The 121896-nt window shown below is 38.7% G+C and overlaps 1 protein-coding gene across 2 annotated transcripts; it reads left to right on the plus strand.

The window, feature by feature from the left end:
* Window positions 1-23149: 23149 nt before the first annotated feature.
* On the plus strand, window positions 23150-119691 carry esrrga (estrogen-related receptor gamma a). 2 transcript variants are annotated; one of them, XM_051723397.1, is made up of 8 exons: window positions 23150-23353; window positions 33514-33642; window positions 48351-48766; window positions 51923-52039; window positions 78658-78768; window positions 82742-82924; window positions 109659-109928; window positions 115974-119691. In XM_051723397.1, the coding sequence occupies exons 1-8, from the start codon at window positions 23298-23300 to the stop codon at window positions 116216-116218; spliced, it is 1527 nt and encodes a 508-aa protein (XP_051579357.1). In that variant the 5' UTR covers window positions 23150-23297; the 3' UTR covers window positions 116219-119691. The 2 variants fall into 2 exon arrangements, with proteins under 2 accessions (XP_051579357.1, XP_051579358.1); XM_051723398.1 differs by lacking the exon at window positions 33514-33642 and having other exon boundaries at window positions 23151-23353.
* Window positions 119692-121896: the final 2205 nt, after the last annotated feature.

The following is a 121896-nucleotide window of genomic DNA, read 5'->3' on the forward strand; positions in this document are numbered from 1 at the left end:
CTAAACCGTCTGATGGCCCGTTTTTATTGGCCGGGCATTCGCGGGGATGTTCGCAGATGTTTCAGCTGGTGAATCCAGCGGCCACCCCAAAAGCGTCATTGCAACCCATTGATCGAGGTCCCCTTCAAAAGAATTGGCATGGACCCCATCGGGCCATTAGTGTGGATGGCAAGTGGACATCGCTTTTTGTTGGTTCTTGTGGACTACACAACGCGATATCTGGAAGCAGTCCCTCTGCGCTACATCTCAGCACGAAGTGTTGTGGAGGCACTCTTCAGAATTATCTCCTGAGTGGGGATTCTGAAAGAAATTCTCACTGATCTGGGCACTACGTTTATTTCACGTGCACTACGTGAACTCTATGAATTATTGGGGATTAAATTGACCAGTGTTTACCACCCCCAAATGGATGGCTTGGTCGAACGATTTAATCAGACCCTAAAGAATATGATTCGTAAGTTCGTGCATGAAGACGCTCGAAACTGGGACAAGTGTCTCGAGCCCTTTTATTTACAGTGCGAGAGGTCCCACAAGCCTCCATGGGGTTCTACCCATTTGAGAGAGGTGGTCCCCATGACTTTGGCGATGGTGGTTCCAGAGTGGAAGGAGCTCGGACCAGAGGTGAACTTAAAAGCCACCGATTTAGTCATCCAGGTCACTTGTGGAGACCACCTCTCACCAACCCAAATCACGGGGGGTTTTGCATCAGTGAAGGATCAGTAAACCTATGTAAATCACAGACCATCCCCAACTTAATCATGTGACAGCATGTGTATAATGTAATAATTTGTATTGTGACATCTGTCTAGGCCTCTCAGATTATATAGTGAGCAAAGAAACAGCACGTCTCGGATTCCATCGTACAATATTTTTTCCCTCTGTGCTATTGTGGTGTAACAGGCTCAATGAAACTTCCTCCGAGGACTGGAGAGAGAGAAAGAAACAAGTGTGGATCTTCACATTAATAGTCTTTTTAGCCACTAAATTACTTCTTTTATCTGCAGTACTTGGAGAGACTGGGGGATCTCCTTTATTAAAATGAGCAACGCTTTGAAGAAGAAAAAACTTAACAAATACAATCCCACGCAATCCCTCATGTGGTTCTCTCTTACCCTTTGTCTAGCCTCAATCATCTTTCTGTTTTCAACCTTTGTGCTGCCTTACTCTCCAGGTGTTTGATTTATTTATATATCTTTCTGTGTTTTTGACAAAGTATGTGCACGCTATAGAATCCCACTAATAGAGCCAATGGTTCAGTGTGTGTGTGTGGGGGGGGGTGTTTCAGCACTCAAGAGTAAGAACACACATCTGCACACACACACGCTTGTCAACCAAACTCTTTTGTCAGAGTGTTTAATGCAGGTTGGTGTAAAAACAGGACCCTGGTATGGTAATACGAAGTGAGACTACGAGGAGAGAGTGCGTGAGAGAGATTAGGCTCCCACAGGGGGTTAGGGGCCCTCATTAAGAATTCTCTCCCATGCAGCCAGGTTCAAGTGAAGCAGTATGAAGATGTGGCTATAGTCTGGATTGAATCCGCCCACTAGCTCCCTCTGAGAAGTCAATTACTACTTGCATACAGGAGGGACTTTTATGAGAAAAAGAAAGGGAGAGAGAGTGTGTTTGCATTTTTTCTGTCATTTCTGTTAGATTTCCTGGACCAACTTTATATTAGGTGTCTTTAACTACTATGTTCTTTTACTACTATGCAGTTGATACAATGTACTAATTATGTACATGCATGTTGTTGCATTGTACTTACATTTAAAGTTACTGCATTTAATTACATCTGTAGTTACACTGCTAATCTTACCCCAAACCTTAAACCTAACCCTACCCCAACCCTTACCCCAAACCCTAACCAAATCCCTAACCCTAATCCTATCCCTAAACCTACCCGTACCTCAAACTGTGGATCTTGTGAGAATTTTGCAGAACGGCATGTAGTTACACAATAAGTACATTGTATTGTAGGTATGTTACTGTTAGAATGTAGTCGTTAAAGACAACTTATATAAAGTGGGACCGATTTCCTTAAGTTATTTTGCTTGGGAAATTAATTTTCATAATTATCTTTCAGGCTTGATTGTTATCTGTTCAGGAAGTTAAAGCAGAAGTGTTTAATTTTTTGTGAAAGTCAGTGGTGTGTCCAGACTTTTTTGACCTGGGTGGCCCATTTGAGGCACATGAAGCGTAACTCAACATCCCAGATGAGGATAATAATAATAATAATAATAAGAAGAAGAAGAAGAAGAAGAAGAAGAAGAAATGTATTGTACATTTTCAGGAATTTCAATAGTGTTATTTAGTTAAATAACTGATTAATTGTTATTAAATGTGAATACTTTAAAACACAGAAGAGTCCAAATAGCATGTTTTCTTTTCTTTCTTTTTTTTTTTTTTCAGTATAATTTTTTTTCAGTATAATTAAAATGTAGGGTCTCTTAAAAGTGCATAAATGTTTTGGCTACTGCTAAACTACTCTCCCTTTAAGAACAGTGCATTACGTAAAATTGAAAACACAGTAGTTCTGTGCAGTTTTGTGGAGTTTTGGAATGATGAAGCTACCGTTGTGTGATGAAATACTATCAATTAGGCTATTGTTTATTTTAAGGTAAAGTATATTTCCTAAACTTATCATATGCCTACACATAAAGAATATGCATAGATTACAGTTTTGTGTACTCAGTAAAGCCATATATTGGGACTGCCAAAGGTAATTTGATTATTTAATTAATAGCTGCTTTAAAAAAAAAAACTAACTTAATTTACTTAATTTAATAATAAAACTAATTTCCTGATCTCCAATTTTTATTTATTTATTTATTTATTTATTTATTTATTTATTTTTGCTTCTTAAGAGACATACTAGGCTAGATGAATTAAGAATGAATGCATTAACTTATGAAAGGAAATAAATATAGGCTATATCAAGAAGCAAATTTCAGCATTTTCAAAAATTGATAGGCCTATATAATTTTGTTAACTCCAAAACATAATTAAGTTAAAGAATCTGCCGAAGTTTACAAGGTTCGAGGCATCATATCTTTAAAAGATATTTAAAAACTTTGTTTGAGGCAGATTGAGGCTGTAATTATTCTAGATATCCCCGCATGCTTGACAAACTACTTATGATGCACACCCCAAAACATCATGTAAGAAAGGTGAAGTGGGATTCATTTTAAAATATCATTCAGACATTTCATATCTGAATGAATAGTTCTTGTCCAGAATAAGATGATAAAATATGCAGAATATTATTGAATTACAGTTTTTGTCTGGTTGACAGGGCAGAAAATGGGATAGAAGACAGTACTGACCTGTTCACTTCAAGCACTGGTGACGGAAAGGATGATCATCATAATGCTTGTTGTACAGTGTTTGCTGTGAATGGAACCATTGTGTCCATGCAACTCCTGCGTCATATTCCAAGTCTTCTATAGGCACACAACAGGTTTTGGTGTGAAACAACCTAAATTTTAAGGTTTTTCAGTGAAAATCTTGACGCCTGTTGCGCATTCATGAACCCGATGAGAGAAACTTGTTTAGTGGATAGCATTTTTGTACGAGAACTTGTATTGTTTAGTGCTAAAAACAACACAAGTTCACTATCTGTCACTCACTCGACGTTGTGTCGATGTAGTGACACAAGGGGTCACTCTTGGGAGCCAGAGACACCTCTGGTCTTTGATAAAAGGCCAATGAAAATTGGCGAGTGGTATTTGCATGCCACTCCCCCAGACTTACGGGTATAAAAGGAGCTGGTATGCAACCACTCATTCAGATTTTCTCTTCGGAGCCGAACGGTCATGCTCATTGAGCTGAATCCTACTGTTCATTCACCTCTGCTGGATCTGACGGCGCATTTCAGCGGCTTCTACCTCCTCTGCACTAGTGCACTGCAGAGAATGCCCCTAGGTGCTTCGGCAGAAAAACAAGAGAGTATATTTTCTGAAAGAGCTTTTTTCATCTAAAAGAGTATATATTTCTCTAAAAGAGCGGCACACACGGAACATCTTTTTAAAGACGCGTCTTTTTAAAGATGCCTTTCCGATTGTGTGTTATTCCTGGTTGCGGTCGTTATCTCTCAACTTCGGATGGTCATGATCGCTGTCTTTCGTGTCTGGGCACGACCCACACGGAGGCAGCGTTTGTGGATGGTTCATGTTCTCATTGCGAGAACAGGACCATGACCATGGCAACATTGCGGTTGCGGCTTGCTTTCGTAAGAACCCATCGTCTCCACCGGGTAACCCCCCACGGACCTCCCATTCCCCAGCACGCTCATCTGCCCCAATCGGGCTTCCGGATGAGTTCGCCGGCTCGTCTCACGGCGAGTCTGGCTTCTTGTTCGGAGCCCGCGAGGATGATGAGCTCTCGAGCACAGCATCGGAGAGCTCATCACGTCCAGTTGGACGTAGAAGCCTCAGCTGGGCTTCCCCCTTCGGGGACGATTGCCCAGTCACAGGCCGATGCTGAAATGACGGACATGCTTTCCTGGGCGGCCGCGAGCGTCGGGTTAGAGTGAAACCCTCCGCTCTCCCCTGAACCTTCGCGGCTTGATGAGTGATTCCTGGGCTCGTGGCACCGCTCAAAGCAGCCATGCCCCGCTTCAGTGCCATTCTTCCCGGAAGTGCACAAGGAGCTGACGAAATCGTGGGAGGCACCTTTTACTGCCCGGCCACGATCCCGCAGTTCCCCCGCTCTCACTTCCCTTGATGGCGGGGCAGCCAGGGGCTATACGGTGATTCCCCCGGTGGATATGGTGCTCGCGGTGCACCTATGCCCCCAGAGTGCCGCCACCTGGCGCGGATGCCCTAAGCTCCCATCCAAGCCCTGTAAGCTCACGTCATCCCTGACTGCTAAAGCCTACAGCACTGCTGGACGAGCCACCTCCGCCCTGCATGCCATGGCTCTCCTGCAGGTCCACCATGCCAAGGCATTGAAAGAACTGCACGAGGGTAGTTCCGCCCCAGATTTGATGCAGGAACTGCGCTCGGCGACCGACCTCGCTCTCCGAGCAACGAAAGTCACAGTGCGGTCTCTCGGGCGGACAATGGCCACACTAGTGGTCCAGGAGCGCCACCTCTGGCTCAACCTGGTCGAGATGGGCGAGGCCGACAAGACACGGTTCCTTGCTGCCCCCATTTCCCAGGCTGGTCTATTCGGCGACACCGTCAAGGTCTTTGCCCAGCAGTTCTCAGCGGTGAAGCAGCAGATGGAGGCAATCCGGCACATCCTGCCCCGGCTTGGCTCAAGATCCCACACCCCATATGCTCGTTGCCAAGGATGTCCCCCTGGGGTGACTGCACCAGCTCCGCCACAGCCCGCCCCTTCGGCCTGGCGCCGGCATGGAGCCCACCGCAGGAAGCAGACACCACCCGTCTCACAGCCGGCGCCTAAGAACCCACGGAGGTCCTCAAAGCGCCCCTGAGACGGGTGACCCAGAGACGACGGAACCCACTCACTTGGAGCTGGTAAAGAGACCACTCCATCCCCCGGTGGAGGGCCAGGCGGAAAATCTTTTGTTGCCTTTTTGTTTTTTTCGCCGCGTGCCCAAGTGGCTGCAGTACCCAACAGTTCAGCAAAAGAGCAGCTTCCTTCCTCCCTGGGTCACATACCCGGTGTGCACGGTTGTCACCACGACTACTGTCCACGGGTTTTTTCTTGCAGGATTGGCGCTCCAGCAGTGGCCTTTCCGCCTCTGAGCGCCCAGCTGTGGCACACAGCTGCCCCCGATGTGGCAGTCTCCACGGGTTACGAGGACAGGCCTCTTCCTCCCCTGTCCCAGGCTGTTCTGGGGGTGGTCACAAGGAGCCAGGTAAGTGCTTCGATGTCCCTAGACTCAGCACGGCCACGATGTGATGTGGAACCTCGAGCTCCACCCCACCGCGAGGCCCCACCGGCAGGTGGGGACGTTGTCCCCTTGATCCCCCTTGTGCAGAACTTGGACATGTGGCTCACGCTTTCCAATCCGTCGCGATGGCTGATCCGGAGCGTCCGACTCAGTTACACAATTCAGTTTGCCAAGCACCCACCCAGGTTCAGCGGTATTCACTTCACCTTGGTCAAGAGCGAAAACGCTGCTACCTTGCACGCGGAGATTGCTACCCTCCTACGGAAGGGCGCGATAGAACCTGTCCCTCCAGCCGAGATGAAGAAGGGGTTTTACAGCCACTACTTCATCGTACCGAAAAAAGGCGGCCATTCTTGGACCTGCGAGTACTGAACCGGGCCTTACACAGACGCCCTTTCAAGATGCTGACGCCAAAACGCATTCTGGCGAGCGTCCGGCATCAAGATTGGTTCACGGCGTTAGACCTGAAGGATGCGTACTTCCATGTCTCGATCCTTCCTCAACACAGACCCTTCCTGTGGTTTGCATTTGAGGGTCAGGCGTATTAGTACAAAGTCCTCCCTTTCGGCCTGTCCCTGTCTCCTCGCGTCTTCACGAAGGTCACAGAGGCTGCCCTTGCCCCATTAAGGGAGGTGGGCATTTGCATTCTCAACTATCTTGATGACTGGCTAATCCTAGCTCACTCTCGAGACATGTTGTGCGCACACAGGGACCTGGTGCTCTCACACCTCAGCCAACTAGGGCTTCGGGTCAACCGGGAAAAGAGCAAGCTTCTCCCGGTTCAGAGCATCTCTTTTCTCGGTTTGGAGTTGGACTCAGTCTCCTTAACGGCACGCCTTATGAACGAGCGTGTCCAGTCGGTGCTGGCCTGTTTGAAGGCATTCAAACAGAAAACAGCAGTTCCACTGAAACTTTTTCAGAGGCTCCTGGGGCATATGGCATCCTCGGTGGTGGCCACCCTGCTCGGGTTGATGCATATGAGGCTGCTTCAGCACCAGCTCCAGACTCGAGTCCCAAGATGGGCATGGCGCCACGGGACACATCGCGTGGTCATGACACCGGTCTGTCACCATCTTTTCAGCCCTTGGACCAACCTCTCGTTTCTACGGGCAGGTGTTCCTCTAGAACTGGTCTCCAGGAGCGTCATGGTCACGACAGACGCCTCCAAAACGGGCTGGGGTGCTGTTTGCAATGGGCAAGCAGCCACCGGCCTCTGGATGGGTCTGCGACTGCATTGGCACATCAACTGCCTCGAGTTGTTGACAATTCTGCTCGCCCTGCGGAGGTTCTGGCCGTTGATCCAGGGCAAGCACGTGTTAGTTCGGACAGACAACACGGCAACGGTAGCATATGTCAACCGCCAAGGTGGTCTGCGCTCTCATTGTATGTCACAACTCGCCCACCGTCTTCTCCTCTGGAGTCAGCAGCACTTCAAGTCGCTGCGAGCCACTCACATCCCGGGTAACCTCAACACTACAGCGGATGCGCTGTCACGGCAGGTTACCCTCAGGGGAGAGTGGAGACTCCAACCTCAGGTGGTCCAGCTGATTTGGAGTTGATTCGGACAGGCACAGGTGGACCTGTTTGCCTCCCAAGAATCCTCCCATTGCCCACTCTGGTATGCCCTCACCGAGGCTCCCCTCGGCATAGACGTGCTGGCACACAGCTGGCCCCCTGGCCTATGCAAATATGCGTTTCCCCCAGTGAGCCTGCTTGCACAGACCCTGTGCAAGGTCAGGGAGGACGAGGAGCAGGTCGTCCTGGTAGCACCCTACTGGCCCACCCAGACATGGTTCTCATTGATGCCATAACTATGGCATATCTTGCTCAGGACATGCCGCCCTCGGTAGGGCTACGAGCCCATTCTACCAGGGGTGTAGCGGCTTCCTGGGCCCTGGCCAGAGGTGCCTCTCTAACAGACATTTGCAGAGCAGCAGGCTGGGCAACACCCAACACCTTTGCAAGGTTCTACAACCTCCGGGTGGAACCGGTTTTATCCCAGGTAGTGGCACGCAAAACAAGCGGATAAGCCCAGGATAGTCGGCCGGGTGTATCGCTTGCACATAGCGCCTTCCACCTCCTTTTGAGCTGAAGACATGCGCCATTAATTCCCAGTAGTGTTCACAAGTTTGTTCCCTGGTTGACTTCCTCCGAGCCCTGTGGCAGTCGAGTTTTTGGAGAGATTCGCTGCCGGCCCAGTACACGTGCTAACTAAGAGTCCTGTTCTGGGGTAGGTGCTCTGCATGTGGCGGTTCCCTGTAAGGCTAACCCCATGCAATATATATCTTCCGCTAATTTGTTTCCCTGCTGGCAAACTGTGTCTTCCTTGGGCAGAGCCCCTCTGCCCCAGTCTCCATGTTTGTAGTAACTCCTCCCCCATTGGGCAGGATCTACCTACATGTTTGGAAAGACCATGTGACGTATCCTTCCACTTAAATATCCCCCCTCTCTTTGGGCGAGGTGTGGTCTCCGCTGTGTCTTCCCCTTGGGAGGGACACCCCCCAACTAGACCTGGCGGCCCAGTCGGATAATCCCCCTTCTTTTTTAGGGAGTGGAAAAAAGAGAAGGGGAAAAGAGGCCACGACTGGGTTAAGCCTGTCTCTATCTCTTGGGTAGTCAACTTGTCCCCAAAAAGGGCCGTTCGACACTCATCACTATGTTGGGGGAGGTTACATGTCGACCTGGTGTGCTGGCTATGAGGCACACAGTAGTCTGCCCACCACACACCGCCAGTACACGTAACACAGTTCAACCAATTGTGGTGTTTCATATAGGGACCCCTAGTGTCACTACATCGACACAACATCGAGTGAGTGACAGATAGGGAACGTCATGGTTACTTGTGTAACCTCCGTTCCCTGATGGAGGGAACGAGACGTTGTGTCCCTCCTGCCACAACGCTGAACTACCCGCTGAAATGGCCTGACCTTATATCGGCTCCTCAGCATAAAACCTGAATGAGTGGTTGCATACCAGCTCCTTTTATACCCGTATGTCTGGGGGAGTGGCATGCAAATACCACTCGCCAATTTTCATTGGCCTTTTATCAAAGACCAGAGGTGTCTCTGGCTCCCAAGAGTGACCACTAGTGTCACTACATCGACACAATGTCTCGTGCCCTCCATCAGGGAACGGAGGTTACACAATTAACCATGACGTTCTCTTTAATGTGTCTGTTGCTCATTCAAAATCCCATATTTTATGTGTTGTAATTGTTCATTTTTCCTGCTTTAACCCTTAAATGCATACCTCGGGTCTCATGCTTCTTTAGTATTACTCAACCTTTCTCTTATGTGTCATCTAACAATAAAAAATGCCAAAAAAAATGCCAAAAAAAATAAATAAAACAAATCTAATTATTTAATTACCAAAAGTGAATAAGGTCTTTGGTGACCCAAGGTACAGTGCAGAAAAACACAAGACATGCTGCATCCAGTATGTATGACATGTTGCTGCACAATTAGACATAAATACAATCCCCATGTAGCAGATCTAGACAAGTGGATCTGGGGAGTTTGAGGATTTCAGTGAAATCTCTCGCTGTGTGCTGCATTGAAAGCGGCTTTCTTGCAAACTGAGCAAATTTAAATGTTAGGCAAAGAGAGAGTGTTCAAGTTGATTGGCTACCCTATTACACATCAAAGAACCTCTAAGCTTACACCATGTGAGCAGATTGGCTTGCATATCACCTGAGCAAGCTGATTGGCTAACAGATAACAAGTTCAAAGAAGCTATCAGCCTGTGCCATTCAGAGTTTCATGCCTAAACTTACTCATTTCAGTCATGACAACTCCCTGAACAATTTAGCATGTTAATGTGGATATTACATATAGATAGGGTATTGGTCTTGGTGGAATAGATCTGCTACGCTGCTGCTGCAAAGCAAGTACGGAGGCTTGCTACTGCTAGAACATACACAGACGTGCTGAGTTAAGCATGTGGACATGCTGCTTTTGCTGCTGCTGCACAATTAGAAAAACACAAGACATGCTGAATTAAGCATGTATGACATGCTGCTGCACAATTAGATATAAATACAATCCCCCAACAAAGCAGGAAAGTTGCACAAACACAAAACAGAAAACACAACCCCACAAACAAGCAAATCTACCCTCAAGACTTGTGTACTTCTGCTCCAAAGAGCCATGTGCACAGAGTGTATGCTAGCTAGGTGTGCCTTGGCCTGCTTGGCTGAATTGCTTAATGCTACTAAACTAAATCTTTATGTGTGCCTGCACCTGTTTGGCCAAATGGTTTAAATGGGTAGTGACCTGACTCATAATGTGTACATGGACATGGAAAGCCCAGGGCCTATTTAACTAGTGTCTTAGCCTAGCTATGTGTGAATTTATTTAAACTAATGACCTAAGATAGCGATGTGTGACAGTGCCTGATTTGGCTATGACTTACCATGATAAAGAATGTGCTTCTATGTGTCTTGGCCAAAAGCAGACCTTATCGTGCAAGCAGATAGAGGAAAAGTCCCCAGCAACCACCTGAGAAAATAGCATTTTGAGAGAAAACTCTCACAGCGTGCTGCAGTGAAACCGGCTTTCTTGCAAACTGAGCAAATATAAATGTTAGGCAAAGGGACAGTAAGGGTTGATTGGCTATGCAGTTATACATCAAAGAACCTATCAGCTTACACCATGTGAGCCGATTGGCTTGAAATATCACATGTGAGGGAGCTGATTGGTGGATTACAAGTTCAAAGAACTTAAAAAGAGTTTGAAGATCAGCTTGCGCCATTCTGAGTTTCATACCTAACCTTAGTCATATATTTTATTCTATTATTTTCTAATTGTCTTAAAAATGCTTTGAAAATGTTACACTATCTGGGCATTTTGTAGATCTGTTTGTAGAATCCGTGATAGAAATAAGTGCCTGGTCAAAAAAAAACAAGGTATGTAATAATGTTTAATAAAACAATCTTACCATACACTTCACAGTAGATGCACTGAAGGACTGATTATATCACAGCAGGTGCACTGAAGGTCCGATTATATATGATCAAACGTGTAAAGTGTTTTTTAGAGGTTTATAATGATTGATTATGATAGATAAGATGCGATCGCGTATGCGCTTGCCGGCTACGCACGCCATCATATTGTTTACACTGTAATGCAGCATGGGATACTGAGTTCATGATAGAAGCATAGAAGGTTCTAAAAGCCTAGCCCTTCCTCTTTCCCTGCACTGGAAGTGGTTAGAATGAGTGACGGATGGAATGGGAAAAGGCTCGAGTGGACTGACTAGTTAGTATATTCTTTGTTTGACGTCAGAAAGCATGTCCGCATCGATGCATCAAAACAGTGTGCTCCGATGGTAACAGCTTTAAACTTTTATTTATTGATTGTTTGAATGTTTGTAACATATAAAAATAAAGATATTATGATGTTGAAAAGACTATTTGAGTAGCTGGTTCATTATGACAAACGCTTCAGTCCTTCTTTTGCTGGTAAACAGCAGTATGAATGCAGATCACGCCGGTTTGGTCGTACGAGTCTGAGCCCAGCCTAATGTTATCACATGGGTTTGATTGTACGTGCAAAAGGGTTAAGGGTTAAAACAATATGAGTTGCTGATTAGCTGGTCAGTGTATTATTTTCAAGCTAAAATCTCCTTAGCTAAAAACAAAGAGTGAAATGGTTAAGACTGAGACAATGAATGACAATTTCTCAATCAAAAGTATATTTGTCAGCACATATACATTTTTTTACTGCAACTGCCTTACGTACACTGATAATTCTAAACCTAGTCTTAAATTCCCAAGCAACAACTGTAATATGCCTTAAATGTAAGCATATTGTGTGCCGTTAACCTTGCGCATAATTACCTATTAATCCCTAGTCAGTGTACCCACACCTGTCTCTACTTTCCCTTGCTCTGTGTGAATCCCAGTGACCTACCCCTAATGGAGATGGACGCCTTGCGGGCCACCGCACAAAGGCCAGCAACTGTGGCCGCCTCTTCTCCAAAGGGCAGATCCGCGTGGTAACAGAGAGGAAGATCCTTTCTAAAGCCGCAAGCTTTGAGGAACAGCTGCGAGCAGAAGTATAGGCTCTACACGGGCTCTAAGGGGCCAAGAGGGCGTGGGGGTGGGGGCCACTGTCTTGAGCTGAGCCCGCACTGACAGGAGAAGGCAGGGATGGAAATTTGAGAAGTCACATGCTTGGAAATAACAGAAAAAGAATCTCAAGTGTTTCATGTGTAATCGAATGCTATCTTTGACATGATAGTTACGTAACAAACTTTATAAAGAGTTTCTTTTGTGCACAATACTGCAACAATAATTAGTTCATAGGCAGGTTTCACACTGTCATGGATAACCTGGAAATATCAGGGAATTTTTAAACTGGACCTGGAAATATCTATAGTGGATATAGCCTACTGTACATTTTACTAGTTATGCTTTGTCCTAAGATATTTCATTATCTATATATTGCTCTTGTTTAGAGTAAAACTTGCTTTCTACCCATAGTAATGTCGGTTTTGTGTGTGAATCTTTCTTTTGAGTCTGTTCTTTTCAATGAATTCACAAATCGGTCTAAATTCAAAATGATTTTTTTTTATTTTTTATCCTTACACAGTAATCACAAACCACTGGAAAGTTCATGGAAAAGTTATGGAAATTCTGTCAAAAAGTATGGTAGCCCTTATAATTTATGTTAAAAATTAATGTTCACCAAATTCCAAGTAAAATGTAGAGTATGGCGGCTTTGGCTGGTCAAAAAGCTAAGCCTTTTCTAAGAATTGCGATAGTCAATTTATAGCTTTAACCGATGATAGTTTTGTCTGGCACAATCAAACATTTAACTAGAAAGCCAAACATTATTTCCTTTATTGTTGTAACTCCAGTACTCCATATGGTGACACATTCTTAGACTACCAAAATGAAAATATGAGGTACATTTTTGTGACAGGTGGCAAATGACGTGATGTTATGGGTTGTACAATGATCTGTGATGTTTGCTACAAATATGCAAAGGAGAAAGCAGCTACATTATTTTATTTTTTATTTATTTTTTTAATTATTATTATTATTTGCCATATCTGAATGTTTTTAATGAAATCCTGCTACACTTTCATGGCCAGTAAAACATTTATGACCAATATATGTTCTTAATTCACACAGTATTAGCAGGTGTAATAATCATAGTTTATTTATTATTCACATTGTCTTCTTTAAAATATAAACACTGCATGGCAAGTGACAATAAAATGCCCAGCTTGCAGTGTGGTGCTAAAAAACCTTTGGTAAGAGGATGTCTGGCATGAGCAGTACACGATGAGAGTGGTATGGTGGTTAAGCAGGCCATGTTTTGTGATGGCAGCTCTCCATTCAGAGCAGGGCCTGAGAGGCCATGGCCACAGCCAGGCAAAGCAGGGACATTTTCAATAGGAATATTTAATAAGTTCCTCCAACCATCAGTATTTTATTTTAATTTTTATTTTAATTTTTTTCATTATTAAGGCCTAACTTTACATATTAATTTTACAAACATATAAAGTGTCACTGAACGTTTAGATTTTTTTTTTTTTTTTTTTTTTTTACAATTCAGGATTGTTAAAGACCATGTGAAAATGCTTCACGAGTACAGTTTGGTCATGTTTTTCCTGTGTTGATGCATTTCCTATTGAAAAAGGAAGTTTTGGCAGGATAAATCAAAGGACTCCCTCTTTTTAAAAATAGCCAGTTGATTTCAGTTCTGTCACATGAACCATCATTGGCTACTTGCTGTTCTGTTGTAGGTGGCATTAGGTAAGGGATATTCTCAATCTAGAGAGCATTTGATTGGACAAAAACTGTGTAGTGCAGCATGAGTCATCAATATTTTTTGTCCGTTTTCCCGCTAGAGAAAAGACTGCAAATATTAAATGAGTATACCTGCTAAAAGTGAATTCTGTGAATGTTTAGGAGTACACAAGCATATATAGATGCCCTCAAAGCTAACACGCAGACTAAAAGCCACTTAACTCAATATAGTCAGAGGCAGGAACACAATGTGGTCTATGCAAGTTCATTTTACACATGTAACCCTCTGAGACAGCAGTATTTTGTGCTCATGTTTACTTAAGCTTATCTCACCTGATTGAAAAATTATATGTGTGCAGGAATGACCATGGCTTCATGTGTGTCTCTATATCTGGTATGATGGAAAGTAAATCCCAGTAGAACTGTGGAATGGCGGAGGGTGGGGGTGTGGTTTGCCGTAGCCATCTGAGCCGTGAAGTCTTAATTACAACCTTAAATATGGATTAGACAGGTCTCGATCCTGTTCACACACTGTGATCTGCAAATACATGTGCCTAAAAGGTGCTTTAATGCATGTATCGCATATAAGGGGTGGTAATTTACTCTGTGTTCTGGGTATCCATGAGTGCGTGACGAAGTGGTATCCAGTTTTGTTTTTAGAAATAAGTGTTCCCTATAGTGTTGTCTCAAAAGCAAAATTTCAGTAGTCGATACCAGTTCCTGTGAAATGTAAATGTTCTAATTGCAAATTTTGATACCACTGCAAAAAACTAATATGCTATTGAGCATTCTCCCTTTTATTTAAAAAAGTGAAATATGTATATACGTAAATATTATGAAAAAAGTAAAAACTGCTTCAAATTCAGTATACTCCATTATAATAAAAGTAATTAAAGTAATACAAATAAAGAAATTAATGAAAAGTGTTTTTTCTCTCTTTTCTTAGCAGTATTGTTGTTTGATTAATATTAACAACAAAATACACAGTTACAGGTCTGTTGGTAGGATGCATTTACACTGCAAGGCCTAAAGATCAGATATTTTGACAATATATTTAGTTTATATCATCCCTACTGTTTAAATTCACATCACTGAATGTGTTTACATGAATCATTCTTCCCAAAGCATGCATGTAAAGTTAATAATACAGTGCATGGATAATGAATTGAATTCTTGAGTACATATTGAGTTGACTATTACCATTGTTGTATCATTATTATAATTTTTTTCTATTTTAATATCAACTTAATACTAAGGTAAAAGTACCTGTGCTTTTGAAATCCCTAGTTACCTACAGCACATTTTGATAATTCTATTTTAATGATAAGGTTGCACACTCATTTGAGTTTGTATGATATATTGTTTATACAATTTTTAAAAATTAAGAAAAAGTAATAAAAGATAATCTAGATAATCTATAATGAACCCAATTCATTGCCAAGCCTTTAATGCAGTAGTAGTTTTCTCTTGAAGATATGAGCGGTTTATTCATGGTGTCCTGCTACATGTCTGTTCTTATGAAATTCAGCATGAGACAGAAGAGCGGAGAAACAGGAACCAGCAGTGGTCGTATCAAAGAGAGGTTACCAAATGCCGCACACGGGGCTCGCCGCTGTCTCTGGAGCCCCCGCTAGCCTGTTATCACCCTGCCAGGCAGGGGGGCTTTGAAATTGGCACTTTCCTTCATGTGACAATTGTACCTGCTGATAGACCATTAGATTACTTAGCTATTCACTCATTCGCTACCATAGTAACCTTGTGGAGCATTTCCTTCCATTACAGTGGCTTCATAGAGCAGTTTTACTCACCTACCCAAGTGTTTTGAATGTGGTACTGTAGCCTCTGTTGGGCCCTGAAATTATCCGGTACAACTGTGTTTTGACAACCTGGTCTCACATCAAACTTGTATTAATAGAAAAACAGGTTTGGAATGACATGAGGTTGAATAAATTACATCATTTTTGAGTAGAGCTGAACAATTTGGTAATTACAGGTTATTGATATACCTCTGTAATTTGTATTGCATATATAAATATAGAATACATTAATCAAATTTTGTTGGCAAGTGTCAACAAATTTCCATAGTTAACCTGAAAATTAAAATGATGCACAACACAAAAGACAGACCGGGTTATTCATTAACATTTTTCCTTTTGTGTCCACATAAAAAAAGAAAAAAAAAGAAAGTCATATGAGTTTAGAATGACATGAGGGTAAGTAAACTATTATATAATATACTTTTCAGCTAAAGATGAATTCCTATATTTAATTATTTTGAAATTGTGTTGGTTGATTGGTTTGTCTCAGTAGTAAATGTACTTTTTGTACAAGCCAACATATACAGTACATAACTTTGCCAACTAGTTTGCTAGTGCAAATGATTAGAAACCATAGGGAAATTTGCACACACACACACACACACACACACACACACACAGAGAGAGAGACTATTGTTTTTTCTAATATTGCATATTATAATAAGTAATATTCCATACTGTTACTACAAAGTTACAGTATGTTACATACTGTTACATTTTCTAATCATTCTTTTCCCTTCTTGTGTTTGCATCCTAAAATATTTCCTCATGTACTTTATGTATGACAAGGCAACTCAGACCACAATGGCAGGCATAAATATATCCACTCAGTGACAGCACTGAGGTAAAACAACAGAGGACAAACGCACATTTAGAGGAGCTCTCCACTCATCTACATGAGCTGCTCTGCCAGACTGCACAAACTCACACACACTGACCACCACACAGCCAGTAGCTCCCTCTGTTGACCACTGCTGAACTGCAGACTGGAGGGCTCTCCTTGCCTTTGTGTCCCGTCAAGAAGCAATACAAGAGCACTGCAGCACTCTCACATGACAGGCATAAACACACACACACACACACACACACACACACACACACACACACACACACACACACACACACACACACTTTCAGTCTACTCTGTCTTGCAAGGGATTTTGATGTCTGAGTTTCTGAGTTTGAGCTTTGAGGAAGCAGAAACAGATATTTGAAGAATGATTTGTTCATTGAGTAGTGTTTTTTATTTTATTTTATTTTTTTATAAGCTTTACTTTATAGCAGCACATGTGTAGGAATGTCTACATGTATCTTTATAAGTGTATGTGTGCAGTCTGTGTAAGTCAGTTTTGCTTGAATTAAAATATTATTATTTGAATGTACATTATCTTTATTTTTTACCCAAATGTATTTGGACACTTAAGCCACACTTAAAATGTATGTATATCGTTGCATTTGATAGAAAAAAATATCAAACCAAGAGGCATCAAATGATGCAAGACAACAGAACTAACTTCACTCTTCATAGATATTTTTGGCAATTACTTTGAATAACTGGTCCCATCGTCAGTTTTAGTGGATGCAAGAAGTCAGTTCCCCTCAAGTCCTAGCAGAGTGACAAATAAGGGCATTTTCAATTTTCACAACCAGAAAGTGTGTATGTGTGTGTGTGTGTGTGTGTGTGTGTGTGTATATATATATATATATATATATATATATATATATATATATATATATATATATATATGTTTTGCTTGAAAATTGTGATTGTGCTATCTTTCTTTAATATATATAGTGGGACCACTGTACAGTATGTTTGACAGATAAAATAACTAAATGTACATATATATATATGTCCATGTGAGTGCTGAACACTGGTTGGAATAGGGCGGAACCTTTGCGCTGTGTCTGGGGTCACTACACTAACTAATTCTGTGTCAATGAACAAGTGATGGAGAAAGGACCTCTTAAGCATAATTATTTTGTACAAAACTAACCCAGACACTTCAGCTTTACCTGGTGTTGTGTGCAACACAATTCAGATGAAGTTTCATTATGTGGACAGTGCCAGTGCTTAAAGCAAAACAAGACATTCTTTGCAAGCACTTTTCATGTGGAGTTCAAAGTGGCAAATCATGTAAATGCAGCTTCACAATTGCTGAAGCAAGGTAAGTAGCCACTATTAATATTGTGGAGGATGAGGTTTTAAGAGGGTTTATGCCCATTGCATTGAAAATGCAAACTACAGGGACTAGATATTTCAGCTAGGTAACCTCCCACTTAGACTTTTGGAAGCTTTTAATGTTACTTGAATTGGTGCTGTTTTAGTGCATTTCTATCTTTATACTGTGGAATGCTTTGTTTAAAAATATGTTAATAAAACATTCTTGTTACATATAATTTTCTTTTCTAAGAAGGAACTTAATACATTTTGACAGGAAAATAAGTATATATAGAGTCGAATTTCATTTTTGTTTTTTGTTTTCCAGTAAACATAAAAAAGCTAAATCAATATTTGGTGTGACCACCTTTGCCTTTAAAACAGCACCAATTCTCTTAGGTGAACCTGGACACAGTTTTTCTTGGTTGTTGGCAGAAAGGATGTTCCAAGAATTTGCCACAGTTCTCCTATCTATTCAGGCTGTCTCAATTGCTTCTGTCTCTTCATTTAATCACAGACTGACTCGATTTTTAGTGAGGGGCTCTGTGGGGGTCATGCTATCTGTTGCAGGGCTCCCTGTTCTTCTGTTCTTTTCTATTGTATTTGCAAAAGGAATGCTTGGGAGTCTAAAATGTGTATTTCCAACTGACACACTAAAACTGAAGCTATAAATAACCATCTTAAGACAAATATTTTTGTGAAAAATCTAGTGTGCCTAAGATGTTTGCAAAGTACTGTATATATATAGATTATTATAAATACAGTATATGCCACATGATTTAATATTTAGTTTTCTAATCCAATGTTATTCATATGTTTTTAAGTGTCCCTATAGTGTCCAAATGCTTTTACTGTATATTTGACAGAATAAATAACAGATAACATTAAATAACAGATTAAATTGTTTTATAAAACTACTGTGAGTTAGGAAATCATCAGATTTATCCAGCTTTTCTTTGTTTGTTTTCCTTGAAAGCAAGATCTCCCCTCAGCCCGTGAGCTTTCACGCTGAGCCGCCCCATGCTGACCTGAGTGGCTACAAATAAGCATCCTGCATCTTGAATTTATTATAGCCCAATTTTTGACAAGTTGATTTTAAACAACTCCAGTGGCGAGCGCAATGACTGTATGCTCGGTGGCTGGCCGGCTGACATGTGACCTAAGTGAACTTGCCCTCCCCTATTGACTGCCGTGATTGATGCTCCGCCTCGCTAGCCCTGATAATTCTTAGCCACATGTCAACAGCCAGTGACCAAAAGGGTCATCCCTGTCTTTAACATTTCACACATACAAATAAAAAAAACACACACCCTCTAACGGACCCTCATGCCTGCATACATGCACACACAAAACACTTACATACTGGAAAAAAAAACTAAAAAGGCATCTTTTCAGGCTCATTTTGAGACTGCATATCAGTTCTTGCTAGCTCCTAATGTGTTTTGATTTTACATCTCTTTTAATCTCATTGCTCGTCTTTTAATCTGGCAGCTCATGAACTGAATGCTTGTTGGTCTCTTGTGGGAGAACGGGATTCTGTTTAGAAGCGAGACAACGCTCGTTGTCAAACGTGCACCCTTAGAACAATGGAGGAGAAACGCTGTGCAAAAACTGCTAATGAAAAAGATGGGCAGCTATTGGCATGTATTGACAGCCGCTGCAATCAGCACAGACTAGTCGTGCATACTTAAATTCAAATGTATTCAGCAGGGCAGCAGGGATTAAAGGCTGTTAATGACAGCATGCAGAAGAGAAGCCAGGCTCGATTCTTCCTCTGTGCTGTTTTTCTGAATAATATTAAACTGCCAAGAGTAACAATATTGCACTGCTACACTGGAACTGCTATTATGGTTTGGAAAAAAAAACGTATGTTATTCTTACATGCTTGATATACTTAAATTGTTTGAGATTAAAGGGATAGTTCACCCAAAAATGAAAAATATGTCTTTATGTACTTACCCTCCTATTGTTCTAAACCTCTGTGACTTTTAATGAAATGCAAAAAGACATTTTAGACAGAATGTTAGGGAATAATAACCTCAGTCACCCTTCACTTTCATTATATGGGAAAACAAATAAGCATCAACATTCTTTAAAATGTGTTTTCTTGTGTTCCACAGAAGTAAGAAAATCATACATGTTCAGAACAACATGAGGGTAAGTGATGACATCTTTTTTTATTTTTGGCTGAACTATCCCTTTGATGATTTGAAGAGGCCTTGGGTCCCACGTGGTCACAGTGTTTGGGGGCTGTGGCCATTCACTCCGCACAAATATGGAAATGTGACCTAAGGTCGATGAATGAGCCACTGTAATTTAATCAATACATTTGGACAGAATAACACTCCCCTGCTTTGAAAAAAACAAATGATAAAAAAAAAGGTGTTGTCCTTGCAAAAACGAAATCTCTGAAACATTGTTACTAGTCTGTTTTTGCTTTGATTTGAGACAGCAATTTGATTCAGAGGTGTGTGAATTTCCTTAAAGCGATAGTTCACCCGAATTGAAAATTCTGTCATCATTTACTTGGCATCAGCTGTTCCAGACTCAAAAGGAGATGTTAGGCAGAATGTTGGCATCAGTCACCATTTACTTTCATTTTTATAAAAAAAAAAAAAAAAAAAAAAGATGCAATGAAAGTGAATGGTGACTGTGGCTAACATTCTGTCTAACATCTCCGTATCACTGGAGAAAGTCAAACGGGTTTGGAACAACATGAGGGTGAGTAAATGATGATAGAATTATACAGTCTCATCACTTTCTGTCTTAGCTTATTAGTTCTACTTGTATGAGCAGATACTGTAAGTGCTGTCTGTTAGCTCTCGCACTCAGCATTTGATCTACGTGGATCTTAATATGAGAAATGCTTGTTGGTCTCAAGGGACCTGCGTGAACACAGGTATCCCTCATATCTGCATTCAAACAGCACGGCTCTCCCCGTTCGCCTCATCCTCTTCATTTCTGTTCGTCTGCAATTAAAATGCATTTTCAAATGGCAGTCAGCTGCCGATCTTTTCCATGTGCTGCTTTGAATCCGCTTGTTTAGTATTTTTTTTTTTTAAACATTTGCCTTGTTTTTGTAATGCAAAGATTGCAGAAAGTGTACATTGTTTAAAAGCAGACAGATGAATAAATTAAGGAAATGTAACTTTCGAAATATGCGTGTCTTAGGCCAGTAGAAAAACAGTAGTGTGTTATTTCAAAACTCTTTTTGTCAGACCCAGTGTGTCCTTCAGCAATGGCAACATATTCCCATAAAAACAATCTTCGAGCAGTCTTGAACGGTGCTCATTTCTCCAGAAACAAAGTGATTGGATTCTGATCATTCAAACATATTTCCTTTATTTATCTACCCATCTGTTATTCAAAGAGAAATGGCTGAATTTCACTCAGTCGTATCTATATGTGCTCTATCAAGCTTTTTCTTTCTTTGTGCAGTTTGGAAGTAGATCTTATTTCCCTGAAAGATATTAGCTTTCGGTGATGTGTGCATTGCATTGATCTGCGCCCTTTTATTGTTGATGTGCATCTCTCATCCGATATATCTTACTCTACACAATGCACCTGCTAACTGTACCTGAAAATAGAGAGCCTTAATATCGTCCCATACACATATCTAGCTATTTTTAAATATGGATGTATGAACTACAGTTTTAAGTGACAAGACGATGATCACAATACAGATGTTTTAGATGTATTTATTTATAATTAGTTTGATGTTCAGTTTTACTACTTTGCAAGTCTGCTGTAATATTGTTAGAAAGTGCTATTAATTGTTGATAAAATCATACATCAAAAGACATCATGTTTTATTATGAATGTTATTTAAAACAGATGTTTTCATATGTTTTTAAAGTAATAAAACAACAATGATAGTACTGAAGTTTTGTATATATTTATTTATAATTCCTTAGAAGTTACTTTGAATAGTCGAAAAATGCAAACATAAACATGTCATGTTTTATTAAGTACATTGAAGCAGCTAATAAAAAATAAAATTAAAAGACATGTTTTCCAAGGTTGTTTAGAAAACTCGTTACTAGTTAGGTCCAGTGAATATGTTTCGTTTAGTATCACAGACTGTCAGTCCCAAAGAAAACATTTTAAAGAGACCTCAGCCTCAAAAATCCTTGCAAGTTCAGAATATGAAAGACGGTCAGATGCAATTTCAGTGGCGGCGTGGAGGGGCAGGCACAATGCTTTGTGGGACGGTGCAGCTCCTGAATTTTCTTATCAGTGGGGAATTGCGGTGTACTGAGATGCCAGCAATATCTTCCCTGCTGCTGCTGGAAATGCAGTTGCGCCGGTGACACGTGCGTAAACATACACACATACTTGCGAACTGCACACACTAGGATAGACGGAGCGGGTCTGGTTGCCCCACAAATGTGCCTCAATCATTCAAGAACAAAGGGGTGCCTTTGATCTTTTTGCAGCCTTTTCTCGCTGAATCTGTCAGCGATGTTGTCACGGTAGCGTGCATATGTCCACTGTGGACACTCCCTCACTTCCACATTTGCTGTGATGGGATGGTGTTGTGATGTTGTGCTGGATGGCTTCTTCTTTTTTAGCTTTGTGTTGCCTTTTTGGTCTCTCGCATTCTTGAATACATCAGCATTTCCACTATGTCTACTTACTGAAAGTGTACAACAACATCTGCCACCGAGAACTACACTGTAAATTGTGTGTACACCTGCAATTTTTACCTTAAAGAGCCATTTCTTGCTGATCTAACCCTTAAAATTGGTTTTGATGGTGTAACCTAATGTATTCTGGTTGATTTAGTGATGTTAAATAATAGTTTTGACTTAAATCATACCAGTTAATTTACATGTTGCCACATGAAATACATTTTTAGGTGCAAGTTCCCCTCTTTGTAATTTCTGTTGTACACAGCCACATTTCCATACCTACTGTATGCAAAAACACATATTTAAGTCAATTAACACTACATACACACAAGAAGTTCTTTCAATTCCAGCTTGATTATTTATGCTGCCTTTATTTTATCTGTTAGTCTGTAACGGACTATGTTGCCTGTGCAGGTGGCAGGGAGAAACGAGCGTGCAAGCAAACACAAAGTGAATGGCACACAGCTTCATTCACAATGTTTTGTATCAACAAAGTGAGCAGTTTTATCTGTGCACTTACAGTGTGAGCCGATAAGCATTGCTGAGGGAGAGACGGGCTGCTTCTTTAAACCTTCTCTCACCCCCACTTTCCCTCTCATTACACCACTCCCCCTCTCTGTCTCTCCCTCTCTCTCTCTCTCTCTCTCTCTCTTTCTCCCTTGCTCACTCTTTGTCTCTCCCCTCCTCTCTTTCCCTGCCCTGTCTCTCTGTGGGCACAGACACTGCCCTGTCTTACTCCAATTGGCTGGAAAGCCACCAATCTGGCATCTGCAAGGGCCGGGGGGGGACTGTATATGCAAAGCCCTGCTTCATATTAATGAGCAGCAATTGTGGCTTTAAGTCCTTGATTAGAAGAGTGCAAGAGCTTTTGGTCCCAACTGGCTGTGCCTATAGGCTGTCACCAGGAGAACGGTCCTGTTAATTGCACTGCTCTGTCACGGCAAGGAGAGACAGGAGGAGGAGGTACAGAGTAAGAGAGAGAGAAAGAGAGAGAGAGAGGGGGAGAGGGAGATAGATAGAAAAAATACTTAAATTTATAGAGGAGGTTTGCACAAATGATGATTGCAGAGTGCACATGGATTCGGTAGAACTTTCACTCCCCGAGTGTTTCTCCCTACACTCTGAACAACAGTAGGTACATTTTTATCTCTTTTTCTTCTTCTGCTCTTAGTTCTTACAGTGTGTGTATCCAGCTAGACTGTTTTTGTTATTAGTTCCTGTGCTGGTAGTGTGTTTGTGTGTATTTGTGTTTATATGTGCATGTGGTCACCATATGGTTTTTAATTGTGGAGATGGCCACTTGCATGTCAAGGTTGTTTTTTGATGTCAGGTAGCGTCAGGAGCTGCGCATGTGTGTGTTTGTGTTATGCCGGTATGGTAGGTGCTGTCCTAACTGAAGGCTTAGCCACTGACAGAATTACAGCAATCTATGTTCAAACAAGCCACTTGACAGTACAGAGTGTTTTATATAAATCATTAGGAGAGTGTCCGGCTGAAAGGGACATGAAAGAGAGAGTGCCGAGGGAGGAGGGGAGGACGATAGGAAGTAGGAGAGAGGTATAGAGGAGAGAAAACGGTTTTAGGTGGCAGGAGAGCTTGAATCGCAGACCGGTCGCACAGCATGTGGCACACTAAATGTATTAAAGATGGTGTGCCAGCACGGAGAGAGAGAGAGGGATTGAGTGTGCGAGGCACAAACGCTAGGTGAGCGGACATCCAGAGCCAGGCAGAGAATGGCTCCTTAGCTTAATATTTATCTCTGTCCCGTTCACTTCTGTCAGCACAGAGTAAACCCTAATACACAGATTTAGACGTCAAAGAAGGCTGAAGACATTGCACTGACAGTTTTATATAGACTTGCTCTCGGTTTTAAATGTCAGTTATTATATTTAGTTTATGTGTCATGAAAATATAAAATCATGTAAAATTAAACATGCAATATTTAAAGTAAGGAATACAATCAAAATTGCATGTATGCTCAAAAGGTTTATTAGAATCATATAGTTTGTTGATCAAAATAACAGTTTAAAATCTTTTCATCTAAATATTTTTACATCATTTCTTGTGCAGTAATTATTTTAAAGTACTGTTAATGCTTGTTATCTTTGTAAAGCAATGTGATATGTCTTTCTCTGCTTTGTAAATTTGACAATATAGTGATTTAAATGTTGTGCAGCAGAACAAGTGTACTGTATGTTGTTACAAGTTTGATTAAAGAAACAATCAAAACTGTTAACCTCTTCCCTGTGAAGCATACAAATACTGATAAGAATGTAAGAGCAAAACTGAGTATCCAGTGCTAAAAAAAAGAGTGAAAGGAAGGAAAAAAGAGGAATAAAAGAGAGAGAAAGGTTAGAAAGATCACAAACAATTAACCAGCCTGGTCTCCTTTACCATCAGCCTCTGTCCTGCAAAATCCCACAACTTCTGTTACTAAAAGCTTCTGCAGACAAATTATAAACACACATGAAGAACATACACAAATAGATTTCTGGTAGTTGCCAAAGTGAATGAGAACATTTAAATGAATTTGCATTTGATAGTTTGTGATTTAAATATTATATGTGGAGCAGAGCGCTGGATGGATTGAGGAGACTGCAGTGGTGTTGATGTGTTGGCAGCACACCCTGCAAATGATCATTAGATTGACTGGATTATTTAGACTCATGAAATGGAATTCGGAGATAAGAGTGTCGCTTCTTTACAGGCTTTTACCCATTTGATGCTTGCTGTTTAATCTTTATTTTAACACAAATTGACTAGTGAGATTCTAATTAGTATTAATGATGGCAATAACAACAAGTGCTGCTTTAGCTATTATCATAATTACAGACTCTCACCGGCACGTACATTCACATCTGCATGCTCGTTTCAATATTTAAATCCACGGTTTGGAGTTATTATGGAGTGTGCTTGAATGTGTTTTTTTTTTTTTTTTTTTTTAATTATGGGAAGCTTCATAGATTTAGCAATGCACTGTTTAGAAATGTGATTTTTTTATTGAGTGTTATGTTTTTTATTTTTATTTATTTATTTATTTTAGGTTTTTTTAATATGTCTAAATCTTTATTAATTGGTAAATGTATAATTATTAAACAATTCTTTTAAAATAAAGACGAATAGAATTTTAAAATTCATTTAAAATGTGTTTTTACCTTTTAATATAGATTTAAATTAACAGTGTTTTTATATACAGGATGTGCTGTACATCTTGAACCACGATTGTTTGGCGTGTTTTACATTTTGTTAAACAAATGAATGAGGACAAACTTGCCTTTAAAGATTTTCATTTTTACTTGAGGAAATTTGGAAGAAGCTTCGCAAAAGATTGTCATGAAATAATGTTGACTTAGTATGCATGCTTTTTAAAAAATGTTCACATTAATCTGTTTTACTTAAATGCGTTAGTAAATTTCTAGAATGTATGTATAAAAAAATAATTATGAAGCAAAAAGGAAAGGAAGAAAATTAAAGAAAAGCTTAATGTCTGACATTTTTAATTTAACCAGAAGCATGCAGTCAGCTTTTTAAAGGCAATGGAGTGTGAATGTCCAGTAGAAGCACGGGAGTCATGTGTGTAAAATCACTGCTGGACACTGCAATATGCTGAAGCGCACTATGTAGAATGGCACAGAGGTGTCTGAGCGCTCACTCGTGCATGTACAACCTTTTGTCGCTTTGCGGATGATTTTAAAACACCGAAACCCCCCTGTGGCCCTTGAAGAAAACTTGATTTTGCATTTTCTTCCCACCCGTTCACTCTCTCCCATCTGAGAGGTGAGTGAAACTCCAGAGGCTGGGATCAGCAGGAATAAAGAGAGATTGTGTAAATTAAATTCCATTTAATCTCCTTATAAAATCATTTACTTAATTCATCTGTCAAATGATGTCAATATGCACAGCACAGATTTATTTATTCTGCCATGTGTGCCGTGTGTGTGTGTGTGTGTAGGCCTTTGTTGCTGTTCAGCTTTGATTTGGCTCTGTCTCATTCCCCTGTGTGAAAGGTGTCGTGGCTCATCCTACATGTCTTTCTCTCTCCATGGCCCCTTGTCGATTACTGTCTGGACACTCTTTGTCTTTACGCTGTCCTGCTTATTGGAGACAGAGCTTTGCCACTTCCCCTTATTTGAAGGGGTCTGAGGCATTCCAAGGGTAATTAACTCCAGTTAAAAGAGAGAGCCACCCCACCGCACACCCCCCCCCCGGGGCCCCTCCAGCCGCCTTCCATTTAGGAGAATAGAGCGGCCAGAGTGGGGGCCGTAAGGAAAAAGGGAAGCTGTATTTTTGCCCCTTTGTTGAAAAGTGCAATAAGTGGCCCGTCGGACGGACACACACACACATGTGAAACTGCACGGAACAGTCGCATGCAGGTGCTGTGCACATGAAAACACACACACACAGCTGTAAGCACGGTAGCTGCCAGTGCCTGATGATGCAATTGTCAATTTGTGTGATTTACACACCAATCCATCAGGACTTTTTTTTTAAGGCAGTGCGGCAATTTATACAAGAAGTTGAATAAGGGTTTTAAGAGGGCCCACGCCAGCTTAGACTCAGTCACATGCGTCAAAAGACGACCCACCACCTTTGCATTAGGCTAACCGAGAATTTCAAAAAAGAAGTGGGAATTCAATTCTCCTCCTCATCTCTAGACCTCCCTCGTTTCCCCTTTGCTCTTCTTTTTATTTTGCGGGTGATCTGGCTTGCTGCATGCCGTAGAGAGGCAGAGCAGGTGCGGGGCGGCTCAGAGCTTGTAGGATACAGTTACAGCAGGTCAATAGGGAGTGTGGTCACTCCAGAAGCAGGCGGGTCCTCGAGGGCTAGATAAGGGTGTAAAAATAGTGCTTTTAGCTACTGCGTTTTCCACCGGCTCCCAGCAGACTCACCGTTTGTCTTTGCGGATATGGCTTTTCTCTTTCCATTTTCCCTTCCTGTTTATGCATTTAGTCATTTCTCAACAGAGGTTGGGTTACTGTGCAAAAACAGCTGATGAAGAAATGAAGGTGTTCTTTTATGTGGTGGTTTAGCAGGTTAAAAATATAAAAGTAAATTAGGAGAAAGTGTTAATAATGGATTATCAAATTAAAGTAACTAATAATTAGAACATAAGCTGGGGTTACAGTTTTTAGGAGTGCATTGAACACGTGCAAACAAACATACACTCGCTAAAATGTACATATGCATATGCGTATGCGTAAGTGTTCGTGTTAAGAATATTTGCAAATAAGTGTTTGTGTGTGTACACATATATGTGCATGTGTGTGATGCTATACTCCATCTAATACTTTATTAAAAAGCATTTTCTAATTATTTTATAATTATTATGCATGCAGCTTTAATGACCACATATTAATTGAGAGACTAAATGGAATATTTATATACTTGTGAAAATTAATTTGTCACACTGTACCATTTAAAGTGAACTAGTTAGGACAAAAAGGTGATATGACGAAAAACTTGAAATAGTGACCAGTTAAAGGAACTGAGATATACCATTTACCTTAATTATTCTCATAGATTTTAACTTAAAATATTGATGTTGATTATAAAAGATGGACATGTTATGCATCATCTACACATTTATATACTGTATGGGTAAAAGTATATTACATTAGTGAATCTTTGCTGCCCTCCCTCAATTCCCAGATTTAAAGTTTCTCCAGAAAGTATAGAGCTCTAATGGTGTGGATATGGCCTGATTTTTGAATCTCTTTTAGCTTCAATGGTCTTCAATGAAATTGTAAAATTGTGGTGGTCTTGTTGCAGAGAAAGATAAATGAATTGGCAGGCTGGTGACGGGTGACAGTGAAATACTTCTCGCTTTCTCCTGTAACACATCGTGTGTGTATGTGTGTATGTGTGTGTGTGTGTGTGTGTGTGTGTGTGTGTGTGATGAGATCAGTATGATGCTTACCGTGTAATGCCCAACTCCTTAAACTTGCAGTCAACTGTAGAGTAGAAGATTTCTGAATACTTTTCTGGGATGTAATGTTCTTTTGGATCTCTGAACTTCAGCACTGTTTTGACTATCCACTCATTTTATTGCTGTATTCCTCTAATTTGTTTTTTATATAACATGGATTTATTTTAGGGAATGAATTAATTCTGGATATTTAGGAAAGGTGATTAGCAGATAATAATGATGATGCTGAGATATTACAAATCATTTTTGTTGTTATTTGTGTTCATATCGCTGAGTCATTTTTAAAGCACCTTTGAACCACTCTTGGGTCACAAACATAAATTCTTATCTATATACACACCTTTAGGTCAGTTTTTTCTCCAGTTTCTCCACAATGATGTGATCTGTGCAGAAACGTGCAGTGTTTCTAGCTGCATTAGAAATTCAAATGTAGCTAAATCTAGTCATTTTCATTAGAGCTTATATTTACATTAGATCTTTTGTTTGCTTAACACGACTTTAAAATCTAAAAAATATTCAGATAAACTAAAGGTATTGTTTCCTTTTCATCTAGAAAGCGGAATTTGTTGACTTACAGTTAATTCAAACTAATGTTATTTCCGTCCTGCTGTAGATTATCAAAGTCAGCCTGATGGGAGGCTTTTGAACAAATCTGCTTATGTGTGGTAATTTTTCCAGACAGAGCACGGATGTACCTGACTAGAGCCTATGGCAAGATTTGTACTCAGCCATGGTTGTAGGTGTGCCGCTGCATCACATGCATGGATATCAAAGCACATCTGGATTTTGGCAGAGAGGTGGTGTATTTGGTGGGACATAACAAGATCTGAAAGTGTGTGCTAGTTTGTGTGACTGTGTGTGTTTACAGGTCAGTCTGGTATATTTGAGCCTTGTAGTTCCATTCTCGTCTCCTCCCGTCCACCCCCATTCTTTGTTGCGCCGCCGAACGGCTGCATTCCCACAGAGAGCTGCATGCTTCCAGGCTGCAGCGTTTCGCACACGCTTCGTCATATTAAAGCTGACAGTCCATCTGCCGCGTGGCTCGCCACGCTGCCTGTGCTGCCCCTGCTTGCGAGGCCCGCGTTTAATTCCACCTGTCCCGATCTTCAGCCCTCAACCCCCAAAGGTTAAATCACATGCCGCTACATACAATAACAAGCAACCTTGATGACATGAACTGAAGCCGCCACCAGTGTCGGTTCCATGATTTTATCAGAAGGTTTCCTTTTATTAGCAAAACTACAGTTATGTTCAAATTTGATGCATCTATTTGTACGTTTTGTGTTCATGTGCTTTTCCGCATGTGTAAAGGTGCGTATGTGTGTGTGGTTTTGGTGGTTGTGTCATCTGCTTGCGTTTCGTGTATGTGTGTGAGCTGATTGCAGGAATGTTCTGTACAGGGTAATTAGCAGGGTATGAGTAACCAGCCTGTGTGAGCTGTCAGAAGAGAGTGAGAGAGAGACAGAGAGATATAGGCATGGCATTTACTGTGCATGGGGCGGCTGTTCCTGCATAAGAAAGAATGGCACCTGTCTTATAAATCAGGCCCCCACTAATCTCAGTTGGAATAGCAACACATGAGTGAGTCATAGAGCATGGCCGCAACACAGCGACACACACACAAACACACACACTTGGCTTAATTCAGCTCATTGTCCTGCGTTTTAATCCTTGTCCGCATGGATGCAGTACTTAGGCATTTCGACAGTAGCGTGAAATGGGCTCAGGTAGATCCCTATAGATTCATTCTCTCCTCTAGAACCGCCTGTTTCTCCCACTGATCTGAAATGACACTTAATTTTTGCTGTTACTATTGTTTTCAATTTTACTGACCTTTTAATTCAGAAAATGATCTTGAGTTATTACTGGTTTTTAATAATAATGATAATTGTTATTATCCATATTATTATTGCATTATAATTACATTATAATTATATTAGAAATAATAATAATTCCTCTCACTGTTTTTAAATATCTTATCCATATAAATTTTAAACAAGATTTTGCAGTTAAGTATTAGCATAATAATCATTTGTTCCCATATATTTTGATTGTTTTCGTAAAGAAATGATCAGGCTAGCTGTAATAGATTATTTACTTTTATTTTTATTACTAATTGTCTTCTGACTCTACATCTTTTATAAAAAATATCTAACTGAGTCTATTTAATAAAATTTGATGTAAAAATTTAGAAAAATTAAACTGCATACACATATTGACTGTGCTTAACAATCCTGCAATCCTGCCCTAATTCATTTCCCTATATTTGAATAAACTATTTTACTGTACATACTCAGAGGCCAGGATTACCATGTTTTTTACATAGGTCTGTCACAAATGCTTTTCTGACATATCATCTCCACTTATGCATTCTAGATTAACTAGATCTATTTATTTTATCTAGAAGCATCCAATGTATGACTGAGATAAATTTGTGCGTGTTTGTATGTATGTGTGCATGTGCTTATTTTGCATGTTTTTATGTGTTCTTTTTTTTTTCTTTGATTTAAACATTTAAAATGACCTCTGATTCCTCTAGAGAGATTTGATGTACTTAAAATGAATGTGTATATACTGTACTTAAATATGTATAAAAATCTATGTTATACAGTATTGTTTATCTTCTATACTACATGCTATCTTTACTCTGATTTATTTTCAAATGTTAATATTGTGTCATGAAGGTCAGAGAGCTATTGGCTTTTGATGTAATTATTATCTACATTTGTTATGTGCAAATCTGAGATGAAAAAAAATACACTGCTTTGAAAACTGTCCCACTAGTTAATGACAGATATTTAATGCCGCTGGCATTGGGAGTGTCATAGTGTGTTTGTGTGTAAAGTCACGTTAAAGAGAGTTGAGAGGAACAGGAGTGTATCAGGCCGTGTGGCATGTGTGGTGCTGTGGCTTATTGATTCTGCTGCTCACTCACCCAGAACTAAAACTAAAACATTACGTGTGTGTTGCTTTTTTCCACTAAGCCCTGACTGGCTCTCCAGGCTCAATACAAACACACACACAGCTCTGCCCACTGTTTGGAGGTAAACACACACTCTAGAGTGCAGTACTCGAGTTTTTCAGTCTGAATTAACTCGAAAATTAGCAACGATTGCAACAAAGTGATTCGGCAATTAAAAGAATTGCTGACACTGATTTGCAACTAATGATTTCAGAAATAATGAATTGCTGCCTTATGTTTGTGCACATTGCTGTAGCCATTATAGCCATTATATTGTGTGCTTCTTGCACTCTAAATGGAATTTAGGTGGAAATTATGGAAGTTAGGTGGCCTCTAATTCTGAAAAATTGAAAAAACTGAGACAAAAATATTAGCATTTTAAGCAAAGCTTCTAAATATTGAACAGACATAAAATTTAACAAACATTGTGTAGGAGCTTTAGAGAAAGAAAGAGAAAACAAAGATGACATAAAGCAAGAGATGCTTTAAAAAAAAAAAACCTGAATGCAAAAACCCCCTGCTAAAGACATATATAAAATAGGTAGATAGATAGACAGAAAGAGGAAGAGGAACAAGAGAGGGTGAGAAAGAGAAAGGCAGGAAGACAGACATATCTTCATGGCTGCGTTCTCTCAGACAGCTGCCAAAGCACAGCATTAGTTGAGTGATTAGTTTCATCAGTCCGAGTGTGGGGACAGTTGGGGGTTGTGCAGCTCTAATGACATTGAACGTGTTTGCTGAGTTGGAACAGAGAAGGAAAATTAGGGAGCCTCCTCTGTTAATTAGAGACAGTGGCAGACTCACATACTCACCCACACTGCCTGTGGCTTGTACCACTTCACTTCCTCCACAGACGGGCTTTGCTCTCCTGTGCTTTACCTTTTTTTTTTTTTCTTTTTTTTTTTTTATGAAATCTACACCCTCAAATCTTCAAATCCAACGGATGTGATCATCTTTGATGGAGAGGTTGTTGTTTTAGCCTGAAACCTTAAGCAAATGTTGAAACACACAGGAGTTTTTCTAAGGGTAATTTTTAGTGGCCTCAATTATTTCCATAAGTATGTGTAAAAATTTTGCTGTACTAACACAAAGCCGAGGGTTATTACCATTTGATTTACATACAGTAAGTCTACAACAGACACTCTCTTGAAACATCTGAGCGCTGTTGAAGTCTTACTTTTTGTTTTCTTGCTGCCCAGTCTCATGACAATTGTAATAATTAGTACAAGATGATGAAACTGTAAGAAAGTTGGCTCACACAAAAACATACGACTTTTACTCCCATAGAGAAAAATAAACAAATCAACATACTGCTATTGCCATTTTTTCTAACATAAACCTAACCATAAAGTCTAACCCCTTACCCAAACCCTTAATCTAACCATGATTTTAATAGGAAAATCATTTTTGTGTACGACAGAAGAAAGACAATATTGGAGTTTGGAACAAGACGAGGGAAGCGTATTCCAGGTTATTGACATACATCAGTCATTTTTATCGCGTATAAAATGCGTAACCGAATTTGTTTACTGACGTTTCATTTTTAAAAGGAAATGTCAGTGAATTAAAGTTCCTTTTTGTATGAGCCAAGTTGTACAATATCTTACGATTTTGCCATCTCCTACAAATTATTACGAGTTGTCATGAGACTGTTATTTCCTTTGAGATGTCATAAGTATTATATGTATCTGTGGGAGAATTTGCTAAATAACCTTTTGTATTAAAACCAAGATAATATATATATATATATATATATATATATATATATATATATATATATATATATATATATATATATATTTTATTTTATTTTATTTTATAATTTTTTTTGATTGAAAGGGATGTCTTTTTCTGCCCTTGAGTCACTTCTGAAATACTAAATGCCAGACATTTAGCAAATAAACTCCACACTCCCTTTTCCTGTGCATGCGTGACGTCAAACCATTTCCCGCACATTTGTTTTTATATGATCATTTCTAACACTGGTCTTACCCCTCTGATTCTGAGGGTCCTGTAAAGCCACAGGCTCTCCCGCCCTAATGTGCAGGGGCCACGGGCATGCGTTGATCTCCCTGCTTTCCCCTTTTATCTGGCGACACCTCAGACTTGTTAAAACTGCGGCCGGTAGAATGATGACTCTACGCATTAAAAGTGTCAAGGCAGGTTTCGATTACAAAAGAACCTAGGTTTAACCACTACCTATACTTAACAGAGAAGCACAGTTAAAACCGATGCATTAAAGAATTCTAGTTAGGAAAAAAAGGAATAGTTTCTCTCATGGTGTGCAGGGCTGCGTCACTGTCTTTCAGCAGCTAATGGCTCATTGGTTCTTTATCAGAATTCCTCAGTCAATCTCTCTGACCCTCGTTTTTATTCCTGTTCTTGCTCTCCCTTTTGTTGTAGAATGAATTTATCAAAGGCCCAAGTTAATAGTGAAGATAAGTACGCCAAATGCGGCTCTTGGAGAACACAACAGCAATACGACGTCGAGGCCAGTCACATGCGTGATGCACATGCTCTATATAACCAAAGGTAAGGAAAGGACCAAAAAAAGTGTCATCAAAAGCCAAAATCAATTCTGGTGATTGTTTGTTTTGTATTATTTTTATTATTATTATTATTATTATTATTATTTTACATTTAATTTAATTACATTTTTTTTGTCTTTTGTCTGCCCACCCTATTGTGTATTCATGCTCGCTTCATTGGTGTGTTTGTCTTTGGACATCACCTGTTTGTGGAGTGTGTGTGTGTGTGTGTGTGTGTGTGTGTGTGTGTGTGTGTGTGTGTGTGTGCGTTTGTGTGTGTGTGTGTGTGTGTGTGTCACATGTTGTAGCCATTATGCTCTGTGTACCTGAATCAGAGCGTTTTCCCTGGGCCTGTAGCTGTGTCTAAGTATGATACAATGCAACCAGGCCATATCCATTTGTGCTGCATCTCTCAACTATGTATGTGTTTGGTAGACATACGTATATGTGTGCCTTTTATATTTGTGCCTTTGTCAGTTTTATGTCTATTTTCATATATTGTACCTAGGAAAGAAGGCAAGATAGATAGATAGATAGATAGATAGATAGATAGATAGATAGATAGATAGATGTGTAATGAAATGAATGAAATGTAGATGTAGATTTAGATAGGATAGGAAAAGTTTATGATGAGTTTATGGGTATAGGTTGCCGAGGTTGACGGTACTTGCCCCCTCCAGATGCAGAGGAATGTGTTAAATGCTTCAAGGATTCCGATTAGCATATAAATTTAGATGTATGAAGATCATTGCTCCGATCACGAGTCAGTGAGTTTTATCTAGATTTAGTGGGGGCTGATTTGCGTATAAAATACAGCCAGATGTGACCAGTTAAGAGTCCTCACCAGGACCACCACCCCCCACACACACACACACACTCACACACCCCTCTCTCTCTCTCTCTCTCTCTCTCTCTCTCTCTCTCTCTCTCTCTCTCTCTCTCTCTTTCTCTCTCTCTCTCTCTCAGGCCATCTTCTGTAAAATGTCTTTGTTTGACTGTAGTAATTTCAGGTCATTTATGGTTATTACTTTAGAGGTTATGGAAGGGTCAAAGTGAATATTGTCTTCACTTCTATGATTTATCTTAACTTAGTACTTTTTTATATTCTTTTGATATATAAATTAATTTTCAGGAACACTTGTACAGTATTGGCCCTCTTTGGAATATGTGAAAGTATATACAAATATGGAAAAGTAGTGAAAGTGAATATAGAGAAAGTGAATTATCTCTAAATGTACTCTAGAGAGTATGCACATAGTTGTAGATGTATTTGTAGGTGCTTTTTAGGAGCTATACAGTATCTTTGGTAATAATACATAGAGGCATTATTTCTGAAGAAGTGGAAATAGCCGTATCTCATCTTGACCACTTTAGATATCCACTCATCTTCCTCTTGTTGATCAGCATCATCCACTTTTAAAGAGTTAAGCTGTGTGTGTATCCAGCTCCCACCTTCATAGACACGCAATTACACACACTAACATTTCAACAGGATATTTTAGAGATTTAAGCAAAACCTTTTAAAAGAGGGTGACTGTGCTTTGACGAGGGGCCTCAAAAGTATTACATCGATTGGATTTGGGACAGGTTAGTCTGGGTCAAACCAATTAGGCTCCATTCGCATGCAAGAAGTCTTTTCTGTTTTAAGCCAATCAGGATCACGTTACTGGTGTAGCTTGTGGCTCTTGATGTACAGGGACTGCTGGGAACTGTTGTGTCATGCCATGGGCCTGAAACAAAGCATGCTGGAAGCTGGAGGACATGGCTCTTACCATGAACATCCACATTGGTCGTAGCACAGTTTGAACTCCTTTGGGTGTGTAAATAGTTTTTAGATCCGATTTGCTGTGTTGGTAAGGGACAGAAGTGTGTCAATGGCATAAATTCTGTTAGTCATTGGGTTCCCATGCTAATGGAAAACCTGGAGATATCAGGTTGTAATATTGTTTTCTAGACAAGTGGAAAAGTCATACTTAATGGACATTTCTATAGTGAATCAAGTTGTTTCTGTTTAAAATATGTAATCAAGCTAGATATTGCTTTGTGTGTGAATCATTCTTTTGAATTGGTTTCCTATCAATGAATCAGTAGAATCGATTTTTAAATTGGTTTGTATGACTCAATGGCGAATTGGTCTGAATCAAAATGTTTAAAAAAAAATCCTTATAATCACAAATGACTGAAATAGGCATAAAAAGGTTATGGAAATTCAGTGGAACCATGGAGTCTTCAGCAGCCTGTTTTCACCTAACACTGATAAAGGCTAATGCTAACTCGTTACAGTTTGCATGAGAAACTAAATCAGTAGCATTGTTTTTGATAATGGACAATGGAATTATATTGATGAAATTCTAAGAACATAATACACATATTAAATATTGCTGTGTGTGAGGCTAAACGCAACATCTACGGATGTCCCGATACCGATACTGGTATCGGAATAGTGTCCGATACTGCGCTCAAGTACTTATACTTGTGCTAGTCAAAATGCTCCGATACCAAAAAACGATACCATCTGACATATGAATGTCATTCCATAAACATTCAGTGCACAAATTAAAATCACCCTGTGATTTAATGAGATATAGTTTGCATGTGCTGCACTCTTCAGATGTGAGTACTTGTGAATGGGTTGAGTCAGCGTTGTGCTGACGCTGGCTGCTCATCCCATTTACAGCTCCTTGGCTCATACACGGAAAACACCATCATGAGCATTGCAAGCCTTGTTTGTAGCGAGCAGAGCGGTAATTCACTTTGTAGCGCAAGGCACATACAGACTATATATTTATTTAATTAAATAGCAGCCTTTTACGGTTTAACAATCACATTGGGTCATGTAGTGACCTGCTTTTCCGGACGTAAAAATCTACCATTAAAACAACACAGAAACTTAAAAGCTCCACCAAAATAAAATCTCAATTTAAATTGAAAAAAGTATGACATACAAAAATATGTATCACTACTGTATAGTTATGTAATATTTACTGTAATACTACTACTACTACTACTACTACTAATAATAATAATAATAGTTATTATAAATCAATAGTAATTGTATTATATTTAAGCAATATCACATATGTGATGCTCTATTATACAGCACTTTATTTGACCAAAAACAACTCCAATGTTGTATTATGGATTACATTGTGAGTTTCTGTATAAAACCACTTCATTTGATAAAAATAATACAATGTTATGTAAAAAAAACATATAAATTAATATGTATATATATATATATATATATATATATATATATATATATATATATATATATATATTCAAGTTTTAAGAAATTCAATTATTTAGACAAGATTTTTTGATCAAATTGAAATAAACATCTGATATGGAATAAAAAAAACAACAACAAAAAAAAAAACAGGTATCGTATCAGCGAGTACTGAAAAGGAAGTATCAGTATTCATTTTCATTCGCAAAAATATTGTATCGGGACATCCCTTGCAATATCCACAGCAAGCTCAGATCAGAGCCAGCGATAGACATGTCAAACACATATTCACAGACCCCGAGCAGAGCAGGATGTTTCTCTAGCAGCTGTGTCAGAAGATTTGAGGTCAGTCACGCATAGATACACCCACATGCACGCCTGCAAGCACACACGTTCGTGCACTTGTACCGGGATGGCTCTGGTCATCAAACCGGTACTGTCACACATGCAAACATACATCGACACATTCTATACACAAACACACATGCTGTTTATAGTTGAATCAGTTCTGCCAGCATGCTCATATATTTTGAATATCTAGGGCAATTATGTCCGTAATTTAAACATATATCAATACGCTTATACACTGACAAGAAAGCTTCTGTATAAGAGCATCAGATCTCTGGGAACCAGGAGAACCTTTTGCACTCTGCTCACAAATAAATCCCTTTTCTGAAAAAGGCAAACATGCACCTTCAACACCTTCTCACACACATACATGCACATTTTCCACTGATAACTCCCATCTCAAAGCAGAGTGAGCGAGACAGAAGCCTGGTCCTGGGGTCGAGGGAAAACCTCTCCATCTGCTACAGAGCTGTTACCCAGATGCAAACCATTTCCCAGATAAACGGAATCAACTGATTTAGCTCCTCTGCCTCCAGAGGCACTGTTTTATTTATATGATCAAATACTCGGAAAATGATTAATTTGTCAAGGGAACGGCTTGTTACTGTAAATTTAGCAGGTTGTGTTATAAACTAGATTGCCTTAAACGCAGATGGGAAATGAAGGGCTTTTGTGTGCATAAAGGAAGATGGGATTGAATTGTGCATTATAATTTTGAGGATTATTAGACAGGGATGATTTTTTTTTTTAGTAATATTAAAACTTTAAATCTTCCAGGAGTCTTTGGGCCAAATGTGATGGGCAGAAGCTACCTGTTGGAAACTATTTTATTTGAGTGTCAGTGTGCCATAATTGAAATTATTTATGGATCTAAAGTTTTAGAAATAGATGATCTTCCATTTAGAAATGGAATTTCATTCTAGTTTTCTAATAAATGGAACAAAATCTCAATTTATCACTGGCATTTTGATTTTCTAATATTTTAGTTTAGATTACATTTTTGATGCAAATGTTTGAAGCATATTTGATTGTTTTAATATAAATTGATAAAATACTGTTAAAATACAGGGGGATCATATAGCTATAGTAGTTGTGTCAGTAAAGGAAGAGCAATGATTCCTACCATGTGAAAAATATGCTGAAAAATGGTTGGACTCTTTACACCTCCTTTTCCATCCTAATGAAAGCAAATAAGAGAGAGAGGGGCAGACATGGTCTGGGCTGGGGCCCGTGCAGTGGGAGAGTGGCAGAATGGGTATTACAGAAGTAAACCCGATTATGGGCGGAATGTGAATTAGATTTTGTAACAGATGGTGGTGTTGAAAATTTAAGATGCTTTGCAGCAGGGGAAGGTGACAGCAGCTTGGCGCGTCTCTATGCAAGTGGGGGTGATAGACAGCTATAACTCAGGACAATCCCGCCTTGACAGCCAATTTCAAGAATCTGATCTGGTTAAAGACATGGCTTTCACCGGTTCACGCACCAAAAAACAACCACCATCTCTCTCTCTCTCTCTCTCTCTCTCTCTCTCTCTCTCTCTCTCTCTCTCTCTCTCTCTCCCTCTCTCTCATTCCCTCTCTTTTTACGTTCTCTGCACCTCTTTTACGCGCTTGTCATATTTCCTGGAATAAAATCCTCTTTAACCATCTGCTTAATAGAATGTGTTTTTAATCTCCTTTTTTTACTTTAATTTTTATTATATTTATGTGCAATTTAATTTCATTGAGACTGCGGCTCATCCTCTCTTATCTGCTCGTCCTGTTGTGGTTGAATAAATGGGAGTTGTACTCAGACAGCAGTAAAGCAGTGATTTTAGTCATATTGCTTATTGAAAAATGCCAAAGCTTATTTGCTCAGCCTTGTTCTTTAGAGCCCTGTCACTGCCAAATAAGAAGTCACTTGCTCCTACCTGCGATAACACAAACCAATGTGACAGGCTTCCAAAATAATAATCACATGAAACTTTATACACCTGGTTTGACCTCTTGTACTGCTTTACTGACTCTGAGTGGAACATTGTGACAGTTTTTGCAGATTGAAAATAGCAATCTTAAGATTTGTTCTATTTTTTATTTATATGCATGTGAGAGTATATATATATGTATATACTGTATGTGTGTTTTGTGTAGTATTGAGAGGGCCATCTTACCTGATAAAGCAGAACACTTATTTGCCAGCACAGGAAAATGACCTAAATCATCAAGATTTTCATCTATGAGTGTACCAGGGCACACACACACACACACACACACACACACACACACACACACACACACACATGCACACAAACATGACTCTTATCAGATTTGGACATCTTAACCCTGTACTGTTGTCAATGTACACTGATGTGAACTAGAGAGAACAGCACATCCTTTTGTATTTAAATGAAATTATATAGAAAAAGACAAGCAAGCAAGTTCTTTAAAGATTTATATTAGTCCTTTTTCTCCTATACATATATTTTCACAGAGAGTTAAAGGATTATTTTAAACCAAAAATATACTATATGCAAATCTTGATAAATATACATCCTTATCTCTCTGCTTTCAGAATAGTGTATTTTGTGCTTTGCTAGAGACTGCTGGCCCTTCTGTTGTATTTATTACACAGCCAAGCGTTAGCTCCTCATCTCCTCTGGCCCGCCACTGGCATTTTTACAGCATCTCGCTCCATTGTACAAATGTGTTTTTGCCATTATCACATTGATTGCATGTAATCAGAGGTGTTATTTTGCAGGCGTCCATCGACAATGAAGTGAATTACTACCTTCCAACCCAGTAATGTTATAACAATTGATCTGCCCATACAGCCGGAAAAGGCAACCTGTTTCACATGTCTGGATTTCTCATACTGGAACAAGTGTAATCATTATCCCCTCATATATAAAGACAGAATAGCAGTTCTGTTCGTATTTCATAACATACTGTATAAATAAAAATCCTAAAGCATTCTTTTGCTATAATGTGCTTTTAACTCTTATAAAAATAAAATAAGTAGGCATATGTTATAGGTATATGCATATTTAAGTGCTTACAGTATATTTTAAACCAAAGGTGTCCAAACTTTTTTTGGTCAGGGGCCAAATGCAGCTGTATCTCTGTAAAAATAAGAAAAAATGCCTAGAAGCTACTAGATTGCCACTATGCATAATCTTTATAGTGTACGCTTAATATTATGCAAGTTTTAATCATAATTTGTGCTCTATGGTATGCTTGTGTAGGCCCTACATGTAAATAAAGGATAGGGTATTTCACTCACAAAGAACCCTTATAATGGAACAGTCTTATACAAAATATTATACTCATTTATTCATATTTCTATCTTTTTGATGTCCATTCAGTGGCACTGCAAAGAACATATAGATCTGCTACTGAGTGTTGGGTGTGACCCATTACAATAATCAGAATCAGATTACATTTTATCATTTTATGAAGTGATGCAAGGAATTACTCTTTATTTTTCAAGGTATTACCCTTTATAGCTATACAATTATAACTTCTGTGCTGTTGATGCTTGCGTTACAAATACGATTTTAATTTGATCAAAATTATCGCGCTTCATTTGATTTTGTAGATGTGCATGTGCAAGCTGAGCAGGGTGCCATACAAACTAGAACCGCTACTGGGTATCGGGACATTTTTACAAGAACAAGTACATGAATAAAGTATCTAACCTGATGTCAGTCATTTAATAAATGCATCATTCTTTCTGTGAGGTGCTTCATCCTTGGAAATAAGGACTTTTCCAAACTCCTGCTGAACTCTGCCAGTGGATGAAGCTGGTGCCGACACAGAATGCACTAGCGGAGACGATGCACTGTGAATAGCGGTTGCACTAGATAGCGACATCCAGTGCCCAGAATATGAATTTCATATCATTTCTCCATAGCGGGCCTAATTCTGCTCTATTTCTAAAGTCTCTCGCGGGCCACATCGGTGCAGTCGGTGGGCCGCAGATGGCCTGCTGGCCAGACTTTGGACACCCCTGTTTTAAACTATTTCTGTCAATGTCATTCAAAGCCATTGCTTAAAGACTATTTAGAGTGGTCGCAAAAGGTATGGTCATTTAAGCCATAATTGAAAAAGAATGTATGAATGGCATTGCATTGGATAACAAAGTATCAACCTAAGTGGCATTTATTTTAATGAAAGATTGTGCAAACACACTATTTAAGCAAAACTTTACATAAAATGTTTGTTTAAAATGATAAAAAAAAAAAAAAAAAATGGATATACTCTTCAAAATGAAGTCAGAAGAATTTAGACACTTTTTGGGTGTCAAATGTTAGTGGAACATGTCCATTGTTATTCTGATAACAATGATCAAGTGTAAACTTGATGGGAATTGACTTCATATAGGCCTATCCACTTAAATGACCTTGGGATGAGTGGGTTAAAATGTATTGCAAAAATGGCTAAGAAAAGTGAAGTTAGTTCTGAAAAAAGCTAGCAACATTTGTTTACAGATGTCACTTGGTTATTTAGTTTGTTAAAAAAAAAAAAAAAAAAAATCATACAGCATAAGTGTGACTGAAGTGTCCAATTACTTTTCCGGGACCATTGTATAGGAATGAAATATAAGATATACTATAAAGTTAAAATATTCCTTTCTAAAACATTTTCCCATACATCCACCACTATATCTAAACAGCCAGTAACTCTAAACAGCAAGTAGCTCTCATGGGCAACTCTATTCTAGCACTTAGCTAACTGTGCAGCCTCCAGCTATCCGTGTTTAGATAGACTCTCTCCTTCCAGCAAAGAGAGAGAGAGAGAGCAAGTGACCATGGAAACTCTCAGTGGCTGCACCTTAATGGAATGATTATATGTTTGTCTCTATAGTTGTCAGAGCACTGGATCAAACAGCCTAATGACACCTTGTCATTGCCAAGTGGCTGTGTTTTCCAAAATTGTTTTCCTGCTGATTTGTGACGCCTTGCCTCAGCACATAAAATAAGAGAGAGTAGACTGCCAGATGAAAACAAAGCGAAAACAATAATCTCTTTGGTCGGAGAGCCCCTCTGAATTTTAACTTTCAGCAAAAAGTGAGCAAATGCAAGGATTAAAGATTTGATGTTTGGATAAGATCACAAATACTCTACACATGCGAGATGTTTTGTATTACTCTCTCTTGGACTCTTCTTTGAGGTTTTTATAATTTCTAAAACATTATGATTCTCAGATATGAATAGAGTTGATCTATTTCTAATTGACAGATATGATAGTTTTGACATGTTTTTATTTTGTGTGAAATTAAATTAAGATTTTATTACACAATCTGATTTTCCTAATCTTCTTTATTGCTGATCCACAGTGAAACCAGAGAGGCTTATGTGTTAACCATAGATATTTCAGACATCATCTAGACATTTTCCAGTTTAAAAAGCCATTACATTTCCTATTACTTTGTTTCAAAGACATTACACACTAAAACTGGAGCCTTAATATGATAAAAGCGTTTGGGATACTTCACTAGAAATGTATGTCCTCAAGAACTATTTATAATGTAGAATAACAGTAATGTCCCTAACAATAAAGAACAACCGATTCTGTCTTCTGCTGTATTATTTTATCTTGTCTCTCTGTGGACTATCGCCTGCCTTTTTTTTATACCCTTTCACTCAACGATTATTATTTCCATTCATAAGCTTAAACTAAATTCCACTGCTTTTCAGAATAAGAACTCCTTTTGTTAATGGCACACTGCGGGATTGAAGCGCGGCACCAGGCAATGTTGAAAACAGATAAAATCATTACCTCTCAAATAGTCTTCTCTCTGTCGGAAAGGGCTTTCTTTTCTTCTAAAATATAGCCTTTACAATTCCATTTCTCTTAGACCTAATGCGAATTTTACTGCCTCTAATTTTGGATTCAAGTGCCGCCTAGAATAAAAATCCGCCATCTGACAATTGAATTTATAGATAGTTGTGAATATTGCAGGTTTGGATTAATAGACTCATAGAATTTCAAAGAGCAGGAGAAAGAGAGGGAGAGAAAGAGAACGCTAATAACTTTCAGTCAAAGTTATAGAGCAGGGTGTCTCCTGTTGAGAGACTTAAGAGTGTTGCTGTAAAGCACGAGGGGCCCTTACAATGCTGGCCCATTCCTCTTTTGTTACCCACCTTTTTGACTTTGTACTCTCTCTGTCATTCAGTGTTGGAGGTGGGTTTTTCAGCTGCCACACAAAAACCAGTTTGTCTGTTACCCTAAATATGATGAGAGAATATGTTGCGAGTGTAAACAGTCTTTGGTGCTTGTGTTTTCACTGATTTTAAACAGCTTTACACTGTTTATAAATACACAGTATGCATCCTTGACATTACTGGAATGTTCAAGAAAACCTTTGTGGCCCCCAGGACACCTGTCTGTTAGTATGAGTGTCAGTGATGCATCAGTAAAAGTGTAATCAGAACTTTACAAGGAAACAGGTACTTTGTCTCAGCACATTTTGGCCTAAGCTTTTACACCAAAAGACATATTCATAGGGTTCCATTACTAGGGCCCTATAAAATCCATTTAATTTTGTTTTCCAAATTCCGTCTGATTTTTTCAGAAATTCATTTTCTCTGAATTCCAGGTTTTAAAGTTTAATTACATTTTATCATTAAAAAAAACTTTAATCAAATGAAAACAGAACAATTACTTTTCAACATACCATTGCATATTTTTTTTTATTATCAGTTTGTATTTATTAATTTCTTTCTTTATTTATTTTGCACATTAGAGGATCACAGTATTAATGAAAACAGTGCTGAAACTCTTGCTTGAGATATTGCTTAAATATAATATTATTATTATTGATATATTATTATTATCATTAATATTACCACTACTACTACATTGAATTTTGAATTGAATATTGAATTTAAGTAGAGCTTCTTCTTCTTTTTCTTTTTTTTTTTTTTTTTTTTTAGTTTTGAGTTTTGGCGAAAAACCAGATGTTTTTGACAGCTTCAATTCTCACCAGTTCGCTATATGGGCTAGTGTTTGTTTTTATGACTTGATTCCGCAATTCCTTCCGTGTTTTCCGCAACGTGGAAATCATAGGGCCCTAAATTACTTCCTCTTTTTATTTGTTACTATTATATTTTTCGTTTTAAAGTTTACCAGTATTTGTTTAGTCAAATCCCAAAACACATAAAAAAAAAAATTCATTTCCAGTAATTCAATTTAGTTCAAATTGGTTTATAGTAATAAAATAATTAACTATGTCAACCATGTTTCATTTCTCAGAGTCTGTTGTGAAAGGTTAAAATGTGTCATTCTTTTCACACATTTTTCTTTAGTCGCCTAAAACCTCTTTTGAATGATAAGGTGGTCTGGTTTCTTTAAAAAAATCTATCCGTTTTTCACTCACTCACTCACTCACTATCTTTCTTTATGGGCCTCAGAAGGAGTCATCTTTTACAAGCTGACCAGATTTTAGAGCCCTCATTTAGAAGTGGGCTTCCTTAATTAAAAGACCTTTGTGTGGTCCTCCAGACTGCCTATTTTATTTGGCCCCCTTCATCTCCATTTTAAAATGGTCCTGATGTGTAGTCTGTATAAATCCTCAGTGATTTTTTCTTTATGTCTGTAATATGACTTTGTTCTTCTGCAGTCATCTCACTTATAGCACACCTTAATGCTAATGCAGTGAAGAATAAATAAAGAGTGCATTTGAGCTCACCCTCACAGTGTCTGTGTGGGTGCATGTGGAGGGTTACCAAAATCACAACCCCCAAAACCTTTGAGAATTTTAGAGAAACAAACAGTCCCTTAGCAATTACATTGTGCTACATGTAGATATTGAAGCACAGCTAATTGACACAGCTCAAGTGAAGTGCCGCCCTCCACCCCCACTACACCCTGCAGGACCCTGCTCAGGGTCTTCTGGATTGTTGACAGGGGAAACGGTTAATCCACTCTTGCAGGACTTGAAGCCCCCTGAAAGACAGAGAAGAGATATCTATTAATTACAGCACTCATTAATAGGCCCCTCTCTCAGGGCTGCATGTGAATGTATGGGGGTAGGGATGATGGAAGAGGTTGGACGATAAATGGGTTGGCGGTATTGAGCGATGTGGGGTGGGTTGGTTGGCCTGCTCTTTTGTTTAGCCTTTGAAGAGTCTCTGTTTTTTACTGTGTGGGTGTCTGTTTGTGTTACTGGATTGATACTGGATGCTTTTGTCTGTCTATATCAGGGGTGTCAAACTCGGTTCCTGGAGGGCCACAGTCCAGCAGAGTTTAGCTCCAACCTTAATTAAACACACCTGAAGCAGCTAATCAAAGTCTTCAGGAGTGCTTAAAGATTACAAGAAGGTATTTTAGAGCAGGGCTGGAATTAAACTCTGCAGGGCTGCGGCCCTCCAGGAACTGAGTTTGACACCCCTGGTCTATATGATTTTTTTAGATTTTTTGTCCATCGATGTGTGCAAGTGTGTGTGTGTATGTTGACTGGCCATGGGCGAGGATGATGGAACTGGTTTGCGCCTCCGTACTGATTTGAGTCATGTAGAACAAGTTGATATTGACGGGAAAGTGAGTGATGGCGCTGGGCTCTCCACATTGTCCCTCTCTCTTCCACCCTGCAGATGCTCGTCTGTCATGGTGCATTTGATCACCGGATCCCACCTCTTGATTCACAATCTCACGAAAAAGCCTAAAGCACTTTTTTGCAGAGACAGTCAATTTTGGTGCTGCAGAGAAATGACAAGGTTTGATAGTAGACACTATAATAAGTCATTTCAGGACATTTTAGAATTCTAGTGCTTTGGTTTAATTCTTGATATCTCATATAATCATACTATAAACATTGAGGGGGACATCCCCCCAATATTTAGAATATTAGCTGATCAATATGTTTTCTACTGACCGATCTTAAACTTTTGTATTTGGTCCCCCCAGTAATTCATATTTGGGTACCTTCTTGTACATAATAACACTAGATTTGCCCTGCCGAATAATAATGAATCTCAATTCTACTTAGTAGCAGAGCTGAGTCCTTATGGTGTCCTACAAAAACAATGAAAATAAATAAATCAAAATGTCTGAAAACATTATGACAAGATCTGGAACTATTACGACATGGCTGAGTTGGTTATGCCACATTTCTTTCGAGTTCAATTGGCATGCTGCATGCTACACTAGAGTAGCAGTGTTAGCTCTCACTCTTACAGCCGTGTAGATATACAACCACTCAGACACTTTAGTGAGACCCAGGGGACTGTGGCACACTGGCTCTCATATGCCTTTCCCCTTATGTTTCCTCTCAGAGAAGTCATTAACATGCTAAAAAACTGGAATTCTGAATTCACAATTAGGGGCTTTTTTTAGCCACTGAATTTTCTGTTCTCCCAGGCTAAGGCTGGGGTGGACCCATGTGCAGAATGAGGGGCTATACCAGTGGGCTGGGGGGAAGTGTTTCTGAACCCTAGCGTCTCTCTCTCTCTCTCTCTCTCTCTCTCTCTCTCTCTCTCTCTCTCTCTCTCTCTCTCTCTCTCTCTCTCTCTCTCTCTCTCTCTCTCTCTGGTTTTATGTTGGTGACACAAGTTATGCCCTGCTGAAAAGACCAGCATAGTAAAAGTTTGTTTATGCTGGTTAGTGCTAGTCAAGCTGCTGGACCAAAAATCCTGGTTGGGCACATCAGCATTCCATGCTGGCGACTGTCATCCAAAACAGAACAGCAAGGATCTCAATTACATCAGGCAATAATTTTCTTGGTTTGCACACTCTTTAAGATTATAATTTATTGTTGGTCATGTTCATTTGTGATGTTTAAGGCAGGTGATAGGGCTGCATAATTAATCAAAAAAATTATCGAGATGACAATTACAGCTGTCACAATTAACTAATCATGAAAAGTGTCAATTACATATTTACAATGTATTTTTGTCCATTGCGTGCAAGGATGCAATGACAATTGACAAATCAGTCTATTGGCATATCAGTAATGACAACCTAGTATTTTTGTATTGTTGCATTGCTCGCTTTTGTGTGTATAATTTATTCAAATTTTGAATTTTGTTTTTCCTGCAAATACGCTGCCGTTCAAAAGTCTGGGGTCACTTATTTTTTTATTTTTATTTTTTATTTTTACATTTTAGAATAATAGTAAATTCATCAAAACTATGAAATAACACAAATGGAACAATGAGAATTGTGTTGTGACTAAAATAAATCAAAACTGTGTTATATTTTAGCATCTTTAAAGTAGCCACCATTTGCCTAGAATTTGCAGAAATTTCTTGAAGTATCACCCTGGGATGCTTTATAAACAGTATTCAAGGAGTTCCCATCTATGCTGGGCACTTATTGGCTGCTTTTCTTTATTATGCAGTCCAAGTCATCCATTTCAAAAACTATTTTTAAAATATAATTTTAGTTTTGTAATTAAATTAATATGTTGGCACAATTATATTTTTGTCTACAAAACTAATTTCAAACATTTAAGCATATGCCTTCAGATCAAAAGTTTTTTAAGATCATAAAAAACATTTTAGTCAAGTTACCCCAAACTTTTGAATGGCAGTGTCTATTAATTTATATTTTGCATAAAGAAAATGAAGCCTGCATTTACGACAATTAAAATTTTTGCCTAGTGACATTATTTTCGAAACACTCAAGCACATTTTAGCCCCCAATTTTCATTACCGTAACGCATTAGGATGTTATACTTTTCCCATTGTTTTCAATGATGATTCTCATTACTGTAACAAAAAAATCTATAAAGGCAGTACCATGAGAGTACTACTGTATGATATTTAAATACATTATAATTTCAATAATATATATATATATATATATTATTATTATTATTATTATTATTATTATTTATTTATTTATTTATTTTTATTGCGGTAATGAGAATTTCATAATGACCTTTTTTCGCATTGCGGAAATGAGAAATGGGGGTAATGTACATAACTGTCAATAAAATAATGTCACAATGTAAAACCTCTTAATGGCCCTAAAAAAGACTTAATTTTCTAAATGCAAAATATACATTTTATTTGTTTTGTTTTTTTATTTTTTTTATTTTGGAGTAAAACAGAACCAGGACATTTTCTTGAGAAGTTTTGCCAGAATCAGCCTAATACTGACGTACATTTCTATATTGTTTTTCGGATTTTTTTATACATTTTTTTGTCCTTGCAGGCTGCTCTGCAGAATGTCCAACAAGGACCGCCACATTGAGTCGAGTTGCCCCTCCTACATCAAGACGGAACCTTCCAGCCCCGCCTCACTGACGGACAGCGTAAACCACCACAGCCCCGGCGGATCTTCAGACGCCAGCGGTAGCTACAGCTCCACCATGAACGGCCATCAGAACGGTCTGGACTCACCCACTCTGTACGGCCCCACTGGTGCTCTGGGCCCCAACGGTGCTGGAGCCAAACGCTATGAGGACTGCTCCAGCACCATCACGGAGGACTCACAGATCAAATGCGAGTACATGCTCAACTCCATGCCCAAACGCCTGTGCCTGGTGTGCGGGGACATCGCCTCTGGCTACCACTATGGCGTTGCCTCCTGCGAGGCCTGCAAGGCCTTTTTCAAGAGGACCATTCAAGGTTGGCTTTTACCCTACCTCACTAGGTTCAGTTGCAGGTCAGGTGCTAGGCCAAGGGGACAGACGGACTTAGTGCAAAGTGCAATACCTAGAATAAGCGTAAAGCAATTCCATACATCCAATGTCCACTGGCTTTACACCGCCTAAGCAGCTTTCCGTCCAGTTGACAAGTAAAGCCCAAGGGTGCTAAAACTCTGGCTTATTAGTCTATGGTATTTTCTGCAAACAAATATACATTTCCTTCCTATCTTATTACTTTAGATTTTGAGATTAATCTGCTTTATTAGTTATTTCAAATGGAAATCTAGGAAGATTAGCAGTAATTGAATATACCATAACAGAAAGAAGATATAATGTATCCACTTGTTCCTAGAAGTGGCAATGAAATACTAAGAATACTATACAAACAAATGGGTCAGACATTATGCTTGGCATGAACACAATCCAAGGTCTCTAAAGGTTGGAAGTTTGACATATTGGTATGTTTCATTCCATTTCCCAATAAAACTCTTGATAATTTCTGAAATCATCCCATCCAGCTGGACGATTATTGACTTTCAGGCTGGCTAGTTGTTGAGGGAATGAGAAGAGTGCAGGGGTGTCAGGACGGTGGTTCGGCTGGGGGTGCTGGGATGGGCAGCTGCACGGGTGCCGTGGCCAGTCAAATCACTGGCAGCTGGCATTCTGATGGCACTCCTCCAATGCCACCTGACAACCTGCATCTATCACCTCCCAATTGAGCCACTCGTAGCCAGGCAGTAGCGAAATATAGGAGACAACCACAAAGAAAATATCCACAGAATGCCAGCCCCAGCCCAAAACACTCGTTCCCTACTGCGTAAACACAAGAAAACCTGTAGCATGAGGTCAGCACAAGGTCATGTTGTAGCCATGCTCTGTTAATGAGCTCCATTGGCATTTGACTGGAACTGATGAATGATGGAAGTTCAGCATTAGTATGAAGACAGGCTGCACAAAAAGGTGCCTGGGACATTTTATATCTTGTTTGAAACCTCTTGGTGGGCGATTGAGTGATAGACAATGGACATTGTACTAATCGACTGCCACCTAACTCAAATCACATCACTCTATCCTGTCAGTGAGCACACACGCACATACATAGTCTCCTTTTCACTGTGTTGTTAAACTGGACACAGTGCTCAAGCCATTGGCATTCAGCTACTGGGAGGAAAGCACCTATTTTAGATTGCCAAGGATTTTTCCCCCCTCTAAGCACTCCCAGTTGGTTAAGACCACTCAACCCCCTAAGGCCTCATGAGAATCACCTAGCATCTCCACACACATCCCCATTCCACACACACAGTGTCCTCCCAATCCAAAGACCCTAATGGCTTGTGGAGATTACCTGACTAATGAATATTGGAGCTCAGTTTAATGGACATGCATACTTTAAATACTGTTTCCTGTTGAATTAGCAGTCTTGAGCATTTAGCCCCCCTGCTCTTGCTGCTAATCTGCTTTTTAATGAGGAAACATCAGTTCACAGAAGAGAAGTCAATACAAATCAGTGTTTACAAAGTCTGATTAACTCTGAAATATTTCATCAGTGTGGAGGTCCCAGACGGGCCCTATGTTAATTGCATGAGTGCGCGTGTGAGAGTCTGTTTAAGAAGTGTCTGTGCGAACTAACATGAACTAATAATGAACAATCCTTTTTTTAGCGCTTATTAATCTTTGTTCATTTTAATTTCTACATATAATAATAAACTTAAAACATTAATATTTTTATGTATCAACATTAGTTAATGCATTATGAACTAACATGAACTATCAATTAACAACTGCATTTGTTAATATTGGCAAATAGAAGTACCATCCTTCCACTAGAATATATAGTCTCTGATATGTAAATAATACAAGAATATGTTTTCTGTGGGTGCAGCGTAGTGACATACACAGTACCTATGGAGGTGAACAGGTGTTTCGTGTCAGATCTGTTACTATATTGTGTATAGTATGGCTGGAACACTGTATCAACCAATCAGCATCCAGGACCAGAACTGTCAGTTTGATAATGCTCAATAAATACACTATCTCACAGGTATTCTGCTCACAATAACAGACTCATGCCTCTGTATATGTGTTTGTTTGGCGGATTGGCAGACTGCAGTGGGAACCAGGAGATTGGGAGTTCACTTAGAGGTGAATTGCGACCTGCAGGTCTTTGTTTAGGCTTGGTAAAGTTTGGCCTGCCCGTCTGCCTTTCCAGCTTCTCACAGCTCCATGACACATGACCTCTGAGGAGGACCAGTGGCAATTTCCTGCCTCACCTCTTGCACTCTCAGTCACACACACATATGCAAATATGATGGGATGCGATTGCAGTATTGCAGTCTCTGACTATTTGAGCTTGAGTTTTGTGCTCAATATTTGGATTTCCTGAGATTTGATCTTAAAGGAATATTCCGGGTTCAATACAAGTTAACCTCAATCGACAGCATTTGTTGCATAATATTGATTACTAGAAAACCTTTTCTTTAAAAAAAAACGACTGTAAAAATGACAATTTAAACAACTTAACATCTCAAATAATACGTGAGTTTTAACAGAAGAATTAATGTAAGTGCTTTTTATAAAATTATCATTTCAAATGTATTCCTTTAAATCCTTCAAAAATTGGCCCCATTCACTTCCATTGTAAGTGCCTCACTCTAACCTCGATTTTTGCTTTTTTTTTTTTTTTTTTAAAAAGGCGAGACGAGTCGAACTTTTTTAAAATTTATTTATTTATTATTATTATTATTTTTATTTTATTTTTTTGTGGTTATCAACATTATGCCACAAATGCTGTCAATTGAGCTTAACTTGTATTGAACCTGGAATATTCTTTTAACCGGTTGACTCATAATTAATTCCAAACTATTTGAAAACAGAAAATTATTAACTGGCATTAGGTTTATATTTGTCTATTACTATTAAAAGTTTTCAATTTGAAGTTTACTTTTTTCTTCCTAATTATTTTATTATTATTTAATCTAAATTATACTTTAAATAATAATTATTGTATCTGATTTCAATAGTGATGTTATTTTAGTGTGACTAGTATCCATAATGCGGTTATTTTGTGCTGAAGTAAGGTTTTGGTTAGCAGTCATTAAACACTCTCTGTTCCTTCTCTCTACATGCCTTGCCACAGGAAACATTGAGTACAGCTGCCCCGCTACCAATGAATGTGAGATCACCAAACGCAGAAGGAAGTCTTGCCAAGCCTGCCGCTTCATGAAGTGTCTGACTGTCGGCATGATGCGAGAAGGTGAGAGATTCTGAGTCACAAAGAAAGGACAGGAAAAAAAAAACATATAGAAATTGTTTTGTTTTCCCCCACTCCATTCACAACTCACAGGAAATAAGCAAGTTTATAAGAAAAAAGAAGAACTAGAAATAGTAGAATAAAGTCAAGGTTGAAACTGAAGGGCCAGTTGGCCCCTTGCCCCGCGGGCCACTCACGGTCAGCCAAACACCATCTTTTGTCCCGGCCTCCAGGCCTAGTTCTAACTAACAAGACTGGTTTTTATTTAGAGAGCTGGCCTGTGAGGCATGTTCTCAGAGGTCTGCCAAATGGACAAGCAGTTATTTTCTAACCGCTCTCCTGTGGTAACACAGTGCTCTGGCTCTCTGGGCTTTATCCGGCTTTGATGTTAAAAGTTTACAGAGGAGCTGCCTGAACTAGCCTTTAACCTTCACACTGAAAAAAAGGCCTTTCTGATATCTTCAGTAGCAAAAACACAGTGTTGCACCCACACACACAGCAAGACAGGCAGTGTTTTGTCTGACTCTGAGAGAATTGCCTTCATAAGTGGGTAAGAGTCAGGTGAAGGGAGATGAGAGAGAGAATGAGAGGTAGGCTCTGCTTCTGTCACTTACAGTACAGCACCTCTAGAGACAGGCAGGTGTGCATGTGACAGTGACAGCCCTCATAGGCTCAATGTAGAGCCACAGGCAAACCTACAGTGGGGTCTGTGTGTGTATGGACACAAACGCCCTCCCCCTTGAAGTTATGATCAGGTAGACTGCACTTTATCCACAAAGACAAAAGACCAGACACACACACACACACACACAAACCACACACACAAAGCCTGCAGCGAGCCTAACTTCAGCGGACCTGAGAGGTCAGCTCAAATTATACCAAAACAACTCAACGCAAATGCCCCACAGGTCCACATTTGTTTGCATCGAGTGTGTGTTTGTTCATTTTGAGAGCGTGCATTCTCACATACACACACACTTGCATGCATGTTTTTTTTCTCCATCCCTGGTGGGAAAAAGCTGAAACCAGCCTAAATTAGTTTGGTGGTCTTAGCTGGTTTTAGATGGTATAGCTGGTCTCCCAGCCTGGCCAAGATGGTCTTCCAGCCACAATCCCTCTAAAATCAGCAAACCAGCTTGTTTGGTTTAAGCTGTTACTTTTCAGCGGGGATGTTGTATGGCTTTACATGTGAAATTTCAAATTTTCATGTTCTCAATCTTTTTCTCACACACAAAACACACACAGAGCAATCTCATTCAATGCTATTGTTGCCCTGTGCGGGGACATTTGCCTATGCGGCCGGTGTTGCTGACAGGTAGGTAATTGATAAGTAGAGGCCTGTTTTCAGAAAGGTCTGAGGGATGTAGTTGCATGTTTGATATGGCATCTTCTCCCATGAGCATCCAGACAAATAGCTGCCTTTTGTTCTTGCTGCTAGCCACCCATACACACATATATCAAAATGGCACCCAGTGGCACAACCATTTGTTGTAAAGTGCTTGAATTTAATACAGAGGTCCCCCTCTACATATGAATAAGGGTCATTTGGAAAATTGATGCATCAATTTTCCTATTTTTCCAAACATGTTTGCATTTTACACACACACACACACACACACACACACACACAAACACAATTCAACCTCATGGCTATTCATTTTGAATATTTGAATTGCTTTTGTTGTACAACAGAAGTCCCTCATGGTTTTCTGTGGGTAAAGTGTTATGCTAACATTTTTTATTTTGTTTGTTGGTTTTAACTCACTTTAGAAGCTACATTTGAATATTATGCTAGCATAATATTCAGGTTTGTTGTTTGCAGTTTTATAGTGCAAAACTCACTCGTCTGTGATCAGATTATATCCAAATCTGACATATATATATGTGTGTGTGTGTACTTGGTAGTTGTCAGCTGACGTTAATTGTGGCTGGCTAACCTTGGTGAGGTACGGGCTAAACCGACGTGTCAGTGTCCGTGCTGAGGCACTGGTTGGACTGGAGGTGGGTGGAGGGTTTTGGGAGGAGGGGGTTGGATTGTTACTCATAGCCAGGAGCTTGCTTAAGGGGAAGATCTGTCTGAAATTAGCCCTGTCACCCCTGGGAGAGATGGAGGTGGGGAGGGGATAAGTAATCCAGATAAAGAAAGGATCCTTCACACACACATATCCACAATACACACTTGCAGTTCTGGATACTTCAGATCCAAAGTGATGAAATCCCTCCACTGACAGAGCCAAACCACTGTAGGGCTAGCCAAACCACCCAACTTGATATCTGTCCACCTATATCACAGCGTAGCTCTCACCTGAAACTTAAAGGAATAGTTCACCTAAAAATGAAAATTCTGAATCATTTACTCACCCTCATGTTGTTCCATACACATTAATTTATTTTTTCCATGGAACACAAAAGGAAATTTTGAAGAATATACTGATCACTCTTTAATATGCAATTACAATAAATTCACTTTTGAGAACTGCTGCTACTGGATCATTTAGGCCTCATCCTTTAAAAAGTGTTTTCAGTTTCCTATCCTTTCATAATTTTCCAAAGTATGCGGTAATAGAGAGCGTTTGCAAAAGTCTCCATTTTCGGTGGGGGGAAATGTCATTCTAGTGTGAACGAGATAACTAAATGTAGCAAATCAATGCATTTTCACAGCAGAAATGGATTAGTGTATAGTCAGTGATTTAAACATAAAAAATGGATCAGTCTGAATCATGAATAAGTAATGCAGATTAATTTGGTGAACTTGATCAACTGATTAATTTAAAAGGTCATTATCATTTTCCAATATGTGCGGAAATAGGGCACGTTTTCGAAAGTCACCATTTTCAGTCGGGGAAACGTTTTAGTGTGGATGAGAGAAGTAAACGTAGAAAAATCAATGCATTTTCAAGTGAAAATGAATTTTGTGGACGTGGCCTGAATTGACTGATCTGATCAGTCCGAGTTATGAATAAATAATTCAGATCGATTTTGTGAACTTGATCAACTGATTAATTTAAAAGATCAGATTAAAATAAACGATTCATGAATCAATCATAGCTTATAAATAAATAAATGTGCCAAGAAGAGTTAGGTCAAGATTTTCAGTGAATAACAGGTTAAATTTTTGTCTGTTTCTCACAAAAAGCTATCGTAAGGCTTTAAAAGACTTGGAATATAGTGCATGAGTCGTAATGGACAACTTTTATCATATTTTATGGGGATTTTTGCATCCTTTTTGAAGCTTGAAAGCACAAGTCCCCATTCATTAACAAAGAGACCAGTATATTCTTCAAAAATTATATGTTTGCGTTTAAAAAAATAAAGACATATTGAGCAACATGAGGGTGAGTAAATGATGATAGGATTTGAGAGAGGATTTACCACCCCCCCCCCCCCCCCCCACCATCGCTGCACACACACTCATACATATGCACAAGGAAAGCCTCTCAACACTTATTTCCGTAGCAACGTGCACTCACCTTGCAGACACACGCACACACTGTAGCTGCAAGGAAATTGCTGCCTCCAGCTACGTCTCTGTCTGACCCTGGGGGCCAGCCGCCTGCCGCGTCGCTACCTCCAGCTACCCAACTGTAAAATTATATCCACAGACAGTCAGAAAGACAGAAACAGAGCCTGACAGAGCGCTGGCCTGAGACCGCATCCGGAATCAGCGCTAACATGCTCGAGCTAAAGCACCAAGTGGTACGCAGCATGAGGGGAACGAGAGCCGTACATCAGGACTGGAGAGTGCTTATTACACAACACTTAGAGAAATGCAGTTCACACATTCAGAATAACTCTCACAGGCGAGCTGAAGCATGCGTTGAGGTGCACACAACCCCACTCACACACATATTCAAAGGAAAAGCATTTATACTGTACACAGTACCCTATTCTATTTTCAGGAGTTACACATATGAACAGAGACACACACTCATTGAAACCTACACATTCAAAGGTTCTCTGTGCTAAAGCTAAAGGAGAAGGTGTGTACATGTGTGTGTGTCTGCTAGATTCTCAGCAACTCATCCCTCATGTCCACATACAAACAGATGGATGACCCCCTCCACAGAGAGAGCTACTTAATATACCTCATACCTCTTTTTCTCTCTCTGTTGGAGTGATACTTCTGTTTTTACCCAACAATGCACATTTGGAGACTCTACAGTGTGGGAATGTAGCTCTTGTATGCTTTCTACCATTTATTTATTTATTTTCGTATCAATTTCCTTTTTTTAATCTTTTTTTTAATACTTTTTTCACTTTTATTATATACGCAGTAAACAGAGAACAGGTAATGATAGGGTGGGAAAGGATGTGGAAATTATACAAATCAAATGCAAACTTGCGTTGCCTACATGAGCACTATAGTCCAACGTATTAACAATTTTATCAGGTCCCGTCGGGCTTGTGTAGGGTAGCACACCTTATGTCAGAACACATGCGCTAACTGCTAAGCCATGACTCTTGACAGCTTCAATACAGTCATCAATAAATTAGATGTGCTTTGGTAGTATAAATGTGTGACAATTAATTATATAGACCAGTGTTTCCCAAACTGGGGTACGCGTACCCCTGGGGGTACATGAGGTGACAATGGGGGTATGCGAATAAAATTCTGAGATTTACCATTCTTTTAATTTCATCACAGTCTAAAATACATTCAAACCCAGTTCATGTATTTCTCACTGGCAAAAATAATTTAGTGTGCCTTCTAGTGTAGAAACACCATAATGGTTGTGTCATAAAGGTCAGATAAATATGCAATCAAATAACCTTATCTTTTGCGGTTAAAGAAAATGCATCTACTCGTGTCGTGCGTCACACAAGTATCTTTTTTCGCCAGCCCAGCACACTACTAGGTGACGTAGCTTAGTGATAGCAAGTAAAATTGATACTTCACTGTTTTACCAAACTCACACATGTCAGTCGTCCACAATTTTAGTTTGTCTGGTTTTTTGTGCGGCCAAATAATTTTCCACTTTCACACGCACAGTAATATTCACTCACATTTGCTTGCACGCTAGAGACCTGTTTTTACATTGTTGCATGATGTTTTTAAAAAAGCACCTTGAGCAATTGCACAGAAACTTACCAGAAATGCTCGAAGTCTTCCGGCAATGACGTACCTGCAATGATGCGCAATTCCAGGCACAGAACCGACCGCTATCCTTGCATACCGCGACACAATGAAGGGGGAGTTTTCAAGTTATGCAGTTATATCATATCTAGCATACCCAACTCAATCAGTAAGCCATTTATTCAATATGTACAAAACGTACAAATATAACATGTTTAATATAAGGGAGTTGTTTTACAAAGATAATTGTGTTAAATATACATATTTTCAAAATACCTTGTGTGAAAGTTATCTATGCATTAGAGAGGGGGTACGCGAAAGGATGTTGAATATTTGGAGGGGTACGTCACTGTTAAAAGTTTGGGAACCACTGATATAGACCAATTTATAATATATCAATATGGAATGTAGTAAATGCAGTTCATAAAAAACAAAATGACCCCCATATTTGTGCATCTGGTGAGAAATGTTTCCATTTTCATTCTACATTGAGAAAGCAAGCGAGAGAGAGAGAGAGACGCAGGTTGGCAGTGATTGGGTGCACCTTTCGAATATGTAGCATCTAATTCCTGCAGAAGGCAATTAGAGCTCGCCCAATTATTGTGCTGTGTTATAGAAAGCGCCTGTCCTAACGAAGGCTGGAGTTTGGATTCTGAGAGCAGTGGCTCTCCCCAATGCATCTCTCTGGGGAGACGAGCAGCCATGGAAGCAAAAAAGCCAGACCTGCCTGTAGCTATGAGTAGGCTAAAGCGTCTCTCTCTCTGTCACACACACATACACACTGACATACATACTCATATAGAGTGTCTTCTGCTTTTAGTCAGAGCAAGAGAGCAATTTGAAACTCAAAAGCCTGCCTCATTGCATCAAATCCCTCTTAAAATTCCCTCTATGGTTCTGTGCAGCAAACCGTGTAGTGACATACGGCATGCTGGCCAGCATCGATATTGTTATTGCTGACATAGAACATGCAACAGCCAATAATCACAGAAGTCAGATACACTACTACACGCCCAGCCAAAAATCACTTTATCAAGTGTTTTATTTTTTATTTATTTATTTTTTTTTATGTTAAAACACTTTCTACTATCATATCTTTATATCCTGAGACAACTATTAATAAGATATTTCCCATTTAATTTCCTAGAAAGTGAACACTGTGGTGCTATCAAAACATTTATCTGTTTGTCTTAGTATTCCAGCACAGCAAGTTTGGCTCAACCAGTGGCATGAGTTGGGGGCGGGACTATCTGTTTCTTGCCCATTGTCAGATGGGGGGAGTGTCAAGCAAACCTGTTTGAAAATATTCATAATTTTTTAAATTCTGTTTGGTGATGCTTTTGATTAAATGTCTTAATTTGACATTAATCTCAGTTTAAATAGATTTTATTAGTATTTGTTTGATTACTGTACATTTTGTACTGTTAATGACGACTTGGAGATTTCTGAATTAAGTCATCCCAAAAATTTAAAAAATTAGGCTAAGAGAGAACTGCTTGGCTTGACAGGAGTCCCGCTGAGTTCATCTGTCTCACTTCCATCCTCCTGTCTTCATTTTAGTAGCCTTTCCACACCATTCCTTCATTTTACCCCTTTTTTCTCTGTTTTTGACTTTCCTTTCCTATATCTTTCTTTAATATCTAGCATATCTCTCCCTTTTTTCTCTCTTTCTCTCTTCTCAGTCATTCTCACACACTCCTCTTTCTTGGCTGCCTCTCACACTCTAGCCCTTCTCCTCTTCTGACGGGGGGCATAAATCATTGTGCTGTCAGCAGGCGAGGCTCGCTGGATTATGCAACGCCGCCATTCATTTAGAGCCTTAGGAGAGGACCCGTCTGAGACCACCCTCCACACACCACATTTCCCCACTCTTGCCTCCCCAAAATAGAAAGCCACCGTCTTAAAGAGTGCTCTCTGGGGGGTGATATCATTATGCAGTCTCTCTCTCTCTCTGTGTAGTTTGGCCTACTTTATTCCTAGATAGCGCCTCTGTCTGTGCTGTTAAATGTCAGCATGGCAACTCTTTCTCACAGCTGGTTTGTTTTCCTTCGTGAGATTGTGCTCCACACCTTTAGTTTGAGGTCCTCATTAAAGAACAGTCCATTGCCCATCTTCTTGCAAGCCACCAAGAGTAAAACCTCACTAGATATGTGGCTAACTTTGTTCCAACCAGTCTGAAAAATAATGTTCCGAACAGCACTGACAACTATGTAATGCCTCTCAGATGAAGACTTTTGCGTCCTTATCTTGAAGGAGAAATGTGGCACCAAAGAGTGCACAGAAGACAGTCATACTCTTCAGAACGGAGCCATTTGAATATCATGACAGGCTCATTATAGTGTCATAACTGACTGACAGCCCCTGCTTGATTGTGCTAGTGATGTGTATCACAGCACACACCTTCCTTCCATACTCAGTGCACGCTTCAGGGCTTAAGAGCATGTGCGTGATCAGGTTGTTTCATCTGAAATAACCCTTCGTGGATCATTTGGGAGAAGCCCAACAATAACCTGTCTACCACACCAGCAGAAAAACCCAAACCACTGACCATAAGGTTGGTTCTGGGGATAAAACAGCTAGGTTAGTTACCTTTCCCTCTTCCCCATTTCGCCCTCCACTTCCCTCCCCCAACCCTCTCTTGCTATTTAGGAGATCCCCTCTGGCGCTGCCTAAAACGACACACATAATTAAGGCATTAACTCCTCTTAATTGCTGAGAGATTTCTTGTTTTTTTCATGTGGAGACAGAAAGGTCATCTTTGTGCCTTCTCCGCCACCTCTTCAGTGGCAACAGAAGGCACAGGAGTGCAAATCCCTCTTCCATACTTCCCTGGCTCTCCTTGGTTCTCCCTTGCCACCTCTCTTCCCTCCCCGTCAATCCTTCCCTACCCCTGCTGCCTGGTGCTCGCCATTCTCAACTAAATGACATCTTTAGGCATTTGAGCAACCCGCAGAGGATTGGTGGAAGTCCCTGTGCTGAATTGGAAGCGGAATGAGTGCTGTGTGTTTGGACCCGAGCCAGGCAGGGAAGATTTTGCATGCTGCTGACTTTGGAGGACTGCTCCCATCCTCCACTCTCTAGAATTTCCTAGTCCACTGCAACCACTTGTGGGCAGGGGGACAGCTGGAGCACTGCAGTCTTTCATTCTCCATTCAGAGCACCAGGGAGACTTTGCTGACACTTTAATAGACTATGATTTCTCCCAGAAGGCAGTTGCTTGGCACACTGATGGCAGATATACACATAATTAGATGTACACATACATGCATACATACACATTTTCCTTTCTTCACTCTAGGCAACTAGAATACTTGTGGCCATATCACCATAAGAACCCCAGCGGTGTCAGTCCGGTAAACAGTGGTGTTGCGTAGTATCAGAGGGGATAGTCTGAAGTGCTCCCTGTGGTGCGCAGTAAATTCATGCATGCTGCTATGAACGTGTACTTCCACGGGCCTGGCAGACGCTACTGAAGCGGAGGCCTACGATTGTGCCCATAATTGAGTGGCTCAGATATAGTGTCTGGACCGCTTGCAGCATTCACCGTATCTCTCATCACAAGCGCTTTCTTCCTGCCCCCTGTGATTCCAGAGAATCCTCCATTGGGATGCCCGTGCGGAGCACCTTCTGACCATTTAATGGCTATATATGGGCTCTTGCAACCACACCAAAGCAGCACACTTAAGCAGCTGCCTGGCTGTCATAACAATGCAACAGTAACGTGCCATTTTAAATGATGTGGCTCAATCGGCACTCTGTGCGGTGCAGTGGGCCGTGGCCACAGGCCACGATTTGCCTGCACTGGCTTTCCCTGACTGCTTTGTTTTGGTAATTTGTGACCAATTTCCTTACTAGGATTCACTTGTGCATAGATTGGGCTTCTTTGCTTGTCCGGTTCTGCGCCACTGCCTGGAGACGGCAGATTTTTTTGCATGCTGAGCCCACAGACTGTGCCTTTCCAGCCGGCCAGGCTGATTTGGTTGCAGGGCAGGGTCTGGAATTTGGCAGGGGCCTGATGCCCACACAGCTGGTGCACGAAGGATGTCCTTATTTCTTTATGTCAGGAAGCAGGTCAGTAGCGTCGCTAAAACCCTATCACAGCTGCTTGCCCTCACAAGGCAGAGAGCATCAGCCTCTCTCTCCTGATTATCTTCACTTATTGGGAGCCAACACCTTCCACACACACACACACACACACATACACTCCAGGCATGTGATATCCGTATCATCACACTTTGTCAATCTGTGTGGACTGGTGTGATTGAGCAGGAGGAAAGAGAAGAGGCAGAAAAGAGAGAGGTTTGAGCAGCAGAGCGGTCTGGCATGAAACCTGAGGGGGGCTTGAGAGGCTAAATTTGGTGCAATGTGGAATCGCTGGCTTTGAGAGAGTAGATAATAGCAATCTATGAATGACGGGAGCTGGCACACTGAAGGAGAGGAAGTCTTGCATTTCTACAGTACAGTCCGCAGACTCTTTACTCATATACAGTACACAACAGTTTTCACCATCCTGAGTGCAATGTTATTACTCCAAAACCTCCAATATTAAAAATAGCGCACACTTTAGGAGAATATGGACTTTTCCAGTCCACCTCAGCTCAAGCAAATACTTACACAATGACATACAGTGTTAATCTGGTCAATGAAATTACTGATGAAAACTTTAGATGAAGGTTTTTTATTTTATTTCGTCAACTATATGGAATTCAAGATAAAAAAGACACATTGTGACGATAATTAATCTTTTTCATTAAAACATACTGTTGACAAAAATATGATGAAAATATGAAAAATAACACTGCAAGATATTAACAGTGCAATATATAAACAGAAAATGAAATATCTAGAGAATTATATGTTTATAGAAGAAGATATTAGATATAGATTCATCTAATCCAATAATCCAATATGTTGGGGATTTTCACGCTTGAGGTGCATGAGATGAACGCAATGAACACCGGCAAAATGAACCGCTTTAAAACAAATTAATTACCTCACTCAAACGCATCCTGTTTACACATGATATTGATCACTATATACACAACATACAGTATATGTAATATTACAGATTACTTCCAGTAGTGGTGTTGACCACCATGCAAACCATGCAATTGAGTGGGGCCTCGGACATAAGGGGGGCCCCTTGTTGAATGGCAAAACACTCAAAGGTTGACGCGCTGTTCTGTTCACTCGCGAATATGATGTTCTCAGCAGTTGCAGAGCGTTTCACATGCACTGTAAAGGTAAAGTGCTGCAGGTTCGTGCAATTCCAAACATTTGAAGCTGCTTAAAGTTATTATGCAATCTAAAAAAGCAATGCAGTGTCACTGAAATGGAAAAGGTGACAGCGTTTTACCAGATTTGTAATGAGGAACATTTTAAACTGTGAACTGTATACTGACACTGCAGTTCAAAATTAAAGCTCCAGGTGAAGGTGAAGTCAATACAACAGAAATATACTACTATTGTTTAAAACAAGCCCTCAAAATATTAATACTAATTCAACATCAAATTATAATAATAAACTTGACTGGAAAATAATAAATAATATTCAGCAAGGTTCCAAAATATAAGTGAGTGAAGTAGTAGTTTTTGCATACCCTGTTCATTCACAGAAATGTTTGGTAAAAATATATGTAGGTAAACATTGCCTTTTGATTACTGTATTTTTGTATTGAATTTTACAAATCATATTTATTATATTAAACATTAAACACCATTCTTTTATTTCATTAAACATTTTGAATCTATTTGGCTACAATGGCTGTTAGGATGAATAAAAAAATATTATTTAAATCTCTTCATTTCTGAGCAAATAAACAATTATCAAGATATGTTTTTCGAATATCGTCAACAGCCTTAAAAATATGGAGATATAATTTTTTGAGCCATATTGCCTGTTCCAGGAGCCACCTGTTGCGCAGTTGTTTGGAACCTCAAAAACCGTTACCCCGCCCCTGCTTACATCTGCATAGGCAATGAACCGAATGAACAGGTGAAATTGAACTAAGTTACGTGCTAGTCCTAATATGCGGAATTTGCGCTGCGTAACTTGCATTGTGAATACGCTGTTTCCGTAAAAAACACACTACACAATGCAATATCCTAAACTGGCTAAACACAGAAAATTAATAACAGTCTCTAAGGCTTGAAGAATTCAGAATACAATAGGCTAACTTCTAAACTTCTAATTTCAGGAGCTCAGGTTTTCAAAACAAGGACAGTTGTACAGTATGTTGTACAGTATCTTTTATACAGTACTGTGCAAAAGTCTTAGGCACATAATATGTTTCACAAAAACATTTGTCTTAAGATGGTTATTTATATCTTCAGTTTTAGTGTGTCAATGGGAAATATACATTTTAGACAAACATTCCTTTTGCAAATAGACTAGAATAAAATAGAAGAACAGGGAGCCCTGCAACAGATGGCATGGCCCCCACAGTGCCCACCACAGAACTTCGAGTCAGTCTGGGATTACATGAAGAGACAGAAGTAATTGAGACAGCCTAAATAGATAGAAGAACTGTGGCATATTGTCCAAGAAGCTTGGAACATCCTATCTGCCAAAAAACAAGAAAAACTGTGCCCATGTGTACATAGGAGAATTGGTGCTATTTTGAATGCAAAGGTGGTCACACAAAATATTGATTTGCTTTTTTTTTATGTTTACTGGATAACATTAATTGATCAATGAAAACTATTTATTGCATTATGTTTGAAGAAATCCTCACTATGCAACATTTTTCACAAGTGCTTAAAACATTTGCACAGTACTGTATGTTTGATACATGTTTAAATTAAGAAAATATTTATACATTTTTTCTAAATGTTTGAAAATTTTATTAAAGATTGGTCTGTTACAGTTTCTGTTATTTTGCACATTATCATCAACTAAAATATGTTATTTTTGTTGATAAAACTGACTAGAATTTATGAATATTACATGATGAAATATTAACTAATTTTAAAGGACATTTTTGGCAAAAAAATTAAAACTGACTAAAACAGAAAACTGTGTAAAAAAATTAACACAGCTGACATATTCATAAGTCTATCATTTTAAGCTCCCTGCACTCATAACTCTCAATCCATCAAAACAATTCTTCTAATGTGAACCCTTAACAAAATAATGACATATTTACTACCATATCTTTTTCTTTATGAGCACACAACAACATAATGCTGCATCTAATTAGCATGAGTGTCAGCATGTACAAAAGCAATTGTGTAATTTGCAGTAAAATAGGTCACAGGCTTTAAAACAAAGTATTATGAATGTATTTCTATCCAGAGTTTTGCTACAAGAAGGTGCATCACTATGCATCTGCTAATTTCTCATCCAAAAATAGTGTAGAAATGACCTGCTTAGTTTGATGCTGTGTATTAATCTATCAAAGATATCCCCACAGATCAGCCCATTGTGGTTAGACACTTTTTAATGTTGCTTACCATTTTTAGTAGACATTGTTTTCTGTGTGCTTGTTATTTGCCATTTAGCAGATGCTTTTTATCAAAAGTGAATTACAGCAGATTGATTATAAAGGATCGAACCAGCAGCTTGTAATATCAATTAAATCAGATACTTAACTATTATGCTACCAGTACTCCTAAAAGTTTCTATTCTCAAGATCTTAGTGTAGTAAAGCTATGTACACAACATACATTTTTGAACAAGGAAAAGCACCTCTCTCACTACTCTCTGCCGCACACACACTTACAAACGTGCGCACACAAACACACAAACAGGGAGTATTATCCTCCCTTTGTAACCCAGGCTGTCCAGGTACAGAGCTGTTAAAGCACTGATATGACTGACAGATGAAGTTTCTTTAGAGGAGTGTATTTCAGTGGGTCATACCCCTGTCACTCAGCCGTAAACCCACAGGATACTTAAAGTTCCTGTTTACGGCACCTAAATGTCTTGCCAAAGTGTTTGATAAAGTGAACATACACTATTCATTTTAGTTTGCCCATATTTGCCCAATGGCAAACCATGAAATTTATGTAGTTCAACCACAAAAAAGGGAAAAGAATCAGATGCTGGTTCTGTCATTTAAAGGGTTGAATGAACACACTGGGCACGGTGAAGCAGCAATTACCCACTCATCTCCCACTGACAAACCTAGAGCAACCGGCAGGCCTTCTGAAGCCCATCCCTCCTTCCTACAACACCATCAGTTTTCCCAACTGCCCCATATTAACCAGTGTGGCCCAGCCCCCAGCACCATCCTGTGCTCCAGCTCTCTCACCACAACTCTCCACTAATGCAATCACCCCCCATTAGACAGAGACGGCCACCATCACCCCCTCTGCCTTACAGCAGTGACACATACCATATCAATCTTACAGTTCCTGATAGACTATGACCTGCTGCAAAAATCTGTCTCTCCCGGTCATGTTAAAGGCTCATAAATGTTTACACATTTTTGAAGGGGAAAAGGTGCATTTTTAAAAAATCAATTTTCAAGTTTTAGTTTCAGCCCACTTTCTGGAAAGTTGGGTATATGGGGTGGGTTAAAAATATTTTTGTAAAAAAAAAAAAAAGAGTTAATATAGTCAGTCACATATATTGCTTATTTCATTACTGACCTATAAAATAGTTCAGAGTCATAAACATTTCGTATTTATTTTATGTCATACAATTTTAGTTGTTTAAATATTTTCAAAATCCTAAAATGCTCATTTTATTTTAAATTAGATTTTCAATCCCAGATTCTCAATGTGGAATCAGAATTTTGGAGCCCACTGTATAGCCGCTTTTCCACCACTGCGCACTCGCACTTGCTCACTTTCTTGTTGCGAAACATTGCCATTCTGTGCTAATCCAGGCCAGTTGGCACAGTTACGGTTTGTTTTTCCACTGTGGTGCTTGTTTTTCCACTGTGGTGCTTAAATGTACGTAACAAATACGTCGTTTGGCAACGGCGTGAGTGGTAAACATTGGAGCGAGTGCGAGTACTCTGTAAAAGCACAGGAAAGACATGCCCCATGTTGCTAAAAGGAAAGCAAAATGAAAAATGTGAGAGGTTTACCATCATTTGCTGAGGGGTTGTGCATGCCACGGGACACAAACACAGTAATAAAACGAACTATTATATGAGTTTTAATGAGTTGCTAGCGTAATCTACCTCCCTGAAGAAAAAGGCGTGTCGAAAAATAATGTACTATTGGCTACTACTTAAACCATCATCATAAAATTATGAAGATACACCAAACATACACTATTTTTATAAAATTGTATTAACTCCACCACAGCAAACTTTGCCAGCTACCTAGAAGCAAGTGAGTTACCTTGGCGTTGGCAAATTGACAATCGTGAGTCGCCATGTACTAAAGTTATTCCACCAGCACGATAGAGCACGGTTAAGCACGGTTAGCTAACTGTGCCGAGAAATCTGGGCAGAGAATGGTTTGTAATCATGTCGTGCCAAACTGTGCTCAAGTGGAGATCCTACTGGAACCATTCCTCAGTGTGCTCTGTACCATTTGGCCTGATGGTGGAAAGGTGGTTTATGTCGTAGCAATGTGTACCTGAGTGGTTTGTGGTTAAGGCAGTTAGTCACTTAGCATTACAGACTAGAAGACCTTTTAATTTTCATATATTTTACTGTTCAACACCTAAGGAATAATTTTGTCAACCACTTCCACCATCATTTACCCCTACTCAACGTATAACCACCTACATGTCCTCCACCCTCACGAGACACCCACTGTCTCTTATGATGATCTGTCAGAAGCCCTCCATGTGATCAGTGAGACCAAGGGGAGTGCTAGCACAGCAGGGAACAGCATTGCGTGTGAAAGTGTCTGAATGCAGCAGCGGAGGGCTTGGCCCGAGACACACGACTGATGAGACTTTAATTAGATCATTTAGAGGCGAGGAATTGTTCAGGCAGAGAGAGGCCTTGTTAATGCAGACATACAGCTCACTAAGTAGTTTTTTCCCCAGCACTGATTTTCCTCAGGTAATAACCAAGCCTACCTCACACAAACACGTCAGTGGAGACAGCTACCGTGAAAAACTGCCTTTAGAACTTGAATTCGCCCGAAAGACTTTGAGGATTTGGCACAAGCCTTTTACAGCATGTTGTCAATATGGTCTCCTGTGCGGTCTAAATTACAACACTTGAACATGTAGTTCACATTGACATATTGGTAAGAATCAGAGCTTTCATTAAGTGGGCTCCAGAGAAAGGGAGAGACTCTGAAATTGAAATGTAAAATGGCTTAGGATACACAGAGACTTTGCTGTAATGTTAGCTTTGTTGGAATTTAGCATCAGAAACAGATTAGAAATAATGGTAGTTAAGGAGTAACTTAACTATACTGTATATAGTTACACACAAATCACAGAGTAACACATATAAATGCATTCACAAGGGGCTTGTAAACATAGACATGACTGTACATGATTGGTGACATGTTATTAAAACATAAAGAATGTATTAGTGATTCTAAATATTGGTAACCTTGTCGATATTTGTGTTATTATTATTGGCCTGATAAGGTTTCAGAAGTACTAAACTAAGAGTTATAACTCTTTTTTAATCTGTACGTTATGTTTTTATGCATAATGGCACTTGCAGAATGCAAAATTCTAAATTGAGGGTTTAGTTTTATCACTTTCTTAAAACACATAAAGCTAAATAGTGCAGATTGTAATATCATCCACCATAAAAGTTATTGACCACAACAAAAACATAATTAGCAGCTATTATTTTGGCCAAAGGTCAAAGCATCCCTAAAATGTTTAAAAGAATGTAAAAAAGAGAGTGTCAGAGAAACTGTCCGAGATTTCGTAAGTGGACCCAAGAAAGCTGTGTTGAGACGTCAGGCATATAGAATGCAGTTGCCACAGCAGATCACAAATTATATTGTATTTTGACAGATTGTAGCCTTGCTTTACAAGTGCTGTTACATCTCATTTGTCACTGTTTGATCTGTAAGTGTGGCTACAGGAAAGGTAGGCCCTCCATCTTGCCAGCAATTTAATGGCTGGGAGATGGACGACAGCCGACAGCCACCTACCCACAAACCGCAGCGATGATCTGTTCTCATTTACTCCACCATCAGGCCAGACGAAGCCGTGAATCGCCTTCTTTTGATCCCACAACGCTGGCCACCCTTCCTTGGCCAATATCTCAACCCTACACACCCATGTGTTTGTAACACCTCATTCTGCTTATGCTTTTGCCCACAACTGGATGTCTGTTAGGATTAAACAGGGCCCTCAAATGTAAACACAGTTATGTTCCTCGATTTTGCAGCGATACAGTTGTCTCAAATATGCAACCATCTGCTAAAGCATGAAATACATTTACATTTATGCATTTAACAGAGGCTTTTATCCCAAGTCACCTTACAGTGCATGCAAGGTATGCATTTGTATCAGTTTGTGTGTTCCGTGGTAATTGAACCCGTAACCTTGGCTTTGTTAGTCCAATGCTCAACTAGTTGTGCTGAAGGCTAATGGCCAATTAATAATTATATATAATAAAATAATGATAATAATACATTTTTATTTGTATTCTTTTTATTTTTTTTAAATATTATTTCATAATAGTAGCTATAATATGTAATTATTGTTTTTATTTGTATTATTTGTATTTATCTATGTATTTTATTAATAATTTTTTTAGAAATAATAATGATTTATTATTTTATTTTAATTATATAATAATATTAGCTATAATTATTATTATTATTATTATTATTATTATTATAAGACCAATATCGTGATCATTCTAAAGGGTTGTAGGCGGTTGTTTTTTTTTTCTATCCCGGTCTAGAAAAAGACATGAGCCAAGGGGGGCATGTAGAGATGTTGAAAGAGTCTTACTCCATTGTGTGGTGTTAATTCGCTCTGCTCTGCTTGCTCCTGGGTGGACTGGAGGCCTGGGTAAATTCAGTTTGAACACAGCACATTGTCTAAACATATCGGCCTGCCAATCAGTCACCCCGAGCCCTGATAAGAGCCGTCTTGTATTATTGAATCAACATTAGGGCGGCTCTGCCGGCAGGAAGATAACACACGCTTATTTCTCTTTAAGTCTCGGCAGAAGAAAGGCGCTGTCCACATCCACCTCATATAACTGCCTCAATTACCATAAAAACCACTGCCGTGCCCAGCCGCACATGCCTCTGCTCTTCTGCTCTGAGTGTGTGTGTGTGTGTGTGTCTGTGTGTGTGTTTGTGTGTGTGTGTGAGAGAGAGAGAGAGAGAGAGAGAGAGAAAGATGAGGAAGAGGCTCATAAGATAGCTGTGTGTTTCCAATTATGAACTTCAACATTTCAATCATTTGGATGACATTTCATCAGCGCTCACCACCCCCCTAAAATTTCAGTGTTCTTTATACTGGGGATCCTGGATGAAAGATGGGGAATAATAAAATGCTGCTCTGTTCTGAACACCCATGATTCGATCACCAATAACAGCTTTACACACGTGACACCACCGTTCCATTCTCGGATTACTCTGTCTATATATATATATATATATATATATATATATATATATATATATATATATATATATATATATATATAGATTTATTTATTTTTTTGTCAAGTTTTGTTTTTCCTCTCACAAAGCAAGCACAGATATGTCAATTTGCTCCAGACACCGATCCCTCCCTCTCCAACATGTGTATGATCATTTGAAGTGAGAAATCCAATGGTGATCCGATCAAAAGTAATTCCAATATTGACAGTCAGCAATATTGTCCTTCCCCAAAATGATCACCGTTCATCACATTGTCTATTAAGTCAGTCGAGCATTTGGCAGGTTCAAAACAAAGCCCTGAAAGAGACGCAGCCAGCCACAACTAGAGTTTTTGTGCTGAAATATTGTGCAAAATTTGTCCACATCAGTCAATGCCCACTCACTAGCTTCAACCCACTGCAGTCTCAAGACTGAGGCAATTTTATTCCGCCTTACCTGCAGTTTGTTTCCAATAGACCTGTTCTCAGAGCTATCTCTCTTTCTCTCTCGCTCTTTCTCTTTTAAAGAAGTATTGAGAATGGACAGGGCATGACACAATAATTAAAGAAAGTAGATAGCTCAGTAATTCTCCCTAGCTTTGGAGCAGACAATGAGCAGGGCACCCCCTCTCTATCTCTTTATTTTCTCTATGCATCTCTCTATTATTCCGGCTTCAAAACGGCCTGTGTATGGAAAGGCAGCCAAGCACCGGACACATTTCATTAGGATCACCCACTACAGCTACTCTTTTAATATTTGAAGGCTCATTTGTTAAGTGGGAATGGTCTTTTTTTTTTTCTTCTTCCTTGAATTTTTCCCCTCGTTTTGTGGGCTTTGGAAATATAATTTTCAATTTTTATTTTTATTCATTTAGATTAAAATCATTAATCAGGACAAGAAGTGAGTACATTTTCTGGAAAATATATGAGCTTGTTTGGAAAGCTCTTTATCAAGTGAGATGTGAGTGTGGAGGGGTGGGTGGGTGGTATGAAGGAGAGTCTCAATAAGGTACTATAGGAGAGACCTTTCAGCTTAAAATGAGAAAGAGCAAGAAAGCGATATACTGTACCACATTAGTAAGCAGTTCATGGGATTATATTCATGCATATATCTATATCTCCAACCTCACTGTATGTATATTGTATGTAAATGATTTAGTACTAACAAGGTTGCTACACTCCATGCACATTATGCATATACAATAATAGATACAACCTGGTGTCCTTTAGTTATATTGTAAAGAGTGTATACAGTTCTTAGGAATATTGAGACTAAAACTGGATTTTAATTGCAGATTTAAATTTAGTTAATATAGGGACTGATTACTAAAATAATGATGAAAGAACCAATAAAACAAGAAGTATTTTGCATTTTAAATAATAAAGCTAATTTTTGACTGCATTAATTCAATATGTACTTTCAAAATAGAAATGATAATATTAAAAGGCAGTTTAACCTGTTTGGTATTTAAAATCAATGCATTTGGCATGTGTTAATGAGAATATTATTTAGCTATTCCAGCTATTGGTATAATCAAACAAGATCAAAGTGGTGTGAGGCATTTTTACAAGCAGCTCAAGTGCTCCAGTCATTCACATGTAACCTCTCTCACCTACAATCAGACCCTTTGCCAAGGCCTTTAGCTGCTTGTGAGAAAACATGCATTCATTTGATTCATTTCTGTCATGTGATTCCTGACAGTCTAGATAGAATGTGTCATTGATTCATGTCTGCTATCTAATCGAAACAAACTGCTAACACCCTTTATCCGAACACACAACGACACACACTAAACCTGGCTTGTTTATCAAGATGGTCACGTCTGTTTACTTGCCGGTGGTCAGCACATTTTCACAGGATGCAAATCCATGTCAAGGCCGAGCATAAGTGAAAAACCTTTCACCACACATTAAAAAATTCAAAGCGTCCGCTTCCGATATTCCGGAATTCAAAGTGCCACCTCCAATATTTAGATTTAGTAGCCGCCCAATCAAAAATGCAGAACATAATTCTGAGTTTGTTTGTTTTTTTATTTGAAAATGTGAACATTTCAAAGCGCAAGACAAAGGCTGTCAATATTTGCTCCTCGCTGTAATTATGTTATGGAGAAACTCTAGAGGAGGCGATTGTGCATGAGGGAGTTGGGGGGAATTTAACAGGCTTAAACATCAGAAAATCAAATAGAAATTCACATTTTATGCATGAATGGCACCACAGAGTGCAATTGTCCCACAGCTTAGTGACCAACATTTACAGCAGCAAAGAAAATAAATTCTCATTGGATTAGGAGGGAGATTCAGATGACAGTGTGTGTGTTTACCCCCTCTCTGCTTTGCCTGCACTCTTTCTCTCTCCCCCCTCTACCTCAGTGAAGATTTAATAATTCATTCCTGCAGATCTCAGGGGATCTGGAAACCAGCAGTCCTGTTGCTTGCCCATGTTCATTTGTCCGAGGCCCATTTGCATCCTGTGTAAACTCTGGCGATTGCGATTGTGCTTTGCTCTTTTTCTCAGAATGGGGCATCCTCAGCACTCAGGACACGCTTTGTTTTGCCCTCTGCTGTAGGTCACAGTTTGTTTCACATAAAAGCTCACAGCATTAATGGAATAGACTGGAGGATGTGTGCTTTGGCAGAAGAAGGAAGCTCACTGGTGGTTTGGCAAAAACAATTTGGTTCCCCTTGGATTTTGTTGAAATTATCCAGCAAGAACATGGGAATAAGGTTGAGTTATAGTACTCCTATTGTGATGTTTTTATTGCCTTGTTCCTAGAAGGTCTACTTTCTGAAAGAGAAAGACTTAAGGTGAACAATAAATGGAGTTTGGCAGCATAGCACATTTTGGTACAAGACTTCCCATGTTTGGTCCTAGATAGATAGATAGACAGACAGACAGACAGACAGACAGATAGACAGATAGATAGACAGTTAAGTGCAGTGCAGTGCCATGATAAGTAACCCAATTGAAGGCGCTATATCAGTAAAGGAATGTATTTATATACCACATTACAATGCTGTAGTAAATAAATCAAAACAGCATTCTTTCCTCCTCACGTTTGCCTTTGGACAGCGTTTCATATTCCTTCTAGACATACTGTTGATTGAAGATCTATTCTGGTATACAGTTGACCAGTTAGCTGGTTAAGTGTTTGTTCCTATATATATATATATATATATATATATATATATATATATATATATATATATATATATATATATATATACACATATATATTGCAGAGAGTAAGCTATACTGTTTTGATGCATGACACCTGTAAAAAGAGACAGAACTAATAGCACAAGTCTGGCATTCCTGTGAACAGTTAAGCCTTTGTTGAGTGGACATGGCATAGTGTTTATATGTGTCAGCTGCAGGAAATTTGGCTGCCATATTTATCTCCAATGCTCTTCAGTCTTTGCCAAAACAACAGAGTCTCCATCTTTAGACAGTCTGCACGCATGCTGTTGACTACTAGACAAGAATAGGTGTAATATAACGATGTCAGTTTGAGACATTTGCTCTGTTCCAAAACCAAGTGAGCTGCCTATGAAGGCAGAATTTAAAGGCATCATAGAGTGCCATTTGTGCAACAGAAGCTAAGGCTGTTCCAAAAGCCGTCAGAATTATGCTGCCTAATATACCTAGCATCGTATGTATCCTTAACAGAGAAGGAAATTCTATGAGCACTTTGAAAAGTTCATTGAGAAGAATGCAAAATATGCAAATAAATCAAGCGAAATGTTGATTGTAGATTTTTTGTGTGGCACGTGGAGTTGCTGTCTAGAACATTCCTTATCATTCACTTGTGAAGATTCCTTAGAAAGCAGCTGCCTACACTGCAAAATAATTATTTTATTAATCAGTATCTTTGCCTTCTTTTTCCAGTAAAAAATATCTAAACATCCTTAAAACAAGATGAATGTACATTTGTAAAATTGTGTAAAATATGGCGATACAGTATGTTCTCTGAAAACAAGGCTTAATATCTTACACATTTTTCCTTCTCAAGAAAATGTATCTTGTTTTCTGTATGTTTAGATATTTTTACTGGAAACCAAGACAAAAATAGTTTTTTATTTTATTTTATTAATTAATTTATTTATTTATTTTTCTGTGTATGCAGGTAATAGGTATGTTTTTGAAACAGCTTTTGTTTTAGTCTTATTTTATACATATGTAACATCGATGTCTGCCTTTCCATCACACTTTTTTCCTATCTTTCCATACTTGCATTAACTCTCATGTCAGCAGAGAGAGTGATTCCCCTAATGTCAGAATTCTCTGGCCACATCTGATTAATTAGTCCTTTTTAAAGTGGCACACATTGCTGCTAGGCTGATTGTTTCTCTCACACTTCCCTGTAAATTTCTGCAGACGCCTTGCAGGATTCCACGTAACCTATGAAATTCAAAACAAGCCTTGTAAGAAGTTTACGGTCATCTGTGGGTTTGAATAAAATGTGGGGGGATGGTGTGGAGATGATGCTTGGATAATTTAAAACAAGGGGGAAAAAAATCCCACCAAAACTAGTCAATATGTCATTTTAATTAAAACAGTAAAGTCTTATAATCTACTGGGGATTTACAACAGTGTGCATTAATTTTTTGGTCTCCATTTTTCCGATTTCTCTTGTTTTTGTCTGCTTGCATGAAATGTGATGCATTTGGCATGGCATGAAGGGCTGTAAAATCATTTCATGTCCACTTAGTGATAATGTATGAAACTAATCAAAAGCTACATTTCAAGCCATGCAAATCATATTATTTTTGATCTTTTAGCAATAGCAATACTGCTGTCAGATTTTTTTATTTTTATAAAACAATTAAAAAAGAGGAAACTAGCATAAAATCAAATTACACATATCTGCCACATAGAATCAAAAACATTTTTCCATCATTTTCAAGCAATCTATTCTTCAGTTATTAAGTTCAGAGACAAGTTCATCCTACTTCCCCATTACTTTTATAAAGAAATCCACAAACACTGGATGGTATAAAGGATTTGGTCTATGTTGAGACTGTAATATCAGAGTGTTTTTTGCGGTGTGCATCCTGTGAAGCAATGTTATTCATCAAGATCACTCCACACAGGCCCATAGATACGCCATCAAACAAACAATCGGCAGCTCTTTGTATCTGCGCCTGTGTGAAACCCGAACCAGTGGCACACCATGTGCAGCCAGGCGCCTGCTTGCTTTACAGTCATGTGGCAATAGAAGGTCTATCAGCAGTCAGATCACAATTATGACCCTGTATGATGGTGTGAAGCCACACTTGCTGAATGTGGAGGGTAGTGATCACCCCTGGGTCGGCATCGCATAACCACATCTTAATCTTAACCATATAAGAGAATCCACAAAGCTTGCTGCAAATCAGTAACAAAGGGTAACTGATTCCAGTGTTGTTTGTTTTGGAATGTGTAAATCCTTGATCGATCCTCCTTCAGCAATACCCCCAGCATAGAGGGCATCTTTCAGGGTTGGTGCTGCATTAATTCCTTGCACTATTTTTAAAACATCCTGAGCTCTTCGATGTTTAGTGCCTTGATGAGGAGCTTGGACATGACCGTTGTATATTTGCGTGTGTACATCAGAGTTTTGCGCCATTTAGAATTGATTAGAGAATGCTTTTTAAATTTGAATTTAATTTGAATTTGAGTTCAGATTGAATTGAGGTACGGAAGCAAACAGGATGCAGAACTGTCATTTGAATGTAAGGAAGTAGAATTAAAATGGAATGAAATAAAAAGAAATTCAAAGAATGTAATTTAAGATGTCCCTAAACTGGGAATTTTGTGTCATATACACTCCGTGCCCTGTATTCAGTGAGAGAAATCTGATTAGTCCAATAAAAGAGCCATATATCTGTCTTGCGTTAACCTGCATGGCAGATGCAGGTTTGGTGCTTGTAAGAGATACAAGATGCCGCTGCAGGTGATGCTATTACAAGCATGTCTGTGGCAGCAGTGTTGCAGTGAATTAGCCCAATAAACCCTGCAGTCCAGGCACCCAGGCTGGGAGGCAGGAACTGGTTTCTGCGGGGCCTTGTTAAGATGAGAGGCTGTCAACATGTGAGCATCTTGTGTTGTTGTATATTTGGGGTGCTGGCATCGAGCAGACTATGCCAGCAATGTGACATCGTTTTAAGACCTTTGTCTCTTCTCGTGTAAAATGAAGCCTGTGGGATTTGTGTACTTGTGTGTGTGTTGCGGGAGTGGGGGGGGGGGGGGTGTTCCTTCGTGGAACTATGAGCAAACAGGGTCACTAATCTTCTTTTGTCCTGCAGTACAATGCCACATAGTCAACAACTAGCCAGGGCAAAGTTAAATTAACACCCATTATCACTCTGTTCCAAAATAAGCCTGTGTTTTGGGCAATTACAGCACAATATTAATCTACAGACAGAGATTTTAATTTGGCTATGGTCACTTTTAGCATGGGCGTAACCTAGGGTGAAGAATTAACCAGGGCTTAAATGCACACAAAAGTGACCAAAATTCTAAATTTGATGGCAAAAAAGCCTGTAATAAATTCCTCTGTTTTTTTTATTGATAACATCTAAAGGATTTCTTAAAATCTAGGCTTAGTTAATTATTCTAACTATTCAGATGTATAATTTATTTTCAATGAAAATATTTTAAAAACATGGCCCTGAAAATCAATTCCAGGAGACAAATATTACCCCTTAATTAGTGCTGTCAGTTGATAATTTTTTTTAATCGTGATTAAATTGAGTAATTTTTCATTGTTAATCGCGATTAATCGCAGATTTTGCAAGTGCTGAAATTTGACTCTAAATATAATTATTTTCCTGTCAAAATGCATTTATTTATTTCTTAGGAAAGAAAACAAAAAAAAAAATGTAACAATAAAATGCTTTATTAAAATTTTTCCAAACAAAGCATTCCAAAGATATAGATAGATATATATAAAGATATAAATTCACCAAAATAGCACTAATTCAAGTAACATTAAACGTTTCCCAAAGTCTAAGTGGGAGTTTGACTTATTGAAAGAACTAGTCCTCACATATGTTGCATATTCATTGCAGTGAGGATTAAATCTCTTAAACTCTCATCATCCACAATATTTATCAGCAGGCAGACTGTGGCTATCTGCTTTGTTAAAGCAATTGTGAAGTTGCGTTCATAATTCGTGCCAGGGCATCAATGCCAGCATCTAGCACCACTTTGAACGTCACATGAAAAGCGCTTGCAGACAAAAACATCTCATTCTGATTTTTGGTGATAGTTAAGAATTGAGATGCTTCTGTGGTAATACTTGTTTTCTGTCGCAAGTTCCATCTAGACTTGTTTTGTACAACAAATAACGTTAAGAGCTCATTTCACCGTCACTTTATCTCTGATGCTGAATCACTGCTGTATATGTTTGTTGTGTGTGCGAAAGTGTAATGACTCCGAGCGGACACTTCGCAAAGGTTCCACCTTTCCAACCAGTGTTTATGCTGCTTTATGCTGTATTAATGGTAAATGCATTAATATTGATTAAGAAAAATTAACGCGTTAATCTTTTTAAATTAATCAAATGCGTTAACGTGCTAACTTTTACAGCTCTACCCTTAATATAAATGTTAATTTTTGACCCTGATATAACAGAATATGTGTTTACCAATTAGATTTGAGGACTAGATGTAAAGAAATTTACAAACGACCATTAAAAAACCAATGTTGATCGAACATTGACCTGAATATTGTCAGGAATTTATCCCCTTAAATATCTATGGTGGTTACAGCCCTGCTATTTAGTTACACTCTAACAGTCGAGATGCAATGTAAGCAGAATAGGTAAACCCTGAACCAAGTGCTTTAAAATCTCTGTGAGTGATCCTGAAAATGAGAAAGGTGCATCTCATTGTTAAATTATTCAGAAAATGTCAGGCCCTGAAAGCCCAATGGAGGTGCAAATTGAGCGCCATTCAGATAAACGAGAATTCCAGTGTTTTAATTGTAAAACGAGGGCCATCCCAATGGGACTTCATGTCCATTCCGCTCCTCTCCCGTATGCAACATGAAACAGGTCCTAGGCCACCTTTAAGTGGTTTCCACGGAAACCGCCCATCCCCTGGAGAGCTTTGCATAATTAAATTAAGGCTCTTTTGTACGTCAATTAATTAAAAGCAGGGACAGGTCTTTAAGGCTCTGCACTCATCAGAATCGGGGGTTGGGATGGATGGATTCAGAATGTTTTCACAACCGCCATGCCTTAATAAATTACCCACCCATCACACTATATTGGTGCTCTTTGTGCACTGAAAATATCAACGTAAGATATGAATACATGAAATCAAAATTTACTTTATTTACTTTATTAATGCATGTTCTTGGTCTTATTGTGAAGAATTCATTGGTGCATGTTATTCCAAGTATACATATTTTGCAAAACTTGCTTTGCCTCTAAAACAACTTGTCTTTTCTATTTATGTCACTAAATAGCCAAATAGCAAATTAGTCATAATTTTAGCAAATTTACATTCTGGTCCAGCTCAATTTTAGTATGTAACACCCACTTTTCCAATCATGTCCCGCCCCTCATTTTTTCACTTTGAATATCTTGTTTCAGTCAAAAATACACTCGGAAATAAAAAAAGTACCCAACAGGAATTCAAATTGACTTTAAAGAAACAATGATGTGCTTGACAGGAATACTTGAGCTCCCATACACTGAGGCATGAGTGTTAACCAAGACTTTTGAGGATGTGTCCCTCTGCTGTGTTATTTTGTTGTGAGCTGACTGCTCTAAAGAGTCGCGCATACACGCGGGCAATCACACACACGCAGTGAGCAGGAGATGGGCAGGTGCGTGTCCTGATGTCACATGGAGAGAGCTAGCATGCCCCTGTCTGTCAGCAGCTGGTCATCTCCTGTCCACATCCCTGAAATGGCCACTGACAGTTGCCGTGCAGTTTATGACGAGCTGAGGGCTCACGGCAGCCCACTCCTCTCTCTGTGCTTTTAAAGTGGCCGAGCTCTGCTTGCAGGTTATGACTTCTTCTGTTTATGTGGAAAGTAAATGTTTTCTTTTCCTTGTTTCATCTTTTTGCACCAGGGGTTCGACTGGACCGTGTCCGTGGTGGCAGACAGAAGTATAAACGCCGGATAGATGCAGAGAACAGTCCCTACTTGAACCCTCAGCTGGCTTTGCCGCCCAAAAAACCATGTAAGCCCACATATGAACTGCACTTTTTTTGCACACTGCAAAGACTATATTCTTAATGAGTATCTTTGTCTTGTTTTCCAGTAAAAATACCTAAACATCCATAAAACAAGATAAGTTTAACTGATAAGCAAAACTGTGTATGATACCAAGACGCTGGACTGTAAGTGTACTTTGTCTTGTGACACATATAGAATTTGTTTTGCTTGATTTAAAAAAAAAAAAAAAGTGAAACACGTGCTTATGAGGTAAATGCAGTTTGTTTTAAGGATGTATATTTGGATATTTTTACTCCAAAACAAGACGAAAATACTCTGTAAGAGTATGATTGTTTTTCAATGTAGGTCATATTCATTCATATCGGGATTAAATCATCTGATATGTTTCTCTTTGCTCCAAGGAAATATTTTTTGTTGTTTCCCAGGTTGCAGTGACATGGGCCCAACACAAATACACACAAAAAACACTTAGAAATACAATCTTAAAGGAATAGTTCACCCAAAAATGTAAAATCTCTCATTTATTTACCCCTGTGCCATCCCAGATGTGAATGACTTTGTTTCTTCAGCAGAACACAAACGAATATTTTTGGAAGAATATTTCAGCTCTGTAGGTCTATAAAATGTGAATGGATGCCAAATTTCTGAAGCTCAAAAAGCACATATAGCCATCATAAAAGTAATCCATACGACTCCAGTGGATTAATTAATGTCTTCTGAAGTGAAACGCTAGGTGTGTGTAAAGAATAGATCAATATTTAAAATATACCTAAAAATTCACGACTGTCGAGGTCACGCAGCCTTTCACGTGACGTAAGCGTGTTGGCAAGTTCACACGAGAACTGACACGTGAAATAAGAAAAAATAAGGAAGTGCAGTGTTGGTTATAACAGAGGAGCAAAATATTCATACATAGATGCCTCATTCGGCTGGTTTGGATATGTCAGCTGCGATGCCATCTTGGAGTGGCCAACAAGGAGAGCTGTTTGAAACGGTTTGAATGCAAGTGAATGGAGGAGATGCCTCAGACCGAGCTCCTTGGTCAGATCGCTGCATGAAGTGCTTTTGTGTGGAAACAGTATGCGGTCCATAGGAACAGCTGCTAATAAGGTCTCTACGTATGAATATCAATGCAGAGGAGGCTTTCGCGTTTATGTCATATGAGAGGCAGTTTGAACTCCACCTTATCAATGAACTGGCTGGAAGCGAACATTTTTAGAAAAGGAAAAAACGTTTTAAAAATGTATCTATTTCTTAAACACACCTAGCGTTTCGCTTCAGAAGACATTATTTAATCCACTGGAGTCGTATGGATTACTTTTATGGTGGCTATATGTGCTTTTTGGAGCTTCAGAAATTTGGCAGCCATTCACTTGCATTTTATGGTCATACAGAGTTGAAATATTCTTCAAAAAAATCTATGTTTGTGTTCTGCTGAAGAAAGAGAGTCATGCACATCTGGGATGGCATGAGGGTGAGTATATTTCATTTTGGGTGAATTATTCCTTTAAATGCAGCCTGTATTCTTTTTAACCACAATATAATTTTGATTTGTGCTAAATAAAGTTTCCTTTTTGGACCACCCCAAACATCTGTATAAAAACTGTAAGACATATACATAAATATTTTATTAATATCTCAATGTCACCTTACAGTGGTCTGCCTTCTGATTTGCCTTTCACAAGGAAATTGGATGCAAAACAAGAAAGACAGAGATGTAGTATATTACAGAGCCAATCGACAAAGATGTATGTATGTGTGTGTGTGTGTGTGTGTGTGTGTGTGGAGAGAGAGAGAGAGAGGTCTAATCCGGATTAAATCCAATCTGGCAAAGACATCAAACCCACAATACCGGAGCTTCCGCGCTGTCAGACTGCTCTGCAAACAGACAGCACGGCAGCGCTTAACAGATTTGTCCCTAAAGCCTTTTTACTTAATGGTAGCATATTCTCCTGGAATACAATATGCTTTTATGCATGATAGCAGTGGGAATAATCTTAATTATTACAGTGGTAGAAATCATTTTAGGAATGCGGCACTCTGAATAACCTTCTTCCTAATCCTGCTGATCCCCCTTCCAGGTTCAGGCTTATTTCCATCCACCCAGAGCAACTTATTTGAAAGCTTTTTCTCTCTGTCCAGCTTCTATCCAGTTTCATTACGTTGATTTTTTTTCCCTCATTTTTGTATTCTTGCCTGGGTTAGTGACTTTGTTTCGGTAGTGCCAGTGTGCTGGAGACAGTGGCAATGTTTCCAATGGATATGCACCATGATATATTGGTTCAAAGCTTGACGCCTCTTTTTTAAAGGGATAGCTCACCCTTGTCATTTGTCATCATTCACTCACATTTATGTTGTTCCAAACATATATTTTTGGACTTTTTTTATTCTCTGAACACTAAAGGATATATTAAACAGAATGACAGCCTCAGTCTCCATTCATTTTCATTGTATGGGAAAAAATTATGTTAATTATGACAATAAAAAATATTTTTAAATGACACACCACTGATGTCATTTTATCAGCTGGTAATTCAGAGGACACCCAGTGTTTCAAATGTTTAGGTTATTTTTAGGTGATTTGGAGGTTCGAATGCAGTCTCCCATTAACAGAGGCTTTTATCAGTCTATCTTCAAGCTCTCTCTGTCTTTTCTTTCTCTTCTTTCTATTTCCACAAACAGAGAGGAGTAGCCATGGTCCTAGCCTACCTGATTGATTATTTGCACATACCAAAGGCATGGGGTTTGGAAATTGGGTTGCATTGATTCTAATTAGGGAAACATTAAATAAGATTTACCTAGAGATAGCACTTACAGGCTCCCCCACTCCCTGGAGTAGAGGGGCTGGGCTGATTGATCCATTGTCTACCCTCCTCCAACACACATATACACACACACATCTCAGAAGTTAATGCTTTTTAATTTAGTGATCGTTTTTTTGTGTCCTCAGACCTCAAACACATATGGCCTGGGCCCAAAGTTATTCATTTGGGCTGTGCAAACACACATACACACATAGAAATTCCATTGGTGTATTTGGGTTCTGTCTGCTTATCATATTGCATTGACATAGATGATTAAACAGCAAATTAATTTCATTTAACAGTAAGAGTGTCACTAATGACCTATTCCAATCTCCCTCGCAGACGCAATCCGATCTGAAATGTGTTTCTTTTCTCTCATTAGAGTGACAAAACAACCCCCAACACTAACCTTCGTACCCACAATTTACGGCATGATTCAGAATTAGATTCAGATGAAGAATCCGATTCTGTAGAGCGGTGCTTCTCATTTGGTGGGTTGCAACCCAAAAACGAATTGTCTGCTCTGATAGGATTGCAGACAAGAGGAAAAAACAATGCTGAATGTAAATAACCATATAAAAATGTATAGCTGGTATAGCAAAATAAATAGTATTATTAACTTTTAGCCAACTTTTTAATGGGGGAGAAAATTTCTCTCTCTCTCTCTCTCTCTCTCTCTCTCTCTCTCTCTCTCTCTCTCTCTCTCTCTCTTTTATCACAAACTCTACAGTATTTAACACGAACAGGTTTCATGACATGCTCATATCGGTAAAAACTGTAATATTAATACATTACAATGTTTAAAAAGTGGCATTTTTGTTTCATTTTGTATGATAAAGAATTTTGGTAATTTGTTGGATTGACACTTGATGTCTTGATGTAAAAGTCATGCAGCAAATCAGGTTGAGAATCATTTTCTCCCTGACTATGCACAAGAAACCAAACAAGGTTTTTTTCTTTTTTTTTAGTCATAAATGAAACCAGGCATTCATTAGTAAACCAAAAACAGCATTTTCATTTACACAAACATCACTTTGTCCACCCATACAGAACAATTTTGCCAATATTTCATGTTATCTGATTGCTTTCTTTGTAACTGAACCAAACACTATATGACCTTGCTGGTATAATCCCAATCTGTCTCTTTGTTCTCCCCTCGGTGTTCAAATACAGTCCCCTTTGGCTGCCTTGCAGATAACAAGATTGTGTCTCACTTGCTGGTGGCGGAGCCTGAGAAGATCTACGCCATGCCTGACCCCACCGTGCCCGACAGCGACATCAAAGCCCTGACCACGCTATGTGACCTGGCCGACAGGGAACTGGTGGTCAACATTGGCTGGGCCAAGCATATCCCAGGTAGGACAGATATACAGAGTACTCACATGCATACAGACAAACTCTCAACATGAGCCATGGATTGGTGCTCTGGCATTTAGATGTAGGAGGATTTGGATATAAAATATCTAAAGAACACATTTTATTAGACATGAAAAGTTCACAAATGTACAATTAAATGCTAGTGCAATTTATTTATAAACAAGCTACTTAGTAATACAGTGGGGTACAAAAGTTTCACATTTTTCTAATTTAATAAAAATAAAATAAAAAATAATATAATTTATTTTACCAGCATACAAATACTATTCTTTGTTTTACATGTTATCAAGATGCTAAAACTTCTGTTTATCTCCCAGGTGAAATTAAATTTTTGGATCACATTTTTTTTTTAATGTGGTCTCAGATTTTTGGACCCTACTGTATGTGCAAATATTTAACTGTAGACCATGTTTGTATCTGTTGGAGTAATTGCTGTTTTCAGCAAGTGCAAAACACTATCCTGGACTCTAAACAAACCTGCGCCTTGTCAATCAAGGTCATTTGCCATCACTCAGGCCACTACTGACACATTCCTTAGCTCAGCATTTTTCCTCCCTGTGTGAAAGAGGACAGGGATCAATTTGTTTAGTTTTAGCTTAATTCCTCTCTCAGTATACCGTGATATCTGCAGGAGAGGAGGGCAGGCATTTTCTCCTGCTGCCTTGGCCCACCAGCAGCAACTTCATTGAAAGGATTTCTGACATTAGCCATGAACGATAATGGCTTGACTGACCATGATTGAGACTGCTGCTTATTGCCCCTCTCCACAAGACAAAATGAGGAGTTTCCAGTAATCTATTTAAAGCCCTTCTTTTGCATTTAATCTGAGACGGCCCTGGTCACAGACAGTGGCAGCCCACTTCAGTCCTCAATATTTGAAAAGAGCTTCCCATAGGTGACTAACTGTGGAGAGAGAGAAAGAATGACCCAGGCTTGTCCTGTGAATTTAACTTGATTCTCCCCATGTTCAGGAAGCCACTCTGCTGGAACTGCTGGGATGTGGCACATTTATAAATGTATTTAATGCTTAATTAATTATAGTATAGTATAGGCGTTGCATAGACTAGTCGACTAGTCAACTATAACTAATGTTGTTGACACTGTCAGCCTAAAGTCAACTTGTCACTTTTCATGTGATTTACAAAACATCTCTCTAGGAAATGCAACAGGTGGTGGATTTCCGAAACGTAAGATGGCAATGGAAGACACATTCCTTTTAATGAGGAAAGCTCTACCAGATTTGTTAGGGTTAGGTTTAGGGGTTGGGTTATATTGTCTCTGACCAATCAGGCAGTGCTTTCCTGGTGAATATTACTGAACCGCCCAATCAGTTATCGCTTTACTCATGAATATAAATTACTCTTCCCCTGTCATCCTATGTTTTGGAAAGTTGTCAACAGTAGTGGAGGCTGATGGCTCTGCACTGAAGAGTGAAGTGTATCAAATGTACTTTGATAAAGATGACACAGATGCTACAGTAACCTCCAATATATGCAAAGTTGCCTTCAAAAATAATAGAAATACTAATGCTATGCATAATTATTTAGAAAGGATAGGATGGCATAGATGATGTCACGACTAGTCAAATTCAACTCAACTAATGGGCTTAACCAGTTGACTATTAAAAATCAGTAGTTGTGCAACTGCTAGTATAGTATAGTATAGTATAGTATAGTGTAGTATGATGCTTAGTATAATATAATGTAGCATATTATAGAATACAACCCCAATTCCGAAAAAGATGGGACAGTATGAAAAATGCTAATAAAAACAAAAAGGAGTGATTTGTAAATTATATTCACCCTTTGCTATATTGAAAGCACCACAACTATACATAATATGAAGTTTTACCTTGTGAACTGTATTGTTTTTTTGAAAATGTACTGTAAGTTTAAATCAGATGATTGCAACACGCTCCAAAAAAGTTGAGACAGGGGCAGTTTAAGACTAATAACAATTTGATGAGTTGAAATAACAAGGCAATGTGAAACAGGAGATGTTAAACAGGTGAGGCAATTGTGTCATAGCCTCCAAAAACAGCCTAGTTCTTCAAGAGCATGGATCATTCAAGACTTGTCAATTTGCCAACAGATGCCTCAGCAAATAATCCAGCACTTTGAGAACAATGTTCCCCAAAGAATATTGGAAGGATTTTGGGCATTTCACCCTCTACCGTGCACAATATAGTTAAAAGATTCAAGGAATCTGGTAACATTTTGGTGCGTAAAGGGCAAGACAAAAACCACTTCTGAATGCACGTGATCTCTGATCCCTCAGACATCACTTTCTTAAAAAACATAATTCATCTGTTATGGATATCATAAACATGGGCTTGGGATTACTTTAATAAACCTTTGTTAGTCAACACCATTCGCCGCTGCATCCACAGATGCAACTTAAGACTTTACTATGCAAAGCAGAAGCCCTACGTCAACACTGCCCAGTAGTGCTGCCGACTTCTCTGGGCTCGGTCTCATCTTAGATGGAAAGTAGAACAGTGTAACTGTGTTTTTTGGTCCGAAGATTCCACATTTTAAAACGTTTTTTTGAAAAACACAGCCATTGTGTTCTCCGGGCCAAAAAGGAAAAGGACCATCCAAGCTGTTATTAGCATCAGGTCCAAAAGCCAGTGTCTGTATGGGCCAGGGGTGTGTCAGTGCCCATGGCATGGGTAACACACATCTGTGAGAACACCATGAATGCAGACAGATATGTACAAATCTTGGAGCAACATATACTGCCATCCAGCACCATCTTTTCCAGGGACGTTCTTGCATTTTCCAGCATGACAACTTCCAACCACATACTGCGTGGATTTTAAGTGCATGACTGTGTAAGCAGAGAGTATGGGTGCTAGATTGGCCTGCCCGCAGTCCTGACCTGTCTCCAATTGAGAATGTGTGGCGCATTATGAAGCACATTAGATGGCAACAAAGACCCCATACAGTTGTGCAGCTAAAGACCTACATTATGGATGAATGGGGAAAATTCCACTTTCTAAACTTAACAAACTTGTGTCTTCAGTGCCCAAATGCTTAATAAGTATTATTAGAAGAAATGGTGATGTTTCACAGTGGTAAACACTCGACTGTCCCAACTTTTTTGGATTGTGTTGAAATCATCTGATTTGAAATTACTGCAACTTTTTTTTTTAAATAATGAAACTCACATGGTAAAACATATAATGTGTAGTTGTAGTGCTTTCGATATAGCAAAGGGTGAATATAATTTACAAATCGCACATTTTAGTTTTTATTAGCATTTTTCATACTGTCCCAACTTTTTTGGAATTGGGGTTGTAATAAGGTATATACATTACAGTATATTAAGGGTAAAAAGTTTATACTCGCCAAATGCTAAATGTGAGTAAAAACTTGACTTTAGTGAGTAAATAAAACTACTCAAAAAGTTACAACTCATGATTTAAATAAAAAAAAATAATACTCCGACCTTTGCTGATATAAATTATATGAGCGATTCAAATCCAAGACATACAAATCATCCACTAAAGAAAATGTGTTGCCACTGACACGTCTTCTAACCACATTTACATAAGTGTAAAATTGGTAAATCAGTATGGGAATAACAAGTTTAAACCACCAGAATGACAATATGAGGTGTAGTGAATGTTTCATTATATAAATACACTATATATAGTGAATGTTATATATACACTAACGGTCAAAAGTTTTGAAACACTTACTCATTCTTTATTATAATTTCTTTTCACATTTTAGAATAATAGTAAAGTCATTAAAACTATGGAGTAACATAAATGGAACTATGGGAATTATGTTGTGACTAAACAAATCCAAAATAAATCAAAACTGTGTTATATTTTAGCATCTTCATAGTACTCACCCTTTGCCTAGAATTTTCAGAAATGTACTCTTGACATTTTCTCAACCAACTTCTTGAGGTATCACCCTGGGATGCTTTTTAAACAGTACTGACCATCTATATGCTGGGCACTTATTGGCTGCTTTTCTTTATTATTTGGTCCAAGTCATCAATTTCAAAAACTTTTTTCTAAATTAAATTTTAGATTTATAATTAAATAAATTAATATGGTGGCACAATTATATTTTTGTCTTCAAAAATAATTTCAAACATTTAAGCATACACCTTCATATCAAAAGATTTTTAAAATCATGAGAAACATTTCAGTCAAGTGTTTCAAACATTTTGACCGGTAGTGTGTATATATATATATATATATATATATATATATATATATATATATATATATATATATATATATATATATATTATAAATGATTATAAGTCAATTATAATATTATAATATTATTACATTTATTTTAACAATAATTTATAATGCAAAAAAAACTAAATTAAAAACACTGGAAAAAAAAAAAAATTCTAAGTATATAAGTATCACAGAACAGTACACCATATACTACAGTTTATGAAAATATGGGGTTTCCTATCGTTTCTTTATATCCTTCCTTTTCAGTCTTGTAAGTATATGCATCAGTCTCAGTGTGTATATGAACTTTTGCTGCTATATGTTTGCGCATTAGCACATTCATTGTTTTGTTTTGTGCGATTCTGCGCAATGTCCACGTGTGTTTATTAATTTCATAGACTCCATCTGTTCAGAAAGCAAACAGAGAGGTCTCTTAATCGGCAGTGTGTGTTTGGCGCTAGAGTTCACATTCTGTGTGTCTGCATCAGAAAGGGAGCGATTGCTCAGCAGAAGAGAGATGATTGTTTGATTAGACCTCAGCAGGCAATTCTGTGTGTGTTTGAAGAGGATGAAGCCCCCTCATCTCCGGAGCAGGTATTCCTGTGGCTCTCATCTCCTCCTCCTCACGCATCTCCTCCTCCGAATGCCACTGTATCCTGATGAAAATGTTGTGATCTTATAGCAAGATAAAGTATAAAGAAAGGATTTGTGACCCTCGGTCAAAGTTGCCATCTTACTCGTTACTCCTTTCTTCCTCTTTCTCCCTATTTTTCACCCACACAAACAGTTTTTCTCTCAAAATAATATTTTTTCAACAGGATACCAATCTTAACCTTAAGCGAACACAATCAGACAAACACACACACAACGGTCAAGCTCTGTAAACGGCCCCTTTTTAACCTCCCCTAACCACTCAGCCACAACCCTTCCATTTCAACCAAAGTGTGTGTGTGTGTGTGTGTTTTTGTGTGTGTGTTGTGTGTGTGTGTGTGTGTGTGTGTGTGTGTGTGTGTGTGTGTGTGTGTGTGTGTGTGTGTGTGTTTCGGCATTTTTCTCTTTTTAGACCAGTTTGTCTCTGTGGTACAGTAATTTTTTTAATCAAATTGATGAAGGCCTCCAATCTCCCCGAGAGCCCAAGCCAATTTATGGCTCATGATACGGCGGCTATGTTGCTAACAGACGTAACAAACTGTCAGCCTCTCGCACAGAAGCTAATTTGAAGTCATTAGGTGTGCAGCGTACGGGCAACAATTTGTTACGGTGGTTAGGAGCGCCGCTGACATTTCTGAGCGCCTTCGCTTACGATCTGTCCTAGGCGAAGAGCAGGCAAATTGTAAACTAATTTAAACATCACTCAGTATTACTGGAGCTGCCGCTGCGGAGAGCTGGCGGATAATGAAGCAGTCTGTGTTTTGCGGAATGGAGTTAAAGACGCCTCGACCACAGCTCCCTCCGCCAGAAACGCAGACATAGGAGCTCCTTTCTGATTGCTTTTTTAATGTGCGGAGACTTCGCCCTTCTCTCTCCTCTGATCATTTACATGCTCATGTAGGCCGTGAAAACATTTGATATGCCATTCTGGGGGTTTACAAACACACAGCAAAAAAGGGTGTTCAAACAAAACCCAGCATTGCCCATTCACAGGCTTCCTCTAAGCCAGGCATTATGAGAGACAGCTGGATTTGGAAATGTGATATTAACTAAATATGAGGGCGGAAAAAGGCGGAATCGCCTTTAAATGACATAATGTGGATTAGGGTGAGGAATCTCATTTGCGAGATTAAAGCATTCAGTCTGTAATTTTATGTTTGCATTTAAGCTGCGTGTCACTGCATGAGGGGAGAGGAAAGTGCAAATGTTTTTTACGTTTGTGGAAGTAGAAAAGGAAAAAAGAAAGCCCATTCAAAACTACTTTTATCTGTAAATAGAATTAGAGCCCACTCATGCTAGCCAGGAGAAATAAAAATAAATGAAAATGTACTGTCATGCAGTTGTGACATTCCTTATCGTAACACAGTGGTGCACAATGGCGGGCGGTCGCACTTGACTTGACGAGCGGGCTTCAAGAATGGCCAGTGTGTGGACCGGCGGTGGCTTTTTAGCATGACAGGGCCCTCACTATTAAGGGCCCTTTATGCTGCCTGAAATTGCTCGGGCATCTCCCATTCTTGGTCCTATCTCAGGGACTTTCTCTTTTTCTTTATTTCCCTTTCAATTTTCACTGGCACGCGAATAAGCGTGTGCTAACACAATATGATTGAGCTGTAAAATGGAACCCTGTCGGCTCTAATCTCTTTTATGTAGATACCGAGGTACTGCCACACTCCACTTCATTCCTCTGCCTCCTCCGCCCCCACCACCTCCATCTTTTTCTCTCTCTTGCTCTTTCTACACATTCCTGTCCCTCTCTCCCTCTGCCTACCCTCTCTCTCATTGCCTCAATTGTCAGGGCCAGTGCATTCGTAATAGGTTCAAGAGAAGGAGCAAGAGGAACCTAGTCATAGAAGCGAGACTCCTACTCAAATATTGCGGTCGAGGTTTCTCAGGGCATAATAAGACGATTACGTGCTCGCCGGACAGGCTCACCATTGAGCTGCATGTGGGATTAGCATATTTGCCCGGAAACCTTGTTAAGGCAAAAAACAGGAGGTGCTTAGTCAGTGCAATCTGCAGACGTGATTGAGGTGTTATCATTATTGGCTGACCTGTGTATGTGGGCTTAGTGGCCTGTTCTGGATAAGAACAATAGCAATTAAAGTTTCCAGGACAAAGTATACACACTACTGCCCCAAGGCTGCTGCCATGCACACTCTTTGTGTGGTTTTAGATTTTTTTATGTTTTATTTATCTAATTCTCTCTCAGTCTCAGGCATTGGGCAGCCAGGGAGATGTCTTAATCAGGAGCTGAGCGAGGGATTTATCTATAGCATAGGTTTGCTTTCTCCATGAGCCTTCTTCCAACCCTTAATCTTCAGAATGGAAAAACAAACTTGAGATAGAGGTCTTATGATCATTCTTGCTGTTGTAAGACACTGAAGAATGCACATTTCACACACAGTTTGCACTTTAACCTGTGATGCCATCATCAGCTCTCTCATGGGTTATGTTCCTTTAATTGTTACAAGGGCATTTTGGTCATTCTGTCTGCTTTATGAGCTTGATGTGGTCCTCTGCTGTTGTAGCCCATCCGCCTCAAGGTTCGACGTGTTGTACATTCTGAGATGCTGTTCTGCTCACTACAATTGTACAGGGTGGTTATTTGAGTTACTGTAGCCTTTCTGTCAGCTCGAACCAGTCTGGTCACTCTTTGTTGACCTCTCTCATCAACCAGGCATTTCTGTCCGCAAAACTGCTGCTCATTGGATGTTTTTTGTTTTTGGCACCATTCTGAGTAAACTCTAGAGACTGTTGTGCATGAAAATCCCAGGAGATCAGAAGTTACAGAAATACTCAAACCAGCCTGTCTGGCACCAACAATCATGCCACGGTCAAAATTACTGAGATCACATTTTTCCCCAATTCTGATGGTTGATGTGAACATTATCTGAAGCTCCTGACCCGTATCTGCATGATTTTATGAATTGCACTGCTGCCACATGATTGACAGATTAGATAATAACATGAATAAGTAGGTGTACAGGTGTTCCTAATAAAGTGCTCGGTGATTGTATGCGTCAGATTGATCTCTTTGGCTGTTTCACCAGATCTCACTGCTTTTTATCATCCTACGCAATGAGAATCACATTTTTGAGATGTCTTGTCATGTTAAAAATAGTTCTTTTGAAAACCAGAAAAAACTAAAACTTTTAAAAACGCACCACAAGACCTCTGCATTCTGTTCCATTCAGTTGCACTGTGTCTACCTCTCTCACTCTTCCAATATGTTGAGCGCTCACATACCATTGTATATAGTGTTGACACAAATTGCTGTCTAGTGAATCGAGCCATAAAGTTTTGAAAATTATTCCGTAACCTATCACAAAAAAATAAAATCATGTTGACATGTACGTGAAAAGTTATTGAATTTCGATCAGTGTAAAATTTGAAAAAAGGTGGAAAAAGTCACACAATTATTTTTTCGTGATGACTGTCACTTCCGAGTACTGAAGTACCCAGTTTTTTTTTTTTTTTTTACATGTGAAACATGCAGTCTGTGAGAAGCAGTCCTGCATTTCCGTTCTCTGTCTCTGAGTTTTTTCCCTCCCTCTTTCTCACCCCAGTATAATTTTGACTGAATGTGCTTCTAGTTTTGTCTCATTAGCTCCGTGACCCACTGGAGGAAGAGCTAATCATATGTAAACATAATTATGTGTAAACTGGAGTGAAGCCCCATATTCCTCCTCACTCATGCTGGTGTGCCTGCCAGTGCTTTTCCCAGATGTGTTTTTGGGACCCCCCTCCTCCTCTTCTCTCGCCCAGATGAGAGGAGAAAACCCATTCATGACACCCCCCACCAATATCCACACTCCAACCAATCTCTAAATACGGCCTTGTCTGTCACCGCCTTCTGCCTGACACACTGCAAATATTGATTAATAGATGCCCTAAGCTCCTTTTAGCAAATCAAAATTTCACTTTTAGCAGGGGTTTCACTCCTGATACATTCAGCAAAGTGAGACACAATAAATTAAGTCTGACACTCACAGAAAAAGGCTATACAGACAGAGCAAAGATAGGAGAAAATGTGTCAGTGTGTGCACGTGCTCTCTCTCTCTCTCTCTCTCTCTCTCTCTCTCTCAGCTACTTAACCTACATTATTTAAACAGATTAATTACCTTAAGAATGAAAGACACTTTCTCAAATGCATACATACATAATTACACAGACATGTTCTGTTGCAAGAATGTCACTAGGTCACCCATTCATATTAGAATGAATTCACAGTAGTTTAAAGACTATGTAAAAATTACTGATAAACCCATTGCTAAGGTACCGTACTTTAATAGCTTAGGGCCTAACCAACCAAGATTAAACAAGGAAAACAAAGACCTCTTAATGTGATCCAGGTCCAGTATTGCTGTGATGTCCTGCACAGTTAGTACACCTTATATTAGCATTTAGTACTATATCAAATGCTTTCTTGCCAAAGCAACATGCAAATAATATACAATTTATTATTACAATAATTTTCGATTATTAAATACCTGATGAAGGTTGCATGACCGAAATGTTGTAATAATAAATTGTAGCAGCAAAGGGATATTCCGGATTCAACTCAAGTTAAGCTCAATCGACAGCATTTGTGGCATAATGTTGATGACCCAAAACAATTATTTTGACTCGTCCATCGTCATCCGTCGCAAAAATCAAAGTTACAGTGTGGCACTTACAATTGAAGAGAATGGGGCCAGTTTTTGGAAGGTTTAAAGGCAGAAATGTGAAGCTTATGTTTTTATAAAAGCACTTACATTAATTCTTCTGTTAGAATTAATGTATTATTTGAGCTGTAAAGTTGTTTAAAACGTAATGTTTACAGTCATTTTAGGGTTTAAGGATTTGTTGACATAGCATCGTCATGGCAACAAAGTTGTAAAATTGGCTATATTTTTACACAGAAAAGGTTAGTAAGCAATTTTATCACATTAAAATCATGTTAACACACATAATGTTAACGTCTTGTGGCTATACATTTGAAACAGTGAGTATTTTAACGTTTACGAATTGGCCCCATTCACTTCCATTCTAAGTGCCTCACTATAACCCAGATTTTTGCTTTCTTTAAAGAAAAGCAAGGGTAATTCAAAAAACATTTTTGTGGTAATCAATATTATGCCACAAAAGCTGTCGATTGAGCTTAACTTGTATTGAACCCGGAATATTCCTTTAAAATAACTGAATAAAATATTGTAACAACATCTGAACTAGATGATGATTTATCGTAGATAACAATATTAAGTTTTAGATTTAAGTAGTTTCACACTCTTTCTCTAGAAATTCCTCTGTTGATTTTTTACTTCATACGTGTGTGAGATTTGAGTAGCTACCAGATAAACATTTATTTTATCATTTATTTTTATATACACTACCGGTCAAAAGTTTTGAAACACTTACTCATTCTTTATTATAATTTTTTTTCACATTTAAGAATAATAGTAAAGTCATTAAAACTATGGAATAACATAAATGGAACTATGGGAATTATGTTGTGACTAAACAAATCCAAAATAAATCAAAACTGTGTTATATTTTAGCATCTTCAGAGTAGTCCCCCTTTGCCTAGAATTTTCAGACATGTACTCCTGACATTTTCTCAACCAACTTCTTGAGGTATCACCCTGGGATGCTTTTTAAACAGTATTGAAGGAGTTCCCATCTATGTTGGGCACTTATTGGCTGCTTTTCTTTATTATTTGGTCCAAGTCATCAATTTCAAAAACTTTTTTTTTTAATTAAATTTTAGTTTTATAATGAAATAAATTAATATGTTGGCACAATTATATTTTTGTCTACAAAACTAATTTCAAACATTTAAGCATACGCCTTCAGATCAAAAGATTTTTAAGATCATGAGAAACATTTCAGTCAAGTGTTTCAAAACTTTTGACCGGTAGTGTGTATAAAATAATATAGCTGTGTATATTACATTTTTTTTTTTTTTGTCTGTTTGCCTTAATATTATATTGTTAGAATTCAGGAGGGATTTCCATGTTATGGAATATCTTTTTTGATTATGTGTTTTGATTACATGATGGATGACTTCATGTGAACATTACTCACCATAGTTAAAAATTGATTCCCTCCTTGAAATTAATATGATGTATTTTAGTACATTATACACCACAGAGTATGGAGTGACTGTCCATCTGATACAATACACATTGCCTAACCTACACCACACATGTAAACACATCTGCCTTTGCCTATTTCAAATGCAACTGACAGAAGACACATTTGCATCATGCTTTGCACTTCAGCAGGAGACACTAGCATTTGTGTTGATCTGTCCCTTTTATGTGTCTGTCTTCATAAAGAACACATTTGCTTTATAAAGGCTGAAAAAGAGCTGACTAGGTGTGATAGTAACCTTCTGCCCCTTTCACCAGTGCTGCATTCTTACCAACCCATCAGGCCCTCTGTTTGTCCCGCAGCCAGCGGGGGGGCGGCCCTGTGTGATTGCCCGTTGAAAAAACAAGGCATTAGTGCTCATTTTTCCCTCTTATTAGTTTGATTACATTTGCAAATCAAATCAATCCATCAGGCAGTTTGTGGAGGGCCGCGTCCTGCAATCTGAAAGGGCCTCCTCGTAATCTCCATCTAATAAGATGCAAATGTGTCATATCAGTAAGTAACCAATAAATCATCGCTGTGTCTCCGCCAATCATTAACCATCACAATGAACAGTCAATTTTTAGTATTTTCAATTTGTGATATGCTGGTGGAATATAAAGATAGATGGATGTAATTATACAAACCAAACTCTATTTCAATCCCCCTTCCCCTGCTCTCATTTCCAACAGCAAATTTACTAGGAGGTAGAACAGGCCTGTCATTATATTACAATGTTTTTATTTTTTTCTAGAGGTTTATGCAAAGTTCACAGACAGGCTCGTAACTGCCCGCCCCTGAAACCCCACCCCAAAATATCAGTTCATGGGGCATCATCTCCAACAGAAGGAAAGCAGGCAGGAAAATGGGATTGGATTTGAGCTGTCGGCTGGCTCTGAGGAATTATAACCTTACTGTGGTTTGTGTGTATCTGTGTGTGTACAGCAGTGTGCATATAAGTAAGGCAGTGAATTAGGCAGTGAGTTAAACAGGCAGCTCTTCCTGGATGCACTTAAAATTAAGGAAATATTTCACCCAAAAATGAAAGTTCTGTCATCATTTACTCACACTCATGTTGTTCCAAACCCATTGAACTTTCTTCTGTGGAACAAAAATGAAGATTTTTGGGAGAGTGAAAGCCGGAGTCACCATTCACTTTCATTGTATGGAAAAAAGATGCAATGAAAGTCAATAGTGACTGAGGCTGTCATTCTCCCTTACATCTCCCTTTGTGTTCCATGGAAGATTACTCGAAAATATATACTTAACATTGAAATATCAAGTTGATATTTCATGATGTTTCATAATTTTATGAGAACTGGTTGTAAACAGAATTTTAACTCAATAACACACTTCAAGTCCGGCCTGGGTCATGTCCCGATCTCAATTGCCCTCTTTCTCCCCCTCCACTTTCCTGTCAGTTCTTCCCTGAACTATAATAAAGGACAAAATCTAATAAGTAAAAAGTCATAAGAGAAAAAAAAAATTCTAGTTCAAATACAGTATATATTAATTACTTCCCTCACAGTAATGCCCATATGGACATTCTCGACATCTAAATGTCGTCACGCACCCCCCCCCCCCCCTCTCTCCATTCACCATTTTTCATATTTGAATGTAAATTCAAATTTAAATGTCTACTACCCTAAGTGTGTCCAAAATGTACTTTCCCCCTTTCTGAATTTCCCTCTTTGGCTCTTTTGTTGCAGTACCTCAGGTATAGAGAGTTTCCCCCCAAAGAACCTCTTCTGTACTTCTAAGCCTGAGAAGCCATTGTGTCTCACAAAACTGGCATCAGCATATTCCTTTTCACCTCATTCTTTTCCCCTGCACATTTTGCACATAAAATGTGGCCCTCCTAAAATAAGTCCTCGTGTTTATCATGATCAATGCTTTCATGCATTACTATGTTATATTATTCTCTCTGTTCTGAAATAGCAATACGTCATGGTGTAGGTACTCTCGCATCCCTCGCTATATTTTAATTCCTGTGTGTCTGTGTGTGTATGGGTAAGGTTTTTTCCTATATTGTGAGGACCAAATGTCCCCTCAAGGATAAAAAAACCTGAAATTATGACGAAAACATACATTTTTAAAATGTCCGCAATTTTTAACAAAAAAATAAAATAAAAAATGGTACTATAAAAAAGCGAATTGGTTAACATATACGGTAAAAAATGATAATATATTTAACAAGAAAATACATGTCTTGAAAAAGTATGATTTTTTTGTGTAATTAATGTTTACATTTATATTATGTTTAATAAGAGAACATATGTACCATAAAGGTAAAGTATTTTTAAACATTATGGGTAAAAACAATAATCGTGTCATTCCTGAAGTCCCTGAGTGATCCATCACATTTCATTATATTTTGTGGAAATATGTTATGTTACTTCTTATTTTTGCTATTGTTTATGTACATTTGAGTGTTCTATGTTATTTTTTAGTTTAGTTTATTGCATTATTATAGTATCACATGTGTTACCCTGATGGTGTTTTGTGTTTGTGTGGGTAACACTGTGCACTGTGCACGGTCATTGCTCCTGGAAGGGCCACTCTTGATTAACTTTAAGTCATAATGTGACCTTCTGTTACTATGGAGTTTAATACATTTTAAAGTGAAATCAGATTTTTGTTGTTCCAGAAGATTGGTGTATTGAGATTATATAATTTAATAATATACTGTAAATGGGTGTGTACTGTAAAATATTGTATATATATGCACCAAAATAAAATCCCATAATGCCTGTAACATGGTCATTTTTTACGGCAAATTTCTGTCAACCACAGCTGACAATATTTTACCATAAATGTAATTTTTTTTTTACAGTTTACAAATTTTTAGATGAAAATGTAAAAATTTTGAAAGCTTTGTGTGAGGGCAACGTGAATACACAGGAAGTCGGCATGTTGTTTCTGAGAGTGGCCACATTACGCAGACTCACCGAGAAGTGTGTTTTCCTTCCCCTGTGGCGTGACTGGAATTGCGTTGCGTCAACGGTGTGGGAGACTCATGTTCAGATCCCATGTAATCGTAAGTAACCGCATTCGCATAGTCAGTGACAAGCGAAATTTGGAGGTTGCAGTTTTCCCTGTAACATAAAATGTTTACTCTATTGATGGTAATGTTTGGGGTTTGGGAGGTACAGTTAAAAAAATATGCATTCCTTTTCACTGTACTACAGCCTGTACAGCTGAAAACAACTCACTTTTGGTGCCCCTCCGTGAAGATTATACCCGGAAATTGGTGCTCACACGTGCCCATATGCCTAACAACACTTACCGCTTTGGCCACTGGGGGCAGTGTTTCGAATTTCAGAAAGCACAGACCGATTTTAGCTAAGGAAAAGTCAACATACTGTTTACAATTTCACTTTAGGTTTAGGGTTACAGGACAGAAAGTATCATTAGCTGAGTAAAAAAAAAAAAAAAACAGTAGAACTTAATGGAAAGTTCCCCCCTCAATAAAAATCAAATTAAATCAGCCATTCTTCCTCACTGACTCACCGTTCACCATGCACATTTAAGCAGACAAACTAATTCCTACTGCCCAACTACTTCCTTCACACATGCTTCACTGCTTAATTTCTAATTGTGTAATCAAAGCCTTCAATGCTCACTCATGCTGGCTGCTAAAAAGCATTTGGGTTTGTGCTACGGATTTATAGTTTATCTTTATCTGTTTCTTCATCTGTGGGTAGCTATTACGCCAGCCTGGGCAGCGTATTGTTTGGGCCTGATAGATCTGTGTGCAGTCCATCACTTGAAGCTGTGCGCCCGGAAAGCCATCGGCCCGCCTGATGATGAAATACGAGCTATCAGCCTCAGTAATGGCTGTAAAATTTCATAATTACACGGCCTTTATTACATTGCATAATGACCCTGAAGCAGTATGGAACAATTAATTAAGATTTTCAGCCATGGCTTTTGTTGAAATTAAAAGGTGCTCATTGCCGTGGAATGGGGTAATGTCTTGTCTTGGAAGCATTAAGGCATGCTTTAAGCGTAAGGCTCCCTGTCTGTCTGCGTGTGCCATTAATGCTGGATGCTGGCTGTGCTTAGGAAATGCAGGGCATTCCTTCAGTTTTGTTTGTCTGACTGGATCATGTTTGAAAAAGGCACTAATCCCTAAGTATGAAATTAATCCACGCAGTCAGGCCTCTACCAGGAAGATCTAGGAGATTGTTGTATTTAATCTCAAATGATAAGCATATAAATAATATGCTGTGGTAAATTCATTGCAGACGTTCTGAGTTAGTCCATGTTTAGAAGAAAAATGTACACTGTATCATCAAAGATTTTTTTCTTGTGTTTTTTTCCTCGACATCCAGATGAGGTAGGGCTTGTCAATAAAACCTCGTAAGGGCCTTCATCGATCAGCATGGCAAAACAAATGAATCAGTATAAGTATTTGTACTGCGCCCCTCCCAACCTGCCCAATCATACGCAAATACAAACACACACACTCTCAAACTCCTGATGATCCTGGCATCTTGAACACACATTTTTAAAGACCCCGTGAAATAGAAATTGGAGTTGTGTGGCTTTTGGTCCATGTCTGTTAGCTTTGAGGCTATATTTATCCTAGTGGACTCCTAAAAGTTGACAAAATTATCTTTTAGCAGAAATACAATAAAACATTTAGAGTCTTCCTTTTCTGGTAAAACAGACCAGAAATGTTGATGACACCGATCGTGCACTCATGGGCGCATCCAAATTTCTGTCCAGTAAAAATGCGCTATAATAGCATGCAATAGCAAGTAGAAAATCATGGTTCATGGCTATGACATAAATGGATGGCTGTTGTTTTTGTTTTTTAAAGACGACTCTTTCGAAATGTTCTGCCCCAACTTACTGTTTCAATAGAAAATATGCCAACACAGGCACGAAAACTGTATTTATCAAGTGGTTTCATGGGGTTTTTAAAATAAGTATGTTTGTCTGATGGAACAGCAGCTCCTGTGGTGACATGTGGGAGTCCCTGCCAGTAGGAGCTGTGGATTGTGAGTTTAGGCGAGCCATGTTGACCCCGTGGGGGAGGCGCACATCAAAGGCATCCGACTGACACAGGAGTGTGGGGGAGAGCTCTAGAGCTCTGTGTAAACTACACTAATACCGCCTAATACGAATAGGACAAAACTGTTGTTGTTCTTACAAACACTAGCACAAAAAAACAGAAAGTACATGGATGGGGTGAAACCGAACCTCCTGAGAAACAGGAAATTGGCATAATCAGGGTTCATTTGCATCAGGCCAACTGAGAGAGCATTGAAAGATGTGTTTATTTTGTCTTTTGCCAGATTAATACTGACCGCATTTACATGACACCAGAAAGCGGTTTATTGTGAGAATGCGGCATATTGCCAAAAAGCAGCATTCCAGTTTACATGCTCTATATAAACGGCATACTCTTTACTCCTGTATACATGCAGATCAGTCAGTAAGCAGCTTTCTCCACAGCAATGTAATTTCGCTGCAACGCTTGTGAAAATAACAAACATGGCGTCAGAGTAAGACTTTGCTATCTTATTCTCTGTTGCTTCACTTTATTTACATATATTCCAGAGTTTGTTGCTGTATTTGTTTTCTTAACTTTCCATCGCAACCTGCAGTGGAATTGCCCTGCAATAGTGAGGTTTCCCTTTCATGTAAAAGAGCATATACTCGAATGTGAGGAACAGTAAACACAGTATTTTACATTGGTGTGTATAACTGGGTGTAGTTTATAGTGTATGTGCTTTTCCCACTGTACTCTGAGAAATGTTGAATTCTTTCCGCTGTGTTGACTTGTTGGGCTCCATCCTATGACGTTTGTTATTTGGTGTGTTCACGCACATGCACACTCTTCAAACACCCATCAGAACGCCTTATGCATTTACATGGCCATATTAAGCCGCGTTCTCTGGGAGAAACCCAGGTGTGTTAAACTGCTTAATCTTAATACCTTAAGCGGCATAAGGAAATCAGCATTCTTGATTACATGATGTTTCAGAATGGCTCTTTCTGCAAAAACCCTGGAATAAACCATTTTCTTTAGTGCATGTAAATGTGGTAACTCTCATTTGCTCAACATAACTTTTTTCAAAGCAACTGAAACTTAAAGCTGAAGAGTGTGATTTTTATATATTTTTTTCTGTTAAAATACTTTCTCTTATCCCAGTTTAATATGCAGAGACAAGGCGTGAGTTTGGGGTGGGATAATTTATTTGCCCAACCAACCAGTGTTCAAAAAACCTGTTTGAAATAGTCATTATTTTTGCAATTCCATTTGGTGACACAAGTGGCACAGAAATTACACACTTCACCTTTAAAATCCACATCAATCTCACAACAACTAAAGTCAGAAAGACATCTGAGATTAATATCATCCTGCGCTCTGACCAACTCCACCCGAAACCCTTAACTGTCACCTCTACATTCATAGCACTTCATAACCGAAGAGCCAACCATAAGAGACTCTTGGGAGACATAGGAAAAAGGTGTAATTAAAATGTAAATATTGATATTTCATTGTTGGAAATGGCTTTTCGGCACTGTGGTTAATGTCACTCCATCTGTGGCGCCTCTGCCATTGCTGCTTTATTACAGTCCTGGGAGCTGCCGGCCTTCTCTGCACCCGCCACCAGGGCACATGTGCTTGTTGCTGCCTCGTTTTTATACGCAATTAACTGGAAAAGTACAGACCGAACAGTAATCCATGCTTTCTTAACCAGCTGCCTGGGTATATTTAGAATTAATCTCCTTCACCAATCGCTCTTAATGTATGCAATTAAGAGTCTGCCGATTGCTAATTAGGTGCATTAGAATCAAGAAGCAGTGCTAACTTGACTATGCAGCATCTAAATGCTTTTGTGTGGAACAAATCCTTCTAGGGAACAACAAATGTTCAGTATTTGCACCAGCAAAATCATGTCTTAATCATTTGTAACAAAATGTGATGGCTCAAATTAATTTACCTTTTGTGTTTATTTATGTGGTATTGTACTACTTTACTTTTTTTTTATGACATTAAAGATTGTTATACTTTACAGCGTCAAAATACAACAGTGTTCACGAGAGATTTTTTGCTTCAATAATCTGCTATATTTCAGTGTGGGGTGGGACTTTATTTTATCCATCATGAACTGATTGGATTTTGAAAAGTAGGTGTTACATACCAGAATGGAGTTAGGCGATTTAAGGGCAGGGGTTGACAAATTAGATGTATTGGTGATATCATTCGAAAAGGAAAATCGTTTCAGAGGTGGAGCAAGTTCATTCATTTTGATGAAAGATTATGGAGATATTTTTCTTATTTGGAATAACATGCACAATATGACTAGGAGTATTAATTAAGAAAGTAAATTTTGGGGGGCCTGGGTAGCTCAGCGAGCATTGACGCTGACTACCACCCCTGGAGTCACGAGTTCGAATCCAGGGTGTGCTGAGTGACTCCAGCCAGGTCTCCTAAGCAACCAAATTGGCCCGGTTGCTAGGGAGGGTAGAGTCACATGGGGTAACCGCCTCATGGTCGCGATTAGTGGTTCTCGCTCTCAATGGGGCGTGTGGTAAGTTGTGCGTGGATCGCGGAGAGTAGCATGAACCTCCACATTCTGGGAGTCTCCGTGGTGTCATGCACAACGAGCCACGTGATAAGATGTACAGATTGGCTGTCTCAGAAGTGGAGGCAACTGAGACTTGTCCTCCACCACCCGGATTGAGGTGAGTAACCGCACCACCACGAGGACCTACTAAGTAGTGGGAATTGGGCATTCCAAATTGGGGAGAAAAGGGGATAAAAAGAAAAACGAAAAAAAAGAAAGTAAATTGTGTACATTTTAATTTCATGTTAACTTTCCATAGTCTGATGATACAACTGAAAACTTTTGACCCCATTGCTCCACCTTTCCTCAGCAATAGTCTTGGTTGGATCTCAAATCTTTGAGTTTGGAATTCCTCACAAAATTCCTCACTGAGACAAAACATTAAGTGACAAAAAATACCATTCCATTTTTCCCCAAAGAAAAGACCTTGGGAAAAGCACTCAATTCTGTTTAACTTGAATGGTAGAGCAGAAGCCAGCAGCTGTTTAACACCGTAGCGGCGTTTGTGTGATTACGGTAAGAACTGAACGGCAGCACGCCACACACTGACACGTGAATATTTGCTCAGCCGCTAAATGGATGTGGACAGCTATGGCAGTGTTAATGTGTTTTCCCTCCTAAAAAGTGTGATTTTCTCTCTCTCTTTTTCTCTCTCTCTAACTGGTGTTGTTTGTGGAGATGAAAGGCAGCCGGTGATAAAAGCTAAGCGGAGCGCTGCGGCAGTTTGTGTGTATGCGGCTCCTGTCATCACTTCCCCTGTGTCTCCCCCTCCTCATTGAGGGGGGATGGGAGACAAAAGACCACACTGTTTACATACACAGAACACACTTGTTTGCCTTTTAATATTGTTTTTGATTTGTGCAAGACTTCTGTAAGCTAATATTTGTCGTTTATTTAGGTGGGTGTTGTTTGGTAGAGGATCTTTGAAGTGAGTTTGTTTAGTTGGTGAGGGAAGAGCATTTCAGTGCCTCACTAGGACAGTAAACGGAGAGACAGGGACTGGCATGGTGGTTGTTCTGTCTCACCCCATGGCCTTTGGCATCATTAGCTTCACCATAGGCTTATCTGTAAGCTTAGAGTAATGACAAATCAGCCAAAATTAGACAAAGAAACATTTGTTTTCATGTCAACTTTCATTAAATCGATATTGTCATGTTTTGTGACTTACAGGAAGTTCACCCAAAAATAAAAATTCTGGCATAATTTACTAATTTTAGGTACATTTTTAATGTTTTAGTGCTAAACTGACCTCACTTGAACATGCGAGAGATACTATGAATGAGCTTCTCTCATAGAGCTCATGAACGCACAACCAATATCAAAATTTTCACTGAAAAATTACTTACATTTCAGATGGTTTCTCTCCAAAACCTATCGTTTGCCTATGGAAAATATGCAATATGACGCATAAGTAGCAATTACTTTTTAATTATACTTTTGGGTCCTTTTTAAGCTTTAACCTTGTGCGACCCCGCGAACACATGTGTGGACATTGTATTTTGGCTTCACTATACGCAACACATAATTTAAATTCATTTAAACTAACTGATCTCAGTTCAAGAGACTCTGGGCTGTCAGTAAAGGGTTAAACTTTAGACGTATGGAGTCATGTGACAAAACAACAAGGCTCCAATCACAGCGGAGTTTATCTTTGGAAGAAATGGCAACAAAACTACATCTAGTAAGAAACCTAATTAAGTTTTAACACTGAAACCTGTTTGAGTCTCTAGTTTCATCCGATATGCCATTTTTTTTTATTTTAGCAATTTATCGCGAAACACCATGCTGCTAAACAGAATGTACACCAATGTGTACTTCAGCGCATTATTTCCTTAGAAATCCTATGTTTACTATGCATTATCACATTAAGAATCAACGGGTTCCTGGAAAAATAATAAACAATTTGGTAAAAAAAAAAAAAACTTTCTATAGCTTTGTATTATTTAAAAATTTCACAACTTAGTCCCACTGTCCACATCTGTTGCCATCAATTTTTTTTTTAACTATTTGCTCTAGAAAAAAATAAATATATACTGTATATATATTTTGCATGTTTATTACAGTTGGCGTTACTAGTTACAAATCAAAAAGGGAAATGGAAAATGCACACAGCAGTCACACTGGGGTCTCAGAAGGTTAAAGTGAGTCTCTATCGACTGCCATTGTATTGAAAAGACAGATATTCCTTTTTTTTTTTTTTTTTTTTTTTGTGTGTTCACCATAACTAAGAAAGTCATACGGGTTTGGCATGACATGAGAGAGAGTAAATATGCAATCATGTGTTTATGCTCAGAGTAACAGTGGGCAAAGATAAGATAGAAAAATCTTAAAAGATGTGAAAGAATAAGAATTTCATGTTAATACATTAACATCAATACAATACATTTTTATTAATGCATTGTTGTTTTTTTAAGGATTCAACATGTATTATTAGATTCTGATCTCTTAAGGCGATGTGACAGCTTGGAATACCAATATTACTATGTTTCCCCCTCACTATTTTTACAAGTAGATTAGTCACTGTGTCATCATCGTCTTGACAAAGTGTGAAAGCGAATAGTGTGTGGATTCACACAGGAGCTCAGGAGGGAGCCAGGATCCTTTAAAATAAACATCCAGCATGGTCCGTACGCAGAATAGTGATGATTCTCATTGCTCAGGCGTGCTCATTTACCCTGCAACCATGAGAAAATAAGCAGGGGTGTTGCAGAAAGTGAGATGGAGTAGTGTGTTCAGATGACGTCTAAGTAACGCTACTGAGGTGAAGTCTGCCCTAAGGAAGAGGAAAACTGACTGTGTGTGTGTGGGTGGGTGTGTGTGTGTGTATACCGGTGAGCCCTCTCAGCAGTGTAAACGTGCAGTCAGAAAAGATTTGGCAGACGAACGGCCGGTGGTTGCTATGAGGCCTGGTGGTGAGCAGTCCTGCACAGCAGGGGTTAATTTCGCATGGCTGCATCGCAGCCCCTTTCTGTCAGCCTGTGCTATGCGCTGCTCCAATGCTTATTTCTTCTGAAAAGCCACTGCAGGTTTCACAAGGCCTCAGCCATCAGATACCTTCTACTGGTGTAACCTTCACAGATCCACATACTTAGCCTTTCCTCCCCGTCTACCACATAGTGCATCAGTTTACTGAGAGAAAAAGAGAGAGATTGAGAAAAGAAAAGATTGTGCTAGTGGCAAAAGCCCCCTTTGTGCTGAAGTGAGTGAGTGAGAGAGAGAGAGAGAGAGAGAGAGGAAATGAGCTCTGAAGCCAGTCTTTGGGCTAAGAGAGTTAAATTGAGAGGATGTTACTAGAGATTGAACGGTGAATCAGATAATGCCTGTGTGTCATGTGGATGGGGCAGTCTGCTTTGTGTCTGCCAAATAAAAGAGTCTCTTATCCAAAGTTACATGGATTTTTTTTTTCTTCCTTTACAAAAATATATGAAGGAGAAACTGATAAATAAGTGCATTAATAAACCAAGGTTATTGCCATTTATGAAAACTATTATGAAGATAAAAATGTGTCAAATATTTTAGTTAACTAAAAAATAGAATAAAAAGGTTTGCAAAAAAATGAACATAAAAATAAATAAATAAACCAGAATTGTGCACTAAAATGCCAATGCCCAAAAATTCTAAGCCTGAATTTAGACTTTCTGTGTATTCTGTCAAAAAGCAAACCAGTTGCATTTTCTGACAAATTGTCATGTGTATCACCGTAGGCACATAGAACAGTTTGTAGTGCCGTGTTGTAAAGAATTAAAACTAAAACTAATATTGAAACTTAATATAAATTAGAGTAAACTGGGTTTAACTGAAATAAAACTGGTTATGACAATTAAAGCTAACAATTAAAAATACAAAATGAATAAAAATAAAAACTTACAATAACTCTGGAATAAATACATATTTACATAAAAACATTAAAAAAAAATGTAAAAAAAAAAATGAATGCACTCTTTTTGGATAAAATCCATTCTTTTGGGGGGAAATTCAAACTGTCATGCCTTATTCTGTGTCATTCCTCCACTTTGTCATCAAACTTCCTTTTGTTACAGGAAGTCCTTTGGGGAAAATGGGCTGTACACATATAACACAGCTGAAATAACTCTGGCAGGCTTTAAATTGACTCTTTGGATCCTCGCTCACGCAGAAAAGCTCCCAAAAGTGAATTGTGATCACAGTCGCCACCAAGCTCTTTTGTGGAATGAAATAACAGATGAAAAGAAGGGGGGGAAATGCATCTTTAAAGTATGCCCTCGCGTAAATGTCAATAGAGAACCTTTTCCATCATCAGCAGTAAATTCACATTGATGGCTCTTTTCTTCTCTCTATCGATCCGGCCATGAGAACGTAGATTTGTATCTGTTAATTAATGCGTCCTGAAACAGCATTTGTATTAATCAGGGAGATAAGAAAAATTGGATGCCTGCACTGGCATGACAACCGTAAAAGCACGAGCCCCTGATAAAATCATTGATGGACTTCAATAAAGAGGGGGGGGAAAAGTTCTTCTTTCCACTCAATAAACTAATCATCCGGCTTTTAATTATTCTGCGGAGAGATGTGTAGAGATTGGGGAATGTGTAAATCTAATTATTTACTAACAGCAGTGACTGGGAGGGAGGGCTGGGAGTGGCACAGGGGGAGCTCAAGGCGATGGGCTCCGTCCATCTGCCACTCCAGTCCGCTCCACTCCACAACTCCCCTCCCTGACCGGCTCTCCCCCACCCACCCCCTGCCTTTATTTTGTCTCTCTGTTTTCCCTCATGCTCTCATTCTCTTTGTCCCTATTCGTATTCAGTCTCCAATCATACTGTGTGCTGTTGTACTGAATATCAGCAGTTAATATTGAGTAACTTACATTTTAGATACAATATAGGTATTGTGTCTATTTTTACGCTACTGATGAAAATTGTTCCAACCAAAGACTGGCAGCCTGTCTGGAATATCATGAACACAGAAAATATCCAATTTGAGTCTGCAGCCTCCAATCATTACTTTGACTCTTCTATATTTCATTTACTCTTATGATAAACTCAACAGATAATGACCTTTAGTCCAATTAGTCAAAACAAAAATGCAAATTCTCTCGCCATTTACTCATGCCATCCCAGATGTGTTTGACTTTCTTCTGATGAACAGATTTTTAGAAAAATATCTCAGCTCTGAAGGTCCATACAATGCAAGTGAATGGTGGCCAGAACTTTGAAGCTCCAAAATGCATATAAAGGCAGCATAAAAGTAATCCCCATATGACTTCAGTGGTTAAATCCATATCTTCAAAAGCGATATGATAGGTGTGGGTGAGAAACAGATAAATATTTAACTCACCACTTTCACTTTCACTACCACATTCTTCCTCTTTTGTTTTTGGCGATTCGAATTCTTCATGCCTATTGCCAGCTACTGGGCAGGGAGGAGAATTTATGGTAAACAAGGACTTAAATATTGATCTGTTTCTCACCGACACCTATAATATCACTTCTTAAGATATGGATTTAACCACTGGAGTTATATGGATTAGTTTTATGCTGCCTTTATATGCTTTTTGGACCTTTAAAGGTCTTACCAACATTCACTTGCATTGTATGGATCTACAGAGCTGAAATATTCTCCTAAAAATCTTTGTTTGTGTTCAGCAGACGAAAGATAGTCATACACATCTGGGATGGCATGAGGATGATTAAATGATGAGAGAATTTTCATTTTTGGGTGAACTATCCCTTTAAGCAATATCACACTAGCGAGAGTGCTGTTGTACTGAATATCGGCAGTTAAAATTGAGTAACTTACATTTTACATACAATATTGCCAGGTATTTGTTCTATTTTTGCTCTGCTAATGAAAGCAGTTCCAAACGAACACTGTATTAAATATCAGCACGCTTGAGACACTGCTTGTCCAATCAGATTAGCAGACCAGAACTAACTGTTGTGTAATATTATTTTTTATTGTGTATTGTAACACGTTAAAATTTAAAGTGATCTGGTATGCTTGTTTCCAGAGTATGCTGATGGATTTTTTCCAAACTTTCAGCAATATTAAAGGATTACAAGTACCTCCAAGGAGAGACAATGTAGGATCGTATTTTTAGCCCATGCCACCTTTCATTGAGGCAATTCTCTTGTAAGAATGTGGCAGTCTTGCATTAGTCCCCCTTAAGAAATTCTTGGCTTAATCCCTTTTGATGATTTTATTAAGTAGTAGAAGATGGCCCTGCCAACTGGCATTCAGCACACTAGCACCAGCAGGCCAGGGGAGGTACCAACTGCTCACTAGCTCTCAGTCAGCCTCTAATGAGATCAGAGATGTTAACAGTTTCAGATAATAAATTAGCGGTTGGTATAAACAATAGCCTGAAACCTTTACCTAATGAGCTCCTTGCCAGTAGTGTTCAGCTCACAGAAAGATATTTTAAAAAGTATTTATTTAAAGTAAAATATTGCTCGCTTCCTCTGAAGGCATCTCTCCACAACAGATGTTGGTAAGCATCTCCTTACTGGCGTTCCCCTGCCACCCAGATTAGCCCCCTTGCTGTCGCAAAGAGAGATGCCTCATCTGTTCTTGGAAGAGCAGTAGGAGTAAAATGAGACGAAAAGGTAGAGGCACAGTCAGATGGGTGTCCAGTGCCAACAGGTGCTGTTGTGCCTGTCCCTCACCTTTAGAGCTGACAGAGGGCCTTTAAAGCAGTTCACCAATCTCTTCAAAGGATTTTATTTTAGATGGAAATGTTTTATGTTTTTGAATAAAAACTATGATTCTCTATTTGTTTCAAACAGATGTCATTTGTAAGTATTCTAATTATGAATTATATTTTTTACTCAAACCTAAGGATTTATTGTATAGTACTACCACTGATATATAGGTGGCACTTTTTCCAAAACAGTTGTTTGCAATTTTCTCCAAAACAAAAGGGCTGAAGTACGGAAGCCCTGACCTAGGGTGACATTTTTTTTATTTTTTTTATTTTTTTTTTTAGGTGTTTTAGTGCCTTCCTGAGCCTTTCTCTTTTTTCTTTCTGTCTAAAAAAAAAGAAATAAATAAATAAAAAATTCTCTCTAAAAAACAAAAACATAAAAAAAAGGAGAAAAAAAAGAATTCTCTCTAATTTTTTTTTAATTGTATTTATTTGTAAGACATTGGCTTCAGAAGTCACTAAGACACCTAAAACAAAAAAAAATTCGCCTAGTGATTTTTTTTTCCTCCACAGTGTGGTTCAGGGCTTCTGTACTGAAGCAACAGTTTACCCAAAAATGAACATTCAGTCATTATTTACTCACCTTCATGTCATTTCAAACCTCTATGATTATATTTATTTATTTATTTATTTTTATTTATTTTTTTTCTTTGTGGAAACCGAAATTTGTAACTATTGTAGAACTGTTATGTAATTCTTGCCATACAGTGATCATAATGACCATGGTTGTCAAGACCCGAAAAAAATATAAATAAAATAAAAGTAGTCCATATGATTTGTGCACTATTTTCCAAGACTTCTGAAGCTATATGATAGCGTCATGTGAGGAACAGTCCCAAATTAAGTCATTATTAGTTAATAATCTTGCCCTCCTCTTCTACTTTAGTGTTCCACTGGAAAATAACAGCATACAGATTGTAACAATATGAGGGTGAGTAAGTAATGACAGAATTTTCATTTTTGGGTAAAATATTCCATATTTTATAGAGAGACAAAAAAGGCATCCACCTAATAGGAAGTTTCAAACACCACTCATGAATACGAACTTCATGCTTTCCTTTACTTTTAACAAAAAGGCGAGAAAAATAGGCAAAAAGTGAACGTGCAGGCTGGGGGAAGGTGGGAGAAGAAGGAGTTTGAGGCAAGCAATTAGTCTTTCAGTTGGTGTGATGGGAAGAATTGATCCATGCTGCATGTTGGGTGAGATAAGGAGTGCCCTCCCTCAGGATGCCCCCTGGCCTGCTACGCAGCAGGAGATGAGAGCCAAGGCTCGTGCTAGGTGCCTCTACTCGCTCCCACTGGAGTTTTCCTCCGGAATGTCAATGCTTTCCACTAACATGAACCAGAAACTTCTGACAATGAACTGAAAAGAGCTCTTATATCGTATACTGCCGTTGAATGTTGATTTGAGGGTTTAACAATCATCGTTGTTCGGTTTGCGTTAAACAAAGCTCTTTCTCTCACTTTTCTCAGGGTTTTCCACGCTGTCACTGGCTGACCAGATGAGTCTTCTTCAGAGCGCTTGGATGGAGATCCTGATCTTGCGTGTAGTCTATCGCTCGCTGTCTTTTGAGGACAAGTTGGTGTACGCTGAGGACTACATCATGGATGAGGACCAGTCCAAGCTGGCCGGCTTGCTCGACCTGAACAATGCCATTCTGCAGCTGGTGAAGAAATACAAGAGCATGAAACTGGAGAAGGAGGAGTTTGTCACTCTTAAAGCTATTGCCCTGGCTAACTCAGGTAAAACACAGTGTAACTGACATTTTTTCATGCCCTTTTTGGTTCTTAAACAAAGAAGATCTGTGTTGCAGCAGTTAGCGCACATGATCTCATGGAGCTATGATTCTCATGTGGGTTCAGAACGAAACTTGTTCTTGCACTAAAAAAAGCTAGATGCAGTGCAACGAATAGAAACAGTGTAAATGAAATAAGCTATGTTTTAGTTTGAAGTGCGCTTGAGGCCTCTTGAATTTCCTGCCATCATGCATTTAAATCAATGTTTGTTTATATGTCGTCTCTCTAAAGAGGATGGACTTTTAAAAATGTGTCAGTATAGAAATATTATTTTGTAATTATTTGATTTAATTTCCTTCTGTGAGAATATTAAATATTGTTAAATACACATGTATAAAGGTAGAATTATTCAGGTACTTTTCACTCTTTTTCTCATGTTTTTTCCTTTTCTATGCATACACACAACAACAACACACAAAATACAGTGTTCCCACCCCTCCCCACCCCTTTTGAAATCCTTCAAAAGCAAGGCTGCTGCCCCTCTCCAAATTAGCATAAGTCTCTCCTCAGATGCCTCTTAAGTAAGGAGCCCATCACTATGCACCTGCATGTCAATAACAGGCTCTGATGTTGTCCAGCATCGACAGTCACATCATGGCCCTCAGGCTCCCTTTGTGTTGACCCCATCTTTGAACTTTATCTTGGTTGCCGGCCAGTAGTTTTCCCTTTAATTACAAGAAGGAAACTGTCAATAAAATCTGTTAAATAGGACGCAATGAGCAGCTTGAATGGGAGGGCGGCTATTTGTTCAAATTCTCCAGCGCTCAAGGTATTGACAGTTTGTTTTCTGGGGCCATATGTGACGATCAATCTCCGGCTGGGCCTGGCCATGCTGAAAAATGAAAAAGCAGATTGCTTTTGCTTGCTTGCGGATGACGGCTCGCTAGTTTGGCCTGTCCCGCAGACATTGGTGGCCCTTCTGCCCAAAGTGCACCCCTGAGAGAGCGAGAGTGCGTGACTCTTTTGACAAATTCTTTTTTAATTGATTCGGTGATTAGCAGTTCATCTCTGTTTGTTGATGTGCACGTTTGTAGAGAGCAATAGGGTGGGGTTTTCACGTAGAGATGGTCGATATGTAGATGTATTCAGATGCATTTTTTACTGACGCATACGACAGCCTTCTGTTACAATGAGACTTAGTGCTGTCTTTTTATTTTTTTCTCTATTTCTCTCTCTCTCTCTCGTGTCATTCTCTGTGTTTATCGCAAATTTCTTTTCTGCGGCTTTCTTTTCTCAAGAGGGACATGCATCATGTCTGATTTTAAAGGTGAGCCATTTTGTCACTTCTTTTTTTTTTTGGTGGAGAGGAGAGTGCTTTAGACAGCTGCTAAAAAAAAAATGATACACTCCACCATTTCCTGCAGCCCTGAAGTGCTGGGCATTTCTGCTGAGAGCCATATGTTTTACAGTCTTTTAATGGTCACAGTATTGCTTAAGCAATCTGTGTCAGAGAAATATTTTTGTCAAAGTGAGGAAAATGTCCTATTTATTTGAAACCTTTACAAGGATCGGTCTAAATGAAGTGCATGTCTCCTTTTTAAAGGGCATTTCGAGTAAATACGACACACAAACAAGCAAAAGAAACAACCAAAACAAAAAAGGTCAATCAAAAAGCAAATGTATCAGTGGCCTATTACCTCTTTTATCTTCACTATAGATTGAATACAACCGTTTACTGTTACATTTCAAGTGTCATTCTGAGAAATCAAAGCAAATTGTAATTTGAGATTGTATTTTGGATAGTTATTAAAGTGAAAATGCTTCACTTGTGAAGCACAAATACTGAGTACACATTTCCGTGAATGCCAAGTGTTTCAATGTCTCCAGCGGTGATGGTGAGATTGATAGAGCCACCGACGTGACCGCTTGTGTGAAAAGGTGCAGGTAAGCACTTTACTGCCAGGGATTTCTGTCAGATCACAGGTCACTTTTCAAATGGCCAAAGCCCATGTGACTGATGGACGAGACTTCGCTGTCTTAATTCTAGATTGGGGAAGAGCAGCCTCCAGATACTGAAGGGCTGGAATATTGAACTAGCCAGAGGTAGGCAGGATGTTCACCCTACAAGCCAATCCAAAGGACAGACTCTCTACTAACAAAGGAATCTCACTAGAGGAATTCTCTCTCAGCATCTCGCTTTTATCAATACTTGACCCCACTATTATTATTTAACGTGTATGTATCAATTGATTCAAAGCAATGCATTCACTGTGACATCTTTGACAAAAGCCAGTGTGCATTTGGACATTTTATCCTAAGGGAACAGGATTGGATTGACACGCTACAGTAGGGTCAATACTGTTGGTCGAGTCAGTCTATAAAGAACAAGTCAGACAAAGCACTTTCTTTAGCATCGTGATGAAATAAAACCATGCCAGCTCTGTGTAGTACCATCTAAGTATACAAATTCTGTCATCATTTACTCACCCTCATGTTGTTCTAAATTCATTTGACTTTTTTCTGTGGAACACAAAAGAGTGTAAGCCGCAGTCACAATTCACTTTCATTGTATGGATTAAAGATGCAATGAAAGTGAATGGTGACTGAGGCTGTCATTCTGCCTAATTACTGTATCTCCTTTTGTGTCCCGAGTTGGAAAGAAAGTCATACAGGTTTGAAACAACATGGCAGTGAGTAAATGATTACTGAATTTTCATTTATGGGTGAGCTACCCTTTTAATTGTTGAAGCATTTTTTAGCAAAAAAAACAGTAGCTGTCTGAGACTAATTGGGTTCTCAGAGGCATGTCTGTTTCGGTGAATGGGTGTGATTTCTGTACTAACGAGTGGAAATGCAAATGCAGCCTGTTTGACATTTCTGGCAGACAATGCCAGTCAGGCTGAGGTATTGTTGCCTGACTAGATCCTCTGTTTCTCTTTCTCAGACGAGTGCCGTATCAGCTCTCCTCCAAACACTGTTTCTGTCGCCTGTGCCATTCATCAGTCCCATAGAGTGGCTTGTAAACATGTGGCAAAAAAAAGCCTCTGCATTTAACTCTCAAGTGTGCCTTTAATCACTGGAGAATGAGATTAGGGTTGGCAAAAAAAAAAAGGATGTCACATTCTTTAATCCTATTTCTTTTGCCAAGATTTTCTCCTAAGGTTTCTGTTGGGCAGAAAATAAATGGTAAAAAGAAAAGTCCTGTATGCAAAAATATAATGCTTATTTTTTTAAGCAGAGTGGATTTTAAATAAAACCTATATATATATATATATATATATATATATATATATATATATATATATATATATATATATATATATATATATATTCATCTTTGATATTTCCAAGTTGCATTCTTATTGTTGTTAAAAAAAAAAAAAGGCAGAGCTCACGCCACTCTTAATGTAGTCAGTCCAGTTGAGTCACACCTTCCAAATTCTGTCATTGTTTATCCTCCATGTCGCTTAACATTATTTATTTTATTTTATTTATTTTTTTCTTGTGGAACACAAGCAGAGTTATCATCAAAATGTCAAAGCTGCTCTTTTCTATGCAATTGAAATGTATGGTGATCACTGGCTCAGTTCATTAGCAAATTTTCTTGGTTTATTAAAAAACTGCCACTAGACTAATATATTTAAGGGGCTGTTCACATTAACACATTATTGTGTCATCTGCGCAGATGGACATCTGAATTAGATGGCTATTTTTGAAAACTGTGTGGCATCTTGTTGCTTTTAAGATGCCGTGTAAATTTAAAAGCACTTTAACGTTTAAAAAACGGCCGCATTATATTAAGTTTGTTGCCCTTTTTAATGCAATACTAGCTTTTTGTAACATTTAATTTTTGTTTTTATGTAGCTTTTTTAACGTCTAGCTTTTTTTACATTCTTGCATGTAAGGCAAATACATTTTCGTTTGAAAACGCATCTTTTTCTCTACATTTTGGCCTTCCGTCCAGATTGAGACACCGTTTTTGACAGCGAAAACCGAGCTTTTTGAAAACGCTCTCCCAAGTGGATAAATTTGAAAACACCATCTTTGCGTTGTAGTGTGGACAGGGGAAACGAAGATGTAATGTAATCCATTCAACTCAAAACAATCAAGATGGCAGCCCATGTTGTAGCTGCATTTTTGTGTCTGTTATACACTTTGATAGCATCATTAAAAAGTAGTGCTGTTAGTCGGTTACAATTTTTAATCTCAATTAATAAATTTGGTAGTTAATCGCAATTAATCGCAGATTTTGAAAGTGCTGCAATTTGACACTATATATATTTATTTTCTTGTCGAAATGCATTTATTTTCATCTTAGGAAAGAAAACAAAACAATATGTAACAATATAATGCTTTATTAACATTTTCCAAACAAAGCCTTTCACAAGAAATGCACTAAAATAGCACCAAATTCGAGTAACATTAAACGTTTCCCAAAATGTAAGTGGGAGGTTGACTAATTGAAATAACTAGTTTCCCCATATGTTGCATATTCATTGCAATGGGCATTAAATCTCTTTAATTAATCTGCCAGTTGACTATGGCTATCCACTTTGTTTCAGCAGTCGTGAAGTTGCGTTCATGATTCATGTCATAGTGTCAATGCTTGATCTTTGAACTCACCATGAAAAAAGCTTCCAGATGAAAACATCTCTTTCTGCGTTTTGGTGATAGTTAAGACTTGACTTGCTTCTGTGGTAATTAAAATGCGCCTTACACGTCCCATAGGCTTGTTTTGTACATTAAATAGCTCTAAGAGCTCCTTTCTCCATCATTTTATCTCTGACAGGGAAGAACTGTTAGAGATTCTTTTATTTACTTAAATAACAACCTCCGCAGCTCTATCATAGGAGAGTATTACAAAAGTACCACCCATTGAATGTCAATGGAACTGCCGCGTTATGCTATTTTATGCTAAGCTTGAAGGCTAATCTTGGTAGAAGGGCTCTGGTGCTGTGCCTGATTGTGGCATGTGCATCAGTGTAATGACTCCGCCATTCACACAAGTGTTTATGCCGTATTAATGGTAAATGCGTTAATCGCGATTAAAAAAATTAATGCGTTAAACTTTTTTTATTAATCACATGCATTAACGCATTAATTCTGTCAGCTCAATTAAAAATAAATGTTACTTTGTGTAACCTTCACATTGCATTCCTTCAAATTCGATGAGAAGTTTACTCGGAATTGCTGTCTGGCAACGTAACACGAGGACAACTGGGTTTCAGACTGTACATGGAACAGCGATTTTTCGCATGCCCAGTAAGGGGATTTAAGCGTTTTCATACGTTTCAGTGTGGATGAGAAACTTTTGGAAAGCACTTGAAAATGGCAGTGTGGATGGAGAGCATTTCGAAAACAAAAATGCTGTTTTCAAATTTATCCAGATTAATGTGGACGTAGCCTTAGTATTTGGTCTGAATGGCCCCTTATACTTTTTTTGGGGGGGGTTCCCTCCCCTTTTCTCCCCAATTTGGCATGCCCAATTCCCAGTGTGCTCTAGGTCCTCGTGGTGTAGTGACTCAATCCGGGTGGCGGAGGACGAATCTCAGTTGCCTCCATGTCTGAGACAGTCAATCCACGCATCTTATCTTGAGCGTGTTACCACGGAGACCTAGTGCATGTGGAGGCTTCATGCTATTCTCCGCAGCATCCACACACAACTCACCATGCTCCCCACCGAGAGCGAGAACCACATTAAAGTGACCACGAGGAGGTAAACATAACATGACTCTACCCACCCTAGCAACCCGGCCAATTGGTTGCTTAGGAAGCCTGTCTGGAGTCACTCAGCATGCCCTGGATTTGAACTTGCGACTCCAGGTGTGGTAGTCAGTGTCTTTACTTGCTGAGCTACCCAGGCCCGGCCCCTTATACTTTTAAAAAGAAAACTCACCAATGACGCCAAGTTAACTAGGACCGCTATTGAAATAGTGTGAATATTTTCACATCACATCACATGCATTTATTTATTTAGGGGACCTAGAATAATGTGTAATATGGAAGTTATTTGAAGTTACTCAACATTCTGCTCCAAATCTTTTTTTCCAGATTCCATGCATATAGAGGATATGGAAGCTGTACAGAAACTCCAGGATGTGTTGCATGAGGCCCTGCAGGACTACGAGGCGGGCCAGCACCCAGAGGACCCGCGCCGAGCCGGCAAATTGCTCATGACCCTACCCCTGCTTCGGCAAACGTCCACCAAGGCAGTGCAGCACTTCTACAGCATCAAACAGGACGGCAAAGTGCCCATGCACAAACTGTTTCTGGAGTTGCTGGAGGCCAAGGTCTAACTCCATCCCCTTGCTGGCCCCACGCTATACTGAAGGAGCTGGAGGGGTACGTCACTGACTCCACCCCTTTACCCGGGCAGACACTGACTAATTCTCTGCCACTGTTTGTGAAACCTTTGTCTATAAACTTTATCAAATAATAACTAAAAACATAACCATAATGGTACTTCTAATTACTGACAATGATACGTAATATAAGAATGATTTCAATTGTGATTATTGAGAAAAATGTGAAATGAAAACAAAAAAAATTACTGCTTTCATTATTTAGCAGTGGGACTTTAAACCAGCTTTCGACTTGTTCTTCTGGAAAATCTGATGCTGACATTTTTTGTGCTATTGAGACATTTTGTTGATTTTCAAAAGAGAAATTCTCTGGAGCCGAGAAAGACCAGCCCTGCCAAAGGAAAAAGGTCCACCCAGTGGACACCAGCAAGCTAAACTTTCCCCGAACTTTACTGTTCAGCTCCAATGTTGCTGAAGGAATCTAGGAATTGTCCCTCTTTACCATAAAATACACATCATAGTGACTATGTGCAGTATTACATTACAAGTCATCGGAGCAGTTTTACCATGTGATAGCCAAACAGAGATTTTTACGTCTTTGAAAAAGCTGCTCCTCACCATTACTTAGCCATGTGGATTGCTCATGTGTGTTTCACTACCTTGTTGTTGTTTTTTTTTTTTTTTTTTGAAGTCTTCCAAACACTTCTAGCCTCTTTTAATGGTTTCATTTTTATCTTTTCAGGGAATAGCCTAAGCTTTAGTCTTTCATGCAATACAAAGCAAAGACAAACTGCAGTGGTGAAAGAACAAACTAATATATTTATTCGTTTTATTTTATTATGCTTTATTTCAGTATATTTGTACTGTACTGAAGGATGTAAATATATAATATGGTCATCAAATATGATGTTTCCTTAATTAATGTTAATAATTGATCGTTATGTTTTTCTACCGACCACCATGTTTCGCAAATACGAATCATGAAGACGAAAACCTGGTATCTTCTCTAAGCAATAGATGTTTAAAAAGTGAAGGTGTAAATGTATGCAATTCTCTTTTGTTTAGTGCCACACTTAACTTTCGCTTTTCTGTCTGTGCTTGTCATAAGATGATAGATTACATACATGCAATGGCCAGAAGGACCATAACCATTATCTCAAGCAAATTATATATGCATACTGTATATATTAACTTCAGCCTCTAAATTCTATTGACATTATTTCATACTGAAGCAGTATTTGAACTGTTAAGCAAAATAGCACTTAGCGAACACATCACCATGAGTTGACGGAGAAACATTGTAGGTTTAGTTTCATGGTGGTCCTAATTTTTACAAGAATAGTGTCAGAGATATCATAACGTGATGTAATCTTCCTCAAAGCAAGCAATCCACAGCCTTCATCAGAAATATGTCAGTATTAGTATGGGGTATTTTCTGAATATTCTTAAGCATTGTATATTGTAAATTAACAGATTATAAATCTAACCTAAGACATTTTATTGGAACAGAAAAAAAAAAAAAATGTAGTTCAGCTTCTTGGTGTTTCATGTCTGCTGTGTTTTTTCTGAAGCATCGATTCCCCCCATTTACTACCCGTAGTGATCGCAGGTCTCACTGTTCAGTATACTTTCTTTTCTTTTTCTCTCTTTTCTTTTTTTTTTCTTTTTTCGGGACAGTACAATTCGAGATAATACTGGATGTATGAATCCTCAAGAGACAGGTGCAATGGGCTCTCAAATAAAAGACTCTTTCTATTTACCATTAGATTAACTGATCACGATCGATATAATCTATGCTGATATATAAGTGAATACAGATATTTAAAGGAGGTACACCATGTACAAGAGATCATCTGTGTAACTCCGATCTTATAGACTAACACCTGTATATCATAGGTTACAGATATTTCAAATTACTTCCTTTTCACCCCTTTTTTCTGATCTTTTCTCTATTTTCCTTTTTTTTAACAAAATGCTGTACAGAAGGCCTTCCATGCTGAACTCCATTGGTATATATCTTGACTCTTTGAGGTTGCACAGGGAAGAAGCGTTTTTTGTTTGTTTTTGTGTAAGATCAGTTTTTAAAGCTATCACTTTGACTGTGTGCTTAATAAAAATGAAGAAAAAAAAGAACAGATAATTTTTTAAGGGAAACGGGGATGAGGGTTTTAGTTGCTTTTCCTCAGTCTTGATCTATAAATACACTGTATCTATCATTAGTTATTCAAAACTCTAAATAGATTGTGCTTTGGAAAGGGTAGTGTAATGTGACTCTAGATCTTATCGCTCATGGCAACACATCAGATGGTCAAAAACGTTGGGTTGGGGTGATCTTGCTCTTGATAAGATGTTGGTACTTTCAATTTTTCACGTGAACAAGAAAAAGAGGTGCTGTTTTCTTCTATGTGATTTTGTTTTCGTTCATGTTCATTTGTGTTGTCTTTAATACTGATCACATGAAAATCAAGTATACGAAACAAGACTCTCATCAGCAACTTCAGATGAGCTTTATAATTCTTTTCAGTTTTGTAAGGTTACACGAAAATGAAAGCAAGTGGTCCTGGTCTACATTCGGACACTATTTTAAGGTATGCATTTTTTTTTTTTTTTTTTTTAAGTTAAACCAAGTTGGCAATGCTTTCAGTGCACAAAATGATGAACAAAACAATACTTTTATGAAATGTATCATGTAATTTTGAAGAAAATTGTATGGAGACCTGTCAAACAATTCAAAGACAATTTTATTATGTCTTTCAAAACCTTCCTCATCTATTCAGCATAGAACTCAAAGTGTAATTTAGCCGTAAGGTACCGATTACAACTTTGCTTTTGAGAGATATTTTCTTATTTCAAGCAACATGATGGTACAACACACATCTGTTGTACATTGTGATTTCATTAGATCAAAATGCTGTAACTATTGGACTGTTTTGCAAATTATAGCATAATAGGATTAAGGATGATCAAATGTACAAACAACTGCTATTTTTCGATGTTAAAGAGGTTATAGGTGTTGCTTGTATTAATTCATGCATTGACACGTCTGCCAAACGCATTTAGGCTTCCTGGCAGTCAAACACTGAAACATAGACCACTGAGGGAAAGGACGAGATCCAGAAAAAGGAAGGGGAAAGAATAAAAGAACATTTGAAAAAGCTTTTATGATCAATATGATATATTTCAACCGAGGAGTTGCTGAAACAACCTGTAGTGAGAATCATGTCTGTAGTTTTTAGATGTGCTCCACATCGGTAAAACTATTAACTGTATATTTTTGTGATGTGCATCATTGCTGTGTGCTCCAAACAATATGTCAATTTGTGTAAATGTATTTATTTTACATTGTATATATTGTTCAATGCAAAAAGAGAGACCTATGATTCTGTAACTACGATCAGTTCAGATGTGTAACTCCAATTATGCCTTTCAGGATAATAGTAGAGCAATATTAAACATGCTTCCAGTTTTGACTCGGGCTGTGTTTTCATGTGTGAGAACCTGTTTTCAGTCTTAATGCCTAATGATTTTGGCATATTTTGCTGTAGTGTTGCATAGACTGCATGCAACTCAGTCTCTCCTTATGGTAAACCTTTGAAATCAATTACATTAGTTTCACTTACAGTATTTTATTCAAAATACATGCAAATCATTTTTATTTGTTTGATTTTGAAACAGTAGCCTGTTAGCCTGACTTAGTTCCAGTCTAAATTAATTATTTGGTGAGTGGTTGGAATTACATTTCCAGGAACACTTTGTTCCCTTTTTTAAAGGGTTTATAAAAGGTTCATTAATGACTAATAAGTCATATAAAAATGCATTATAAATAATTGAAATGCAGCATTTATAAGTAATTTATAACAACATGAATAAAAATAAAAACTTTCAATACCTGCAATATCTGGAAATAGTGAGCATTTTAACTAACATGTTATAAATGCTTAATAAATACACCTATTCATAATTAAATTAAATCACAAACATAAAATGCCCTAATTCATGATTTATGTTGCAATGCAGCAAAAATAGATTATTATAGATAGATATAGTCTTGGCAACTTTTTATATGTCCACTTTACATTAAGGTATACATTTTCATAGGTTCCTAATGTTAAGAAAGTGTTAGTAAGTATTTATAACATGCGAGGTAAAATGGCTCACATACTCAAATGGTAATTATTGCATGACAGTTACCCTTTTTGTTCATGTTACAAATGCACATCAATGATTTATAATGCATTTATAAATGAATTATTAGCCATTAATGAACCTCTTTATAAACCTTTAGCAAAGGAAACTTTAATGTAAATTTTATCTTAGGTCCCATACTTGTTCATTAATATAAGCCAGACATCGCCCTCCTTACTGGGTTGTACTACTTGTTGACATTATTAGATGTAAATAAAATAATGTTTTTGATTCTAATAGGCACATAATTAACATTTCGATGCCAATTTAATTTAATCAGTAAGTATAATGTATATTCCGCATTTGATCATGATAAAGTAGGCCTATATTAATTTCATATATATATATATGTTAACTTACAATAGTTAACATGAACTAACAATGAACACTATTTTTACAGCATTTATTAATATTCATTATTAATGTAAATGTCTAAATGTACTAACTTTTTTATTAAAAGTTGCATATGTCATCATAGTTAACCTCTTGCGACCAGAGTGTGAATGCTGTGTGCATTTTCCATTTCCTTTTTTGATTTGTAATTAGTAGCACCTAATAAACATGCAAAATAATTTTCCTAGAAATTGACGGCAACATATGTGAACAGTGGGACTAAGCTGTGAAATTTTCAATAATACCAATATATAGAAAGTATGATTTTTAATATCAAATTGTTTCTTATGCTTCCAGGAGTGTTGGTTATTCATGTTTTTGAGACATTACAGACATTACATCAGAAATGAGCATAATTCAAAGATGATTCAAAGAAATGGACAACATCATCCAATCATTGCCAAGCATGTTCAAATAAAATTATACATTATAAATTCTGAATCTTTGTACTGATTACCATTGTTCCATGTCTGCCAAACATGTTGAGTGGTCCAAACATCATATGTAGCCTGAAACTAAACTTTTGTAAGGAAGTTTGAATTGAATGCACTTAGCTGCATAGAGAGCTATAGGATGACTTATGTGCTGTCTGTCTGCACTGGTCTCAGAGCAGTTTTTCATCTAACTCCATATAAAAAAAAAATTAAAAAAAATAAGCTTTTGGGTGAACCCATTGATTCTCAATGTGGTAATGCTATAGGGAAAATGCAATAAAGTACACATTAGTGTACATTGTGTTTCACAGTGTAGCGTTTTGCGATAATTCGCTCAAATAAAAAAATGACATATCGGATGAAACTAGAGACTCTAATCTTTTGACTCAAACAGGTTTCAATGTAAAAACTTAATTAGGTTTCTTACCAGATGTAGTTTTGTTGCTGTTTCTCCCAAAGACAAACTCCGCTGTGGTCGGCGCCAAGTTGTTTTGTCACATGACTCCGTGCGTCAGAAGTTTAACCCTTTACTGGGTTTTGCACAGTCTCCTAAACTGAGATCAGTCGGTTTAAATGAATTTAAACTATGCATTGCCTATAGCGAAGCCAAAATACAATGTCCACGCATGTGTGCTCAAGGTTGCATAAGGTTAATGCATT

This window comes from Myxocyprinus asiaticus, chromosome 17 (genome assembly GCF_019703515.2).
Source record: "Myxocyprinus asiaticus isolate MX2 ecotype Aquarium Trade chromosome 17, UBuf_Myxa_2, whole genome shotgun sequence".
NCBI lineage: Eukaryota > Metazoa > Chordata > Actinopteri > Cypriniformes > Catostomidae > Myxocyprinus > Myxocyprinus asiaticus.

Coding starts and splice junctions, on each gene's coding strand:
- esrrga (XM_051723397.1), top strand. CDS start 23,298: ATGGATTCGGTAGAACTTTCACTCCCCGAGTGTTTCTCCCTACACTCT. Junction 23,354..33,513: donor TCCCTACACTCTGAACAACA/GTAGGTACATTT, acceptor CTTTTGTTGTAG/AATGAATTTATCAAAGGCCC. Junction 48,767..51,922: donor TTTCAAGAGGACCATTCAAG/GTTGGCTTTTAC, acceptor GCCTTGCCACAG/GAAACATTGAGTACAGCTGC.